Genomic DNA, 144,179 nt, shown 5'->3' with positions numbered 1-144,179 from the left:
GCCATCTACATGGCGGGGGCGACTCAGTCCATACAAAACCCTACTGGAGGCGGTGGGACCGGCGAGACGTCCAGGAGTCCAGCCGCAGTCCTGGTGGATTTAGCGGCGGAAATCACGAGACTAATGGCGACCCCCCTCATGCCAGAGAACCAAGAGGAGGTAAACGTAGAATTAGCAAAGCTCAGAGAGGCGGTGGCGAAGGCTCACTAGGATGCTGAGATGGAATCCGCCAGGATCGAGACTCGACAAGCCCAAATTGCGGCCGAAAGGATGCGCTTAAACACTGACAACTGGTGGCTTGAGAGACAGCAACGCGCGTCTGACACCGTCCATCAGCGAAGGCACCAGGGTCGCCTGCCCCATGACCTCAATCCGACTCGTCTCTTCGACACCCCGGGAACCCCCGGGATGGGAGCCGCCCCGACGGGAGTACCGGGTCGCCCGCCCAACCCGCCGGCTCAGCCGATCGAGGGTCAAATTCCTCGTTTCTGGATGCCCCAAGGCCACTTCTCCAACCCGGTGGACAACGTGCTGGCCGCAACTCGCCACCTGGAGTCTCTTCCGATTCACGGCAACACCCCAGCTGAGATAGAAGCAAGGAATGCTATCGAGATGTTGAAGACGGCGGTGGTTCAAAATGCCCAGTTCTCGCACAGCCTAGAGAGGTTGCAATCCACCCCTCAGGCAAGTTATACCAGGAGTATGCCGGAGGACCAGCCCGCTGTAAACAGTGGACCGCGACACTTCCCGCAGGACAACCCGCCCGAACGAAATCCATCGGGTCGGGATCTCCCGAACGTCCAAGACACCCCAGCCCCCCTCATCGGGGGCAGGGGGCGAGTTGGGGTACCGTGCTTGTCGCCGGCCCTTCGGAACGAAAGGATGCCCAAGGATTTTAAGGTACCAAGGAAAGTGCCTAATTACACACCGGACCTCGAACCAACGTCATGGATCGAGGGCTATGAGATTGCCATGGACATGCTCGACGTGAACGAGGCGGTTTGCGCCAGATACTTCACGATGATGCTCGAAGGGTCGGCAGGCACGTGGCTGAAAAACTTGCCCCCCAATTCCATCCAGTCCTGGGCCGAGTTAAAAGAGCGGTTCATCAAAAACTTCCGAGGAACCTGCAAACGTCCGATGACAATTGTCGATCTACAACACTGTGTTCAGCGTCCGGATGAATCGGCCCACCATTGGTCAAGGCGGGTTGCAGAAATTATTCATTCGTCAGATGGTAGTACGGCGGCTCAGGCTGTGCTTATCCTCGAGCATAATTGCCATTACGAACCTTTGGTGCAAAAATTGGGGCGACTCAAACGGAAGGTCCAAGACATGGGCGAACTGATGGACACCCTCACCAGATATGCCGAGGCAGACGATACTAAGGATCCCGGCGAGGATGGCAAGGTTAACTCGCCCAAAAAGGGCGAGTCATCCAAGAATCATACCCATTTCCAGGGGCGCAACCGTCACAATCAGGCGACCAATGGCAAACGTAGACCGCAGGAGGAGCCCTCGGACTTGGTCACCAACACCAACGCTAGCGACGGCAAAAAGAAGAATCGAGGTTTCAGCGGGAAAAGGCCTCGTAACTATGAGGAGTTACTCAAGGGCCCTTGCCCGCACCACGCCACGGCTGATGGCCCGGCGAGTCATTCTTGGGAAAATTGTTTCGTGATGCGAGAGTTTCGGGCAGAGGCAATCAAGAAGAGTCAAAACGAAGGTCCGGACCGGCGCCAGGAGCAGCTCGCCGCGCCCAACCAGAGACAGAACCCTTTCAGCGGCTTCCCCGAACAGGGGGCTCAGGGAGGCCCGTAGCCAGGCGGCGGCCAGTACCCGGTGCACCACCAGCGGCGCTACAATCCGCTAGGAGTTTTCCATCAACCGCCTCCACAGGGGGCTCCGCGGGATCAGGACGATAATGGGGGTTCCCGCAGCAACCCCAAACAGTTGAGTAATGGGCAGTACCACGTTTTCACTACTAATGCTTGCAGGCGTGATAAGAAGATAAGTCACCGGGCGTATAGTGTATCTGAACCGGGGATTCCCAGATATCTCCACTGGTCTGAGCAGACCATAACGTGGAGCAGGGAGGATCACCCGCCAAGGGTAGATAACCCGGGCGATCTGGCATTGGTCGTGGCTCCCCAAGTAGGTGGTTACACCCTATCAAAAGTATTAATGGATGGTGGCAGCAGCATCAATATCCTATACTTCGACACCTTCTAGAGGATGAATCTATTGGAAAAAGACCTGATGCCTTCAACCACGGTCTTCCATGGAATTGTTCCGGGCAAGTCGGCTTATCCTATAGGCCGGGTCAGGCTCACGGTGGCGTTTGGAACTGCGCAGAATTACAGGTCGGAGTCTCTAATCTTCGAGGTGGTCAAGCTGAAAAGCCCCTACCATGCATTGTTCGGGCGACCGGCTTACGCCCGCTTCATGGCCCGCCCGTGCTATGTCTACCTCAAGGTCAAAATGCCTGGTCCCAAAGGACCCATCACGGTTGATGGAGATAGAAGGATCGCAAAAGAATGTGAAGAAGGGGATGCGGCTTATGCGGAAGTCTCCTGCGCGGCGGAAGAGCTCAAACACCATCGGGCCAATGTTGATCCAGCGGACATGTCACCACTCAAGAAGCCAACTACAGAATCCGAGTCGCTCCTCAAGTTCAAACCCACAGATGACACTAAAACGATCGATTTCATGCCTGGCGATTCATCCAAGCAGTTCACCATTGGGACGGGTCTGGAACCCAAATAGGAAAGCGCGCTCATCGAATTCATCCGTGAGAATCAGGACAGCTTCGCATGGAAACCTTCTGACATGCCTGGTGTACCGAGAGAATTCGCTGAGCACCATCTTAACGTTGACCCAAGATACAAACCTGTCCAGCAGTACCTTCGTAGATTCAACGAGGAACGACGCAAGGCAATTGGAGAGGAAGTCGCCCGTCTTTTAGCTGCCGGGTTCATTGTGGAAGTTTTCCACCCCAAATGGCTGGCTAACCCGGTGTTGGTACTCAAGAAGAACGATACTTTCCGTATGTGTATCGATTATACAGATCTCAACAGAGCTTGTCCCAAAGATCCCTTCGCTCTTCCCCGCATCGAGAAAATCATTTACTCGGTGGAGAGATGTGAACGTTTGTGTTTTTTGGACGCTTATTCAGGATATCACCAGATCAAGATGGCTGTAGAGGATCAGGAGAAGACGGCTTTCATAACCCCCTTCGGGGCCTTTTGTTATGTGTCCATGCCTTTCGGACTCAAAAGCGCGGGGGCGACTTATCAACGTTGTATCCAAAATTGTCTTCATAACCAGATTGGTCGCAACGTCCATGCCTATGTCGATGATATTGTGGTCAAGACCCACCAGGGGGAGACACTGTTGGAAGACCTTAAGGAGACTTTTGATAATTTACGAGTATATCAGATGAAGCTAAATCCTACCAAGTGCGTTTTTGGCGTACCTGCAGGGAAATTGCTGGGTTTCTTGGTATCGGAGCACGGCATTGAAGCTAACCCGGACAAGATCGAAGCGGTTATCTCTCTTAGAAAACCGGCGAATGTTAATCAAGTTCAACGACTGGCGGGTCGCATTGCGGCTTTAAGTCGCTTCGTAAGTCGCCTAGGTGAAAAGGCGATTCCTCTTTATCAGTTATTGAGGAAATCTGATCGATTCATCTGGACCAACGAGGCAGAGGAGGCGCTCGAAGCCCTGAAACGCCAATTGGTTAACCCGCCGGTCCTGGCTGCCCCACTTGAAAGGGAGCCGATGCTCCTGTATATCGCGGCGAATTCCAAGGCAGTAAGTGTGGCAGTGGTCGTTGAAAGAAAGGAGGAAGGAAAGGAGTATCCGGTGCAACGCCCAGTATATTTTATCAGCGAGGTGTTAACTCTTTCCAAACAACGATACCCGCATTGGCAAAAGCTGGTATATGGGGTGTTTATGGCGAGTCGGAAGCTTAAGCATTATTTCCACGAGCACCCAATCACGGTGGTTAGTTCTGCTCCCCTTGGTGACATTATCCAGAATCGGTAGGCAACAGGGCGAATCGCCAAGTGGGCAATAGAGCTTGGGTCTCACCACATACAATACACTCCCCGCGTTAGTTGATTTCGTGAACGATTGGACAGAGTTGCAGGTTCCAGAGGACCGGCCTGACCTTACCTACTGGACTATTTACTTTGATGGATCCAGACAGCTGGAAGGCTCGGGGGCTGGCGTGGTGTTAGTATCCCCTCAAGGAGATAAGTTCTGTTACGTTCTCCGACTTATGTTTCCCTGCACCAATAATGCGGCGAAATATGAAGCTTTTCTTCACGGCTTGCGACTCGCAAAAGAGATGAACCTAACACGGGTCAGGTGTTTTGGTGACTCTGATTTGGTGGCACAACAAGTTTCGGGTACCTGGGATTCTCGGGATCCCATGATGGCGGCTTACAGACGAGCCGTGTCTGATGTGGCGGGTCATTTTCACGGTTATCAGGTGGACCATATTGACCGGCGCCTCAACGAGGCAGCTGATGCCCTCTCGTGACTCGGCTCCCAAAGAAAACCGGTTCCCCCTAATGTTTTTTTGGATATCTTGCATAAACCGTCCGTGGCTTTACCTTCGGAGGAGGAATTGGCAATACCACATCCCGAGTCTCAGCTCGTGGTGGCTCTCCGTGTTACTCCGGAATGGGTTCTCCCCTATCTGGCTTATCTCACTCGCGGCGAGTTACCCGCCGACGAAGTTTTGGCTCTGGAGTTTTTCATTCTGGGCTTAATCCCGACGAAGTACGGCGCAGCAAGTCCATGGTCATCATTAATGGCGAGTTATATAAACGGAGCGCTTCTGGATTTTTTCAGCGATGTGTTTCCCCTGAAGAAGGATGCTCAATCCTAAATGACATTCACTCCGGAGACTGCGGACATCACGCCGGGTCACTTTCTTTGGTATCAAAGGCTTTTCGTCATGGTTTCTTTTGGCTGACGGCACATGCAGATGCAGAAGACATAGTTCGTCGGTGCGAGGGGTGCCAACGTTATGGGAGGCAGGCTCATGTGCCGGCTCAAGAATTGAGGATGATTCCCATTACCTGGCCTTTTGCGGTCTGGGGGCTGGACATGGTTGGGCCCTTTAAAATGTCCTCTAACAAAAAGACCCACCTATTGGTGGCAGTTGACAAATTCACCAAGTGGGTTGAGGCGGAACCTGTTGGAGCTTGCGATGCGGAGACAGCGGACAAAATTTTGAAGAAGCTGATTTTCCGGTTTGGATATCCGCACAGTATTATCACGGATAATGGTACTAACTTGTCCCAAGGGGCGATGCAGGATTTTTGTCGTCGAGAGCATATCCGTGTTGATGTCTCTGCGGTCGCTCACCCGCAATCCAACGGGCAAGCAGAGCGGGCGAATCAGGAGTTTTGCGAGGGATTAAGCCCCGACTCATGGTTCCTTTGGAAAGAACTCCAGGGTGTTGGGTTGAAGAGTTACCTTCGGTGATGTGGAGTATCCGAACCACCCCGAACCGATCCACGGGATTCACCCCTTTCTTTTTGGTCTATGGAGCAGAGGCTGTTCTCCCTACTGACATAAAGCATGACTCCCTTAGAGTTGCCGCATATGTGGAGCAAGATAATGAGCTGGCGCGTCAAGACTCTTTGGATGCCTTGGAGGAAGCACGTGACCTGGCTGTGGCCCGTTCTGCTATTTATCAGCAAGATTTGCGGCGTTATCATAGTCGCCGGGTTAAGAGTCGAACCTTTCAGGAAGGCAACTTAGTGCTCCGTCTAATTCAAGATCGAGCAGGCATGCACAAGTTGTCCCCCCCCTTGGGAAGGCCCGTTCGTCGTCAGCAAGAACCTCCGCAATGGCTCTTATTATTTGGTGGATCTGCGGCCTAATCGACCGACCACAGAGGCTGAGTCAACTCGCCCCTGGAATATTGCCCATTTGCGGCCTTACTACACTTGAGCTCTTAAAGTTCTACACTTTGTAAGTTTTTTCAGTTTAAGTATGAGGTAATAAAATATTCCCCGACTTGGGGGCTTCTTCATTTAAGAGCAAATTGAGTCATCCTATTGCGACCGTATGAGCCGACATAATCTGCATTGAGGGTGGGTGCACGAGCTTTCGGACTCGCCTCCCCCTGTCGCGACCGTATGAGCCGACGAAACCTGCATTTAGGGTGGGTGCACGAGCTTTCTGACTCGCCTCCCCCTGTCGCGACTTTATGAGCCGACGAAACCTGCATTTAGGGTGGGTGCACGAGCTTTCTGACTCGCCTCCCCCTATCGCGACCTTATGAGCCGACGAAACCTGCATTTAGGGTGGGTGCACCAGCTTTCTGACTCGCCTCCCCCTGTCACGACCTTATGAGCCGACGAAACCTGCATTTAGGGTGGGTGCACGAGCTTTCTGACTCGCCTCCCCCTGTCGCGACTTTATGAGCCGACGAAACCTGCATTTAGGGTGGGTGCACGAGCTTTCTGACTCGCCTCCCCCTGTTGCGACCTTATGAGCCGACGAAACCTGCATTTAGGGTGGGTGCACGAGCTTTCTGACTCGCCTTCCCCTGTCGCGACCTTATGAGCCGACAAAATTACTATTTTTCATCGTGGCATAGCCCTGAAGGTTTTTAAGCCTTTTTCTTTCTAGTGCTTGTTGAAAGTATCTATAATTTGTTATTTTCACTTATGCTATTTTCAAAGCTTAAGACAGGCGGGTGATGAGAATTGTTTCATCCTTGGCGAATTAAGCATTATGGAAGAATCTTATAAAGGCAGGGCAAATTTTTCAAATCACCTTTAAACGGCGATTTACCCAGGTTCTTGCAAAATATATCATCAGAATAGTACTGACCTACGGAAAAAGTACCTATTACATGGCTCTCAGGCCAAAATCAATAAAGTCTACTTTGCTGGCGCCTTGGGGTCATCCTGATGTGAGCTCTGGCCGACTTCGATTTGTAAGTCGCCCAATACCCAGTTGCACTTGGCCAAAGCAACGAAGTCATCTTCATCAGTCAGAATTGATGCCAAGTCTGCATCCAAGTCGAAAGGATTCTTGGGTCGCCTAGGAGTTAGGCTGGTCGTCACGAAGGTTGGCGGGCTGACTTTCTTATTTCTGCTATCATAAGCCGCCTGGTATTTTGTTAAATCAAGGCTTGTGGCAAGTTGAGTTGCAGCCAGCCGAGAGTCCTTGACGACTCGCTGATAATCTTCCTCAACGAATTCTGACCCGTCATCCTTGAGCTGAGGAAAGCCTGCCGCTACTTCTTCCAAATTGATTTCCGGCGCATACGCCAAACAGCGACTTAGGGCAGTCAAAACACCTTTCCGGGCGGCTGACCGAGTTAGCTCACCAATCTGAGGACGAAGCATAGACAAGCAGCCAAGCACCTTTTTGATGGAAGTGATGGGCTCTTTGGCACCCATCACAGCTTTAACAGTCAAGACGCTGCCTGTGTACAATTGCTCTGTTAGCGTATAAATCGCCTTCAGCATCAACACACAGTCTTCTTGAAGGTTGGCGGCTCTCGGACCTGAATCATTGATTAGTGACTTATCATCAGTATTATTTTAACGAAAGAGAAAGGAGGAGATCAAAGATTTGAGTAAGACTTACCAAAGACGGCTTGCGTCATGTTGGATATATGACATTTCAAGCCGGATAATTCCTGCTCTACAGTGGCCAGCCTAGCTTCAGCTCTCTCTGCTCTCTTCAAGGCGGCATTTTGGTCAGCCTGAGCTCTTTTCAACTCGGCCTTGAGGTTTGACAGTTCAGCCAAGGCCAATTGACATTTCTCTTCCGACTTAGCTCGGGTGTCTTGTTGACCAGCTAAGTTTTTCTTTAAATCGCCCAGTGCCGATTCGGTCTGAGCAAGATTTTCCTATTTGCAAGTATAAAATAAAGGCAAGTTTCAGAATTACTGCAAAGCAATAACCCTGACACTTGGGGGCTAATGTATAATTTTTCAGACGAAATTATACAAAAAATCAAGACCCGGCTCATCTTTTTACTCATGACCCGGCCCTTGGGGGTTACTGGTCGCTAAGTATTTCTACATTTTTCAAGACCCGACTCATCTTTTTACTGATGACCCGCCCCTTGGGGGTTACTGGTCGCAAAGTATTTCTACATCTTTCAAGACCCGGCTCATCTTTTTACTGATGACCCGACTCTTGGGGGTTAATGGGAATAATATAAGTATAACAAAAGTTACCTCAAGTTTATTATGTAACATCTGCAGTAGGTTCTTCTCCATCTCATAGCTCGCCTCCAGGCGGCTTGCAAAGCCAGAGCAGAGTTCCGTGAATTCCAAGTTCTCATACTCGGAAAGTTTCGCCTTGGAGAACCCAGACCCGGGGACGGCTTGAAAGGGAGATGCTACATGCTTGGCCAAAATTGTTGCCGCCCGCTTAGAAAAGCCGGTACCAGTAATGATCACTGCATCTGGGTTTTATGTTGTCGTCAATGGGCTCGGCGGCTTAGGAGCATCTGTTGTTCCCTTTGGCGATTCAGGAAGATCCATTTGGTCCTTAGGCTCAGTTAAATCCGGGTTATCTTGAGTCGGAGCTGATTCCTTCGTGGGTTCCGAAGTTGCTACAGGAGTCGATCCGCTGGTTTTTCTCTTCTTGGCTTGTGCCCTAAAAAGAAGGAACAAGCATGTTTAGGAATTGAAAGTTCATTTTTCTCAAAGGTCAAAGCAAGATTATCAAAAAATTTACCCTGGAACTCGAATCATTGGTGGAAGCGTCGATATCACTGGATCGCCAGAAGTGGGAGGAGAGTTCTGCAAGAATTATATGTCAATAATGCAGGCGGGTTACAAGCGTGATCTACAGAGACGTAAAAAAATGGTTACTCATAAGGGTACCTCGCTTGGTTTTCTCTTGTTTGTTGCTGGTAAGCCAGATACCAGATCGCCGGAGTGACTTCGTGTTTTCCGATTTGAGGCATGCTGTGCTTTCTTCAGTAGGAAATTTGGGTCCAAATAAGCATTTGGATGTGAGAACGGAACTTTCCCACATATTCGCCGGGCCGGCTTAGGAGGAGAAGGAGATGAATCAGAGGAAACAGAAATTACCTCAACAGAGTCTTCTTGGCTTTCGTTATCTTCATTCTATTACAAGGAGAGGGAGAGATATAAATACGAAGGTTAACAGCAATGAATGGCGAGTGAAAGGAGGACGAATTTTTACCTCTGAAAGTGCATCGCCGACTTGAGATTCGTCAACTTCGGATGGCTCAGCTGCGGCAGATTTGCCCATACCCTTGGTTTTCTTTGAGGGCGGCTTAACACTTTTCATGGCTTGTTTTTTGGGCTTCCTGGACCAGAACTTATCGCCTTTCTGAAATGGCATATGTTACAAAACTACAAAACACAAACGAAGCGTAAAGCATAAAGACCAAAGGCAGTTGAGGTTTTGTTTACCTTGGGTGCCGGGTTAATTTTGCAGAAAGGCTTGAGGCCGATTTGGCCACATTTTCCCGCAGGCTTGCCAGTCAGCTTTTTGATAATGGTAACAATGTCCTTCTCCGTTAAAGACGTATGGAAGTAGCATTGAGGATGATCCAGGGTACCATCAAATTCACACATCAGCCCGTCCCAGCGGCTCAGAGGAAGGATGCGCCATTCGACCCAATAGCGGATTAGGTCAACCCCGGTAAGCCCGTTGTTCGTCAAGGATCTTAACTCGGACAATATTGGGATGAACTCCGATTCTTCCTCCTCGGTGAGCTTGTTTGGGAGCTTGAAATTGGTTGGAAGGCGAGTTGGCCTGTAGCCCAGAAGCTTGTTCTCGCCAGCAGGAGATGTCTCTTGACAGTAAAACCAAGACTCGCCCCAGCCTTTGGGATGGCTAGGCATGATAAGTGAGGGGAATGGGCTATCCCTGCGGCGCTGGACATTGACACCACCAAGTTCCTGTCGGGACCCCGATCCTAAGCCATAAGAATCCAGCCTGTAACACATCGCATCCCTTTGCGGTCTCACGCACGGTTAACTCCACGGCTGCAGCCTTACCTTAGCCGGGACCGTTTGCGTCTTTTGACTCACGTATGCAATAGTGTCGCTAGCATTCCAATGTCAAAGAACCCGGATCGACATGTCTAGTCATAAACCAAAGTGGCAGTACCGCACAAGGACAGGCATACATGACGCAACAAAGCAGGTGTCGGTCACCAGCGAGTGTAGACGAGTCGTAGCAAGCTACAAGGACTCCATTACATCACGTGACATTTCCCCAAAGGGAACAGACACAGTAGCTAAGAAGGACACATGCCAGTCAACCAATGTGTCCGGAGCAGTAGCGAACTACCAAGGCTCGTTGGATCACAAAGGGGCATTTCCTTGTAAGGAGTGCTACTAAAGTTCACGACTAGGTAATCGAACCCCATACATATCAAGTACGACACACGTACGCATGGCATACCGATATGTATAGATACATCGATGGCATCACAACATAACCATAAACATACAAGCTTTATTTAAGAGGCTGGAAGAGCCACACACATAGTATTACACATTAAGGGTCTCACGACCCATAATAGCAGTCATTCAGTTACAAGCCAGCGGAAGAGTTTAAAACTGTCTGAGTACAGACAGGTGCAACTAGAAGGCACATGACCTGACTATACTATAGATCCAACGTAGGGCCAGATCATAGCTGGGACACCAGCTACTCGTCGTCGTCGATGTCTACGAAGAACCCTCCATTAGGGTCATTAGCAACCTCTGGAACATTTATTAAGCAAACATGAGTACGAAGGTACTCAGCAAGACTTTAGGATAACTATCTACTCATGCAAGGTATCAAAAGGTATTGGGGGGTTTCATGAGGAAAGCCAGCATTTGACTCGTGGCTAGACAACTTGCATTTTTAAATAATTTTGACAACTTGATTTCTCGCACACGAGTCCACTAACACCACAACAATACACCATCGTGGAATCATTCCGTCTTCATACGGAAATGCCGTCCACGACACTCACGCTTATCTTGACAATTTTAAGAGTAGCCATTGAAGTTATCTATGAACAACATATGTCTCCAAGTAGTCCATATCCGCGGACGCGGCTATTCGAATAGATCATAACCTTGCAGGGGTGTACTTCGTCACACACGCTCTCGCCACTTATCGCCATGTGCACGTCATGCACCTCGGCAACCTTCAAGCGGAAGCCCAGCGAGGGAGTCGGCCACGACCGTTAACCACACTAGTGCCTAGTCCAGGTTTATCGCCTATCTGAGAGTAACCCGTACGGAAGTCCGGCCGGGGTTTCCGCCACAGCCTCAAACGATGTGCGCAGGGTTCCCAAGCCCACCATCCGGGTGCCACTTGGTACACCGTGCCACTCCCTACTGCATCACGGCCCACCTCTCAGGGAAGCACCATGCACGGCCTCCAGCATGACTATAAACACCAGAAACTACTTGCAACTCCTGGACCGAGTACTAAGCGATTAATAAGTCGAGAGGGTCAATTAAGTATCCCAACGTGTGGTAGTATCTAGTCTTGGATTACATACACGGAACTCAGTTCCTAAGGATGGTTCCAATGAAACAACCCGCCATGTACTCCTACACAGCCTTTCACCGGTACCTTTACCAAATCAGGTTCAACACACAACCTTTGCCTACCGAACACAATTTCACAATTCTGTTCATCTCCCAGATGACAGACCATACACAACTCTAAGCATAGCATGCATAGCAGGATAAGGGACATCATGGCTCAAGCAACTACCAGGTATGCTAGGTTGCATGGTTCGGCTATTTACTGTGACAAGGATAGGTCATGCAAAGGAAGTGGGTTCAACTAACGTGGCAAAAGCAGTTGAAGCATTTGATCCTAATGCAATAAATAAGTGCAGGAGCAAGAACATGGGATTTATCGGGATGATCAAAATGGTTGCTTGCCTTGTTGCTCAGAGGAGGGACAATATCCGTCAGACGTATATTCGGTGGAATCCGGGGGTGCGGAGCCTACCGAGATGAAGGGCAACAATCAATAACAATCATATGCAAACAAGATGATGCATGAGCATGGCATGAGAATGCAAGGTGATAAACTAATATAGTCCACATGTATTAGGTTTGAAGTTGATTTGAATTAAATTCAAATATAAATTCAAACGAGGTATTCTCGGAACCCGATTTAATTGATTCGACCTGATGCTCAGATCAACTCGATGTTAGCATGCATGAGATGTCATGTTAAGGTACTGGTTTGTTATTAGAACAAAGTTTGATCATGTCATTCATAATGAAATTTGAATATTTTCCAAATTCCATTTATAAAATATTTATAAGAATTGACTTATTCATTAAACTACATGTTTGGGTTCTGTAACTTTTTCAAACATGAATGAAAATAGCATATTCCGATTCCTTGAATTTTTCTGATACTTTTTCATATATAAATTATTTTCATTGGAGTTACAGATTAATTTCTATGAATTTTTGAAGTTTTAAACATTTCTGGAATTATTTTTATACTAGAAAATACTTTTACTGCATCAGCATGACATCAGCAGGTCCAACTGGCCGTTGAAAGTCAAACCTGACTAGTGGGACCCACTAGTCAGTGTCTCTAGTCAATTTTAGATTAGGATTAATCTTATTTAGTTAATTAAACTCACTGGTCCCACATGTCAGTGTCTTATTAATTTATCTGATTTAGTTTTATTATTTCTAAACTAACCAGAGGCTGGCCCCACACGTCAGTGGCTCAGGCTAGCTGAGATCCACCGGCGGCGAGGTCGTGCTCGCCGGCGGGGAGCCTCCGGCGACCACCAGAACGGCGGAGGGGCTCGGAAACGGCGCACAGGGGCCAAACGCTGCGCGGAGAGCACTAGAAGAACGACACATCTCCCGCGGCTCCATTTCTGCACTTAGCCGGGGCTGATCTGGCCGGAGATGACGCCGGCGACGATCTTGGCGGCGGCCTAGGTTCGGGCGTCATCGGGGTCTTTGATACAGAGGGAACTACGCATGGTTCATAGCTCCTACACCATCTACGCGACGGCCTGAAGCTGCTGGTGCCCTCAGAAGGACGAGCTGATCATCGGAGGGCTACCGGCAACGAGCTGCAGCGGCGGATCTTGTCGGGCTCCGGTGGAACTAGGCCTAGAGAAGGGGATCGACGAGGAGATCTTGGAGGAAAGAAGCGCAAGCTCACGAGGAGTGCAGTGGTGGCGTTAATTTGCTCGGGGACGGCCTGGAGCGGGAGAACGTCGGCGACGATCTTCGGTGACCCGAGGAAGAAGACGACAGCTGCTCGTCGATTCAGTGCATCTGGGCGTCGGGCTCGTGGCTAGAAAGCTTCAGGGGGTTGCGGCGGAGCTAAAGCGCAACTCATAAGGAAGGAAGGTCGGCTAGAACGACGACGAGCTCGAGCTCTGCTCGGGCTCCAATGGCGACAGAAGGAGGGAGGAGAGATCCGAGAGGAGGGGGGTTCTGGCACTGGGAACGGATAACCACGGGCTCGGGGAGCTTATCCCCGAGCTTGCCAGCGCGAGGCGGCGGCCAGGCAGGCGCACAGGTGCGTGGCCGCGCCGGAGTACGCGGCGGCCAGCTCCTGCTCCTACTCGCGAGGTGGGAGACGACTGGAGTTGCTGGGCCAGGCTGAGGTGAGCGACAGGTAAGGGTTTTCTCTTTTTTTTTTCCTGTTTTTGTTTCTGTTTTAGCTATTTCACTGATTTTCTATTTATTTCAACTCCCAAATAAAATGTAAAATCTAGGTTAAGCACCCTAGAATATTTGTTGGAATATTTCCAACTATTCCCAAAGTTTTCAACATTTTTGAAAACTTAAAGTTTCTGATTTCAAATTTAAAACTTGAAACGAGTAGCTTTTTGCATTTATTTAAAATGCTTAAAGTGCCAGGAAAATGGTTTTCTTCATTGCTCATTTACTTTCATGATTTATCAGAAAGTTTGAACTTTTCTTGAGGCCATTTTGGGTTCATTGATTTTTGCTAGTTTGAAATTTCCTTTATTTAAAGAAGTGGCTAGGGTTTGAGTTTTTCCCTCACCTCTTTCTTTGTTCTAGTTGAAAATTTCTTAGATGCAATGCAAAGAAGACATGAGCACAAGACTAACTTGCTGAAGGGTTCAGGGATGTGACAGTTCCAAGCTGGGGCCGTTGTGGAATTCCGTTTGGCGATTCAGATGGAAAAAATGCCAGAATAAGGGGACAGAAGGCTCGATCCGCAGATAAGCCTCACAGAGAACTTGGAACTGGCACAAATTACTTATAGAATTGGGTCCCAGATCCTGGAGGCGGACGTTCATGAAAGATAAGGCGTCTCTAAGAAACTTTGATCCGGGCGGCTTAAAACCTCGCTCCAGGTGTTCAACAAAAACGACTATCTCCCCCTCTTTGGGGTTAGGGAGGTCTTCTCCGAACCCGGTGCGCCAGCCAATAACGTCCTGGGGGTCCAAGCTGCCCGTTTTCACATAATCGGCTAAAATGGAGTCATGAACCTTGGTAGGAAGCCAGTCACTCTTGAAGACGGCGCCCATGCTACAAATAAGTAAAGTATGATATTACATGTCTTGGACGCCTATTGTATGGGATAAAATCAGTTCATTTAACCCGTCGGGTGCTTTGGTTAGAAAAGGATTTTTGACTCGCCGGATCCAAGGGCCGGGTTGGATCACTATGGCGACTTATGGAAGGGTGACTATCCCTAAGGGTTGCATTCTGGGGACGGTGAAGGCATTTTGTTTGAAGTACCAGGAGATGAAGACTATAAACAACTTTTTGCAAATAGGAAAAAAGGAATGGATCTACCGGACAACCGCGAAAACCTAGAGAAAATGACTGATCGCGACAGTTTATTATCAGATGATGCCCATCGCTTGGTGAAGATGTTGTTTTCAAAGATTCACAAGTACAGCGGATGAGTGAAAGTATTCGGGGCATTAAACTATTCTACCGACACTCGTGTTAATCGATTCGAAGCAGATAGCATCTATATGCAGCGAGCTTCAAGAACATGGCAATGGCGGAAGCTAGAACAGAAGGTAAATCTACTCCTAAAGATAGGCGGAAGCCTAACCTGATGTTGTCGGGAGAGAAGAGTCGACGGAGATGGGGTTCGCTAGAGAAGCACGGACGTCCCGTCGAGCAGAGAAGTTTCCGGCGGTAGCAAGGTTCGAGGTGAATGGCGAGGTGGCCGACAGCGATGCAGTCGACGATGCAGATGGCGGATGTGTTGATTGCGGCGCGAGGATGGACGACGGCGAAAGCTCACAGGCAGCACCGGAGCTCCTCGCGTGAAGGCTGAAGGCGCGGTCGGCGGCGGATTCCTCGGGGCGATGCGGTTTTCTCACTGTGCCGGTGAGGAGGAAGGTGACGGGACTGGTAGGTGAGAAGCGACAGTTCTGCCCCCCCCTCGGCCTATTTATTGAGGCAGGTGCAAGAATCGAGGCACCATGAGCGGGAACCGCCGGGAGATAAAAGATTCGCTATAAATGTGCGCCGAAAATTTCGGGATAAATGATGCGCTAAAAGATCCGTTGGAGTTGCGGCGGTCTTCCCGGAAAAAGAGGAAAAGAAAAAGGTCAATTAGTAATGATCTGGCGGCTTAAGGGATCGTCGACGCCCAAAGGCGATGGCGGGTGTGCAATTTTTTGACAAAACGAAGAGAGATAGGGTATGAATCGCCCTCAATGGAGCAGAGATATTGGCATGAAGCAGAAAAGTTCAAGTCAATTTGGGGCCTAATGTTGGGGATCTGACTTGTGGATGACCCGCCCTAATTGGGCCGGGTTATCCAGCGAGCGATTCATCCACATATTTAGTTGGGCCTTGTCTGGGCCGAATCAAAGTCATACGACGAGTATGGCTCTTGGCGGGTCTCCTAGCTTTGGAAGATGGCGACTTAGAGACCACAATGGTCACGAGTTGTAGGAAGGAAGGAATCCTTGTAAACCCTAGGGAGTCGACCTGTATATAAAGGCGAGATCCCGGGGGACAGAGGTAAGTTAGAAATCATCGAGTGCTAGGTTTCGGCGAGTTACACCTTCCTTGTAATCGAATCCACATTAATACACACAAAAGCAGGACGTAGGCTGTTACCTCTTCTCGAGGGGCCGAACCTGGGTAAATCGCCGCGTCTCTCCCGCTTAACCCCTTTGAGTCGCCACCAAGGTGCGATGGCTCCAGTATCAAGTCCTTTCACACGGACATCTGCCGTGAAAAAACCACGACAAGACCCTTCCCGGTGCCCTGTCGAAGGGGACTTTGGAGTTGTAGGGCGTCTTCATCAACATCATCGCCCCTCCAATGACTCGTGAGTAGTTCACTTCAGACCTACTGGTCCGTAGTTAGTAGCTAGATGGCTTCTTCTCTCTCTTGGATATTCAATACAAAGTTCTCCATGATCTTCATGGAGATCTATCCGATGTAATCCTCTTTGGCGGTGTGTTTGTTGAGATCCGATGAATTGTGGATTTGTGATCAGATTATCTATGATATATATTTGAGTCTTTGCTGATTTCTTATATGCATGATTTGATATCCTTGTAAGTCTCTCTGAGTCTTGGGTTTTGTTTGGCCAACTAGATCTATGATTCTTGCAATGGGAGAAGTGCTTGGTTTTGGGTTCATACCGTGTGGTGACCTTTCCGAGTGACAGAAGGGGCAGCAAGGCATGCATCATGTTGTTGCCATCAAGGGTAACAAGATGGGCTTTTATCGTAGATATGAGATTGTCCATCTACATCATGTCATCTTGCTTAAGGCGTTACTCTGTTCTCATGAACTTAATACACTAGATGCATGCTGGATAGTGGTCGACGTGTGAAGTAATAGTAGTAGATGAAGACAGTATCGGTCTACTTGTTTTGGACATGATGCCTATAGATATAATCAGTGCCATAGATAACGTCACGACTTTGCGTGGTTCTATCAATTGCTCGACAGTAATTCGTTGATCCACCGCCTACTTTCTTTCATGAGAGAAGCCACTAGTGAACACTACGGCCCCCGGGTCTATTCACACCTATCGTTTCCACTTTCGCTTTTACTTTGCTTTGTTCCTTCTTGCTTTCAGTTCTCACTTGGCAAACAATCTATAAGGGATTGACAACCCCTTCATGGAGTTGGGTGCAAGCTCTTTGTGTTTGTGCAGGTACTTGTGATAATCCTTCACTGGATCGATACCTTGGTTCTCAAAATTGAGGGAAATACTTACCGCCGCTGTCCTACATCACCCTTTCCGCTTCGAGGGAACACCAACACAAGGCTCCAAGGCCACGGGGGAATCCTTTGCATATTTGCCAAGGAAGTCCCTAAAGGCGTAGCCGTAGCAGAAGGATTCCTGGTGCCGTTGCGAAGGAGTATCAAGACAAGAATAGTCTCCCGTCAGCACGCTTGTTTCTGGCGCCATTGGAAGGTCTTTTGTTGCAGTAGCAGAAGTTTTCTGGCGCCGTTGCCGGGGAAGGAGAGATCTATCCAAGTAGGTCTCACAAATCATCTCTTGCATTTACTTTTTTGCCAGTTGCCTCTCGTTTTCCTCTCCCCCACTTCACATTTTCCGTTTTCATTTGCCTTTATCCTTTGCCATTTTCATTTGCCTTTTTGCCGTTTTCCTTTGCCATTTTCTTTTGCCTTTTTTCCGTTTCTCTTTGCCTGTTTTCTATCTTGCTTGTGTGCTTGTTTGTTTGTTGAAGTCATCATGGCTGAAAACACCAAACTTTGCGACTTCTCGAGTACCAATAATAATGATTTTATTAGTACTCCGATTGCTCCCGCCACTAGTGCGGAATTGTATGAAATGAACGCAGCTTTGCTGAATCTTGTTATGAAAGAGCAATTCTCTGGCCTTCCTAGTGGAGATGCCGCATCCCATCTCAATACCTTCATTGAGCTTTGCGATATGCAAAAGAAAATAGATGTGTATAATGACGTGATTAAGTTGAAGCTTTTTCCTTTCTCGTTGCGAGATCACGCAAAAACTTGGTTTTCTTCTTTGCCTAAAAATAGTATCGATTCTTGGGATAAGTGCAAAGATGCTTACATATCCATGTATTTTCCGCCAGCTAAGATTATCTCCTTACGTAACAATATCATGAATTTCAAGCAACTTGATTATGAACACGTTGCACAATCTTGGGAGAGGATGAAGTTAATGATTAGAAATTGTCCCGCTCATGGCTTGAGTTTGTGGATGATTATGCAAATCTTTTACGCTGGTTTGAATTTCGCTTCTCGCAATATCTTGGACTCCGCCTCTGGTGGAACGTTCATGGAAATCACGTTAGGAGACGCTACAAAACTCCTAGACAATATCATGACCAACTACTCTCAGTGGCACACTGAAAGGTCACCTGCTAGCAAAAAGGTACACACTATAGAAGAAATTAACTCGCTTAGTGCTAAGATGGTCGAGTTGATGAATTTGGTTGCTAGTAGAAACGCTCCTTTAGATCCGAATGACATGCCACTATCTTCCTTGATTGAGAGTAGCAACGTTAGTTTCGACGTTAATTTTGTTGGTAGGAACAATTTTGGCAACAACAATGCTTTTAGAGGAAACTATGTTCCTAGGCCTTTTCCTAGTAACTCCTCTAACAATTATGGCAATTCCTACAAAAACACTTATGGAAATCACAACAAATTACCCTCTGATTTAGAGAATAATCTCAAAGAGTTCATCAACTCTCCAAAGATTTTCAATGCGTCCATAGAGGAAAAACTACTCAAAATTGACGATTTGGCTAAGAACGTTGATAGGACGTCTTGTGATATTGATGCTTTGAAAGTTAGATGTGCTCCTCCCAAGGTCAACTTGGATGAAAATTTGAAAGCTATGCGTGTCTCCATGAATGAGAGCAAAGAAAGAACTGCCCAAATTCGCGCTAGGCATGAATGGCTTAAAAGGGTGCGTTCTAGTGATGCAAGTCACGAAGATCTTAAAATGCTTGGTGTGACTCCTCTTGAATCTTTGTTTTCGCCTGTCAAACCTATTGATGAAGGGGCTGGATATTAACCCACTTTGGTTGAAAAACGTCCCAATGATTCGGAGCCCACCTATCTTGGTGATAAAGGTGTGGAGAGTGGAGTAGAAGAAATCAAAATTTTGGATAGTAATGAAACTCCCACTTTGGATTTCAAGGAATTCAATTATGATAGTTGCTCCTTGTTTGAATGCATTTCTTTGATGCAATCCATTGCAAACTCTCCACATGCTTATAGCCAAAGCAAAGCCTTTGTCGCGCATATGGTAGATGCTATGATGAAATCTCTTGAAGAGAAGCTCGAATTAGAAGTCGCTATACCTAGAAAACTTCATGATGAGTGGGAACCTACTATCAAAATCAAGATCAAAAACTATGAGTGCAATGCTTTGTGTGATTTGGGTGCTAGTGTTTCCGCGATTCCAATGTCTTTATGTGATATTATTGGTTTTCATGAGATTGAAGAGTGTTGTCTTAATTTGCATCTTGCGGATTCTACTGTCAAGAAACCCATGGGATGGATCGATGATATTCTTATTGTTGCAAATAAGAACTATGTACCCGTGGATTTCATTGTACTTGACATAGATTGCAATCCTTCACGTCCCATTATTCTTGGTAGACCTTTCCTAAGGACTATTGGTGCTATCATCGATATGCAGGAAGGGAATCTCAGATTTCAATTTCCTCTAAAGAAGGGAATGGAGCACTTTCCTAGAAATAAAATAAGATTGCCTTATGAATCTATGATGAGGGATACTTATGGTTTGAGCACCAAAGATGACTATACGTGATTCCATCACCTTTTGCCTAGCTAAGGGCGTTAAACAATAGCGCTTGTTGGGAGGCAACCCAACGAATCTATCCTTTTTCTTTCTGTTTTGTGTTTTCCACACTTTCATAATTCTGTTATGATTGTGTTTTTTTGTGTTTCTTTTTGCGTTTGTGCCAAGCAAAACCGTTATGATTAGTCTTGGGGATGATCGTTTGGTCATGCTGGAAAAGACAGAAACTTTCTTCTCACGAAATGAATTTTCATTTTTTTTCTGTAAGAGATTTTGAGTTGATTCTTTTTGCTACTGATTCCCACGAAAATTCTTCAGATTGTCGTAATTTTTCAGAATTTTTGAAGTACCAGAAGTATACGAAGTATACAGATTGCTACAGACTGGTCTGCTGTTAACAGATTCTGTTTTTGTTGAGCTGGTTGCTTATTTTGATGAAACTATGGATAGTATCGGGGGGTATTAGCCATGGAAGATTGAAAATACAGTAACCCAACATCAACATAAGTAGAACTTAAGTTTGCTACAGTACCTAAGGAAGTGGTGGTTTGCTTTCTTATACTAATGTTATCACGAGTTTCTGTTTAAGTTTCGTGTTGTGAAGTTTTCAAGTTTTGGGTGAAGTTCTTATGGACAAAAAGATAAAGAGTTGCAAGAGCTCAAGCTTGGGGATGCCCAAGGCACCCCAAGATGATTCAAGGATGCCTTAAAAGCCTAATCTTGGGGATGCCTCGGGAAGGCATCCGCTCTTTCGTCTTCAATCCATCGGTAACGTTACTTGGGGCTATCTTTTTATTCACCACATGTTATGTGTTTTGCTTGGAGCGTCTTGTATCGTAGGAGTCTTTTATTTTTGTTGTGTCACAATCATACTTGTTGCACACCTAGAGATAGAGACATGCACTCACCGTGATTTTGTCGAGCTTCACTTATATCGTTTGGTAGACAATTCAGCTCACATGTGCTTCACTTATATCTTGTGAGCTAGTTGATTTTGCTCTATGTGCTTCACTTATACCTTTTAGAGCACGGCGGTGTGTGGCTTGGTAGTTGATCTATGCTATGAAAGTAGTCTCAAAAGGGGTAGTTATCCAAAGGGATACGAAAACTTCCACCTTCATGTGCATTGAATAGTTAGAGAAGTTTGATTCATCTCAACTAGTTTTGAGTTGTGGTTATGGTAATATTGAAGTTATATTAGTAAGGTGTTGTGGATCTAGAAATACTTGTGTTGAAGTTAGTGATTCTCGTAGCATGTGATGACCCACAAGTATAGGGGATCATTGTAGTCCTTTCGATAAGTAAGAGTGTCGAACCCAACGAGGAGCAGAAGGCTCTGATAAACGGATTTCAGCAAGGTAATAACTGCAAGCACTGAAAGTAGCGGTAACAAGTGATTGTGTAGCGAGGTGAAACGTAGCAAGCAAAGAGTAACAAGTAACAAGTAGTAGAAACGGTGCAGAAAGTGGCCCAATCCCTTTTGTAGCAAGGGACAAGCCTGAACAAAGTCTTATAGGAGGAAAAATGCTCCCGAGGACACACCGTAATTTCTGTCATGCTAGTTTCATCATGTTCATATGATTCGTGTTCGTTACTTTGATGATTTGATATGTGGGTGGACCGTCGCTTGGGTACTGCCCTTACTTGGACAAGCATCCCACTTATGATTAACCTCTCTCGCAAGCATCCGCAACTACAAAAGAAGAATTAAGACAAAGTCTAACCATAGCATTAAACTAGTGGATCCAAATCAGCCCCTCGCGAAGCAACACATAGACTGGGGTTTAAGCTTCTGTCACTCCAGCAACCCATCGTCTACTTACTACTTCCCAATGCATTCCTCTAGGCCCAAATATGGTGAAGTGTTATGTAGTCGACGATTACATAACACCACAAGAGGAAAAACAACATACATCATATCAAAATACCGAACGAATATCAAATTCACATGACTATTATTAACATGACTTATCCCATGTCCTCATGAACAAAAGTAACTACTCACAAGACATAATCATAATCATGACCAAAGTTTTAATGAATAGCATCAAGGATCTGAACATAAACTCTTCCACCAAATAATCCAACTAGCATCAACTACAAAGAGTAATCAACACTACTAGCAACCTTACAAGTACCAATCGGAGTCGTGAGACGAAGATTGGTTACAAGAGATGAACTAGGGATTGGAGAGGAGATGGTGCTGATGAATATGTTGATGAAGATGCCTCCCCTCCAACAAGAGGAGTGTTGGTGATAACGAGGGCGACAATTCCCCCCTCCGGGAGGGAAGTTTCCCCGACAGGATCGTCCTGCCGGAGCTCTAGATTGGATCTGCTCAAGTTCCGCCTCGTGGCAGTGGCAAAACCACGAAAAAGCTCCCTATTTATTTTTTCCACACCAGGACGCTTCATATAGAAAAAGAGGGGGGCTAGTGGGCCTTCAGGCAGCCCACAAGCTTGCCCACCGCCACCAGGGGGGTGGTGGCGGAGTGGGGGCTTGTGGGGCCCTGGTGGCCCCCCTCCGGTAGTTTCTTTCGCCTAGTATTTTTAATATATTCCAGAAAAAATCCATGTAAATTTTCATGGCATTTGGAGATGTGAAGAATAGTGGACTAGGATTTGCTCCTTTTCCAGTCCAGAATTCCAACTGCCTGAATTCCCTCTTCAAATAAACCTTGCAAAATAAGAGAGAAAAGGCAGAAATATGGTACCACAAGTAATATAACTACCCAAAAAGCAATAAATATCAACATGAAAGCATGATGCAAAATGGACGTATCAACTCCCCCAAGCTTAGACCTCGCTTCTCCTCAAGCGAAAACCAAGTTCCATAAACATGTCCACATGTTGAGGGACAAAGGTGTCGATAAAACATAATACATACATGTGGGCATCATGATCACACATAGAACAACAATACATCATAAATATTCTTATGGGAAAGTAACAATTCCTTCACAAAGCAAAGCATGAAGCAAAAACCTTATCGAGAAGTAACCAACAATAGTCCATAGTCATTGAAGCAATTGCAATTTATCACAACATCAGAAAGAGTCAAATAAGAGGTTCTAAGGCAAACCCACATACTCAATCATCTCTTTTGTTTTCCACAATTGTTATAACTCACGTGGTACTCATGGTGTCAAAGCTTCAGCTGGACACAGAGGAAGATAGGGGCTTATAGTTTTGCCTCCCAACGGTTTACCTCAAGGGTAAAGTCAACAATAATAAAGCATGAGTACTCAACTCCAAGTTGATATATGAATATAGATCTTTCCCAAGCATGTGACGGTAGCCAAGGCAAAGGCAAAAAGGGAATTGGTGAAGATCACCATGACTCTTACAAGGGTAAAAAGTAAAGGTACAAGATAGGCTCTTCGCAGAGGGAAGCATAGGTTGTCATGCGCTTTTGAGGTTTGGATGAGTGTCCTCTTAGTGCGGAGGAACGTCACTTTATATTGCCTCCTGTGATAGAGAACTTTATTATGCAGTCTGTCGCTTTTATGTCTTCCTCATCACAGGTTCGTACAAAGCTTATTTTCCACACACTAAGAGATCATACATATTAGAGAGCAATTTTTATTGCTTGCACCGATGACAACTTACTTGAAGGATCTTATTCAATCCATAGGTAGGTATGGTGGACTCTCATGGCAAAACTGGGTTGGAGGTTTATGAATGCACAAGTAGTATTTCTACTTGGTGCGGGAGTTTTGGCTAATATGAGGAGGAAGCAATCGTCACATGCTAAGGGATCTCTAATCATATAACATTGTTTGGAACCAAACAAACACAATTCATTATGTTGTCTTCTTTATCCAACATCTACTCCTAGGCATGTAATAGTTTGGTGAGTGCTCACAATTGTGAAAAGTGTCTAAGATGATAAATTTATATGTGAACCTCTCTTTCCTTATTACTTCTTATTAATTGCAACAATGACTGAGGTCTATGTTGATTTATTCTCAACAAGTTTCAATCATCATACTTGTCATAAGTGAAGTTATCACTTTCCATAAGATCGTCTCATGATCTTTCATGCTATCGTTCTTTTCATACTTTTGATCATGGCACAAAGCAAAGCCCTTGACTAAGACACTCTTTATTATATAGCTCGTAAGCTCGAATACATTGGGGGAGAGACAAAAGTAAAAGACTCAAACTAAAAACTAAAGACTTATTCCTCTAAAAGAAGAAATAAAAACTGAAAAGGAAAGAACTGAAACAAAGGTAGAAGCAAAAGATATAAAGGTGATACGATACCAGGGCAACTCCCCCAAGCTTGGCAGAAGCCAAGGGGATTGCCCATAGCAATGCTTAGGTGTCTTCCTTTGGTGGTGATGGTGGTGTTGTTGGAGCAGTCTTGAGCTTGTCTAATTTCCACTTGAGCAAAAAGTTTTGCTCCCTTAGATCGTCATTTTCCTCCTCAAGTTTCAAAACTCTGTGGCAAAGCTCCTGCTTACTCTCCTGCAAGAAATGAGAAGGGATAAAGAAGGTCTTAGGCTTCTTCCTATGGTCAGGGAGGCTTGACTTCTTGAACTCCACATGGGTGTTTGCAGGTTCAGGTAGAGGAGCCTCCTCTTCATCGGAACTCGTTTGCTCCTTCCCTTTGGGCTCATAGTCATCTTCCTCATCAGTGGTCCAGCCATATGGTTCCAAGTCCCCATAAACCTTGGGTTTAGCAAGGTAGTCAGCCACATAGCTCTCTCCCTCTGAATCTTGACAAGACATCTTGACCTAGATCTATGGCAGAACAAGCTCGAAACGAAAACAGAAGAAAACTACGCGATACGGAGATCAAAACCTTCGGGGGACTATATATTGATTTTTTCTGGGCCAGAAGGAGTCCTCCGCAAGAAAGCGGAGTCCGGGAGGCACGCGAGGTTCCCACCAGCTTTCCCACCGCCACCAGGGGGTGGTGGCGGGGTGGGCCCTTGTGGCTGCCTCGTTCGCTCTCCGGACTACTTTCTAATTTTCCAAAAATTCCAAAACGGAAGGAATTTCCTTTTGGAAAAGTATCGGAGTCCAATTTCTTGCCGAAACAGATACATCTTCGTTTTCAAGGTCTGAAACAGGCTGATAAACATCCCTTATGTACTCCTCTGGAGTTATGACATTGATGATATTGCTATCAACATTTATGGGAGTACCAGAGATGTAATGCTTGATTCTTTGCCCATTTACCACTCTAGGAAAATTTCCTTCCGTGTTATTGATTTTGATGGCACCGGAACGATATAGTTCCTCGACAACATAGGGACCTTCCCATTTAGAGAGAAGATTGCCTGCAAAGAATCTCAAACGAGAATTGTATAGCAAGACATAATCACCTACATTGAACTCTCATTTTTGTATTCGTTTGTCGTGCCATCTCTTAACCTTTTCCTTGAACAACCTGGCATTCTCATATGCCTGGGATCTCCATTCATCTAACGAGCTGATATCAAACAACCGCTTCTCACCGACAAGTTTGAAATCAAAGTTGAGCTCTTTGATAACCCAATAAGCTTTGTGTTCCAGCTCAAGAGGTAAATGATAGGCCTTACCGTAAACCATTTTATACGATGACATGCCCATGGGATTCTTATAAGCAGTCCTATAATCCCATAGTGAATCCCAAGTTTGCTAGACCAGTTCTTTCGAGATCTATTGACGGTCTTTTGTAGGATCAACTTGATCTCCCTATTACTCAACTCCACTTGACTACTAGACTGAGGATGATAAGGAGATGCAACTCTATGGTTGACATCATACTTAGCTAGCATCTTGCGGAAAACACCATGAATGAAGTGTGAACGGCCATCAGTCATCAAGTATCTAGGGACTCCAAATCTTGGGAATATGACTTCTTTAAGCATCTTAATAGAGGTGTGGTGATCAGCATTTTTAGTGGGGATAGGTTCTACCCACTTAGTAACGTAATCCACAGCAGCTAAGATGTGATTGTACCCATTGGAACTCAGGAAGGGTCCCATATAATCAAAGCCCCAGACATCAAATGGTTCAATGACAAGTGAATAGTTCATAGGCATCTCTTGACGCTTACTGATGTTCCCTATCCTTTGGCATTCGTCACAAGACAAGACAAACTTCCGGGCATCCTTGAAGAGAGTGGGCCAATAGAAACCTGATTGCAATACCTTATGGGCAGTTCTATCTCCAGCATGGTGTCCTCCGTAGGCTTCGGAATGACACTTTTGCAGGATCTGTCCCTGTTCATGTTCAGGCACACAACGTCTAATAACACCATCTACTCCTTTATAAAGGTGAGGATCATCCCAAAAGTAGTGTCTCAAATCAAAGAACAATTTCTTCTTTTGCTGATAGGTGAAACTGGGTGGTATGTATTTGGCTACGATATAGTTTGCATAATCAGCATACCATGGTGCACTAAGTGAAGTGCGGATGACACTTAATTGCTCATCAGGAAAGCTGTCATCAATTGGTAGTGGGTCATCAAGGACATTCTCTAGCCTAGACAAGTTATCTGCTACAGGATTGTCAGCACCCTTTCGGTCAATGACCTGCAAATCAAATTCCTGTAGCAGGAGAACCCATCTGATCAGCCTAGGCTTAGCGTCCTTCTTCTGCATGAGGTACTTAATAGCAGCATGATTAGAGTGAATAGTGACTTTGGAGTCAACTGTGTAAGATCTGAACTTTTCACATGCAAACACGACTGCTAAAAATTCCTTCTCCATAGTGGCATAGTTTCTTTGGGCACTGTCTAGAGTTTTACTAGCGTAGTGAATGACATTCAACTTCTTGTCAACTCTTTGTCCTAGAACAACACCAACAGCATAATCACTAGCGTCACACATGATTTCAAAGGGCAAGTTCCAGTCAGGTGGTTGAACAATAGGTGCGGTTATCAACGCCTTCTTAAGTATTTCAAAGGCTTCCTCACAATCCTCATAAAAAACAAATGGAACATCCTTCTGCAAGAGGTTGGTAAGAGGCCTAGAAATCTTAGAGAAGTCTTTAATGAACCTTCTATAGAAACCAGCATGACCTAAGAAACTTCGTATACCTCTGATATCTGTGGGGCAAGGCATTTTCTCAATTGCATCAACCTTAGCCTTATCAACTTCAATTCCTCTTTTAGAGATTTTGTATCCTAAGACGATACCTTCACTAACCATAAAGTGGCACTTCTCCCAATTCAAGACGAGGTTGGTTTATTCACATCTCTGTAAGACTCGATCAAGGTTGTTGAGGCAATCATCAAAGGAAGACCCGTAAACGGAGAAGTCATCCATGAAATCCTCGACAATCTTTTCACAAAAGTCAGAGAATATAGCCATCATACATCTTTGGAAGGTGGCAGGTGCATTACATAAGCCAAAAGGCATACATCTATAAGCAAAGGTACCGAAAGGGCAGGTGAAAGTGGTTTTCTCTTGATCATATTGTGCAACAGGTATTTGCGAGAAACCTGAATAACCGTCTAGAAAGCAGAAGTGTGTGTGTTTTGATAGCCTTTCTAGAATTTGGTCGATGAACGACAAAGGATAATGATCTTTCCTGGTTGCCTTGTTCAGTTTCCGGAAGTCTATCACCATTCTATAGCCGGTAATAATCCTTTGTGGGATTAGTTCATCCTTATCATTAGGAACGACGGTGATACCTCCCTTCTTAGGTACGCAATGTACTAGACTTACCCAATCACTATGAGCAACATGATAAATGATTCCTGCTTCCAGAAGCTTTAATATTTCTTTTCTAACGACCTCTTTCATCTTAGGATTTAATCTCCTTTGATGATCAGCAACTGGTTTAAAGTCAGGATCGGTTTTATTCTTGTGCTGACATAGAGTAGGACTAATACCCTTAAGATCATCAAGAGTATATCCAATAGCAGCGCGGTGCTTCCTCAGAGTTTTTAGTAACTTCTTCTCTTCGCGCTTTGAGAGGAGAGCACTAATAATGACAAGATATATCTCCTTCTCATCAAGATAGGCATACTTAAGACTATCAGGCAACTGTTTAAGCTCGAACACAGGATCACCCTTTGGTGGGGGAGGATCCCCAAGCAGTTCAACAGGCAGATTATTCTTGAGAATAGGATGTTGTTCTAAGACAATTCTATCTATCTCATCTCTCTCCTCCATATGCATATCATTTTCATGCTCAAGCAGATATTGCTCTAAAGGATCCATAGGAGGTACGGCAATGGAGGCAAGAGCAATGATTTCATCTCTACCAGACGACTCTCTTTCATGGGTTTGTCTACCAAACTTGAAGAAGTTAAATTCATGAGACACACCCTCGAAACTTACTGTGACAGTCTGTTAATGCAATCAATGTGAGCATTGACAGTGTTGAGAAAGGGTTTACCAAATATGATGGGACAAAAGCTATCTTGTGCAGTACCAAGGACAAGGAAATCAGTAGGATACTTCGTCTTACCACACAGGACTTCTACGTCTCTCACAATTCCCAGACGGCAGATAGTGTCTCTATTAGCTAGTGTAATAGTGACATCAATGGGTTCTAACTCAGCAGGTGCAATCTCATCTTTGATTTCATCATAGAGAGATCGGGGTATTGCACTGACACTAGCTCCCATATCACATAAACCATGGTAACGGTGATCTCCTATCTTAACAGAAACAACGGGCAGGCGAACTATAGGTCCGTGCTTGTCTTTCGCGTGAGGTTTAGCAATTCTAGCGGAGTCCTCACAGAATTTAATAACATGCCCGTCTATGTCTTCGGCTAAGAGATCTTTGATAATAGCAACACTAGGTTCAACTCTAATCTCCTCAGGGGGTGCAAGTGGTCTAATGTAACCCCTACGTATCACAGTTGGAGCTTTAGAATAATCCTTCATCCTAGCAGGGTATGGTGGTTTCTCAGTGTAAGCACAAGGAACAACAGGATCACTAAAAGCTATGATTTTCTCCTCAACTAGATTGGTTTTGGCTATGTTGCTTTCTACAGGAGGATGATATTTAAACCACTTCTCTTTGGGAAGATCAACATGAGCAGCAAAAGATTCACATAGAGAAGCTACTATCTCAGAGTCAAGTCCATACTTAGCGCTAAAATCTCTAGAAGTGTTTGTCTCAACAAAAGATTTAAGGCAATCAAACTGGAAATTCATACCTGAGTCCTTACCTTCCTCCAGCTCCCAATCTTCAGAGTTGCGTTTGATTCTCTCCAATAAATTCCACTTGTGATCAATATCCTTCTTCATAAAAGAACCGACACAAGAAGTGTCAAGCGTGGTACGATCTTCATGAGAAAGGTGAGCATAAAAGTTTTGAGTGATGATTTCTCTCGAGAGCTCATGATTGGGGCATGAATATAGCATTGATTCAAGCCTCCCCCAAGCTTGAGCTATGCTTTCCCTGTCACGAGGCCAAAAGTTATAAATAAAGTTCCGATCACGATGTACTAAATGCATAGAATATAACTTTTGATAAAATTCCAATTTCAACCGATTGTAGCCCCATGATCCAACATCATCACGTAGCCTATACCATGTCAACGCCTTATCCTTCAAATATAAAGTAAATACTTTCTTCTTTACCTCATCCTCGGGCAAACCTGCAAGCTTAAATAAACCACAAACTTCATCTACATAAATTAGATGAAAGTCTGGATGTGAAGATCCATCTCGTGTAAAAGGATTAGCCAGCAGTTTCTCAAGCATACCCAAAGGAATTTCATAAAAGATATTTTCAGTAGGTACCTCAGGTTGAGGAGCAACTCCTTGTGCTTCCGTTCATGGTGAAGATACCCCGAACAAACTCCTCAAAGGAAGAGTTTCCATAGTGACAAGTGACAATAAATTTCAGCACAGTATATAAATGTTTCCTTACCAATTTCCACTTACCAAAGGCGCTTCACTCCCCGGCAACGGCGCCAGAAAAGAGTCTTGATGACCCACAAGTATAGGGGATCAATCATAGTCCTTTCGATAAGTAAGAGTGTCGAACCCAACGAGGAGCAGAAGGCTCTGATAAACGGATTTCAGCAAGGTAATAACTGCAAGCACTGAAAGTAGCGGTAACAAGTGATTGTGTAGCGAGGTGAAACATAGCAAGCAAAGAGTAACAAGTAACAAGTAGTAGCAACAGTGCAGCAAGTGGCCCAATCCCTTTTGTAGCAAGGTACAAGCATGAACAAAGTCTTATAGGAGGAAAAATGCTCCCGAGGACACACGGGAATTTCTGTCATGCTAGTTTCATCATGTTCATATGATTCGCGTTCGTTACTTTGATGGTTTGTTATGTGGGTGGACTGGCGCTTGGGTACTGCCCTTACTTGGACAAGCATCCCACTTATGATTAACCTCTCTCGCAAGCATCCGCAACTACAAAAGAAGAATTAAGACAAAGTCTAACTATAGCATTAAACTAGTGGATCCAAATCAGCCCCTCACGAAGCAACGCATAGACTGGGGTTTTAGCTTCTGTCACTCCAGCAACCCATCATCTACTTACTACTTCCCAATGCCTTCCTCCAGGCCCAAATATGGTGAAGTGTTATGTAGTCGATGTTCACATAACACCACTAGAGGAAAAACAACATACAACATATCAAAATACCGAACGAATATCGAATTCACATGACTATTATTAACATGACTTATCCCATGTCCTAAGGAACAAAAGTAACTACTCACAAGACATAATCATAATCATGACCATAGGTGTAATGAATAGCATCAAGGATCTGAACATAAACTCTTCCACCAAATAATCCAACTAGCATCAACTACAAAGAGTAATCAACACTACTAGCAACCTTACAAGTACCAATTGGAGTCGCGAGACGAAGATTGGTTACAAGAGATGAACTAGGGATTGGAGAGGAGATGGTGCTGATGAAGATGTTGATGAAGATGCCTCCCCTGCGACGAGAGGAGTGTTGGTGATGACGAGGGCGGCGATTCCCCCTCCGGGATGGAAGTTTCCCCGGCAGGATCGTCCTGCCGGAGCTCTAGATTGGATCTGCTCAAGTTTCGCCTCGTGGCGGCGGCGAAACCACGAAAAAGCTCCCTATTGATTTTTTCCAGACCAGGATGCTTCGTATAGCAAAAGAGGGGGGCTAGTGGACCTTTAGGCAGCCCACAAGCTTGCCCACCGCCACCAGGGGGGTGGTGGCGGAGTAGGGGATTGTGGGGCCTTGGTGGCCCCCCTCTGGTAGTTCTTTTGCCTAGCATTTTTTATATATTCCAGAACAAATCCACGTAAATTTTCAGGGCATTTAGAGATGTGCAGAATAGTGGACTAGGATTTGCTCCTTTTCTAGTCCAGAATTCCAGGTGCCTGAATTCTCCCTCTTCAAATAAACCTTGCAAAATAAGAGAGAAAAGGCATAAATATGGTACCACAAGTAATATAACAGCCCAAAAAGCAATAAATATCAACATGAAAGCATGATGCAAAATGGACGTATCAGCATGCACGTAGGGTGAACCGCTATATGATGATTAGTCTATTGATTGTCATCCTTTGTGTGGCGGTCGGGATCGCGCGATGGTTTATACCTACCAACCCTTCCCCTAGGAGTATGTGTTGAATGCTTTGTTTCGATAACTAATAAAACTTTTGCAACAAGTATATGAGTTCTTCATGACTAATGTTGAGTCCATGGTTTAGATGCACTTTCACCTTCCACCATCACTATCTTCTTTAGTGCGTGCAACTTTCGCCGATGCACAAAACCCACCATTAGCCTCCCTCAATACATCCACCATACCTACCTACTATGGCTTTTGAAAGTCATTCCGAGATATATTGCCATGCAACTACCACCATGACATGTGCCACCACGTCTACATTGCCATTGCATGATCCTAAGATAGCTAGCATGATGTTTCCACTGATGTCTATGCCATGCTAGATCATTGTCACGGTACACTACCGAAGGCATTCCATAAAGAGTCATCTTTGCTCTAAGTTTTGAGTTGTAAGTGTGATGATCATCATTGATGGAGCATTGTCCCATGTGAGAAAATAAAAGAGGCCAAAGATGCTCACCAAAATAAAAATAATGATAATAAAAAGAGGCCAAAGAGCCCACCAAAAAAAAGAGAGAAAAAGAGAGAAGGGACAATGCTACCACCTTTCGACACTTGTGCATATTAAGCACCATGATCTTCATGATTGTGAGTCTCTCGTTTTGTCACCACCATAAAGCTAGTTGGAAATTCTCATTATATAACTTGGCTTGTATATTCCAATGATAGGCTTCCTCAAAATTGCCTTAGGTCTTCGTGAGCAAGCAAGTTGGATGCACACCCACTAGTTTTCTTTAAGAGCTTTCACATACTCTTAGCTCTAGTGCATCATTTGTATGGCAATCCCTACTCATTCACGTTGATATCTATTGATGAGAAACTCCATAGCTCATTGATATGCCTAGTCAATGTGACCATCTTCTCCTTGTTTGTCTTGCAACCTCCACCACACTCCACACCACTTATAGTGCTAAAACCATGGCTCGCGCTCATGTATTCCGTGTGAGTTGAAAAAGTTTGAGAAAGTAAAGGTGTGAAAACAATTACTTGGCCAATACCGGGGTTGTGCATGATTTAAATTCGTTGTGCAATGATGATAGTGCATAGCCAGACTATATGATTTTGTAGGGATAACTTTCTTTTGGCCTTGTTATTTTGAAAGTTCATGGTTACCTTGCTAGTTTGCTTGAACTATTATTGTCTCCACGTCAATAGCAAGCTATTGTTTTGAATCTAGTGGATCTAAACATTCACGTCACATAAGAGGAGTTACAAAGGTCATCTATGTTAGACAGCATGAAAGCATCAAAAATTCATTCTTTATCACTTCCCTACTCGAGGACGAACATGAGTTATGCTTGGGGATGCTTGATACGTCTCAAACATATCTATAATTTTTGATGGTTCCACGCTGTTATCTTGTCAACTTTGGATGTTTTGTTTACCTTTTATATCTTTTTTGGGACTAACTTATTAATTGAGTGCCAAGCGCCAGTTCCTGTTTTTCTGTGTTTTTGACTGTTTTCAGATCTGATTTTCGAACGGAGTCCAAACGGAATAAAATCCCCGAAATAAAATTTTCCAGAATGGAAGAAGACCGGGAGGCTTGAGGGCCAAGCAAGTGGGCCCACAGGGGCCCACAAGCCCTGTTGCTGCGGCAGGGGGGAGGCCGCGAAAACCAAGCTTGTGGCCCCCCTGGCGCTCCCCTGCCCTAGGTCTTTGGCCTATAAATTCCCTAAAAATGCAGAAAAAATCAGGGCATCCACGAAAACACTTTTCCGCCACTGCAAGGTTCCGTTTCCGCGAGATCTCATCTGGAGACCCTTCCCAGTGCCCTGCCGGAGGGGACTTTGGAGTTGGAGGGCTTCTTCATCAACATCATTGCCCCTCCAATGACTCGTGAGTAGTTCATTTCAGACCTACGGGTCCGTAGTTAGTAGCTAGATGGCTTCTTCTCTCTCTTGGATCTTCAATACAAAGTTCTCCATGATTTTCATGGAGATCTACCGATGTAATCCTCTTTGGCGGTGTATTTGTTGAGATCCGATGAATTGTGGATTTGTGATGAGATTATCTACGATATATATTTGAGTCTTTGCTGATTTCTTATATGCATGATTTGATATCCTTGTAAGTCTCTCCGAGTCTTGGGTTTTGTTTGGCCAACTAGATCTATGATTCTTGCAATGGGAGAAGTGCTTATTTTTGGGTTCATACCGTGTGGTGACTGATGGGGTTATAGTCCCAGGGTAGGCTCATAGGTCTGCCCTATAGGTCCTACCCAAGGACTACCCTTCATAGAAGACAAGGCCCTAAGACAGTTCCGACTGAACTAAGGGCGCCCCCATCATCCAGTCGGCGACGATCCACTCAGAGCATATCTAACGTACCGACTAGAATCCACTCTGTACATCGTAACCTCCCAGGAGGGCAACGGTCATACGTTTTCATACACCATTATTAGCATTTAAAACTTACATTACCTGTAACGTAAGAATTTACTTGCCACTATTCCACCCCTGTCCACCGGGCCATTATGAAGGGCAGTGCACTCTATATAAGCCGCCCTTCACCACTGGTACGGGGGTTGGCACTTGCTGTAATCCTACAATTCACTCGACACAAAGCTCCCAAGAGCACTGAGACGTAGGGCTTTTACCTCCACCGTAGAGGAGCCTGAACTCATACATCCTCGCCATAGCTAAGGTTCTGCCCATATACTTTCGTACCCCATACTTCTACTGTCAGACTTATACCCACGACAGTTGGCGCCAACCATGGGGCAGGCGTCTAAGCGACTTCGGGCGAGTTTGCGATTTCCTTTTTTAATCATGTCATCCGGCGGAGATTTGTGCATGGGTCAAGAGATCCTCTTCGGTGCAATCTCCTTCATCGCCGATGATTCGGCATGGCTTCGGGATGTGCCCCTCGACGTCGAGGCGCTTCCCAGTCGCGGGGCTACGCACTTCCGTGCCAGTTCCTGCGGTGTTCTTCTTCTCCAGCCATCGACCCCGGTGTCGATCTTCGCCCCCGTCACGCGCCGCAACAAGTGATCCCGTTGTTCGCGGCTCCAGCTTTGGGTGCGACACGCCCAGGCGCGACAAAGCGCGTCCTCTCAAGTGGCGGTGCTTGAATCGGTTGTGGTCCCGCCGTCATCCCAGTGCTTGGAGTTAGTTCCGACTGAACTACCTTCCGAGTATCCGTGTCGCGGGCCTGCAGCCGAAGTTCTCATGGACGATTCCCATGAAAGTCCCCTCGGGACTGGTCGGAACGAGCGTTAGTTCGGAGAATCATCCGGCGCTCGTCGTCAACACCATCGTTATTCCAGTCGACAAACTCGCCAGAGCAACGTCGAGGTGTTCCGCACGCCCATCCTCAACTTGGCTGCAGCCGCCAGGATAGCCGATTCTCTCCAGCCGACTGATTCAGAGGCTGGTAGAGGAATCGAGCAGATCCATGCCTTGTTGCATACGGCGCAGCAACAAAATTCGGCGGTCTCCCAGTCGCACAATAGGATCCACAACAGTTCTGTTCAAGCGAACACGCATCGGTCGGTTTTCAGTCCCGACTCTCACCAGCGACGCAGAGGGGGCAGCCGTTCCATGGACTCGAGTCAAAATCCGCTTCCCATTCGGTCTCATCCCGAAGATCGTCGTCGTTCGCGTACTCCTCGGCGGAGTGGGCCTTACGGGCCCCGGCATTACCATGACCGTCGTTCGGGCGGTGGCGCACATGATCCAAGACCTGATGCAAGAGGGTACATCACCCAGAAGAAGGTCGACAGAAGTCGAGCCCACCGTGATGGTCACGATAGAGACCGTCCGAGTGGAAGCAGGACTGTTGTTTCTGGCTCCAGTGCTTCAGTCAGGCCATCCGCTCAGCTGACATCCCTCCCAACTTCCGATTGGCGACGAGAATCAGCAAATTCACACGTAAGTCCAAACCAGAAACTTGGTTGGACGACTACAGAGTGCCAGTCCAGATCGGTGGCGGAGATGACCATGTCGCCATGAAACATCTCCCACTGATGCTCGACGGTTCGGCGCGAGCTTGGCTAAACTAGTTAGCTCCGTCAAGCATCTACAGTTGGGCAGATTTGGCCCGAGTCTTCATCAGGACCTTCGAGGGAACGTGCAAACGCCCTGCTGGTCTAGTAGAGCTTCAGCAATGCGTCCAGAAGCAAAACGAGCCTTTGCGCAATTTCACCCAGCGCTGGACGACCCTCTACCACACGGTGGAGAACGTCACGGAGCACCAAGCAGTGTGCGCCTTCAAGGCAGGCGTTCGGTACAGAGATCTGTACTTGATGTTTGGTCGGACAGGCGGCATCTCCATGAGCAAGATGATGGAAATAGCCGCGCGCTATGCAAATGGCGAAGAGGAGGACCGCATACGTAGCGGCAAGCATAAGTCAGTCGCCGAAAGAGATGGGAACAATAGTCGGAAGCAGAAGCAGAAAGCTCAATCCACTCCGCAGGCAGAGGCAGCAGCCGTTACAAATGCCAAGTTCAAAGGCAAGGGGAAAGCACAATACACCCCCAAGAAGAGGCAGTCAGGAAATTCCATCCTAGATCAACCGTGTCCAATCCACACGAAGACGGATGAAGAAGGCAATGTCATATTGCCGAAGCATACCACTCGGCAGTGTCGCCTCCTGATCCAAGGATTCGGCGAAGGACAGCCGAGTGAGAAGGACACCGAGCAGGATGATGAGGACAAGGAGGATCCGTTCCCCCAAGTCCATGCAACGTTGATGATTTTTGCTGATGTGGAAAGCAAAAGTCGACTGAAGCTGGTCAACAGGGAGGTAAACATGGCAACCCCATCCACTCCCACGTTCCTCAAGTGGTCACAGACTGCGATCACCTTTGATCAGTCAGACCACCTAGCACACGTACCCACCCCAGGGAGGCAAGCTCTGGTCGTCGACCCGGTGGTGGAAGGAGTTAGGCTGCGCAAAGTCCTCATGGACGGCGGCAGCGGCTTGAATATCACGTACGCCGATACTCTCAAGGGAATGGGCATTCCGATGTCCAAACTTAGCGAGAGCAGTATGCAGTTCCATGGAGTCGTCCCAGGAAGAAAGGCCAAATCACTCGGCCAGATTGCGTTGGATGTCGTCTTCGGCTCTGACAAGAACTTCCGCAAGGAGAAGCTGACATTCGAGGTGGTAGACTTCCGGAGTGCATACCATGCAATTCTGGGCCGTCCGGCATATGCGCGTTTCATGGCCCGTCCATGTTACGTCTATTTGAAGCTGAAGATGCCCGGTCCCAAAGGTGTGATTACTGTCACAGGCAATCGGCAGCGGGCCGAGGAGTGTCTGCAGCATGGGTCGAGAATTGCCGATCATCAGATGGCTATACTCGAGCTGGATGAGTACAAGAAGACCGCCGACCCCGCTGACCTGATACTTTCGAAGAAGCTAGCTTCCGAGTCCGCATTCCAGTCGGCGGGAGACACGAAGAAAGTCAACATCCACCCGACGGACAACGCAGCCACCCCAACAAACATCTCCACCACCCTTGATCCAAAATAGGAAGCCGAGCTCATCCAATTCCTCCGTGAGAACTGGGATATTTTTGCATGGAAGCCTGCTGACATGCCAGTTGTACCCAGGGAGTTGGCTGAGCACCGACTGCATGTGGATCCTACCGCTCGACCCATCCGAGAACGCCTGCGTTGGTCCGCCGCGCACAAGAGGAAAGAAATCGCAGAGGAGGTGGCTAAACTTTTGGCAGCCAACTTCATTCGCGAGGTGCACCACTCCGAGTGGCTCGCTAATGTTGTCATGGTGCCCAAGAAGGACAAGTTTCTCCGTATGTGCATCGATTTCAAGCATCTCAATAAGGTTTGTCCGAAATATCACTTCCCGCTCCCCCGCATCGATCAAATCATTGATTCGACTGCGGGTTGCGAGCGCTTATCCTTCCTTGATGCCTATTCGGGCTATCATCAGATTCGTCTGTATGGTCCAGATGAATTGAAAACAGCCTTCATCACCCCATTCGGGTGCTTCTGTTACATTACTATGCCATTCGGTTTGAAGAATGCAGGAGCAACTTTTATGCGCATGATCCAAAAATGCCTCCTAGACCAGATCGGTCGAAATGTGGAGGTATATATGGACGATATCGTAGTCAAGTCACGCAAAGGTTCCGACCTGCTGACTGACTCGGCAGAAACATTCGCCAACCTACGTAGGTACGATATCAAGCTCAACCCAGCCAAGTGTTCATTCGGAGTTCCCAGGGAGAAGTTACTCGGTTTCTTCGTTTCCGAACGAGGGATCGATGTCAACCCCGAAAAGATCGGGACCATTGTTCGAATGGAGCGACCGGTAAGAGTACATGATGTTCAAAAGCTCACAGGTTGCCTAGCAGCTTTGAGCAGGTTTATCGCCCGACTCGGCAAGAAGGCGTTACCTCTGTACTAACTCATGAAGAAGTCAGTGGATTGACGAAGCCCAAATCGCATTCGACGACCTCAAAGCCCTACTTTCCAGCCAGCCGGTTCTTACTGCCCCGCTCAGTAAAGAACCCCTTCTTCTGTACATCGCGGCTACAAATCAAGTCGTCAGCACCGTTCTGACAGTCGAACGCGAAGAAGAAGGCAAAGCATACAAGGTTCAGCGGCCAATATATTATGTTTCCAAAGTCCTGACTCCTTCCAAGCAGAGGTATCCCCATTATCAGAAGGTTATTTATGGGATTTACATGACTGCAAAGAAGGTGGCTCATTTTTTCCAAGACCACTCGGTGTCTGTCATATCTGATGCTCCGTTGTTGGAAATTCTCCACAATCGGGACGCATCAGGCCGAGTGGCAAAGTGGGCAATGGAGATGCTATACTGCGACATCAAGTTCAAAGCCAAGAAAGCTATAAAGTCTCAAGCTCTTGCTGACTTCATAGCAGAATGGGTAGAACAACAGCAACCAACTCACATCTACTCGGCTCATTGGACGATGTTCTTCGATGGGTCCAAGATGTTGAATGGCTCCGGCGCCGGCGTAGTGCTCATATCCCCAAAAGGTGATAAACTCAAGTATGTGTTGCAGATCCATTTTGATTCTTCCAACAACGAAGCAGAGTACGAAGCTCTCCTTTACGGGTTACGCATGGCCATCACACTCGGCGTCCGTCGCCTGATGGTCTATGGCGACTCAGATCTAGTGGTTAATCAAGTAATGAAAGAATGGGATGTAAGGAACCCCACCATGACTGCATACTGCAACGCAATAAGGAAGCTCGAGAAGAAGTTCGAAGGTCTGGAACTTCACCATGTTCCCCGACTGAAAAACCAAGCAGCAGATGAATTGGCAAAACTTGGATCCACTCGGAGACCGGTCCCGAGTGATATCTGCCTCGAGCACCTACACCTCCCCTCGGTAAAAGAAGATCCTTTTATAGAGGAACCAGTACAACCGAAGAGCTCAACAGATCGGACTGAAGTCGAGGTCCCCGCTGTGGTTGATTTGATCACGGAGATTTTAGCTGTCATTCCCGAATGGACTGTGCCGTTCATTGTGTACATCATGAGGCAAGAGTTACGAGAAGACGAAGTCCAAGCTAGGCAGATCGTTCGCAGGTCGAAGTGCTTCACCGTCATTGATGACCAGTTGTACAGGGAAAGTGTTTCAGGCGTCCTTCAGCGATGTATCTCTCCTGAGGGGGGACAGTTAATCTTGGAAGAAATTCACTCGGGAACCTGCGGTCATCATGCCTCCTCAAGGGCAATCATCACCAAAGCATTCAGAGCTGGTTTCTTCTGGTTGCAGGCGAATGAAATGGCAAAAGATATGGTCGACCGTTGCGAAGGTTGTCAGTTCTATTCAAACAAGTCCCACAAGCCAATGTCTGCGCTGAAGACAATTCCTCTTGCTTGGTCATTCGCCGTGTGGGGATTAGATACAGTCGGACCATTCAGAACAGGCCAAGGAGGATTCACCCATCTGCTGGTAGCAGTCGACAAGTTTACCAAGTGGATTGAAGCCAAGCCTATCAAGAAGCTTGATGCCCTTACGGACATCAAATTTATCAGAGACATCATCGCCAGACACGGGGTTCCGCACAGCATAATCACCGACAATGGCACAAACTTTGACTCGGACAGGTTCAAAGGTTTTTGCGCAGGCCAAGGTATTCGAGTGGATTTTGCATCCGTCGCGCACCCCCAAACAAATGGACAAGCGGAGCGGGCGAATGGACTCATTCTTCAAGGGTTGAAGCCTCGACTCCTGCGAAAAGTTGGACATGCCGCCGGCTCATGGGTCACCGAGCTGCCTTCGGTGCTGTGGGGCCTCCGCACAACTCCGAATAGATCGACAGGGCGATCCCCGTTTTTCCTCGTTTATGGAGCAGAGGTAGTCCTTCCGAAGCCGAAGCAGAGCAAGCCAGGCAAGACGGAGTGGACCTTTTAGAAGAGGAGCGCGAGATGGCGCTGATCCGTTCAACAATTTATCAACAAGATCTGCGGTGATTTCATGCGCGGCACGTCAGGAGCCGCACATTAGAAGCAGGTGACCTGGTGCTCCGAGTGGATCAGCAGAGACCACACAAGTTGGCTCCCGCCTGGGAAGGACCGTTCATCATCTCTAAGGTGCTGAACAACGGAGCATATCGACTCTACAACCTCGACAGGGAAACGGACAAGCCGCGAGCATGGAATGGAGATCTACTGAATTGCTTCTACACATAACCGCCGACGGAGACAATGTAAATAACAAGTATCATCGAAGTAATACAAAGCACATTGATTTCTTGCCGATTCAAAATTCTTCCGCGTTTGCAGACTCCGGTCTAAAAAACCAACTCCGAGTGTGCACTAAAAGTCACGCTCGGGGACTTAGCTGCGACCCAGAGTCGCCTAAGTAAACAAGTCGCTCCGAGTGTGCACGAAAAGTCACACTCGGAGACTTAGCTGCGACCCAGAGTCGCCTAAGTACAAACTCGCTCCGAGTGTGCACTAAAAGTCACGCTCGGGGACTTAGCTGCGACCCAGAGTCGCCTAAGTAAACAACTCGCTCCGAGTGTGCACGAAAAGTCACACTCGGAGACTTAGCTGCGACCCAGAGTCGCCTAAGTACAAACTCGCTCCGAGTGTGCACGAAAAGTCACACTCGGAGATTTAGCTGCGACCCAGAGTCGCCTAAGTACAAACTTGCTCCGAGTGTGCACTAAAAGTCACGCTCGGGGACTTAGCTGTGACCCAGAGTCACCAAAGTTAACAACTCGCTCCGAGTGTGCACGAAAAGTCACACTCGGAGACTTAGCTACGACCCAGAGTCGCCTAAGTACAAACTCGCTCCGAGTGTGCACTAAAAGTCACACTCGGGGACATAGCTACAATCCAGAGTCGCCTAAGTAAACAACTCGCTTCGAGTGTGCATGAAAAGTCACATTCGGAGACTTAGCTGCGACCCACAGTCGCCTAAGTACAAACTCGCTCCAAGTGTGCACTAAAAGTCAAACTCGGGGACTTAGCTACGACCCAGAGTCGCCTAAGTAAACAACTCGCTCCGAGTGTGCACGAAAAGTCACATTTGGAGACTTAGCTGCGACCCAGATTCGCCTAAGTAACAACTCGCTCCGAGTGTGCACGAAAAGTCACACTCGGAGACTTAGCTGCGACCCAGAGTCGCCTAAGTACAAACTCGCTCCGAGTGTGCGCTAAAAGTCACACTCGGGGACTTAGCTGCGACCCAGAGTCGCCTAAGTAAACAACTCGCTTCGAGTGTGCACGAAAAGTCACACAGACTTAGCTGCGACCCAGAGTCTCCTAAGTACAAACTCGCTCCGAGTGTGCACTAAAAGTCACACTCGGAGACTTAGCTGCGACCCAGAGTCGCCTAAATAAACAACTCACTCCGAGTGTGCACGAAAAGTCACACTCGAGGACTTAGCTGTGACTCAGAGTCGCCTAAGTAAAAATCTTCCTACGAGTGTATACTCGAGATACACTCGGAGGCTTAGCAGACCCTCATTGAGGCTCATGTGGATGTGAAGACAACTGACAGCTGCATGAGTAACAACTCGCTCCGAGTGTGCATGAAAAGTCACACTCTAGGACTTAGCTGCGACCCAGAGTCGCCTAAGTAACACCCCGCTCCGAGTGCGCACTAACAGTCACACTCGGGGACTTAGCCGTGACCTAGAGTCGCCTAAGTAAAAACTCGCTCCGAGTGTGCGCCAAAAGTCACACTCGGAGACTTAGCTGCGACTCAGAGTCGCCTAAGTAAACAAATTGCTCCGAGTGTGCATTCCAAGTCACACTCGGAGACTTGAGTGCGAACCAGAGTCGCCTAAGTAAAAAGCTTCCTCAGAGTGGGCACTCGAGATACACTCAGAGGCTTGGCAGAGCCTCATTGAGGCTCATATGGATGTGAATATAACTGACAACTACATGATTTGCATGGTTGCCATTGGCTTCACCAAGAGATGCCCAAACAAAAACCACAAGCTAAAATCGTGTCAAAAAAAACTCAGCGAAAGAAGAGCAAAAGATCCAATTCGAATTCAAGTTGGATCTACGATCAGTCGGCTCGGTGTGAATCAAGTTTATCCACACCGAACCACGAATGTACCGGCCAACAGCAGTGGCCAAAGTTTAATACAGATTCCACTCGGCATACCGAGGTAAAAGTGCGTTCGACATAAACTTTATCAAGCGTCGCCGGGAGTGGCAGGCTCCACAAAGGTGTCGAGGTCGATTCCGTCTACAATCCGAGTGGCTGTGTCGAGGAAGGTCTCCATGAAATCTTCAAATTGAAGCTTCTTGGTGTTGGCGACCTGCAACGTCTTCAGCTTGTCTTCGCGGGCTACCTTGCAGTGCACTCAGACCAGAGACAGCGCCACGTTCGCACCACACCGAGCGGCAGACTTCTTCCATGCCTGCACTCTACTTGGGACGTCCTCCAGTCGAGTCATCAACCCCTCTATCTCGTTCCGAGAGTCATCTTCAGGCCACTGCTCCTTGTCGATTCGGCCGACAACTCTTCTCAGGTGACCAATGAAAGGTCCCAGTTAAGGCGAGAATGCACTCGGAACATGTGTCGGTTAGCTTCATCCCCGAGTGGAACATTCGGAACAAGCGACCGTTCAATTTCGGTTGTTTCAGCCTCAACGTCCCGACAGAAATCTGCAAAGAAAAGACAAGCAGAAAATAAGCGCGGAGTGAACTCCAAAGTCAAAAAGCACTCGGCAAGAACTTACCACTAAGCAGTGCGACCATCTTCTTCGCCCAGTCGCCGACGTAGTTCTCCTGCGCTCTGCACCGAGTGTTCATTACCTTCAGCTGGCCCAGCCATTCGGATCTCTCCCTCTTCATTTTTTCTACTTCGGCTAGCAATGCCTTGTAGGTCTCCCGAGACTGCTCCAAAGATTTCTCTCGTTCAGCGAGAGCCTTCTTCATGTCAGCCAGATCATTCACAGCTACCTCCAAGTCCGCAACAAGTTGGGTCTTCTCAGCCTTCAGAGCATTATAAGCCGATCCCATTTCACAAGTCTTCTGCCAAAGAGACACAAAGGGAGGATCAACCAGATTCAACAAGGAAAAATTCTCGACAGATATGACAAAACAATCAAAACTCAAGATTCTTCAGACCCCGGCCGATGCAAGCAATCGAGAGCGGCCTCGGGGACTACACCCAGTGGGTTCACTGAGAGTGACCCCACTGGTATGAAGCTCGAACAGGTCGGTCCCATTGAGCTCCATAGCAAACCAACAACACTATGAGATTACTATCTCTCGACCCGAGTAACACTACTCTCGGTGACTACACCCAGTGGGTGCACTCGGCATGCCCCCACTGGTACCATTCGGGCAGATCAGCTCTGATCTGTTCAGATTACGGAAAATACATATAAAGACAACTGCCGGTGCAAGCACTCGGCAGAAGTCTCGGGGACTACACCCACTGGGTTCACTCGGAGTGAACCCACTGCAAAACCAACCTATTGCATCCGAGTACCTCGCTAAAACCCCAGTGGGTACCAAGAGGAATGTAAACACTTACTAGCGCACTTACTCGGATATCGTCCCGAAGATCGTCGCCGTTCTTCTTGTATAGGGACGCGATGGAGTCATACGCTCCCTTGGCGTCGCCCACCATCAGGTCCACCTGCACCATGGCCTCCTTGGCGGCTCCTACCTGATCTTCCAGGAGGCATCGGGCATCATATTGAACAGTCGACGGACCCGGCGCGATACAAGGCTCCCTGGGCATCCCGAGCTCCGCTCCAGTCGGTTCCGCCGTGAGGGCCACCGTCTCAGTCGGCGGCACCGTCTCAATCGGTGGCATGTTCCTGGCGGGATTGGTAGCAGGTTGGGTAACCCCAGGGACAGGCGCCAAAGCTGGCTCCGACCTCCTTTGGTCGTCGTCGTCCAGATGGATCACCTCCGAAGGAAGCCCGACTAAACAAAATAAACAAAAAAAGGTCAAGATCAAAGACAGCACTCGTGAAACAGTAATACAGCTCTTGGAGTCGTGACAACGTACCTTGCTGGGACGTGGCGGCATTATCCGTGTCCGTGGGATCATCGTCCTGGTGCGGCAGAGAGGTGGCGGAGGTAGCAGCTCTGTTGAGTGAAATCCACTCGACGGATAAACATGAGTTCCCAAAAAGAGGAGTTCAATCGGATACTGAAGGAAGATGAAACAGTAAAGATACTTACGGTGAGGCGACCGGAACATCGATCCTCATCCGGGGCAAGGCTTTCCGAGGTTTAGGCCCACTAGGTTTAGCCACCTTGGACGGCTGGTTCACGGGCTCGGTAGAAGCACCCCTGGTTCTCTTCACACTCTGAGCATTCGGAGCCACGGGAGGAGCTGGCGGAGCACTCGGGGCCGCGGGAGGATCCGACAGAGCAGCGGGGTCATGACGACGCTTGGTTCGGTGCTCTGGTGGTGAGGGTGATGAGCTCTGCTCTCCACTCTCCTCCTCCTCCTCCTCTTCCGTCTCCTCCTCCATCTCCCCACTGTCAGAGATGTGCTCGGCGCTATCCGCGCTGCCCTCCATGCTGCCCTCCTCTTCCTCGACTGGATTCCGGTTCGAGACTGCAGAATGCCAGTTTGTCCACTCATGCACAAAACACAGTCGACAACGTCAGTTAGCAAGACAAGAAAAGCAATAGAGCTGAGAAGGTTAAAAGCACTCGACGACATGTACTCACCTCATTCGGAGGAGGATTTTTGGCGCGGAAGGGCTTCACCCGCCGAGCTCCCACGGGGTTATCACACGTGCTTGTGATGCTGCAGACCCACACACTCACAGTCTTCCCGCTCACGTCCTCTGGATGAGACCGAGTGGTATCCGAAGGCCCCGTGTAATGCCATATAGTGTGGTCTTGGGCCTGCAGCGGCTGGATGCGCCGACCCAGAAAAGTCTCCAGCTGGTCCATGCCGGTGACTCCCCTCCGGGCGACGGCTATCAGCGCGTCGACCAAAGGCTGGATCTGGGTTCTTTCTCCCTTAGAGAGCGCTAGCTTCCTGGGAGGGCCCGGACAGTCTAAACTGAAAGGTGGCAGCCCACTCGAAGCATTCGGACAAGCAATGTCCTGGCAATAGAACCAGGACAATTGCCATTTCCTAACTGACTCGGATAGCTGGAGAGAGGGATAGCTACTCTTTGTTTTCTTCTGAAAGCCTAAACCCCCGCAGAGCTGGAGGATGTGTGTCTTATCATCCGACTGGCTAAGCTTTTTAACTGTTTGGTATCTAGCGGAGAAGACATATTTAAAGAGCCCCAAGTGGGGAGGACATCCTATGAAGCACTCGCAGAGGGTGATGAATGCGGAAAGGTGAGCTATCGCATTTGGAGGAAAATGATGGAGCTGCGCCCCGAAGTAATTCATGATACCTTGGAAGAAGGGATGGGGAGGCAAGGAGAAACCTCTAGCCACGTGGCTGAGCAGCAGAACGCGCTCCCCCTCCTTCGGCGCCGGCTCCGTCTCGCCTTCCGGCAGCCTCCAGGACTTGTTGACGACCATGCCATGCTCCACCAGCTCGAGCACGTCGTTCTCCGTCACCGAGGAGGGGAGGAAATCTCCCTGGATCCAGCCCGCCGGCAACGCCCGCTGCCGCCGCTGAGTGGAGGTCGCCCCCTTCTTCTTCTTCTTCTGCGCCTCGATCTTGCTGGTCTGCCCCTTCGTCATGGCGAGGGAGACAGATCTGCAGAGGAGGAGGAGAAGGAGGTGGCTCTAGGTTTGCACAGAGTTGCGGGAGGAGCGAGATTAATGGGATGAGTATGAGCAGCGCAACAGGAAAGTCCGCCGGGGACGCTTTAATAGGCCTCCGACTGGGTCACCTACAGGTGGACCGACGATCTTATCCCCCCAACCGGCCTCTGCAAGATTAGTGGAGAATATAACGGTGCGGTAATCGAGGAGGCAAAACCTACTCGATGGCGATGTCGTCGTCCCCGCTAAACGCGCGGCAACCAAAATTTGAGGATCCCGGAAAATCCGGCGCTGTCAGTTTGACCAGTCACGTCGAAAGATTCCGTGGAAGCACTCGGTTCATGATGGTTCGTTTCACTGGCATATTCACTCGGATCACTGGCTGAAAGGATAAAATGGATCGAGGCAAACAACGCTAAAGTCACCTCAATACCAGTCGGTTCCAAACTCCAGACATCACTTCATCGTTCCAACCCCGATCCATTCGGGGACTAATGATGGGGTTATAGTTCGAGGGTAGGGTCATAGGTCTGCCCTATAGGTCCTACCCAAGGACTACCCTTCATAGAAGACAAGGCCCTTAGACAGTTCCGACTGAACTAAGGACGCCCCCATCATCCAGTCGGTGACGATCCACTCGGAGCATATCTAACATACCGACTGGAATCCACTTTGTACATCGTAACCTCCCAGGAGGGCAACGGTCATACGTTTTCATACACCATTATTAGCATTTAAAGCTTACGTTACCTGTAACGTAAGCATTTACTCACCACTATTCCACCCCTGTCCACCGGGCCATTATGAAGGGCAGCGCACTCTATATAAGCCGCCCTTCACCACTGGTACGGGGGTTGGCACTTGCTGTAATCCTACAATTCACTCGACACAAACCTCCCAAGAGCACTGAGACGTAGGGCTTTTACCTCCACCGTAGAGGGGCCTGAACTCATACATCCTCTCCTTAGCTAAGGCTCTGCCCATATACTTTCGTACCCCATACTTCTACAGTCAAACTTGTACCCACGACAGTGACCTTTCCGAGTGACAGAAGGGGCAGCAAGGCACGCATCGCGTTGTTGCCATCAAGGGTAACAAGATGGGCTTTTATCGTAGATATGAGATTGCCCATCTACATCATGTCATCTTGCTTAAGGCGTTACTCTGTTTTCATGAACTTAATACACTAGATGCATGCTGGATAGCGGTCGACGTGTGGAGTAATAGTAGTAGATGCAGAAAGTATCGGTCTACTTGTTTTGGACGTGATGCCTATAGATATAATCATTGCCATAGATAACGTCATGACTTTCCGCGGTTCTATCAATTGCTCGACAGTAATTCGTTCACCCACCGTCTACTTTCTTTCATGAGAGAAGCCACTAGTGAACACTACGGCCCCCAGGTCTATTCACACTTATCGTTTCCACTTTCGCTTTTACTTTGCTTTGTTCCTTTTTGCTTTCATTTCTCACTTGGCAAACAATCTATAAGGGATTGACAACCCCTTCATAGCGTTGGGTGCAAGCTCTTTGTGTTTGTGCAGGTACTTGTGATAATCCTTCACTGGATCGATACCTTGGTTCTCAAAACTGAGGGAAATACTTACCGCCACTGTGCTACATCACCCTTTCCGCTTTGAGGGAACACCAACGCAAGGCTCCAAGGCCACGGGGAAATCCTTTGCATATTTGCCAAGGAAGTCCCTAAAGGCGTAGCCGTAGCAGAAGGATTCCTGATACCGTTGCTGAGGAGTATCAAGACAAGAATAGTCTCGTGTCAGCACGCTTGTTTCTAGCATCGTTGGAAGGTCTTTTTTGCAGTAGCACCACGCCGGCTACTCCCAAGCCGGCTGGAGACGGTCGAGGCGGCCAGAACAACAACAAGCGCAAGGCGGATCAGCTAGATTCACGCTCGAACAACAAGTTGGTAGCCACCGTGGAGGGTGAGACGTTGGCTCCTCAAGCCGGCTCTCAAGAGAAGCGACCCAACAGGGGCAACACAAACTGGATGCCCAAGCAGACCTTCGAGCAGCTGCTTGACGCCCCCTGCAGGATACATTCTGGGGCACACCCTTCTACCCACACCCTTCGATAGTGCAGCTTCGCACGATGACTGTCGCAAGGGGAGGGCCTGCCGGCTGCCCCAGGTGCGCAGGCTGCGCCTAATGCCCCGACTCCTGGTGCTGCTCCGACTCCACCGCCGTCGCCTCGCGACGACGGCCGCCTCCATGACGACTACCCCCATCAAGACGGAGCATTCGTCATCTTCACTAGTGAAGGCGACGGCAAGCTTAGCCTGCGCCAGAGACGGCTTGAGGTGAATGCCACGGTTCCCCAATACATGCATTGGTCTGACAGACCAGTCACATGGAGTCGGGTAGACCATCCTGTGGGGATGCCCAACCCGGGCTCATACGCAGTCGTCCTTGACCCCACCTTCGCCTCCAAGAGGCTCACCTGCCGATTCTCCCGGGTTCTGGTCGATGGCGGCAGCAGCATCAACATCCTCTACCTCGACACTCTCCGCAAGCTCGGGCTCAAGGAGACGGGCGTCCTACCGACCAGCACTGTCTTCCACGGCATCGTGCCTGTGCAGTCCTGCTCGTCTTGTTGGAAATATGCCATGGAGGCAATAATAAATTAGTTATTATTATATTTCTTTGTTCATGATAATCGTTTATTATCCATGCTATAATTGTATTGAATGAGGACTTATATACATGTGTGGATACATAGACAAAGCATTGTCCCTAGCAAGCCTCTAGTTGGCTAGCCAGTTGATCAAAGATAGTCACGGTCTTCTGATTATGAACAAGGTGTTGTTGCTTGATAACTGGATCACGTCATTAGGAGAATCACGTGATGGACTAGACCCAAACTAATAGACGTAGCATGTTGATCGTGTCATTTTGTTGCTACTGTTTTCTGTGTGTCAAGTATTTGTTCCTATGCCCATGAGATCATATAACTCACTGACTCTGGAGGAATGCTTTGTGTGTATCAAACGTCGCAACGTAACTGGGTGACTATAAATATGCTCTACAGGTATCTCCGAAGGTGTTAGTTGAGTTAGTATGGATCGAGACTGGGATTTGTCACTCCGTGTGACGGAGAGGTATCTCGGGGCCCACTCGGTAATACAACATCACACACAAGCCTTGCAAGCAATGTGACTTAGTGTAAGTTGCGGGATCTTGTATTACGGAATGAGTAAAGAGACTTGCCGGTAAACGAGATTGAAATAGGTATGCGGATACTGACGATCGAATCTCGGGCAAGTAACATACCGAAGGACAAAGGGAATGACATACGGGATTATATGAATCCTTGGCACTGAGGTTCAAACGATAAGATCTTCGTAGAATATCTAGGATCCAATATGGGCATCCAGGTCCCGCTATTGGATATTGACCGAGGAGTCTCTTGGGTCATGTCTACATAGTTCTCGAACCCGCAGGGTCTGCACACTTAAGGTTCGACGTTGTTTTATGCGTATTTGAGTTATATGGTTGGTTACCGAATGTTGTTCGGAGTCCCGGATGAGATCACGGACGTCACGAGGGTTTCCAGAATGGTCCAGAAACTAAGCTTGATATATAGGATGACCTCATTTGATTATCGGAAGGTTTTCGGAGTTACCGGGAATGACGAATGGGTTCCGGATGTTCACCGGGGGGGGGGGGCAACCCACCTCGGGGAAGCCCATAGGCCTTGGGGGTGGCGCACCAGCCCTTAGTGGGCTGGTGGGACAGCCCAAGAAGGCCCTATGCGCCATAGGAAGAAAATCAAAGAGAAAAAAAAGGAGGAGGTGGGAAAGGGAAGAAGGACTCCACCTTCCAAACCAAGTTGGATTCGGTTTGGAAGTGGAGACCTTCCCCCCTTGGCTCGGTCGACCCCCTTGGGGCCTCTTGAGCCCCAAGGCAAGGCTCCCCCTCTTCCCCCTATATATACGGAGGTTTTAGGGCTGATTTGAGACAACTTTGCCACGCCAGCCCGGCCACATATCTCCACGGTTTTACCTCTAGATCGCGTTTTCTCCGGAGCTCGGGCCGAGCCCTGCCGAGACGAGATCATCACCAACCTCCGGAGCGCCGTCACGCTGCCGGAGAACTCTTCTACCTCTCCGTCTCTCTTGCTGGATCAAGAAGGCCGAGATCATCGTCGAGCTGTACGTGTGCTGAACGCGGAGGTGCCGTCCGTTCGGCACTAGATCGTGGGACTGATTGCGGGACGGTTCGCGGGGCGGATCGAGGGATGTGAGGACGTTCCACTACATCAACCGCGTTCAATAACGCTTCTGCTGTACGGTCTACAATGGTACGTAGATCACACATCCCCTCCCGTAGATGGACATCACCATGATAGGTCTTCGTGCGCGTAGGAAATTTTTTGTTTCCCATGCGACGTTCCCCAACACGCCTATCGGCAAAATCCAGCTGGACGTCCTCTTCGGCGACAAGGCTCACTTCCACCGTGAGTCCATATGGTTTGTGGTAGTGGACCTCAGCAGCCCGTATCACGCGCTGTTGGGCAGACCCGCTCTGGCCAAGTTCATGGCTATCACGCATTACGCCTACCTGAAGATGAAGATGTCGGGTCTGAAGGGCATCATCACCATTGCTCGCGACTACAAGAAGTCGCTCGAGTGCGCACAAGACACCATCCGCCTGGCCGACGCCCTGGTGATTGCTGAGGAGAAGAGACAGATCGACTGGCTCATGGCCCAGCTACCGAGCAGCCAGCGATCCCTTCTCCTCCGTCCCAATCGGTCGGCGAAGGCCCCTTCAAGCCGGCCAAAGAGACCAAGCAGGTGCCACTCGACCCTGCAAACCCCAAGCACTGTGTCACCATCGGGGCTGGCCTCAGCCCCAAATAGGAAGGCGAGCTCGTCGACTTCCTCCGTGAGAATCGGGACATCTTCGCATGGTCCCCCAAAGACATGTCGGGTGTTCCGAGGAAGTAGGCCGAGCACAAACTTCACATGCAACCGGATGCAAAGCCGGTAAAACAACCTTTGCGCCGCTTCGCCGAGGGGAAGCGGCGCACAATTGGAGAAGAGATTACCCGGCTCCTTGCAGCCGACTTCATCATGGAGGTTTTCCACCCGGACTGGTTGGCCAATCCAGTCCTAGTGCTGAAAAAGAACAACACCTGGCGAATGTGTATCGACTACACTAGCTTGAATAAGGCATGTCCGAAAGACCCTTTCGCGTTGCCTAGGATAGATCAAGTGATCGACTCCACTGCAGGCTGTGAAATGCTGTCGTTTCTGCATGCTTATTCAGGATACCATCAAATCAAGCTAGATCCAGCTGATCGCCTGAATACCTCCTTCATCACGCCCTTCGGGGCCTACTTCTACACCACCATGACGTTCGGTCTGAAGAACGCTGGTGCGACGTTCCAACGCTGCATGCAGCAGTGCCTACTGCCACAGATCGGCAGAAACATCCACGTCTATGTGGATGACATCATCGTCAAGACGAAGCAGCACTTCAGCCTCCTCGACGACCTGCGGGAGACGTTCGCCAACTTCCGCGAATACAAGATCCGGCTCAACCCGGAGAAGTGCATCTTTGGGGTTCCAGGCGGCAAACTCTTGGAGTTCTTCATGTCCGCTCGTGGCATCGAGGCGAACCCCGAGAAGATCAGCACCATCGAGCGGATGGTGCGGCCGGCTCGGATCCTAGAGGCCCAGAAGTTCGCCGGCTTCCTGGCGTCCCTTAGCCGGTTCGTCAGCCGGCTCGGCAAGAAGGCCCTTCCACTCTACCAGCTCATGAAGAAGACGACAAAATTCGAGAGGAACAACGAGGCAGACGAAGCCTTCCGCGACCTCACGCGGGTCATCTCGAGCCTGCCAATCTTGGCAGCGCCGGCTGAAAGGGAACCCATACTCATATACATTGCAGCGACCACTCGCGTGGTTAGTGTAGTGCTGGTAGTTCAACGGCAGGAGGAGGGCAAGGTACTGTTAGTGCAGCGCCCTGTCTACTACCTCAGCGAGGTCTTGTCCGCCTCCAAGCAGAACTATCCCCACTACCAAAAGATGTGTTATGGTGTTTACCTTGCTGCAAAGAAGTTAAAGCAATACGTCCAAGAGCATGCTATCACCGTGGTTAACACTCCTCCTCTTTCCGAAATCATGGGCAACCGTGATGCAACGGGCAGGATCGCCAAGTGGTCCATCACCATGGCAGACCACGATATCCGCTACGAGCCTCGCACCGCCATCAAATCTCAGGTGGTGGCCGACTTCTTAGTCGACTGGGCCGAAACCCAGTTCGAGCCACCACCTCCAGAATCTACGCATTGGCAGATGCACTTCAACGGCTCAGAGATGCGGACTGGTCTGGGACCGGCATCGTCTTGACGTCTCCGAAAGGAGACCAGCTCAAGTATGCTCTCCAGATCCACTTCGCTGCTTCCAATAACGTCGTCGAGTATGAAGCACTTGCTCATGGCCTCGAGCTCGCCAAGGAGATTGGCATCCGACGACTCATTTGCTTCGGGGACTCAGATCTGGTGCTGCAACAAGTTTCTGGCGAATGGGACACTCGGGACGCCAACATGGCAAGCTACCGCTTCCTCATCCAGCAGCTCAGCGACCCCTTCGAGGGTTGCGAGTTCCACCATGTTCCCAGAGCAGACAACGAGGCGGCTGATAGACTGGCCAAGATTGGCTCCATGAGACAGGCTATCCCAGCCAGCGTCTCCCTCGAGCAGCTCCACAAGCCGTCTATCAGGCCGTCTCCAGAGTCGGCATCGATCTTCGTGCCGGCTGATTCTTTGGTGCAAGCGTCGTCGGCTCCACCAGCTACGCCGGTTACAGCTCCTGTGCCGGCTACGCTGGCTTTGCCATCTCCAATTGCGGCACCGGCTGAATCTTCGGTGCAAGTGTCGTCGGCTCCACCAGGTGCGCCGGCTACAGCTCGTGTGCCGGCTACACTGGCTATGCCGACTCCAATTGCGGCACTGGCTACAACAACAACTCCGGCTCCGCCCTGCCTCGAATCCTGTCGTCTCGACACCAAGTGGGTGGACGTCACGGAGGTAGATGGCGAGCCAGCCGCCACGACGGCATCCGAGACACCTGGTCTCGAGCCCACAACTATTGCTTCATGAAGCGCGGGGGTTGCGGAAGCCCCTGACAGTCCGGTCGAGACGGAGCCAGCCTTGTGCCGGCTCTGTCATGGGCTCAACCCATCCTGGCCTTCCTCCTTCGCGGTGAGCTTCCTCAAGATGAGGCGGAGGCAAGGCAGATCCAGCGCAGATCTGTAGCCTACACCATCATCAATCGCAAGCTAGTTCGGCGTAGCGTGAGTTGCATGTTCCAGCACTGCGTCGAATCGGAAAAGGGACAGGAGATCCTCCGAGACATTCACGAAGGGGAGTGTTGGCATCATGCCGCCTCTAGAACCCTGGTGGCCAAGGCGTTCCGCCACATATTCTACTGGCCCACGGCCCTCGAGGAGGCAGTGGATCTCGTCAACAAATGTGAGGGCTGCCAATTCTTTAGCACACAGAGCCACATGCCGCCTTCAGCCCTCAAAACCATCCCCTTGTCATGGCCTTTCGCCGTCTGGGGGCTGGACATGGTGGGGCCTTTCAAGACGGCTTGTGGTGGTATGACTCACCTCTTGGTAGCCGTCGACAAATTCACCAAGTGGATCGAGGCTAGAGCCATCAAGAAGCTTGATGGCCCCACGGCTGTCAAGTTCATCATGGACATCTCTGTTCGATATGGCGTCCCCCATAACATCATCACCGACAACGGCACTAACTTCGCCAAGGGCGGTCTGGCGCTTTACTGCTCCAAGGTAGGCATCAGACTCGACTTGGCGTCAGTGGCACATCCCCAGTCCAATGACCAGGCGGAGAGGGCCAACGGCCTAATCCTCGTCGGCATCAAGCCAAGACTGGTGGCACCACTTGTCAGGTCAGTCGGCTGCTGGATCGAAGAACTTCCGGCTGTACTATGGAGCCTCTGCACTACGTCCAACCGGTCGACCGGTTTCACCCTGTTCTTCCTTGTATACGGGTCCGAGGCCATTATCCCTAGGGATATCGAGTTCGATTCGCCTCGGGTCACCCTGTACACGGAAACGGAGGCGAAGGAGGCAAGAGAAGACGGCGTGGATCTCCTCGAGGAAGCACGGGACTTGGCCTTGAGTCGGACGGCCATCTATCAACAGAAGCTGAGATACTACCACAACAAGAAGATCAAGCCTCTCTCTTTCAGAGAGGGAGACTTGGTGCTCAGAAGAATCCAGCGCACCGCCGGCTAGCACAAGCTCTCATCCCCATGGGAGGGACCCTTCATCATCAGTAGGGCATTGCACAACAACGCATACTACCTGATTGATGCCCAGAAGCCAAGGAAGCACAAGAGGGACGACTCTGGCCAGGAGACAGAATGTCCATGGAACGCGGCGTTGCTTCGCCCGTTCTACTGCTAGAAGGCAAGTATCAAACATGGAAAGAGCATGCACAAATGTATCTTTCTCCCTCTTCAGGGATTTCCAATGAATGCAATGAAAAGAGCACGCCTCATGTTTCTTTTTAAGTTCATATCTGGAGTGCTCACTCTGCGAAGCCCCTTGCTGGCTCTAGTAAGCTCGGGGGCTCGTTAGCCGCCCAGACGACTTCCTTATGTTGTAGAAAAACACATAGTGTACGCCGGACCGATCCCTAGTCACCTCGTAACAGCTACAGACCGGCTCCCGGCTGTCCGGCTAGCGAGGCGACGCCAGGTAAGGCCGGATGCACGCAAAGTTTGACTACAAAAAGGTTGCCAGCTCGGGTTGGCTTGATCTATTTTACAATCTCATTCTAGCCGGCCTCTGCTGGTTTATGTCTGAATCTTTAAGTCTTGATGGCTTCAAAAAATCTAAGTCTTGTATTCTCAAGGCCAGAAACCTCGACCCAGTCACAGACCGGCTCCCGGCTGTCGGGCTGGCGGGGTGGAACCTTGGGGGTCCATGAATTGGAGAAAAAGAAGTCAAACAAGAATCAAAAGATAAAGATATAAAACAACACGCATGGCAATACAAATATAATGCTGAATCCATACATTCAAAATGCATTAGCCCACGTTCGAAGTTCATTACACCCCGTAGTGGGTGGAACTGTTGGACTGACAATACAATTTTAGACAACGAAAAGAAAAAACAGGACCGACTAAGGGGTTGCGGCCTCATCGTTCGCCCCGGCTGCTGCTCCTGAAGTGGTGGCTTGACCATCGCCGGCTGCTCCTGAGGCGGTTGCGCCGTCTCCTCCGCGAGGGCTTCTGGCTCCGTCCGCACCGGAGCCGGTGTACGCCGCGCCACTTGAGGCGGCAGCAGTCTCCATCTCATGGGCCGCCTCGTCGGAGCTGCCATCGGCGTCATATCGCTGAAGGCCATGCAGATCTTCAGGGATCACATTGCCGCCTTCACCCCGCTCCAAGTTGAGCTCATCCCAGGCGGCGTACGAGGCGATGTCGCTGGCCCTTACGCATAGCGCCTCCTCCACGGCCTACAGCTCCGCCTCCGAGCCATCGCGCTGAGCGACGAGCTTACCCAAGTCCAGGTTTCGGTACCAGGAATTGCCCAAGCGCAGGGCCATGTAGGCTCCAGTGCGCGCAGCCGAAGCACGCCAGGCGTCAAGACGTTCCTCGCTAGCCGCAAGCCAGCGGGAGAGCCGGCTCATCAACGCTGGATCCACGCCATCAGGCCACAATGCCGCCACCATCGACGAGCCTGCGACCTCGAGCTGAGCCACAGACTCGCCCAGGATGCGCAGGCGGGCCCTGAGGCCCGCTCCGATCTCCTCCACGCTCCAGCCGGAGGTAGCATCTACCTCCTGCCCGGCCGAGTGGCGCTCCTCGCAGCTCACCTCGACGGCCGTGTCGGCTGCGCCTTGTGTCTCAGGGAAGAGGCCTGAGACAGGGAAAGGGGCGCAAAGACGAGTAATAAGAGGAGACGGCAAAGAAAGTTCAAGACGAGAAACAAAAGAAGACTCACGGTTGAAGTCGCCATCAGTCTCATGGGCGCTCTCCAGGACCTCGAGCTCCCGCACCTTACTCGCTTGAGTAAGGCGGGCGACTTCCTCCTGGAGGGTCGCCACCGAGTCCAGGGCCTTGGCCAGCTGCATCTTCTTCTGGACCAAGGCGTCCTCCTTTTCCTTCAAGGCGGCGTCCTTGAGCTTCATCTCCCCGAGATGAGCGACTCCAGACGTTCCACGTCGGCAACATGGGAGGCGTCCTTTTCTTGCAGAGAGGCGCGCAGCTGCTCCAGCTCGGCCCGGCTGGCCGCCTCAAGCTTCTTCTTCTCCGTCTGGAGAAGAGCCAGCTCCTCCTGGAGCCGGCCGTCCGCGTCACGCAGGGCGTCCCGCTCCACGACCACCTCGCCCAGCCGGGCCTGAAGCTCGGCAATATGGCCATCAGCTGCCTGGCTCTGAGCCCGCAGCATGTTGTAGGACTGCACCTGGGCATCATAAAGATCCCACAAAGCAAGAAAAAAGCAGAAGTAAGATTCGGCCTGGTTAAGTCATAACCATCCCGATTCTTGGGGGCTACACCCAGTGGGTGCGCTAGTGCGCCCCCACTAAAGAAGCAAAGCAAGAGAAGAAGCTCAAAAGAGATTCGGCCCGGCCGATGCTCGGCCGGCCCGACTCTCGGGGGCTACACCCAATGGGTGCGCTGGCGCGCCCCCACTGATTCAAGAAGAAGAAAAGAAAAAATCAAAGAGAAAGACGAGGCACTTACCCTGGTGCGTTCCTCCAAGCGCTCCAGATCGCCGCCCACCATGTGGGCCGCCTGGTCCACCTTGAACAGGCTGCTGGCAAACATCGAAACCAGCTCCGGGACGCTGTGGAGCGCGGTGCCTGCAGGGAGCTTCGAGCATGCCAGGTTGGCCGCTCCCCAAGTGTTCATGGGCCGGCTCCCGACCCTAGCACCGGCTCCTGGAGCAGCCGGACCGTGGTGGGGGGGCGACGATGGCGCCATCTCGAGGTACCAGCGTGACGGCCGGATCCGCTGGCATTCCGGTCGGCGCCGCCTCCTCGGCAGGAGGTGGATGGGCCGCGTCCGGCGCATCCATGTTCACACCTGGTGCATCCGGGGCCGCGTCTGGCGCGTCCAGGACCAGTTCCGGCGCGTTGGGCGCCGCCTCGACCCTAGGTGAATCAAGGATCACCTCAAGATCCACCGGCGTAGAGGCGTCCGGCTCGGAGGGCTGGGCCTCCTCAGTCCTCAGGGCGCACCTCGGGGCTGCCTCGCTAGCTGGCTCCTTCATGCGAGCACGCGTGGAGGGGTCATGTCTAGCCTTCGTATGCTTCTCCACCGGCTTCTCGACCCGGCTGGGGCGAGACTGGCCCTCGGCCGTCTTCCCCGCGGCCGCGTCACACCGGCGCTTGGACTCCGCCTCGAGCTCCCTCTGGACAGCGCCAGCCACTGTCCAGACGGCCCGTTCGGCTGCGGAGGCGGTGTCTTACTCCACGTCTTCCGCCTCCCTGCCGGGCGATGTTTTTGAGGAACGAAGCTTCACACAAGACAAAATAAAAGAAGGGAGGAGAACCCTTACCCCGCGACGATGGGCACCTGCCTCCTGCCACCGCCACGACGCTTCTTAGCGCCGCCTGCCCGTGCTCCGACTAGAAGACCCGTCGTCAGGTGCTTAGGAGCCATCCTGGAAGCTGTGGCACCCTTGCCCTTCTTCTTGGATGCCTCGTCAGGTCCAGTCGCCTCGGCCCTATGATGTCGTCCGCGCGTCAGAGGAGGCTGGTGACCTCCTCCACCCCGTCGGAGTCTTCCTTGAAGGCTGCATCAGATAAGGAGGAGGGAGTCTCGTCATCAGTCGTTCAATCTACGATGGAGGGCCGCAGATGCTCACTAGACAGTTCCTTCCCTTCCGACTCCAGCGCGTTCTCCGAGCCTTCGGAGGAGGTAGAGGGGGACTCAATAATGCCATCGTCCTCGATCTCCGAGGCGTCAGATGTCGCCACGTCAGGGGCAGGCGGGTTGAGGTTCCCTGCAGCTTCTCGAACAGCTACGCGAAGGAGTTGAAGGCCGGCTCAGCGAGGCGGCCAGTGGCAAGACAAACAGCAAAAACAGAACAACAAAGAGTGCCTACCACCAGAGGCGGACGGGCCCTGCAGTAAGGGATCACCCCCCACGACCAGTTCCCACTATCGTCCATACGGGCGGTGGAAATCTGGTTCACCCCTCGTGCCACCATGGTGGGGGTGAATCTCTTGGTGGATGTCCGACAGGGGTCGTGCCGGCTGCTCATCTGGCAGACTAGATGAGGCCGGCTCTGCACGGGCAGAATCCTGCGGGAACCATGGTGGTCAGCAGGTCGCGGCCAAGGAGGTCGTTTTTTCCAAGATGTCGCAGTGGGTGCCGATCTGTGCTACATCGGAAATCGGCTTCGGGAACTTCGCCCCCCAGTTCAACTTTGTCGTAGGGCTAATGTTGAACGGGGGCATGTTGAGGGCATCGCGGGCAGGGTCGGCGTTCTTCATGTAGAAGAAGCCCTTCTGCCACTGCTTGATGGACTCCTGCAGCGGCAGCTGGGGGAAGCCGGACTTCGGACGAAGATGCACCAGTGTGGCTCCGCACGGCGTCATCGGGCGTGGCCCGACGTGCTTCTCCTGTGCGGACTTGTCCATCGTGATGGACTGCTGCTTGAAGAAAAACAAGCTCCGCCAGAGATCGAGGCGGGGCTCGATCCCCAGGAAGCCCTCGCAGAAGACCACGAAGGCCGACAGCTGCAAGATGGCGTTCGGCGCTAGGTGATGCGGCTGCACGCCGAAGAAGTGGAGCCATTCGGAGAAGAAGGGGCTCGCCGGGAGCCCAAAGCCCCTGTAGAAGTGCTAGTCGAAAACGACGATCTCCCCATTTGCCGGTGTTGGGGCGGTCTCGGCGTCAGGGATCCGCAACAGCACCTGGGAGGCCAAGGGAAATAGTCGGTGATGATGGAGCGCCGCGATATGGCCTTCGCAGATCTCGCTGCGACGACGTCTTCTTCAAGGAGGAGCCGCCGGCCATGACTGCGGACGGCAGAAGCTCGAGAAGGCTGGTGGCTCGACAGCGACGAACAAGAAGAATACGAAGAGGACGTGCTCTTTCTCTCTGGGCTCAGGGAGGAAGAGGGCGTCTATGCGGGGCGAGAAGGGGGTGAATAGCCTCCTCGGAACCCCTGCATCCCTTTTAAACCCCACGAAGCATCGTGGGGAGGGGATCTGGTGTGCGCGGAACCCCACTAACCCCATGTATTACGAGCGATAATGCTTCCCGAAGCCCAAGCATCGCAGAGTAAATCCGCAGAGGATCTTCTGCGCAGAGGCCGAGGGGGCGTCGTAGCGGGACACATGGCCTAGGCCCGGTCCCGTCACCAGTAATCACCATCTTTACGTCAGGCTGGGCCTGGCACGTGGCGCGATCTGCGTGGCCTACGATGAAGCCGAGGCGTCGCTTCGAAGCCAACCGGCTTCGGACCCGGCGTCCCGTGCCGCGGATGGCGGCAGGAATACCAAGACAAAAAATCAAGCCGGTGAGGCCGCCCGTCCGCAGACGGCGGGCCTCTCCAGCTTTGGGGACTACTGTCGGGGGGATAACCCCGGGGTAGGCTCATCGAGCCTGCTCCTTCATCTCCTGCCCAAAAGGAATGACCAAGTATAATTCTCCATGGCCCAAGTCCTCTGACCGGCTAGCCTGCGCCTACGGGCTGGAAGACGAGGCGCCAATTAACTGGCCGGCCAGGCAACCCCTGTCGGCTAGAGGCGAGACGGCTACCTCTCCCTGACCGCCTTGGTCAAGCTAGCCGGCTAGGGACGAGGCAGTCGTGCCCCAGCTAGCTAGCCAAGCGAGCTAGCCGGCCGAGGACCTCAAGTCACATCAGATCGTAGGTCATGACGAGACCCTACGATTAAAGGTGGCTACACGTCAACAAAGGTACTGGATCGGAGTGCCTCGCAGGTACGAGCGTCGGCGGCCATGCCACTGACCTACCCCGGCTCTGATCCATCACCCAGCATAGTGTCGGACCGTTAAACTCCTACTCCATTGCTACGCTCGGCGTGGGAACAGTGGAGATGGCCGCACTATCTGCCCATGACGAATCTCGCTGGACGACGCCAGACGTACCGCGCGTGCTCGGTGTCAACCTTACACGAGAGCTTCATTGGCTAGCCGGTGGGTCCCACAGCCAGACGGGACCTCGTAGCCGGCGGCCCCCTCAAGCGACAAGACAAGACCCTCGTGGTCCCCCTGGCCGGCCGGCGAGGCTGCCATCCGAGTCCCACTTTTGTACCCTTTATCCATTTTTTAGGCCGGTGGGTTCGTCTATAAAACCCCCGGTCACCCTCCACGCAGAGGGTCGGTCGAACAACATATCACACACCAACCACATAGAGAGAGGCAGAGACGAGCCGGCTGCTCCCCTCTTCCTCCTCCTCAACATAGCTCTAGGAACAACCTTGTAATCCATCCATATACATCATACACTCCGGTAGGACTAGGGGTCTTATCTCTACGGAGAGCCCTGAACCTGGGTACATCGTGTGTTCCATGCTTGTACCAACCTCATCCCCAGCGCCCTCCGTTGCCCCTTCGGTTCTCACCGACTTTAGCCTACCTATGGCATATGTTGTGAGTCTTCACCAACAATGGTGATGGTGATGATGAACAAGATGAAGAAGTAGAAGAATAAAAACAAGAAGAAAGAGAAGGAAAATAATAAGAAGAAAGAAAGAAGAAGCTCATTGTTCTTCTTATATTGTTTCTTTTTTCTCCTCTTTCCTCTTTTATCCTTTCTTTTTATGCTATTTTCAGCTTATTATGTCATTTTGGAGGAAAATAAGCGAAGTATATGGCATTTATGAGCTAACCAAGGTTATTATGCCATTTTTGACCTAACTAAGCTAATTATGTTATAAGTGAACTAAATAAGCTAATTATGTCATTTTGGAGGATAATTAGCTAAGTATGTCCTTCTTCGGGAAAATAAGCTAAGTATGTGGCATAAGAGGGCTAACTAGCATGCACGAAGCTAAGTATGCCTTTGTTAATCACAACACTAGAGAAAACTTATTGTTGTCGTCACGGCGGATGTGAAGCACCGGGGTTGCTCGAGGCGGTTTCACCTGGAGAAGGGTTGTGTGATGCGGCTCGGAAGTTATTCCACACCAAAGATCATTTGCAATGTCTCGTTAGAATGATGACACTAAAATGTTAATACTAGTAACTAATGACCATTCAAATGAAACTCACTGTTCCAACTGCAGAAATGACCGGTATCAGCGGAGGGGTCTGACCGTTCTTCTCACACATAGACTGTCCATTTGGTTTTGACGAGTGAGTCATATTAGTTAGTAATGAAACAGACCTTACATGCATGATTGGGCTAATATGAGAAAGAAACATACCATATGTAGCTCGTACATGGTCCGGTTAGCCTCCTCATACCATGCCCTCTCCTCCTCCAACAATCGAGCCATCTTCTCCTCTGTGGCCCAAGCCATCTCCGGCGCCACCCGGTCCCTATCCTACAGAAGCTCCTCAAGAGCAGCCTTGGTTCTCTCTCTCTCTCTCTCTCTCTCTCTCTCTCTCTCTCTCTCTCTCTCTCTATATATATATATATATATATATATATATATATATATATATATATATATATATATATATATAGCATCCCGCAACACCACTCCTTGTTAGCAGTGTTAGCATCGATGGCCACACACACAATGTAATGGAGGAAAGTAATATGAGTCCGTATAACTAACCTCGATGGCGAGATCGACTGGTCGTGGACGAGGCCTTATCTCAAGACATGATCTTGTTTGGCGCACCTTGATCTCTGGGAGAGTGAGAGGACAATGTATCAGCTCATCTCCAATGGCTATCGGGCCATGGGGCCTCCCGCCAGGAGATATTATCACCCGCTCTGGATCCAAAGGTTGTTGGCTCGGTTTAAAGTCCTCCCCTTTCATCGCCTTCCCCGCCTCCTTGTAACCCATGAGCTTGTGTTGGGAGGAGATGTTGGTGAACTTCTGTGGATGACCGGGGTTAGAATCAGAGAAAGCCTTGGCCTTCTTGTAGGAGGCGGTATGGCCTATGGCATAGAGGTCATACACCTCTCGCACCTCTGAGTTATTGTGATGCACCTAAAAGAGATCAATGAAGTATTAGTAAGGGGCTCAAGCTAGCACGAAGAATGAATTGCATGAATTGCATGAATCATGAAGCAAACCACATACCTAGTTCCGCCCGAACTAAAATAAGTTGGCGCTGCCTTGATCATGTGGCACACCAACCATTTGGGCACGCCGGTCATTCGCATTGTCATGGACGGCTCGCCATTGGCCAATTCACCACTCATCCACAAAATCCTCCTAACAATCCATCTTATTTGCACACCATCTCGGGGGAACCTATAAGCAATGTTTAAGAAATCGGTAACGAGTAACTGCTCGGTCGGCTTGGAAGTAGCAATTAATCGATGAATCGGCCTATTAACTGGATTAATCGGTCTCCATTAATTGATAGATTAATTAGAAACTTGCCAACTTATATCTTGATTTTTAATGTATTATACAATAATTCCACGCACCTAGCTATGTAATATACCAAAATATTCTATTGTAGGCGTATAAAAAATAGACAAGAGATAAAATTAATAATTGTTATACATCCAAATATATAAAATCTCAAAATTCGAAATTATCAATTAAATATTTAAACTTATCCATATACTTGCTAACATACATCACACGATATACTCCAGATAACAACCAAAACCAACAGTTCCATCCATCCATCTACAAAATTGTAATTCATAATCTAGTAATATATGAATGTGGATTCTCCACTAAGATAGAGGGGAGATGGCAGTGCCTTGCCTACTGGTGATGCCATTGAGGAAGAGATTGGGGAGCATCTCATGGGAGGGGATGGGGAGTGGCAAAGTCTGGTGGGGTCCAGGCAGGTGACCAGAATGGCGGAGCAACTAGATCTTGCACGCGTAGTGCGGTGACTAGCACTCGTGAGGACACGACTAGCCACCGCCCATGTTAGGAGGGGATGAAAGGAGAATGATGAAGCGGGAGGAGGGCCAAAACCTAGGTATTTAGTAGCAAGAGGGGGTAGCAGGGGTTACGTGCCAAAATTTTGGGATTCGTTTGCCCATCAATTAATGTGCGAGTAGTGATTAATCGGTCTCGCAACTGATTAATCGGTATGACAACTGATTAATCGGTCTAACTGGCCAATTAATCGGCATGGCAAGTTAACACGATGAATAGGTGTTATTCGAATCGGTCACCCTAAGAGTAGCAATTAACTGGCAAGTTAACTGGTTAATCGGATGAATTATTGAACAATGCATATAAGTTAGTAAAGAGAAATTTGAGTGCTACGCCTACAAATCAAATCAAGGAAATTAAGTACAAGTCCTTAAGAATAGGTAATTACCTTCATGTACTGCTCCTTCCTTAGAAACTTTTCGCGACACTACAACTTGTCCTTCTTAATAATACGCGATGCGTAGTAGTTTTGAACAACCTGCACCCGAGCCTGGTGGCGTATGTTCTATAATAGGCGCTAGCACTCGGTATCGATAACCATGGCCGCCGCCTCCTCGTATCCCTCCTCACACCTGTATATGGTCTGCAATCAAACGAGAAATTACCCAAAAGTTGTTGATCACCGTCTCGGCCCTTGTGTGGAAAAAGACACCATCGATCATATCCTCCGGCAGGGCCTGGGCAGTCTTGTAGTGCTCCCAGCTAAATCCTAGTTGAGGAACCTCGCCCTCACCGGGCAACGTGACAAACCCCGAGAAATTTTGCCGGCAAAGCACACCAAGGACGGTGTTCAGCTTGCGGACTCCACGGGGGTGATCCCAACCCGTGCAGTATGACAAGGTCAATGCATTAGATATTTGAAGAAACGTGAAGGCAAAAGGTACAAAAAGAGTAAATGCACTTACTTCTCCTCATTTCTTCTAATCACCGGCCTCTGCTCGCGGGTCGCCGGCACTGGTGGGAGACGTGTACCACCACGCTGGTACACGGTGGCCCCCTCAACCACCTCACCCTCACTATCCGTAGACTCATCCCCGCCACCAACAGCGTGGCCAGCCGACCCCTCGATATGATCCGGCCAGGTACCCCATCCGGACGTCTCCTGGGACATAGCCCCTGGATCCCGAGTCTCGTTGGCCAAAGCCTTTGGGACCGGAGTCTCCTAGGACGTAGCCCCTGGTACAGGAGTCTCGTGGGCTGAAACCTCTGGGCCCGGAGGCTCATTGGCCGAAGGCCCGTCGATCCAAGGCTTGTGGTCCAGAGTCCACACAGCCTCCACCTCAAATGGGTCCACCCTAGTAGTCTTGTGCTCGGGTGAATGAGCTGGGGGTGGCAGCAAAGAGGGCGTGGTAGTCCACCTACCTCTCCTTTGGCCATGTCCTGTACCCTTCGCCTTCTACCCTACCCGACCTCCTCTCCCGGTGGGCAATGACGCTGACGAAGAAGTGCCCACGGGTGTCTCCAGACTGTTGACCAACGCTCTACGGAGAGATTGGGGTGGAATGGGAGTACCGCTCTTGTGGGCCGCCGATGAAGAAGTACATGCGGAGCGATCTGGACCCGCGCCTACCATCTTTCAACACCTGCCATCACAAAGAGTAAAAGAAATTAGTACAACATAAAAAATTGAATACCTGACATGAATAATTATATGTGCATACATAACTTAAGTTGGGATGTATACAAACTAATAATAGTCTCGATCTTCTATATATGCTCCGGGATCAATAAATCCATCATCATTACTATCATGCGTGTCTTCATGAATGACATGCTCATAGGGTTCGACGACATCAACATGTGGAAGGCCTTTCTGTAATCGGTCAAGCATTGACAGGTCATCCACAACAGTAACCTCTTCTTGTTCCGGCTCTGTTGGTTTCGACCCAGGGGTGAAGTCGAATTCACTATCATTGTCTACTTCCATGTTCTGGGGTGAAGTAGAGCAGTTCTTGAAACGTTTCTTGGAAAGACGTGTTTCTTAGAAGAATTCTCCATCATATGTGTCTGGGTTAATGTGAGGTTCATAATCATGTTCATTGGAGGGAGGTGGTCTAGCATGTGGCGGCACTTCATAAACAACATCCCAACCATTCAGATTTTCATCAGTCTGGCAGGCCCGCGGTAGATAGAAAACTTGGATCGCCTATTGAGTTGTGATATAGACATCGGGAACATCTAAATGGGTGCTTTGTTTTATTTGGACTAGCCCTGTATGTTCATGAGTCCTTCTAGTCTCCTTCGATTGGAACCAATAACATTTCAAGACTATAATGTTTAGTGGGTTTTCACCATAGAATTGAAGTTCATAAATTTCTTCAACTCTTCCATAATACTCGGTACCTCCTTCGCCGATAGCAGAGACACCATAATTTTTAGATTTGTGGTCGGGCATAGATAGCTCTTTGCCAAAGGTACGAAAGCGATACCCATTGATGTTGTATTTCTCAAATGAACAGACCTTATAGTCAAAACCATTAGCGGCTTGGCTCAATTCGGCATCCATAGACTCTGAATTAGCCTACAAGTTTAATATGGAAGGATTGTTGCAGAAGCCGGAAATTAGACCAAGAAATGAAATTGTCCATTATTGATAATTACCGTTGCATGCTTTGCCAGAAGCTCGTACACTTTGATGGAATCCTTTTGGATAACTGCTCCATATGAGAATTTGGCGGCGTATTGATTGCATCAAATATCTGGGAATAAGAGAAGTTCAAAGGAATTAGAAGTCGTGGAAAAATGTATCGCGATCTTACTCGATGTACGTCCGCACTTTTGTTAGGTTGTTGAAGATATATAACAAAATTCTTTGACATCCAACGTTATTCGTTTCTAAGCATCGGCTGGTGCGAACTTCGCTTCGAATAGGCTGAGGATATCCACATTTTTAGGGTCGCCATCATTGTACCGAGGCTTCAGATTATGCAAATGACAATTTCTGGCTTCGTAGTGTGTTGTCACGAAGTTTGCCACCACCTGAGTAATGAATACCTCGGCCATCGATGCTTCAATTCTACCTATATTTTTTACATTTTGCTCGAAGCGTCTTCTGCATCCTCTTAGTTGCAAGGCACCAATGATTTTGCACACCCCAATCTTTCCTCGATCAGGATATGTAAAATCAAATGTTGTATTGAATTAGAGAAGCTCGATGGAAAGATCTTCTCTAATTGTAGATAAACTCCAGCGCCAACACCTCCATGTCATCTACCACGTGAAGGGATAGTTCTTTCATACAAAGAACACGAAAGAAATAGCTCAGCTATGCCAAGAATAGCCATTCATCCTCGGGAATAAGGAAACGCAACACCACGGGCATTACCCGGTCAAGCCATATGTGCCAATCGTGACTCTTGAGACCAAATATTTTCAATTTTTCAAGACTCGCTCCCCTGTTAAGATTCGCTGCATACTCATTAGGCAACATCAACTGCATTTTGATCCACAAGATAATTTCCCTCATAGCTCCCTTTTTAGATTGAACCAGGCATTTGGCTTTGACCAGTTCTGCTTTCCTTTCGATTGTCGCATGTTTTGTAACAATCTATCACATAGAGTATGTTGATCGATTCTAGCCTTAGGATTATGCTTTGACTTCCCCTCTATGCGAAACAATGTACCAAAAATGGCCTCACCAATATTGTTTTCAGTGTGCATCATGTCGATGTTGTGTGCAAGAAAGAGGTCTTCGAAGTAAAGCAGATCCCACAAGCATGTCTTGTGAGTCCACACTTATTCCGAATTATACCCGTTGAAATACCCTGGACGAACTAGATCGGGCTCGAGAGTGTTTAACTTACCCAAGATCTTTTGGCCTGTCAACGCAGGTGGTGCTGAGTTTTTGACCACTTTACCTTTGATAAAGTTCTTCTTGTCTTTTCTAAACTGACGGTGAGGATCGAGGAATAGTCTATGCAAGTCGAAGCAAGAATACTTCCCCGCATGCAACGAACGAAACTGAAGAGTTGCCTTGTATGTGGGGCATGGGAACCTTCCATGCACACACGAGCCAGCGAATAGCGCATACCCCGACAAGTCATGCATCTAGTACATGTACCACACATGCATTTTGAAGTTTTCTTTTCTAGCGGTGTCGTATGTCTTGAATGAATTATCCCAAGCTTCTTGCAATTCATCCTTAAGAGGCTGCATGTACACATTCATATTCTTACCCAGATAGTTTGGCTCTGGAATTATCAACGTCAGGAATATGTTTTTTCTTTGCATAATTTGTCCAGGGGGGATTGAGTGGAATGACAAATACATGCCAACTATTGTATTGGGTTGTCATCATACCAAAGTGATTGAACCCATCCGTGGTGACGTAGACTCAAGGATGCCTTGGACCTACTGCTTTATCCGGATGTAATGCATCAAAGTGTTTCCATGCTTCTGCATTCGATGTGTGTACCAACACCTTATTCCCATATGCATCTAGTTCGGTTCTTTTGCCCAATTTGTGCCATGTCATGTGTCTGGCCGTCTCTTTTACCATGAAAATATGTTGAAGTCTTGGTATGATTGGCATATACTGTTGGGGATATTATCTCGCCATATGACCCGTCCTAAGAGGCCGGATCAAGATGGTGACAGCTCTTCGTTCATATTCAAGATGGGCACTGGCCTACAAAGCGGGAGGCGTAAGGCGGTTTACCAACGAGAGACAACAGCGGCCGAAGACATGAAGATGGTGTTGGAAATATGCCCTAGAGGCAATAATAAATTAGTTATTATTATATTTCTTAGTTCATGATAATCGTTTATTATCCATGCTATAATTGTATTGATTGGAAACACAATACTTGTGTGGATACATAGACAAAACACTGTCCCTAGTAAGCCTCTAGTTGACTAGCTTGTTGATCAAAGATGGTCAAGGTTTCCTGGCCATAGGCAAGTGTTGTCACTTGATAACGGGATCACATCATTAGGAGAATCATGTGATGGACTAGACCCAAACTAATAGACGTAGTATGTTGATCGTGTCATTTTGTTGCTACTGTTTTCTGCGTGTCAAGTATTTGTTCCTATGACCATGAGATCATATAACTCACTGACACCGGAGGAATGCTTTGTGTGTATCAAACGTCGCAACGTAACTGGGTGACTATAAAGATGCTCTACAGGTATCTCCGAAGGTGTTAGATGAGTTAGTATGGATCAAGACTGGGATTTGTCACTCCGTGTGACGGAGAGGTATCTCGGGGCCCACTCGGTAATACAACGTCACACACAAGCCTTGCAAGCAATGTAACTTAGTGTAAGTTGCGGGATCTTGTATTACGGAACGAGTAAAGAGACTTGCCGGTAAACGAGGTTGAAATAGGTATACGGATACTGACGATCGAATCTCGGGCAAGTAACATACCGAAGGACAAAGGGAATGACATACGGGATTATACGAATCCTTGGCACTGAGGTTCAAACGATAAGATCTTCGTAGAATATGTAGGATCCAATATAGGCATCCAGGTCCCGCTGTTGGATATTGACCGAGGAGTCTCTCGGGTCATGTCTACATAGTTCTCGAACCCGCAGGGTCTGCACACTTAAGGTTCGACGTTGTTTTATGCGTATTTGAGTTATATGGTTGGTTACCGAATGTTGTTCGGAGTCCCGGATGAGATCACGGACGTCACGAGGGTTTCCGGAATAGTCCGGAAACGAAGATTGATATATAGGATGACCTCATTTGATTGCCGGAAGGTTTTCGGAGTTACCGGGAATGTACCGGGAATGACGAATGGGTTCCGGGAGTTCACCGGAGGGGGGCAACCCACTCCGGGGAAGCCCATAGGCATTTGGGGGGGTCACACCAGCCCTTAGTGGGCTGGTGGGACAGCCCACCAATCCCCTATGCGCCAAGAGAGAAAAAAATCAAAGGAAAGGAAAAAAAAGGAAGAAGTGGGAAAGGGGAAGGATTCCCTCCCACCAAACCAAGTAGGACTCGGTTTGGGGGGGGAGAGTTCTCCCCCCTGGCTCGGCCGACCCCTTGGGGATCCCTTGGACCCCAAGGCAAGGTCCCCCTCCCTCCTCCTATATATATGGGCCTTTTAGGGCAGATTTGAGACGACTTTCTCACGGCTGCCCGACCACATACGTCCATAGTTTTTCCTCTAGATCGTGTTTCTACGGAGCTCGGGCGGAGCCCTGCTGAGATAAGATCATCACCAACCTCCGGAGCGCCGTCACGCTGCCGGAGAACTCTTCTACCTCTCCGTCTCTCTTGCTGGATCAAGAAGGCCGAGATCATCGTCGAGCTGTACGTGTGCTGAACGCGGAGGTGCCGTCCGTTCGGTACTAGATCGTGGGACTGATCGCGGGATTGTTCGCGGGGCGGATCGAGGGACGTGAGGACGTTCCACTACATCAACCGCGTTCTCTAACGCTTCTGCTGTGCGATCTACAAGGGTACGTAGATCACTCATCCCCTCTCGTAGATGGACATCACCATGATAGGTCTTCGTGCGCGTAGGAAAATTTTTGTTTCCCATGCGACGTTCCCCAACAGTGGCATCATGAGCTAGGTTCATGCGTAGATGTCTTCTCGAGTAGAACACAAAAGTTTTTGTGGGCGGTGATGTGCGTTTTGCTCCCCTCCTTAGTATTTTGTTGATTCCGCGGTATTGTTGGATTGAAGCGGCTTGGACCGACATTACTCGTACGCTTACGAGAGACTGGTTTCATCGTTACGAGTAAACCCCTTTGCTCAAAGATGACTGGCAAGTGACGGTTTCTCCAACTTTAGTTGAATCGGATTTGACCGAGGAGGTCCTTGGATGAGGTTAAATAGCAACTCATATATCTCCGTTGTGGTGTTTGCGTAAGTAAGATGCGATCCTACTAGATACCCTTGGTCACCACGTAAAACATGCAACAACAAAATTAGAGGACGTCTAACTTGTTTTTGCAGGGTATGATTGTGATGTGATATGGCCAATGATGTGATGTGATATATTGGATGTATGAGATGATCATGTTGTAATAGAAATATCGACTTGCACGTCGATGGTACGGCAACCGGCAGGAGCCATAGGGTTGTCTTTATACTAACGTTTGTGCTTGCAGATGCGTTTACTATTTTGCTAGGATGTAGATTTAGTAGTAATAGCATAAGTAGCACGACAACCCCAATGGAAACACGTTGATGGATGATCATGGTGTGGCGCCGGTGACAAGAAGATCGTGCCGGTGCTTTGGTGATGGAGATCAAGAAGCACGTGATGATGGCCATATCATGTCACTTATGAATTGCATGTGATGTTAATCCTTTTATGCACCTTATTTTGCTTAGAACGACGGTAGCATTATGAGGTGATCTCTCACTAAAATTTCAAGACGAAATTGTGTTCTCCCCGACTGTGCACCGTTGCTACAGTTCGTCGTTTCGAGACACCACGTGATGATCGGGTGTGATAGACTCAACGTTCACATACAACGGGTGCAAAACAGTTGCGCACGCGGAACACTCGGGTTAAGCTTGACGAGCCTAGCATGTGCAGACATGGCCTTGGAACACATGAGACCGAAAGGTCGAGCATGAATCGTATAGTTGATATGATTAGCATAGAGATGCTTACCACTGAAACTATTCTCGACTCACGTGATGATCGGACTTGAGATAGCGGATTTGGATCATGTACCACTCAAATGACTAGAGAGATGTACTTTTTGAGTGGGAGTTCTTAAGTAATATGATTAATTGAACTAATTGTCATGAACATAGTCTAATGGTCTTTACGAATTACGATGTAGCTTGCGCTATAGCTCTACTGTTTTTATATGTTCCTAGAGAAAATTTAGTTGAAAATTGATAGTAGCAAACTTTGCAGACTAAATCTGTAAAACCGAGGATTGTCCTCGTTGCTACGCAGAAGGCTTATGTCCTTAATGCACCACTCGGTGTGCTGCACCTCGAGCGTCGTCTGTGGATGCTATGAACATCCGACATACACGTTTCTGATGACTACACGATAGTTCAGTGCAAAATACTTAATGGCTTAGAAGCAAGGCGCCGAAAACGTTGTAAAACGTCACGGAACATAAGTGATGTTCTAAAGAGATGAAATTGTGATTTCATGCTTGTGCCCTTGTTAAGAGGTACGAGACCTCCGACAAGATTCTTTGTCCACAAAGTAAAGGAGAAAGGCTCAATTGTTGAGCATGTGCTCGGATTGTCTGAGTACGACAATCGCTTGAATCAAGTGGGAGTTAATCTTCCAGATGAGATAGTGATGGTTCTCTAAAAGTCACTGCCACCAAGCTCTGAGAGCTTCGTGATGAACTATAACATATCAAGGATAGATATAATGATCATTGAGCGATTCGCGACGTTTGACACTGCGAAAGTAGAAATCAAGAAGGAGCATCAATAGTTGATGGTTTGAAAAACCAGTAAGTTTCAAGAAAGGCGAGGGCTAGAAGGGATACTTCGTGAAACGGCAAAACAGTTGCTGCGCTAATGAAGAGACCCAAGATTAAACCCAAACCCGAGACTAAGTGCTTCTGTAATAAGGGGAACAGTCACTGAGGCGGAGCAACTCTAGATACTTGGTAGATAAGAAGGCTGGCAAAAGTCGAGAGAAGTATATTTGATATACATAATGTTGATGTGTACTTTACTAGTACTCCTAGTAGCACGAGGGTATTGGATACCGGTTCGGTTGCTAAGTGATCAGTAACGCGAAATGAAAGCTACGACATAAACGGAGACTAGCTAAAGGCGAGGTGACGATACGTGTTGGAAGTGTTTCCAAGGTTGATATAATCAAACATCGCACGCTCCCTCTACCATCGGGATTGGTGTTAAACCTAAATAATCGTTATTTGGTGCTTGCGTTAAGCATGAACATGATTGGATCGTGTTTATTGCAACACGATTATTCATTTAAAGAGAAATAATGGTTACTCTATTTTCTTGAATAATCACCTTCAATGGTTTATTGAATCTCGATCGTAGTGTTACACATGTTCATGATATTGGTGCCAAAAGATACGAGTTAATGATGATAGTACCACTTACTTATGGCACTGCCGCTTGAGTCATGTTAGTATAAATTGCATGAAGAGGGTCCATGCTGATGGATCTTTACTCACCTGATTTCGAATCACTAGTGACATGCAAATCATACCACATGAGAAAGGCCTTGTTTTCATTGAGATGAAACAAGATAGTAACTTGTTGGAAGTGATACATTTTGATGTATGCAGTCCAATGAGTGCTGAGGCACGCAGTGGATATCATTATGTTCTTACTTCACTGACGACTTGAGTAGATGCAGGAGTATTTACTTAATGAATCACAAGTCTGAAATATTGAAAAGTTCAATTCCGTTTCAGAGTGAAGTTCGTCGTAACAAGAGGATGAACTGTCTACGATATGATCATAGAAATGAATATCTGAGTTACGAGTTTTTGGTACACAGTTAAGACAATGTGGAAATTGTTTCGCAGTTCATGCTACCTGGAACATCATAGTGTGATGATGTGTCTGAACGTCATAGCCACGCACTATTTGGTATGGTGCATACTATGATGTCTCTTATCAAATTACCACTATCGTTTATGGGTTATGCATTAGAGACAACCGCACTCACTTTAAATAGGGCACCGCGTATTTCCGTTGAGATGACACAGTATAGACTGAGGTTTAGAGAAATCTAAACTGTCGTTTCTTGAAAGTTTGGGGCTTCGACACTTATGTGAAAAAGTTTCAGTCTGATAAGCTCGAACCCAAAGAGGATAAATGCATCTTCATAGGATATCCAAAACAGTTGGGTACATCTCCTATCTCAGATCCAAAAGCAAAGTGTTTGTTTCTAGAAACGGATCCTTTCTCGAGGAAAGGTTTCTCTCGAAAGAATTGAGTGGGAGAGTGGTAGAACTTGATGAGGTTATTGAACCATCACTTCAACCAGTGTGTAGCAGGGCGCAGGAAGTTGTTCCTGTGGCGCCTACACCAATTGAAGTGGAAGCTGATGATGGTGATCATCGAGCATCAGATCAAGTTACTACAAGCCTCGTAGGTTGACAAGGTCGCGTACTACTACAGAGTGGCACGATAACCCTGTCTTGGAAGTCATGTTGTTGAGCAACAGTGAACCTACGAGTTATGGAGAAAGCGATGGTGGGCCCAGATTTCGACAAATGGCTGGAAGCCATGAAATCCGAGAGAGGATCCATGTATGAAAACAAAGTGTAGACTTTGGTAGAACTACTTGATGGTCATAGGACTATTGAGTAAAAATGGATCTTTAAAGGAAGACAGACGATGATGGTGATAAGTCACTATTAAGAAAAGCTCGACTTGTCGCAAAGATGTTTTCGACAAGATCAAACAAGTTGACTATGATGAGACTTTCTCACTCGTAGCGATGCTAAAGGTCTGTTAGAATTATGTTAGTTGTTGATGCATTATTTATGAAATATTGCATGTAGGATGACAAAACATTGTTTTCTCAACGGTTTCCTTGAGCAAACATTGTATGTGATACAACCAGAAGGTTTTGTCGATCCTAAAGATACTAGCAAATATGCAAGCTCCAGCGATCCTTAAATGGACTGGTGCAAGCATCTCGGAGTTGGAATATACACTTTGATGAGATGATCAAAGATTTTGGGTTTGTACAAAGTTTGTGAGAAACTTGTATTTCCAAAGAAGTGAGTGGGAGCACTATAGAATTTCTGATGAGTATATGTGGTTGACATATTGTGGATCAGAAGTAATGTAGAATTTCTGTAAAGCATACAAGGTTGTTTGAAAAGAGTTTTCAAAGGAGTACCTGGATTGCGCTAATTGAACGTTGAGCATCAAAGATCTATGGAGATAGATCGAAAGTGCTTAATGGAAGTTTCGACAAGATACATGCCTTGACAAGTTTTTTGAAGGAGTTCAAAATAGATCAGCAAAGAAGGAACTCTTGGTTGCGTTGTGAGGTGTGAATTTGAGTAAGACTCAAAACCCGACCCCGGCAGAATAAAGAGAATAGACGAAGGTCGTCTTCTATGCCTTAGCCATAGAATCTAAAGTATGCCATGCTGTGTACCGCACCTGATGTGTGCCTTGACTCAAAGTATTTTGAGAGGTACAGAGAGTGATCCATGATTGAATCACTAGCAGCGGTCAAAATTTATCCTTAGTAACTAATGGACTAAGGAATTTTTCTCGATTATGGAGGTGGTTAAAGAGTTCGTCATAAAAGGTTACGTCGATGCAAGCTTTGACACTAATCCGATTAACTATGAGTAGTGAAACGGATTCATATAGTAGAGTAGATATTTGGAGCATTTCCGAATAGCACGTAGTAGCAGCATCTATAAGATGACATAAAGATTTGTAAAGAACGCACGGATCTGAAAGTTTCAGAACCATTGACTAAAACCTCTCTCACGAGCAAGACGTGACCAGACCCCAGAACTATATGGGTGTTGGATTCGTTGGAATCACATGGTGATGTGAACTAGATTATTGACTCTAGTGCAAGTGGGAGACTGTTGGAAATATGCCCTAGAGGCAATAATAAATTAGTTATTATTATATTTCTTAGTTCATGATAATCGTTTATTATCCATGCTATAATTGTATTGATTGGAAACACAATACTTGTGTGGATACATAGACAAAACACTGTCCCTAGTAAGCCTCTAGTTGACTAGCTTGTTGATCAAAGATGGTCAAGGTTTCCTGGCCATAGGCAAGTGTTGTCACTTGATAACGGGATCACATCATTAGGAGAATCATGTGATGGACTAGACCCAAACTAATAGACGTAGTATGTTGATCGTGTCATTTTGTTGCTACTGTTTTCTGTGTGTCAAGTATTTGTTCCTATGACCATGAGATCATATAACTCACTGACATCGGAGGAATGCTTTGTGTGTATCAAACGTCGCAACATAACTGGGTGACTATAAAGATGCTCTACAGGTATCTCCGAAGGTGTTAGATGAGTTAGTATGGATCAAGACTGGGATTTGTCACTCCGTGTGACGGAGAGGTATCTCGGGGCCCACTCGGTAATACAACATCACACACAAGCCTTGCAAGCAATGTAACTTAGTGTAAGTTGCAAGATCTTGTATTACGGAACGAGTAAAGAGACTTGCCGGTAAACGAGGTTGAAATAGGTATACGGATACTGACGATCGAATCTCGGGCAAGTAACATACCGAAGGACAAAGGGAATGACATACGGGATTATACGAATCCTTGGCACTGAGGTTCAAACGATAAGATCTTCGTAGAATATGTAGGATCCAATATGGGCATCCAGGTCCCGCTGTTGGATATTGACCGAGGAGTCTCTCGGGTCATGTCTACATAGTTCTCGAACCCGCAGGGTCTGCACACTTAAGGTTCGACGTTGTTTTATGCGTATTTGAGTTATATGGTTGGTTACCGAATGTTGTTCGGAGTCCCGGATGAGATCACGGACGTCACGAGGGTTTCCGGAATAGTCCAGAAATGAAGATTGATATATAGGATGACCTCATTTGATTGCCGGAAGGTTTTCGGAGTTACCGGGAATGTACCGGGAATGACGAATGGGTTCCGGGAGTTCACCGGAGGGGGGCAACCCACTCCGGGGAAGCCCATAGGCATTTGGGGGGGTCACACCAGCCCTTAGTGGGCTGGTGGGACAGCCCACCAATCCCCTATGCGCCAAGAGAGAAAAAAATCAAAGGAAAGGAAAAAAAAAAGGAAGAAGTGGGAAAGGGGAAGGACTCCCTCCCACCAAACCAAGTAGGACTCGGTTTGGGGGGGAGAGTCCTCCCCCCTGGCTCGGCTGACCCCTTGGGGATCCCTTGGACCCCAAGGCAAGGTCCCCCTCCCTCCTCCTATATATATGGGGCTTTTAGGGCAGATTTGAGACGACTTTCTCACGGCTGCCCGACCACATACCTCCATAGTTTTTCCTCTAGATCGTGTTTCTGCGGAGCTCGGGCGGAGCCCTACTGAGATAAGATCATCACCAACCTCCGGAGCGCCGTCATGCTACCGGAGAACTCTTCTACCTCTCCGTCTCTCTTGCTGGATCAAGAAGGCCGAGATCATCGTCAAGCTGTACGTGTGCTGAACGCGGAGGTGCCGTCCGTTCGGTACTAGATCGTGGGACTGATCGCGGGATTGTTCGCGGGGCGGATCGAGGGACGTGAGGACGTTCCACTACATCAACCGCGTTCTCTAACGCTTCTGCTGTGCGATCTACAAGGGTACGTAGATCACTCATCCCCTCTCGTAGATGGACATCACCATGATAGGTCTTCGTGCGCGTAGGAAAATTTTTGTTTCCCATGCGACGTTCCCCAACAGATGGCGAGTCATGGCCCACAAGGGAGAAGGTCACGAGGAGTTTCCTTTCTTAAGGAGCAAGGCGAGTTAGAGGCATAACGGGTCACGGATCATAATGTGACTCGAACTCTTGTAAACCTAAGGGTCTCGACCTGTATATAAAGGCGAGTCTCTAGGTCCGGTAGACTTGAGTTACAATCAATTGAGAGCTAGGTCAGGCGAAACCGCACCCTTGTAATCAATTTCATCATCAATACACACAAAGCAGGACGTAGGATTTTACGCCCATCGGAGGGGCCGAACCTGGGTAAACTCGTCTCTCGTTCCCTATCAACCCCTTTGAGTCGCCACATAGTTGTGATGGCTTCACCACTAAGGCCTTTCATGAGGACATCTATCATGACAAAACCACGATAGTTGGCGCCCATCGTGGGGCTAGCGCATGGTGGAGTTGAGTTCTCAAAGGGATCCCTTCCATGGTTCGACAGCTACGCGGTTGGTCTCATGACTAAGAGCCGTTGTGGAAAGTGCTACATCGATAATTCGAGCTGGGGTCTCGAGGCCTATTCAATCGAATCTGGTTACTAGGCCCCCTTTGGCAAGATTCACGTCTTCATCAGCAAGATCGGAGCGCCGTTCCCGAGCCGGACATCTACACCAACATCATCGAGCCGGCTCTGTTCACCCAACCAGCCAAGCGTCAAATCAGGCAGTGTCTCGCCTTTTATGGCTTTACACACGGGGTCAGCCTCCCAGATGAGCCAATGACTGAGGGAGACACCCCTATCAACTCAGACGGTGAGTCATCCATGGGGGACAGAGATTTGATCTGCCCCCTCTATGAGGGAAGCCTTGGGGGCTTTCCTGAGGCGGCGATTTCTGATGGTCCGCAAGAACCGCCTCGCCAAGTCGCCATCTACATGGAGGGAGCAGCGACGACTCAGAATCAGCCAGATGAATCGACCGCCAATGGAGCCAGCGGGTTTGGAGAAACGTCGGCCCAAGCCATGACGGATCTGATGGTCGAGATGTCAAAACTCGTGGTATTCGCCGTGACGGCTGACAATCAGGAGGAAATCAATGCCGAGCTAGCAAAACTGCGTCAGGAGATGGCCAAGATACAGCGTGAGGTTGACGCTGAGAACACCCGAATGGCGGATCAGCAGGTCTAAATTAACGAAGAGGTGGAACGCTTGAAGGCTGAGGCATGGTGGCTCGAGCGTCGGCGAGTCACCTCCGATGCGGTGCACCATAAGAGGCATCAGAGTCGTATTCCGACCAACCTTAACCCCACTCATTTATTTGACAACCGACACACGCCTGGTGCGGAGCATAACCCGCCTCGTCACACTAATCAACACGTTGAGCTGGTTCAGCAGCCGGCTTAGCCTCTACAGATCCAGCCGTCGGCCCAGCGATTACAAAGACCACAGGGCCACTTCTCCAACCCCGTAGACAACGTGGTGGCTGCTACCCGCCACTTGGAGTCTCTCCCTATTCATGGAAAGACCCTACTTGAGGTGGAAGCAAGGAATGCCATCGAGATGCTGAAGACGGCGGTGGTTCAGCACGCGCAAGTTTCTTACAGTCGTGATCGGCTGCACTCCACACCTCATGCTAGTCAAACCAGGAGCCTCCATGACGATCCCCCGGCGGTTTCCAGCAGCGGTCGACGGTAGCAGCGTCAAGCCAACCCACCCGAACTGCCAATGTCGAATGCCCAGGCGCTTGTAAATGCGGCTCGAGTCACCCGACAGGGAGAGGCGATGGCGGCGAGGATGGCGGGTCAGGTGGTTCCAACTTACGTCCAGTCGGCACCTCCATACAGTGAGTTGGGAGGAAGGAACATGGGCATCCCCTGCTTGTCATTTGCTCTTCGCAACGAGCGCATGCCCAGAGATTTCAAAGGCCCTCGCAAGGTGCCCAATTACACACCCGATCTTGAGCCAGGTCCTTGGATTGAGAGTTATGATCTTGCTATGGATATGCTTGATGCGACTGATGCAATATGACCAAGTTGGAAGGGCCAGCTCGCACATGGACGTGGCTGAAAAAAATACCACCCAACTCCATCAACACCTCAGCGGAATTGAATGAGTGATTCATTAAGAACTTCCGTGGAACTTGCAAACGCCCAATGACGATTGTAGATCTACAACATTGCGTTCAGCGGATGGATGAGTCGGCCCACCATTGGACGCGGTGGGTTGCGGAGATTATAAACTCCTCAGATGGCATCACGGCGGCTTAGGCCATGCTGATCTTGGAAAAGAACTGTCACTTTCAACCTCTAGTATTGAAGCTCGGTCGTCTTAAGTGGAAGGTGCGGGATATGGGCAAGTTGATGTACACCTTCACGAGGTATGCCGAGTCAGACGGCACGAAGGATGCCGGCTCCGATGATGATAAGGCCAGTGAAATCAAGAAAGGAGATGGGACCAAGATTCACCTCCAATCTCAAGATCGTAATGGCAATGAGGGAGGTCAAGGAAAGAGAAGGCAGCAAGACGACGCGTCTGATTTTGTTGCCAATACCAGCACCGGGCTGAAAAACCAGTGTCAGAATACTGGTCAAAATCGGGGCTTTAGTGGGAAAAAACCACGTAACTACGAGGAGATGCTCAAGGGACCTTGTCCTACGCACAGTACCCTGGATGGCCCATCTAACCACTCTTGGGAAAACTGCTTCGTGATGCATGAATTTCGTCTTCAAGCATCTAGTGATCACCAAGGGGCAAATAGTGATGGACATCCGGGTCAGTTTGGTCCTCGCGGATCCCAAGGGGGCTCATTCGTCGGATTCCCTAGTTTCGTCCCTCACGGGCAAGGCGGATCCAATAATAACGGCGGACAGTAGTTTGGCCCGGGTAATCAGAGTACAACAACCAGGGCGGTTTTCAGTAGCAAAACAACCAAGGCGGGTTTCAGCAGCAAAATAACCAGGGTGGTTTTCACAGCAACTCTAAGCAGCTAAACAATGGTCAGTACCATGTTTTCACCACTAACACGTGTAAAAGGGACAAGAAAATCAAACAGAGGGCAATCAACATGGCTGAGCTGGCAGTTCTGAGATATCTCAATTCGTCTAAATAGCCCATCACGTGGAGTAGAGCTGATCACCCGCCCCAGGATGATAATCCTGGCGACTTAGCATTGGTGGTGGCACCACAGGTTGGGGGATACACCCTCTCTAAGGTCCTCATGGATGGAGGTAGCAGCATCAACATCTTGTACTACGATACCTTCCAGCAGATGAAGTTTTCTTAGAACTATTTGATGCATTCGACTACGGTCTTTCACGGCATTGTCCTAGGCAAGTCGGCGTATCCAGTTGGGTGGATCAAGTTGAATGTGGCTTTTGGCGATGAATCCAATTACAGGAGCGAGGCTCTGATGTTTGAGGTGGTCAAAATCAAGAGTCCTTACCACGCTCTGTTCGGGTGGCCGGCTTACGCACGCTTCATGGCTCGGCCTTGCTATGTGTACCTCAAGCTCAAAATGCCCAGTCTTAAAGGTACCATCACAGTCAATGGGGACCGAAAGATAGCATAGGAATGCGAAGAAGGAGACGCCGCATACACCGAGTCGGCGTGCGCCGCTGAAGAGTTGAACTTCCACAAGGCCAATGTGGACCCAGCCGAAATGAGCCTGCTCAAAAAACCAACCGTTGATTCTGAGCCGCCCTCAAGTTCAAGCTGACATATGACACCGAACAAGTTGATTTCACCCCAGGTGACTCTTCTAAGCAGTTCACTATTGGGACAAGCCTGGATCCAAAATAGGAAAGCGCGCTCATCGGATTCATCCCAGAGAATCGGGACATCTTTGCATGGAAGCCTTCTGACATGCCAGGAGTACCAAGAGAACTCACTATGCACCATCTCAATGTGGATCCCAAGAAGAAGCTGTTCGACACTACCTCTGTCCTTTTAACGAGGAGAGACGTAAAGCAACTACGGAAGAAGTCGCCCGACTCTTGGCCGCCGGGTTCATCATCGAAGTTTTTCATCCTGAGTGGTTGGCTAACCCGGTCATAGTTCTCAAGAAGAACGAAACTTTTCGTATGTGCATTGATTATACAGATCTCAACAAAGCTTGCCCGAAGGATCCCTTTGCCCTCCCCGTATCAATCAAATCATTGATTCTACGGTGGGTTGTGAGCTTTTTTGCTTTCTGGATGCGTACTCTAGTTACCACCAGATCAAGATGGCCTAGGAGGATTAGGAGAAGATGGCTTTCATAACTCCCTTTGGCGCTTTCTGCTATGTCACTATGCACATTGGGATTAAGAGTGCGGTGGAAACTTATCAACGTTGTATTCAGAACTATTTGCACAGTCATATTGGGCGTAATATTCATGCTTACGCTGATGATATCGTGGTGAAAGCACACAAGAAGGAGACAATTTTAGGCGATCTCAGGGAGACGTTTGACAACCTTCGAGTGTACAAGATGAAGCTTAACCCGACAAAATGTATTATTGGGGTTCCTGCACGCAAGTTGTTGGGTTTCCTCGTGTCAGAGCGAGGCATCAAAGCTAACCCGGATAAAATCAAGGCGATAACATTGCTTGGTAAACCGGCCAACATCACCCAGGTCCAGCGCATGGCGGATTGAATTGCGGTGTTGAGACATTTCATAAGTTGCGTCGATGAGAAAGCCATCCCCCTTTATTAGTTGCCCAAGAAAACAGATCATTTTGTTTGGGCTGATGCAGCTAACGAAGCTTTTGAAGCCCTCCAGAAACAACTTGCTAATCCACCTGCGTTAGTCGCCCCGACTAATAAGGAACCGATGCTCCTTTACATTACTACTAACTGTAAAGCAGTAAGTGCGGTGGTGGTTGTTGAGCGCAAGGAAGAAGGCAAAGAATGTTCGGTTCAGCGACTAGTGTATTTTGTTAGTGAGGTATTGACTTTGTCTAAGCAACGATGCCCTCATTGGCAGAAGCTGGTCTTTGGGATTTTTATGGCAAGCTGGAAGCTGAAGCATTACTTCTAGGAGCACCCAATCAATGTGGTCACTTCGGCGCCAATTGGGGACATTATACAGAACCGCGAAGCTACTGGGCGGATTGCTAAGTGGGCAATCGAGCTTGGTCCTCACCATGTGAAATATATGTCTCACACGGCCATCAAGTCTCAAGCTTTGGTTGATTTCATCAACGGTTGGACCGAGTTGCACATTCCAGAAGATAGGCCTGATAACACATACTGGACTATTCACTTCGATGGTTTTAGGGAGTTGGAAGGCTCAGGATCTGGCGTGGTGTTATCTTCCCCACGAGGTGACAAATTTTTCTATGTTTTGTGTCTCATGTTTCCTTGCACCAACAATGCAGCTGAGTATGAGGCCATGTTCCACGGGCTCAGAATAGCTAAGAAGATGAACCTTAGCTGGGTTATATGATTGGGCGACTCAGACTTAGTGGCTCAACAAGTCTCTGGAACTTGGGACTCCAAGGATCAGCTGATGGCGGCTTATAGGTGTAAAGTAACCGATGTGGCGGGTCATTTTCATGGCTACCAGGTTGATCATATTGATCGTCGACACAATGAGGCGGCTGATGCTTTATCACGACTCGGATCTCAACACAAGCCTGTCCCCCCCAATGTGTTCTTGGATGTCTTGCATAACTCTTCTATGAAGTTGCTATCTGAAGAGGACATAGTAGTTCCTGATCCGGAGTTGCAACTGATGGCGGCTCCCCGAGCGATTCTTAACTGGACGATTCCTCATATGGCTTATCTGGCCCGAGGCGAGTTGCCGACTGATGAAATATCCGCTCGATAGCTAATATGGTGGTGCAAGTCTATGGTAATTCATAAGGGCGAGTTACACAAACGGAGCACCTGCGGGGTCTTCCAACGATGTGTTTCCTTCGAGGAAGGACGAGATATTCTCAATGAGATACATGTTGGTGACTCTCGGCATCACGCCGGGTCACGATCCTTGGTGTCAAAAGCTTTTCGACATGGGTTCTATTGGTTGACGGCTGATACGTCCCAAACGTATCTATAATTTTTGCTTGTTCCATGGTCTTTTGGGTGACATTGTTATATGTTTTGCTACACTTTTATATCATTTTATACATATTTGGACTAACCTACTAACTCAGTGCACACAGTGCTAGTTTATGTGTGCTGATGTCTATTTTGCACGGGCTTTTACCCAATTTTCCGAAGCCCGAAAAATCCCGAGAAAAATATATAAAACTCAGCGTACCGGAAGCTTCCAGATCACCGAAGATGGGCCAGAGGGGGCCAGGGGCCACCCAGGCGACCTGTGGGCGAGGCCTAAACCCTGGCTGCGCCAAGAGGCCGCCTGGGTGGGTCCCACCTCCTCCCGTGCCCTCCTTTGGCCTATATTTACTCCTCTGCGAGAAAACCCTTCCATCACATTCGAAATCGCGAATTTCTCCATCGTTCTGCCGCCGCAGCGCTTCTGAGATTGGGAGCGTGAGGAGACCTCTTCCCGACAGCCTACCAGAGGGAGGATTGACCTCCGGGAGCTTCTCCACCGCCATGGACTATTCTCGGAGGTGCCGTGAGTAGTCCTCCTTGGACCATGGGTCCATGACCACTAGCTATGTGATGTCTTCTCTCCAGTCTTGTGCTTCCATGATTAGTCCTTGTGAGTTGCCCTACATGATCAAGGCATCTATGTAGTTCTCTTGATATTTCTATGCTCGCTTTGTTGGGATCTGATGGATTATGAGAGTATGTTCAGACTGTTATGAGTTATATATTTGATTATATTTTTATATTATATTCCTTAGTGTTTCATGCATGTTCTCCGTTGCTATTTATTGCTTTGGCCGAGTAGTAGATTGTAACTCCAAGAGGGAGCGTTATGCATGATTGTGGGTTCATGCCCCTCGATGTCAAGCTTGAGTGACATAAACATGAGACTAGGGGATGTGTTGTTGCCACTAGGGATAAAACAATGGTGCTTGTGACCACGGTTGCAAGGATTGTTTACCTTACGCATAGTTCGTTAATGCAGTTGTTCGTTGCTTTGAGTTTACACTTTGGGTGGGGCTCGCAACTTAATACCTACGAGATGTTCTAGATAGATATCTCAAGGTGGATGATTAGTAAGTAGATGGTGATGAATAACCGCTCTACTTGTCTTGGCGTACTGCCCATTACTATGGAACCTCTAACTATCCAGTAGCATAATGAGCATTGCGGTGCGTTCATAATTCTGTCAATTGCCGAACTGTAATTTGTTTACCCAAGCATAGTTGTTTATCGTATTTTGGGAGAGAGACATCACTAGTGAACATCATGTCACTCTGGTCCATATCACCATCATTGTTTACACCTCCATCATTTACTTCTTTCATTTACTTTTCCATTGCAATCACTATTACTTTTCCCGCTTGTGTTTTGATCCTTTGCAAACTACAAGGCCGGAGAGATTGACAACCTCTGTGTACTCGTTGGGAGCAAAGTTATTTGTATGTGTGCAGGTCCACGTCTTCTGCTAGACAGGGGCATCGAAGACCTACTTTTTGATCCTAGGAGTCCTACTGGTTCGATAACCTTACAGTTTTCGTGTGAGGGAAAACTTGATGCTTGCTAAATCTCAACCTTCCCCTTGGGGTAACCAACGAGGTGCGAGAAGTATATACATCATCTCGTCATCAAGCAAAGTTTTCTGGCGCCATTGTCGGGGATTCCAGTCTTCAAGTTAGGGGAGTTGCGCGCTATCCTTTACCTTTGCTTTTTAGTTGCTAGTTTGCTTTCTAGTTCTGCTTTAAAGCCTTATACCAAAAACCACAAAAAAATTAGTTGCTTTGTTCTTGCTTGTCGCTCTTGCTATGGGTTCCACTGAGAACACCATGTTTGGTGACTTCACTAGTCACAACAACAATGATTATACCTTCTCTTATATTGCTTCAGTTACCACTAAGGGTCTTTTTACAAGTAAACCTTGTGACTATATTAGTCATTATGGAGAATTATGCCCTTGGCATGGTTGCACCGGGAAGCCACAGGATCTTTGGTTTGAACTTGCTCCTAAACGTCCCAAAACTTGGGAAGACGTCCAAACTCTTATAATAGAGAGAAAATCAAACATAGAGGATGACACTACAATTTTACTTAATAGCAATGATATTGATTTTGACAATTGTAGTCTCTCTGAAGTTATCACCTTTTTGCAAAGAACGGCTAAAGACCCCCACACTAGTATACTCAATATTGCCTTCACCGAGCATATTACCAATGCTCTTATAAAAGCTAGGGAGGAGAAGCTCAAGCTAGAGACTTCTATTTCTAGAAAACTTGAATATGGTTGGGATCCTATTGTCAAGATTAAATTGAATAATATCTCTTGCTTTGCTTTGTGCGATGTTGGAGCTAGTTCCTCCGTTATGCCCAAAAGAATGTATGATATGCTTGATTGGAAACCTTATGATCCATGTTCTTTTGGTGTTCGTCTTGTTGATTCTTTCATAAAGAAACCTTTAGGGAGAATTGATTATGTGCTTATTATTGTCAATGCTAATTATGTTCATGTTGATTTTCTTATTATGGACATTGAATGTGATCCTTCATGTCCAATTATTTTGGGACGCCCTTTTCTCCGCACCGTTGGTGCTATCATTGACATGAAAGAGGGGATCATTAAATTCTAATTCCCCCTTATATAGGGAATGGAACACTTCCCTCGACAGAAGATTAAGTTACCCTATGAGTCCATTACTCGGGCAAGTTATTCTTTTGGAGTTGATAACACTTGATCTTCTTGCACTATGCCTAGCTCAAAGGCATAAAAGAAAGCACTTGTTGGGAGGCAACCCAATTTGTTTCTACTTTCAGTTTTAGTGGTCTTGATGCTTGTCACTACTATAGCAACATCATTGTATCTTTATTTTTAAGCTTTGTGCCAAGTCATAGCCTCCGATTGCAAAAAAGTTCAAAAGTTGTGACATGTTGTCCAGAAACAGATTATGTCTGCCTGACGGAAAAATTTGCCAAAACTCACCAGATCTGAATTTTTGATCTATATGTTTTTGACAACATGATCTATATAATTGCATTTCTCACATCTGTTCTGAGTTTTTTGATTTGAATTACAGAAGTGCCCTAAATAAATTATTTCCTACCTGTTGTTCTGTTTTTCACAGATTCTGCCATGTTTTGTGTTTTCATCATTTTGCAAATCCTAAGCTTACTTTTTATTTGAAAAAACCTTTTGGCAATCATGAGAAATATTAGCTATTCATGAAAATCTTTAATTCCAGCAGGAAATGAATTGTTTTATTAAGGGTATTAACCACTCTAATAAGCTTATGATGAGTTTCGTATGAAGGGAGTTTTCAATTATGCGATGGGAGATGATGAAAGAAGATACAGGAGTGTCAAGCGCTCAAGCTTGGGGATGCCCCCATGCACCCCAAGAAATATTCAAGGATACTCAAGCGTCTAAGCTTGGGGATGCACCCCCCCCCGTGCATCCCCTTCTCTATCAACAATCACCAGTTCGTCCAACTACATGCTATATTCTTATCACTTCATATGTTATGTGCTATGCTTGGAGCGTCCCGCCCTTTACTTTTAAATTTTTTAAATTTTTCTTGATGTTCATAACAAGTCGGAACTTAGCCTACCTTGTTTGGGAGAGAAACACGCTCCATTCCACTCTAGAACACAACATAGGTTTTCATGCTTATCTTTTTTGTGTGTTCTTTATCTTTCCATAGCTACTGTCATGCCTAGCTCTTAGTTTTCATGCTTGTATTTTTAAGAGCTTTTATTTAGGTTACTTTTGGAACTCTCTTGAGTTATCATGCTTATCTTTTTTAGAGAGTTGGCTCGTTGCACTGAGTTGTGTGTCTTGCATGAGTAGGTAATTGAGGTTGCTATTTAAGTATAGTTGTAACTTGCAATAGTTTTGAGGTATTCATTTGAGTAATGTTTGGACTATTGGTGCCAAGAGCTTAAGACTATTAGTGATAGGTGTCCTAATTTGGGAAGTCCATGTGTTTTTCAGAAACTAAAAATTAGTTGAGAACTCTAGCTACTAAATTGATCGTTAACCTCTGGAGGGGTTGGAATATATAGAGTACCCTCACGTTACCATGAGTGGAGGATGCGCAAGGATAACCAAACCCCCAAACACTCCTCCTCAGGGTAGTTGTCTCTTTGTGAACCTCCTAACTAGATAGAGAGTTATCGATAATAAATGTATGAGTTCTTCGGACTAATGTGAGTATTCGATTGTTGGCACTTCCACCATCCATATTTTGCTAGCCTCTTCGGTACCGTGCATTGCCCTTTCTCACATTGAGAGTTGGTGAAAACTCCGCCGGTGCATCCAAACCCATGACATGATACGCTATGTCATACATAAGCCTCATTATATCTTTCCTCAAAACAACCACCATACCTACCTATTAAGGCATTTCCATAGCCTTTCCAAGATACGTTGCCATGCAACATCCACCATCTCATGACTTGATCTTCATGTCATACATGCTTTTGCTTGATCGTAGAGTCGCATGATAGTTGGGCCTTGCCCCAATTATTGCTACATGATGCGCTAGTATCATTGCATATCCTCCTAAACTGGCAGAGGCATACATTTGCATACATCAAGATAGTTTTCACTTGTCTTTATGTTGAGTACTTCTTATAAAGTGTGATGATCTTCTTTTTATTCATGTAAAACATAGAGTGTTGCCCTTAAGTGAGGAAATGATCCCAAAGAGGACAAAACAAAAGATCCCAAAGAGGAAAAATGAGAGATAAAAAGAAAGAGCCAAAGAGGCAACCAAAAAATATTCAAAAAAAGAGAAAAAAAAAAGATAAGGGGCAACACTACTATTGATTTTGAAAGATCCACACTCGTACTCCATTGCTATATTGGTACTACATAGAGATTATCATTCATGCATAACTATGTGGGGACCCTTACACTATAGAACTTGGTTTGCATATTCCAATGATAAGCCTCCTCAAATGAGCTCCAGGTCTTCATGAGCAAACAAGTTGGATGCACCCCCACTAGTTCCATTGGAGAGCTTACCTTAGCTCATATGTGCATCCGTTACATGGCAATCCCTACTCCTCACATCATATCTATCATTTGGCTTTCTCTCGCCTATGGTTGTCCTCATTGATGTGAGCCTTTCACACCTTTTTGTATTCCTTCCCCATCATTATTCTATTTGCCATCCTAATTGCCAACATATCTTGCTTACGCTCATCCATTGCATGAGTGCTCAAACTCGAAAGGGAGAGGATCATTTTGACTTGTGCCTGACTAGTGGTATGGGGATGAGTCAAAATAAGATTCCGAAGGAGACTAAGTGTGAAGTTTAGTAGATTGAGTTCTCAATTAAAAATATATATTTTATGATCTCAACCCATCTCCCGCTTCTTGCACGCAAACACCATTTGGAGACATTCGAGTCACGGACAGCGAGAGCTCTTGCACCTTAATGTTCTTACTTTGCTAATTTCAATACTAGATATAGACTCTTGCTTGTTATTATCTTGACTTGAATTGCATATCTTACTTGCTTTACTTTGAAGTTCTTACATGTGTGTTAGCATGTCATCACAGAAATTATTGTGTTATCGTTTATCCACTCGAGGGCGAGCAAAAATTAAGCTTGGGGATGTTGATACGTCCCAAACGTATCTATAGTTTCTGCTTGTTTCATGATCTTTTGGGTGACATTGTGATATGTTTTGCTACACTTTTATATCATTTTACACATATTTGTACTAACCTACTAACTCAGTGCACCTAGTGCCAGTTTCTTTGTGCTAATGTCTATTTTGCAGGGGCGTTTACCCTATTTTCCGAAGCCCGAAAAATCCCGAGAAAAATATATAAAAATAAATGTAGTAGAAGCTTCCAAATCACCGAAGATGGGCCAGAGGGGGGCCAGGGGCCGCCCAGGAGACCTATGGGCGCGGCCTACCCTTTGGTCATGCCAGGAGGCTGCCTGGGTGGGTCCCACCTTCTCCAGTGCCCTCCTTTGGCCTATATTTACTCCTCCGCTAGAAAACCCTTCCATCACATCCGTAATCGCGAATTTTTCCATCGTATCACCGCCGCAGCGCTTCCAAGATCGGGACCGTCAGGAGACCTCTTCCCGACACCCTGCCGGAGGGATGATTGACCTCCGGGAGCTTCTCCACCGCCATGGACGCTTCCCCGACGTGTCGTGAGTAGTCCTCCTTGGACCATGGGTCCATGACCAGTAGCTATGTGATGTCTACTCTCCAATCTTGTGCTTCCATGATTAGTCCTTGTGAGCTGCCCTACATGATCAAGGCATCTATGTAATTCTCTTGCTATTGTCATGCTCGGTTTGTTGGGATCCGATGGATTATGAGATTATGTTCAGATTGTTATGAGTTATATATTTGGTTATCCTTTTATATTATGTTCCTTAGTGATTCATGCATGTTCTCCGTTGTTATCTATTGCTTTCGCCGAGTAGTAGATTGTAACTCCAAGAGGGAGCATTATGCATGATTGTGGGTTCATGCCCCTCGATGTCTAGCTTGAGTGACATAAACATGAGACTAGGGGATGTGTTGTTGCCACCAGGGATAAAACAACGGTGCATGTGACCATGGTTGCAAGGATTGTTTCCCTTACGCATAGTTTGTTAATGCAGTTGTCCATTGCTTTGAGTTTATACTTTGGGTGGGGCTCGCAACTTAATACTGGTGAGATGTTCCTGATAGATATCTCAAGGTGGATGATTAGTAAGTAGATGCTGATGAATAAACGGTCTACTTGTCTTGGCGTACTGCCCATTACTATGGAACCTCTAATTATCAAGTAGCATAATTAGCATTGCGGTGCATTCATAATTCTGTCAATTGCCCAACTGTAATTTGTTTACCCAAGCATAGCTGTTTATTGTCTTTTGGGAGAGAGATATCAGTAGTTAACATCATGTGACTCCGGCCCATATCACCATCATTGTTTACACCTCCATCATTTACTGCTTCCATTTACTTATTCGTTGCAATCACTATTACTTTTCCCTCTTGTGTTTTGATCCTTTGCAAACTAGAAGGCTGGAGAGATTGACAACCTCTTTGTACTCGTTGGGAGCAAAGTTATTTGTATGTGTGCAGGTCCATGTCTTCTGCTAGACACGGGCAGCGGACACCTACTTTTTGATCCTAGGAGTACTAGTGGTTCGATAACCTTACAGTTTCCGTGTGAGGGAAAACTTGCTGCTGACTACATCTCAACCTTCCACTTGGGGTAACGAACGAGGTGCGAGAAGTATATCCATCATCTCATCATTAATGGCTCATGTTGACGCAGAGGATATAGTACGCAAGTGTGATGGATGTCAAAAGTGTGGCCGCCAAGTACACGTGTCGCCTCAGGAATTGCGCATGATCCAAATCACATGGCCCTTTGTGGTATGGGGGCTTGATATGTTTGGCCCGTTCAAGATGTCTTTTGACAAAAAGACTCATCTATTGGTGGCGGTTGACAAGTTTACCAAGTGGGTTGAAGCAGAGCCGGTCAGCAATTGTGAGGCAGAAACAACAGTCAAGTTCCTCCAAAAATGATTTTTTTGTTACCCTCACAGCATCATCACTAATAATGGTACCAACCTATCCAAGGGCGCCATGAAGGAGTTCAGCCAGCGGGAGCACATCCGACTTGACTTATCTGCGTTAGCATATTCACAGTCCAATGGTCAAGCTGAGCGAGCTAATCAAGAGATCTTGCGTGGGATCAAGCCTCGGCTAATGGTTCCTTTGCAGTGTCCCCGGGTTGTTAGGTCGATGGGCTCCCCTCAGTGCTTTGGAGCATTTGGACTACGCCTAACAGGTCCACTGGTTACATGCCGTTTTTCCTTGTCTATGGGGCCGAGGCGGTTCTTCCAAGCCATATAAGACATGATTCTCCCTGAGTCACCGCTTATGTGGAACCAGGTTATGAGCAGGCGCGTTTGGATTCCTTGGATGCTTTAGAGGAAGAGCATGAGTTGGGTGCATCACGATTAGCTATATATCAACAAGACCTACGTCGCTATCAAAGTCGACGGGTTAAGAGTCGGATTTTCTAGGAGGGTGACTTAGTGCTTCGACTGATTCAAGATCACACGGGCACGCACAAACTATCACCTCCATGGGAAGGACCTTTTGTCATCAGCAAAAGCCTTCATAATGGCTCCTATTATATGATCGACCTTCATCCAGACAAGCCAACCTCGAAGGAAGAGATGACCCGCCCATGGAACATCGCCCACCTTTGTCCTTAGTACACTTAGAGCCATTGGCTCCTTATCCATGTACATAGTTTAATATTTTGTACTATCATTACCAAAACAATAAAGCCGACGCCCACGAAATTCAAGGTCTCTCCCGTTTTATCCTACATATTGAGCATGAGGCTTTATTGTTTATATAAGCCACCCAAGAGGATGAGCTGCCGCCAAGGAGGTCATTCAAACATGGACGCTATTAGTATCAAAGAGTATGAGCTGCCCTGTTGCGATCATTCAAACAAGGATATTCATAAGCCAAAGAGGACCAGTTGCCATGATGCACGGTTCAAACATAGGCGCCAATTTATGATCTTGAAGAATAAAGCGAGCTTACTTGGGGCCTATTAGTCCCGAGGTTGTTTACCAGTAATAACATTGTCTTTTGCAATCCTAGGCTCGGCTTTTCCTTGATCATAGGTCACTTGGGGGCTTCCAACTCATTGAGTTTAGCTTTTTCACCGTCTTGGCTTGCGAAAAATTAAAGCTATACAGTGGTTATACTGGACTGTATGTCTTTGCGACTCGCCCTATTGGCCCCATGTACTCTTGGCGAGTCAATCCATTTTGGACCCTCACTTGCCAAGGTTAAAACATCGAGGTGTCCAACGAGAGCTAGCATATGGAATATAGATAAACCATGGGTTCACAGAACTTGCTTCACTGAAGCTTGACTTCAGCCTGATCCGCGAGTCTAAATCATATAGGTTTTTGCCAAAACCTCTTAGGGTATGACTAGAGCCTCGCAATCCCGTCTACCCGCCGTGACTCAGTGAGCCGGCTTATTTATAACAATTCAATACCCTATATGGTGTTATCTTTTTCATGCAAGGATTCAATATTCTTACCGGCTCATGCAAAGCATAGTGACTATGAAGTCCTTTTTCTCATAAAGGGAAAACCAAATTTGCGAAGCAGTTAAACCTCAGAAAGGCGGCTTATATTAAAAGGTAATGCCAAAAGTTTCAGCATTCATAAAGGTTTTGTGCAATCATAGGAGTTTTTACACCTAAAAGTATTACATGGCTCAAGAAGGCCAAAGTTTTCTCTCCTACATAAACCCGGTGGCCAGTTCCTGCGGGTTAATATCCTCCGGGTTAATCTTGGCGAGAGGTCTTGGTTAAGACGCCTCCCGGTTACCCTGTGCCGAGCATTCGGGGTCTTGGATCTCGAAGTTTCTCATATCCCGGTTGCAATTGATTAAAGCATGGAATTCGGCTTCTTCTGTCAAGATGGTCGACGGATCAACATCAGAGGAAAAAGGTGCTTACGACGCTGAGGAGCAAGGCCCACTGGTGCAAATGTGGGAGGTGGAACACGCTTGTGGATTTCATCATAGGACGCCTAATATTTAGTCAAATCAAGATCCTCAGCAAGTTGACTCGCCGCTGGAGGAACCGCCCTCACACAATGGGCGTAGTCTTCCTGAGTGAATTCTGAGCCATCGTCCTTATATTCAGGAAACCCGCCTGCTATCTCCTTTGGCTTGAGTTCCGGTGCATAAGCCAAAGACCGACTCAGAGCAGTAATTAGCCCTTTCCGTGCAGCTGATTTCTTCAATTCTTCGATGTGCTTAGGCATGGCCGATAGGCGCTTCAGCGAGTCACTCATAAACTTCATCAGCTCTCTATCACCCCGTACACCTTTGATGGTGAAAAAGCCTCCATTATAAAGTTGCTCTGTCAGGGTATATAAAGCTTTTAGTTTTAGCACAAAGCCATCTTGAAGATTGGCTGATCGAGGGCCTGCAACAACAAACATGGAGTGTGAGTCACCTGGCGGTTTTATGTTTCTTTACAATGGTTGCAATTGAAAATCTTACAAACAAAGTGCTTACCAAACACAACACTGGTCATCCTGGAGATATGTCGTTCCAGGCCAATTAACTCTTCAGTGGCCAGTTTCAGCTGACCCTCGGCGACTTCAACATGTTTTAACAGGGAGGCTTTGTCAGCTTCGACCATCTCTTTATATAGTGTTTGCTCAGACTTGATTTTTTCAATTTCTTCCAAGGAAATCCGAAGTTTTTCCTCAGCTTTAGCTCTAGTGTCTTGTTGCTGTAACAGGTTTTTCTTCATACTATTCAAGTATGAGTCAGCTTGGCCTACAAATTCCTATACAATCAAGACAAGATGGGTAATTAGTTCAAAGTTGAGCCGCAAATATGGACTATAGAAGACTTTTCTGGTTGTATAGAAGATTGGTATTAAGTCTCAAGCAGATTGCAGGCAATATACTTGACACTTGGGGGCTAATGCATGTTAGTTTTCTTTCACATTATTTCTACAAACCCGGCTCATCTTCAAGAAGATGACCTGGGCCTTGCTGGTTACAGGTTGAAGTTTCAAGTAAAAACTGATAAGACCCGGGTCATCTTCAAAAAGATGACACGGCCCTTGGGGGCTATAGGTTGAAGTTTCAAGTAAAAACCAATAAGACCCGGCTCATCTTCAAAAAGATGACCCGACCATTGGGGGCTACAGGTTGAAGTTTTCAATTAATACTTAGAAGACTCGGCTCATCTTCAAGATGATGACCCGACCCTTGGGGGCTATAGGTTGAAGTGTTCAATTAATACTTATAAGACCCGGCTAATCTTCATGAAGATGACCCGGCCCTTGGGGGCTACAGGTTGAAGATTTCAATTAATACTTACAAGACCCGGCTCATCTTCAAGAAGATGACCTGGGCCTTGGGGGCTATAGGTTGAAGTTTCAAATTAATACTTACAAGACCCTCCTCATCTTCAAGAAGATGCCCCGGCCCTTGGGGATAGAGGTTGAAGTTTCAAGCAATTATTCATAAGACCCGGCACATCTGCAAGAAGATGACCCGGCCCTTGGGGGCTATACAAGGATATATGGAATGAGTTATTGAAGAGCAGCATAGCTCATATCTTTTCTTCATCATATTCACCAGTCTAGCTTCCATATCCCAGCTCATGGAGAGGCGGCTCATATATCCATCGTGTAGTTCTTTAAAGTCAAGTTTTTTTATATTGGAAAGCTCAAGTTTAGCTTTCCCTTTCTCCACTTCAGTTGTCGCACCTTTGGCAGTATGCTTAGCCAGTACGGTGTAGACGGGCGCGGTGTGACCCTTCCCAGTAATGAAAATTGTCTCTTCATCTGATACAACATCTTCGGTTATCTTTGGAGGACTTGGCGGATTAAGATCGTTTTTCTGACTTGCCTCCATGGCTGTATTGACAACTTCTGTTGGGTTAACTTGGACATCAGGAAGATCGTCGATAACATTTGTATAAGTTTCAGGAAGCTCGGTACAAGTGCCAGCTGGTTCAATTGGAGCTTCAGGGATAGTAACATCCACTTCCTCCGCTCCAGGCGCTTTCACTATTGTGGAGTGACCCGCTAGTTTTTCTTTTCTTGGCCTGATCCCTAAAGGATAAAGGTTGAGACATACATAATGAAGTATAAGTACTGAGGCAAGTGCTGGATATACAAATAAGGATATACCCTGGGAGATGAACAAGAGGTGGCAATTTTGAAGATGTCGAGTCGCCTGGTGAAGGCGGGGATACCTATTAAGGTGAAACCCGGAAAGTTTGAGCAATCAACAAAGATAATTTATTGAAAGGAAAACAAGAGTTAGGATGAAAAGCACCTCATTTCGACGTTTACGACCGGCTGTTTTCTCACGCAAACCCGCCATAAGATCGCATGAGGAACTACGGGTGTGGCACTTTGGAGTATACATAGCCTTCTTCAAAAGGAAGTCAGGATCCAAATAAGCATTCAGATGAGTCGTAGGAACTTCCCTACAAACCCTCCTTGGAGGCCTTATGAAGGAAATATCTGAGTCACAAGACATTGAAATTACCTCGACATCCTCAGCATCACCCTCAGTGTCATCTTCTTGAGATTGAACAAAATGGTTAGTACAACACACATCAAAATAAGGGGATAGATGGAACATTTACCTCAGATTGATCTTCGGCGGTTTGTGACTCGCCCATAACAGATGACTCGCCAATAGCTGCTTTGCTCTTCTTATTCTTCTTCGGGGCGGCTTTGACCTTCTTGACAGTCGGTTTCGCTCGTCTCCACTTCCCAAAGAGCGAGTTTTTCTACAACAATATTGATAAAAAAGCAAGTTATCAAAGTAGTAAAGGAAATAATAAGCAAAGCGAGTAATTGCTAAAAATATCTACCTCACGAGCCGGGTTCTAGATACAGAATGACTTCCGTCCAGATTTGGAACAGATTTCTTTGGGCTCGCCACATAGCTTCTTCACAATGCTATTGACTTCATCAGATTCAAGAATAACATTGGTGAAACATTGTGCATTGTTTAAATTGCCATCATATTTGCACATCAGTCCATCCCGGCGGCTTAAGGGCATAATCCGCCACTCTACCTAGCACCGGATCAAATCAATTCCGGTTAAACCATTGGTGTTTAAGGCCTTGAGTCTTGGCCAGACAAAAGCATGGGTGACGTGTTGTTTTGTAGTCAGTGAGCCGGGAAGTTTAAAGTCCATAGGAAGGCGCTCCTCTATGAACCCTTGCAGGGGATTCTCGCTGGCAGATGCATTATTCTTACAATAAAACCAAGTTTCCCCCCCCCCAGCCTTTGGGATGACTGGGCAAGGTAACAACAGGAAAGCCATATTCTCGCCGCCTTTGGATTGTGACTCCGCCAAGTTCTAAGCTAGGACGAACGGCACATTCCGTTTGGCGATTCAAGTAGAAGAATTCCCTAAACAAGGGAACAATGGGATCTATCTCCAAGTATGCTTCGCGGAAGACTTGAAATTGGCATTAATTGCTGATTGAATTGGGGCCCAAGTCTTGAGGGTGAAGATTGTTGAAGTGAAAGGCGTCCCGAAAGTATTTTGATCCAGGGGGAGAAAAGACTCATTCAAGATGATCGGTGAAGACCACAACTTCCCCTTAGGCGGGTTGCAGACATACTTCTCCAGCGGTGGACCGCCATCCGATTACTTCCTTGGGAGACAAGACTCCCACGGTTATGCATTGCTGAAGGGAGACGTCAGAAATTTCTGACGGCAACCAGTCACATTTGGATGGCTTTGACAAACTGAGAGGTTCAAGAAGGAAAAGAGGTGCAGGAATACGTTGGCGAGTTATCTGGATGAACAAGATTTGTCTTGAAAAAGCAAGCGACTTGACAAAAAAAGGTAGCCTACAATGTTCAAGTCGCCCTAACGTAAAGACGATTTCTCAAGATGGCGAGTTACAATCCTATCAAGCAAGCCGTTGTGAATATAAGGGCGGCTTAAAGGACAATAGTGACCTCAATTTCTGCTAAGTGCGGGACAAACAGATTTCTACCAAAGGGCGTAAAAATATGGATCTGCCGATGGTTCCATAAAAAAATCACTCGCGTTGGGATGAGAGGATAGTATGGAGCAACAACAGTTCATTATATGAATCTAGATTCTGCAAGGCATTACAGAAGAATTATCGTAAATAGATCCCTACATCTACCGCAACATAAACAGGGGGGAAAGTTCAACCGAAGAGCTAAGCAGGTATGTAATGGCGATGAACACGGATGAACTTCGAACGAACCCTACTAAGCCATGGTGGATTCACGAATGAATCTAGGTAAGGAGAGAGTTTACCTGACAGCGCTGATGGCGGCGGAGTAGACTCGCGACTCGAAGAGAAGACATACGACGAAGGGCTCCTGGACCAGATCAACTGACGATGGGGGTTCTCCAGCGGCAGCGCGGTGAAGGTTCGGGCTCGAGCAGGAAGAAGAAGATGGGAGTGAGGTGAAAATGAAGATGCACTCGTGAGTATTTAAAGGCCAAAGCTGAAGACAAAACGGTAGGCGCGGGAATCCAGGAGGAGCAATAAATTTCAGAACTGATGGCGCCTTGATTTTACCGAAGAACATTAACTGGGATTTTGGTAAGCCTCTTCTCACCCATATCGTTCTCTACCACAACATACCTGGAAGACTTACAAATGGGACAATAGTTCAAGTCCTCATACTCAAGCCTAAATAAGGAACATCCTTTCTCACACGCATCTATCATCTCATAGGACATCTTAAGTACATGGAGCATTTTGTCCGACTTGTATAGGTTTGCAGGCATGACATGGCCTTTGGGTAGAGAGCACCCAAATAGTGTCATCATTGCGTCATAGCATTCTCTTCCCAAGTTGAATTGAGCCTTTAGAGCCATTACTAGTGCGATGGCATCCAACTGACAAAGCTTAGTGTCCTCATGGAGAGGATGTTTGAAGACTCCAACATTTCATAGAAGGCCTTTGCAAAATCCTCCATCTCATTGTCCGAATCACAATCATCATCAAAGTCTTGCACCATGTCTTTGATCCCGGTACCATGCTCGTCGGTGCGACGATGAACCACCTTAACTCTGGTACATTGGGCAGACTCACCATGAAATGTCCACACCGTATAATAACACGTAAAACCCCTCTTATGCAGGTGTTTACCCATTTCATCCTCTGTCATGTTTTTGAAGTTGTCGCACCAAGGACAGGGGCACCAGGTTTTTCTCTGGCCATTTGCAAATGTGTCTATAAAAAACCCTTGGTTTTTGTTAACCATTCTTTGGTCATCTCTTTCTCACTAGTGTGACTGATGTACATCCATACACGATCACTCATCTTGCCAGGCTACTAAACACACAAGAAATATATATATATATATATATATATATATATATATATAATTCGGCATATATATTCATCAGTTAATCATGTTTGTCAGTTTTATTACGTCCATGCAACTTACACGCTAATAGGTAAAGATAGGTCCTAATCCCACCCGAGTATGTGTAGATTGGGTTCGTTTTCCCGTGCTCTGCTCCAGATCCGATTCAAAATTTTGGCAGCACCTCCGTGTTGTTCTCCTAATACATGTCTTGGCAATAAACAGAGAGGATGTGTAACCGGAGAACAACTGGAGGCCCTAACGAAATTATGTATCGGATCCAAAGCAGAGCATATGGGAAAACGAACCCAATCTACACATACTCGGTCTGTCCATGGATAACACTGGACAATTCGAAATAATCGCGATTATAAATATATGCAAATGCATGCATATTTATAACTACAACCCTTTCGAGCAAGAGATGCATACTGGTCACGCATACTGATGATTTAATCTACATATAGCTATCCATCGGCATGAAGACCGAAACAAAGGAAATGAAGGGGGAGGAGGAGATGTCATTTGTGCTCACCAACGAATGTAGGGGTGGATCTCGTCGAACGCACGGGGAGGTCGTCTAACACCAGACCATCGCAGTGACGAAACAACTGCACATTTAAATCCACCCGATCAACACAAATATTCAATCCCGATAGAAAAGTCTCTCTATATATAACTACTTTTCAACTTCTATTTTGTCCTCTTCTTATTCTTCTTCTTGTTGTTGTTGTTTTCTTCTCCTCTTTTTCTTCTTCTTTCTCCTCCTCTTATTTTTTTCCTATTCTTCTCCTCTTTTTTTTCTTTCTCCTGTTCTTCTATTTTTCCTCTTCTTCTCCTCTTCTCCTCTTTTACTTATTATTATTATTCTTATTATTCTTTTATTCTCCTCATCCTCTTATTCTTATTCTTATTCTTATTCTTCTTTCTTCTTTTCCTTTTTCCTATTCTTCTCCTCTTCTTTTTCTCATCTTGTCCTCTTCTCTTCTTCTTATTATTCTTATTCTTATTATTCTTATTCTTTTCTTCTTTTCCTCTTCTTTTTCTTCTCCTTCTTCCTTCTTTTCCTTTTTCCTATTCTTCTCCTCTTCTCTTATTTTTCCTCTTCCTCTTTTTTCTTGTTCTTCTCCTTCTTCTCCTTCTCCTCTTATTCTTCTTCTTCTTCTTTTCTTCTTCTATTATTATTCATTTTCTTCTTTTTCTGCACTAACCTAATTAACCTAAACTAACAATAACCTAATTAACACTAACAGCAACCTAAACTAACACATGCAATGAAATGAAAAAAAGAAAAAAATGAATAACTAATCGGAGGAGGGCCGATGTAGGGGAGGGGGCTCGCCGCAGTGGGATGGAGGAGGTGGGGCGCCATGGAGTGGGGTGCTCACCATGGAGGAGGGGCTGGCTCCAGCGGTGGGGAGCCTTCGCGGTGGGAGGGAGGAGGTGGGATGACGCAGGAGAGGGCGAGAGGGGGGCATGGGGAGGGGGGCTCGTGTGCGGGGTGGCAGGGCATCCGGTGGGTGTGGTGGCGGCCGTGGGTGGGGGCGACGGGTAGTGGGCGTCGGGGAGCGGCGGGAGGGAGGGATAGGGGGATCCGATGGAGGAAGAGAGAGAGAGAGAGGGGTGGGGCGACTAACAGCCATGCGGTTGGTCGTGTGCTTTGCCGTCTGCTAGGAGACATCAAAGAAATTTTAATGTCTGCTAGCATACAACAAACAAAGTTTGATGTCTGCTAGCAGATAGCAAAGGAAGTTTGATGTCTGCTAACAAATGACAAAGAAGGCACCCATTTGACCTAACTAGGTCAAGTGCCTCGTGGTCCCATCTGGGTCCTTTGCCATGTGCTTTTGGTATTTTTGCCGTCAGCTAGCAGACGTCGGAAAGGCCTAATGGCAAATACCTTATTTTCCATCAGTCTCTTCTTTCCCGTCTATTTTTTGGAAGCTCTCGGCAAAGACCTTCTTTGTCGTCTGCTCGGAGATGGCAAAGAATTGACAGATGGCAAATTATGTGATTCGAGTAGTGGCTCACACATCATCACCATGCCTTTAAAAAAATTAGATGAACAAGAAGTTTAACATCTCTAAATATGGACACCTATCTGAATTAATGATAATGCACTCACACATTTTTCATATCACCACATCAATATCATTAACCCACCATTTCTCTATATGTGCATCATGATGGTTTTAATTATCATTCGTTGAATACCCATTATTTTTATCTAGTCTTATGACCCATGCATATTACCGCCACTATTTGTCCATCTCTCAAACAAATATAAGTGAATTACAAGGGCATAATATTTCTATAAAATCTACATGCCACCGTGCTCAAAACTATATAAGTGAAGTACTAGCGCAACTTCTAAACTCAAAAGATATATGTGAAGCACATAGAGTATTCTAAAAAATATGATGATGTGGTATCTCTCTCAAATAGGTGTGTCCAGCAAACAATTATTGTGGCAAATTGGAAGTAAAAGAAAACAAAAGCAAATGACGCTCCAAGCAAAACTCATATCATGTGATGAAAAATATAGCTCCAAGTAACATACCGATGGATTGAGACGAAAAGAGGGGATGCCTTCTGGGGCATCCCCAAGCTTAGACGCTTGACTCCTCCTAGAATATTACCTTGGGGTGCCTTGAGAATCCCCAAGCTTAGGCTTTTTCTACTCCTCATTCCTTTGTCCATCGGGATAATACGCAAAACTTGAAAACTTCAATCACATAAAACTCAACAAAACTTTGTGAGATCAGTTAGTATAAGCAACATATCAAATACTTTCAGATGTTGTTATAACTTGATTCTTATTTTATTTTAGCATAGGGTATTGTATCTAACTCCTCCACAGCTTATACCCCCCACCCCCAATATAATCCATAGCATCATCAAAACAAGAAAACTACGCAAGCAAAAAAATAGAATCTCACTAAAACAGAATAGTGTGTAGTAATCTATAATGAACCTATACTTCTATAACTTCAAAAATTCTAAGAGATTAGGATGACCTGAGGAATTTTTATAGCAATACTGTGTAAAAAATCAGCTTAAAAGGAGGTTCCAGTAAAATCAGAGAAATTTTTCACTAGACGTCAACGTTTATGTTTTTGCACCATATAAATTCTACTCATCATGCAAATCATCCTGAAGGCTTTACTTGGCACAAACACTAATTAAAACATAAAAAACACAATCATTATAAAGGGCGTAATCATGTTATTGCAAACTAACATAAATTAAAAAGCAAAAAATAAAGATAACTATTGGGTTGCCTCCTAACAAACGCTATTGTTTTATGCCCCTAGCTAGGCATATTGCATAGTTTCAAGTGTTTTCATCTTTGTTCATAAGGGGTGCAATTTCATTCATAACCTTGTTTTACCTAGCACAAATAACATCAAGATTTTGTTCTATGATGTCAAGCCTTTTATTGTGTAGCATGACGTTCCCGTGGATCTTAGAGATAGAATTGAACACCCCCTAAATTTAGACTCCATACTAGTTCTAGCCTCTTTGATTAGCTCAGTTTGGCAGTGGCACACTATTATAATAGGTTCAATGGTTTCTATTTTAGCTCGCCTAAATACATTTTTTATTTTATCATAAGTGTCAAATGCATTGTTCACATGGAAATCTTTTCCGAACATAAAGTCCAAGACATGTCTATGGGAAAGAGATAGACCAACATAAAAACTTATGAGAATCAATGTAATATGACTCTTAGGATTAGCTCTAGCTTGTATTGTTAGTAACCTATTCCAAGCTTCTTTGAGTGACTCATCATCTACTTGCTTAAAATCCAAGATTGGGGAACCCTCTCCAAAGTAAGGAGGGAGAGGCATATCCGAAGTGGAGGTAGCCATGGTGTCAAACAATTAAACTAGAGAGCGAAGATGCAATCTAGTGACAAGCTAAGCAAGCAAGGGTAAATACTTTTGTATTTTCATTTTTATGATACAAGCTAAATATACCAACAAATAAAAAGAGGAACAAGTGAATGAATTTTGTGTGGATTTACTTGGTAGTTGGTGATGATATTCCCCGGCAACGGCGCTAGAAATCCTTCCTAGTACTTGTGATCTGTGTTGGGTTTTCCATGAAGAGGAACGGGTTATTGCAGCACAGTGTGGGTAAATATTTCCCTCAGTTATGAAACCAAGGTTTATCAAACCAAATAGGTATATCAACCACAAGCGTCTTTAGCGGCTCCACACAAAAGAATAAACAAATTCCACCCAACGTGGGCAAGAGGGTTGTCAATCATCTTGTCTTATTATTTGCAAGCAAGTGAGGTGTGTAGATAATTGTAGATAGAAAGGTAAAATTAAAAAAAAAGTAAATAACAGCAAGGTATTGAAGGTTATATCAATATGTTGTGTATAGATTTGGGTGCCATAGTTTTCTCTAATGGCATCTCTCGTGAAAAATAGCATACGGTGGGTAAACAAATTACAGTTGGACAATTTACAGAAAAGCGGATAGTTATGTGATATTCACGGCAATGATTATGTATATATGAGCATCATGTCCATAAACAAATAGGCTGATTCCTTCCCACACCTATTACTATTACTCTACTCATCAACCGCTATCCAACATGCATCTAGTGTATCAAGTAAAATAGAGTAATGCATGGAGAACAGAGACATGATGTAGATGAAATAAACTCAAGCAATATGAATAAAACCCATCGTTTTATCCTTAGTAGCAGCAACACAAAGACACATCTTGTCCCCTTCTGTCACTCGGATATAGAAATTCGCCAGGTTGAACCTACCACAGTGCACCTCTCTCATCGAAGAAATATCGATCTAGTTGGCCAAACTATTTCAATAGATCAGAGAGAATTACAAAGCTATCATAACCATGCACATAAGAATCATATAAGTATTCAGAGGATACTCAAATATTTATCATGGATATTCTGAAAATAAACCCACAATTCATCGGAGCCCAACAAATGCACCGCACAAAAGGAATTATATCATATGGATCAAATCGAAGATGCGCTAATCACTATATTGAAGATCAAAGAGAGAGAGAGAGATTGTCATCTAGGTACTGTCCATGGACCCATAGGTCTCTGGTTACTCACACATCATCGTGAGGGCACCAAGGTTGACGAAGATACCCTCTGTGATCGATCCCCCTCTGGCAGGGTGCCGAAACGGCGCTACAGATGGCCTCCCATCATAACAGAGACTTGTGACGCTGTAAAAAGTGTTTTGGGACTCTGTCTCATGTTTTTAATGTATGTGAGAATTTGTAAGCCACAGAATGGAGTCGGGAGGGTCACGAAGGAGGCACAAGCCATCAGGGCACCCCCAGGGTGCGCCATGTTGGCTTGTGAGCCCCTCGTGAGGCCCCCATCCTTCGTGGGGCCCCCATCCTTCTTCTAGTGCTAGTTGGTATTCTTTTGATCTAGAAAAAACCACCAAAAAGTTTTAGGGCAATTGGACTTTGTTTGGTATGGAAAAACTGAAAAGTGAAAACAAGCAGAAAACAGCAACTGCCACTCGCCATTGAGTCAATAGATTAGTGCTTAACAATAATATAAATTGGTAAATAATTACCCCAAAAGTATTCTAGAATGATAATATTAGCATGGAAGAATCGAAAATTATAGATACGTTGGAGACGTATCATCCACGCTCGTCTCTATCTGAGTGATGGTGTATGGCCGACTGACTCGAAGACGTTTGAGTGGCCTCATGGGTCCGAGTGGATCCTGTGTATGCATATGAATGCATTTGTACTCCTAAGACTTTAATGGCCATGTGGGGGCCTAGGTGGGCCCTGTATGTTTTGACCATGAACCTACCACTAGTAGGTGACCCCATTAGTCGTTGCCGAGGAGGTTAGTGCTTGAAGGTATATTTTAAGATCTTGCAATTGAATCTTTTAGTTTCTATTTTATCACTAGTTTGGTTTATAAAAATAAAACTAAAAAATGGAATTGGGATTGCCTCAAGTGTTTTGTCTTTATTATGTCTTTCATGAAATTGATGGTTCGGAAAATTGTGCTCGATTGTTAGAGGAAGAATTCATAAAAATGCTTAATTTGAAATCCTTGAATGATGAGCATGATAGCAATATTGCTGGTATGAATTCTCTGAATATCCATGATGCTAATGATGACTGGGTTGGAAATATGCCCTAGAGGCAATAATAAATTATTTATTATTATATTTCTTTGTTCATGATAACCGTTTATTATCGATGCTATAATTGTATTGATTGAAACACAAATACATGTGTGGATACATAGACAAAACACTGTCCCTAGTAAGCCTCTAGTTGACTAGCTCGTTGATCAAACATGGTTAAGGTTTCCTAACCATAGACAAGTGTTCTCACTTGATAATGGGATCACATCATTAGGAGAATGATGTGATGGACAAGACCCAAACTATAAACGTAGCGTATGGTCATGTCAGTTTATTGCTACTGTTTTCTGCATGTCAATGTATCTGTTCCTATGACCATGAGATCATGCAACTCCCGGACACCGGAGCAATACCTTGTGTGTTATCAAACGTCGCAACGTAACTGGGTGACTATAAAGGTGCTCTACAGGTATCTCCAAAGGTGTCTGTCGGGTTGGCATGGATCAAGACTAGGATTTGTTACTCCGTGTGACGGAGAGGTATCTCGGGGCCCACTCGGTAATACAGCATCACAATAAGCCTTGCAATCAATGTGACTAAGGAGTTAGCTACGATATCTTGTATTACGGAATGAGTAAAGAGACTTGCTGGTAACGAGATTGAACTAGGTATGGAGATACCGACGATCGAATCTTGGGCAAGTAACATACCGAAGGGCAAAGGGAATAGTATACGGGGTTATATGAATCCTTGACATAGAGGTTCAACCGATAGGGATCTTCGTAGAATATGTAGGAGCCAATGTGGAAATCCAGGTCCCACTGTTGTTCATTGACCGGGGAGTGTCTCAGTTCATGTCTGCATAGTTCTCGAACCCGCAAGGTCTGCACACTTAAGGTTCGGTGACGTTTCGGTATAGTTGAGTTATATGTGTTGGTGACCGCAGTTATGTTCGGAGTCCCGAATGAGATCCCGGACGTCACGAGGAGTTCCGGAATGGTCCGGAAATGAAGATTATAGGAAGTTGGTGTTTGGATTCCGGAAGGTTTTCGGGCATTGCCGACAGTGTACTGGGAGTGACGAATGGGTTCCGGGGGCCCAGTGGGTGGGCCCACCACGTCCCAAGGGGTCCGCATGGGTTTATTGAATGCGCAATAAGGCATAATGGGCTGAAAAAGTCATCCAAGGAAAGCCCCTGAGGAAAAAGTGGAAAATCCTAAAGAGGTGGGAAATTAAGGAAGGAGTCCTAATCCAAGTGGGATTGGAGGAGGACTCGTCCCTCCTCCACTTCGGCCGACCCAAGGGCTCCTCCCTTGTGGCGCAAGGCCTGCCCCCTCCCTCCTCCTATATATACTAGAGGTTTAGGGCTGTTTGAGACACAACTTCGCCGCGTGATGCCCTCTCCTCTAGATCGTAGTTCTTCCTCTAGATCGGTTTTCTGCGGAACTCGGGCGGAGACGTGCAGGAATAGATCACCACCACCACCGGAGCGCCGTCACGTTGCCGGGGAACTCATCTACATCCCCGTCTCTCTTGCGTGGGACGGTTCGTGGGACGGATCGTGAAAAGGTACCACTACATCAACCGCGTTTATTAACGGTTCCGTTTAGCGATATACAAGGGTATGTGGATCCGATCTCCCTCTCGTAGATGATCATCACCATGATAGGTCTTCGTGTGCGCAGGAAATTTTTTGTTTCCCATGCAACGTTCCCCAACAGTGGCATCATGAGCTAGGTTCATGCGTAGATGTAATCTCGAGTAGAACACAAAAGTTTTTGTGGGCGTTGATGTTCGATTTGCTGCCCTCCTTAGTCTTTTCTCGATTAGGCGGTATTGTTGGATTGAGGCGGCCCGGACAAACCTTACTCGTACGCTTACAAGAGACCGGTTTCATCGACTAACATGCAACTTGTTGCATAAAGATGACTCGCGGGTGTCTGTTTCTTCAACTTTAGTTGAATCGGATTTGACCGAGGCGGTCCTTGGAGGGAGGTTAAATAGCAATTTGCACATCACCGTTGTGGTTTTGCGTAAGTAAGATGCGATCATACTAGATACCCATAGCAGCCACGTAAAACATGAAACAACAAATTAGAGGACGTCTAACTTGTTTTTGCAGGGTATGCATGTGATGTGATATGGCCAAAGACATGATGTGATATATTGGATATATGAGATGATCATGTTGTAATAGTTAAGTATCGACTTGCACGTCGATGCTACGGCAACCGACATGAGCCATAGGGTTGCCTTTAAACTAACGTTTGTGTTTGTAGATGCGTTTACTATATTGTTAGTTTGTAGCTTTAGTAGTAATAGCATAGATAGCACAAAAACCTCGATGGCGGCACGATGATGGAGATCATGATGATGGAGGAGATCATGGTGTGGAGCAAGTGACAATGAAGATCATGCCGGTGCTTTGGTGATGGAGATCAAGAAGCACAAGATCATGGCCATATCATGTCACTTATGAATTGCATGTGATGTTAATCCTTTTATCCACCTTATCTTGCTTAGAACGATGGTAGCATTATAAGGTGACCCCTCACTGAAATTTCAAGATAAAATTGTGATCTCCCCGACTGTGCACCGTTGCGACAGTTTGTTTTTAGAGACACCATGTGATGATCGGGTGTAACAGACTCAACGTTCACATACAACGGGTGCAAAACAGCTGCACACGCGGAACACTCGGGTTAAACTTCACGAGCCTAGCATGTACAGACATGGCCTTGGAACACAAGAGACCGAAAGGTCGAGCATGAATCATATAGTAGATATGATCAACATGGATATGTTCACCACTGAAATGATACTCAACTCACATGATGATTGGACTTGAGTTAGTGGATTTGGATCACGCACCACTCGAATGACTAGAGGGGTGTCTATTTGAGTGGGAGTTCTTAAGTAATATGATTAATTGAATTAATTATCATGAACATAGTCAAAAGGTCTTTGCAAATAATGTTGTAGCTTGCGTTGTAGCTCTACTATTTTTAGATATGTTCCTAGAGAAAATTTAGTTGAAAGATGATAGTAGCAATTATGCGGACTGGGTCCGTAAACTGAGAATAGTCCTCATTGCTGCACAGAAGGTTTATGTCCTTAATGCACCACTCGGTGTGCTGAACCTCGAGCGTCGTCTGTGGATGTTGCGAACATCTGACATACACGTTTTTGATGACTACGTGATAGTTCAATGTGTAATACTTAACGGCTTAGAAGTAAGGCGCCGAAGACTTTTTGAGCGTCACGGAACATATGAGATGTTCAAAGAGATGAAATTGGGGTTTCATGCTCGTGCCATTGTTGAGAGGTATGGGACCTCCGACAAGATTCTTTGTCTACAAAGTAAAGGAGAAAATTCTCAATCATTGAGCATGTGCTCAGATTGTCTGAGTACAACAGTCGCTTGAATCAAGTGGGAGTTAGTCTTCCACATGAGATAGTGATGGTTCTCCAAAGTCACTGCCACCAAGCTACTAGAGCTTCGTGATGAACTATAACATATCAAGGATAGATATGATGATCCTTGAGAGATTCTCAATGTTTGACACTGCGAAAGTAGAAATCAAGAAGGAGCATCAATTGTTGATGGTTAGTAAAACCACTAGTTTCAAGAAGGGCAAGGGCTAGAAGGGATACTTCACGAAACGGCAAACCAGTTGCTGCTCTAATGACGAAACCCAAGGTTGAACCCAAACCCGAGATTAAGTGCTTCTGTTATGAGGGGAACTATCCTAGATACTTGGTAGATGAGAAGGTTGGCAAAGTCGACTAAAGTATATTGGATATACCTGATATTGATGTGTACCTTACTAGTATTCCTAGTAGCACCAGGGTATTAGATACCGGTTCAGTTGCTAAGTGTTAGTAACTCGAAGTTATAGCTACGAGTTACAAGGATACTAGCAAGGGTGAGGTGACGATGTGTGTTGGAAGTAATTCTAATGTTGATGTGATCAAACATCGCACGCTCCCTCTACCATCGGGATTGGTGTTAAACCTAAATAATTTTATTTGGTATTTGCGTTGACCATGAACATGATTGGATCGTGTTTATTGCAAGACGATTATTCATTTAAAGAGAATAATGGTTATTCTATTTGCTTGAATAATTACCTTCAATGGTTTATTGAATCTCGATCGTAGTGCTACACATGTTCATAATATTGATGCCAAAAGATACAAAGTAGTAATGATATTACCACTTACTTGTGGCACTGCCGCTTGAGTCATATCGGTATAAAATGCATAAAGAAGCTCCATGCTGATGGATCTTTGTACTCACTCATTTTTGAAATGTTTGAAACATGCAAACCATACCTATTGGTATAAACGTATGCAGAAACTCCATGCAGATGGATCGTTTGGACTCACTTGATTTTGAATCACTTGAGACATGCAAATCATACCACATGGGCAAGATGACTGAAGGCCTCGTTTTCCAGTGAGATGGAACAAGAAAGTAACTTGTTGGAAATAATATATTTTGATGTGTGCGGTCCAATGATTGCTGAGGCATGAAGTGGATATCGTTATGTTCTTACTTCACTCACGATTTGAGTAGATACAGGAGTATTTACTTGATGAATCACAAGTCTGAAATATTGAAAAGTTCAAAGCTATTTCAGAGTGAAGATCGTCGTGACAAGAGGATAAACTGTCTATGGTATGATCATACAGATAAATATCTGAGTTGCGAGTTTTTGTACACAGTTAAGACAATGTGGAAATTGTTCTGGAGTTCATGCCACCTAGAACACCATAGTGTGATGGTTTGTCCGAACGTCATAGTCGCGCCCTATTTGATATAGTGTATACTATGATGTCTCTTATCGAATTACCACTATCGTTTATGGGTTATGCATTAGAGACAACCGCATTCACTTTAAATAGGGCACCACGTATTTCCGTTGAGATGACATCGTATGAACTATGGTTTGGAGAAACCTAAGCTGTCATTTCTTAAAAGTTTGGGGCTGCGATTCTTATGTGGAAAAGTTTCAGCATGATAAGCTCGAATCCAAAGCGGGTAAATGCATCTTCATAGGACACCCAACACAGTTGGGTATACCTCCTATCTCAGATCCGGAAGCAAAGTGTTTGTTTCTAGAAACGGGTCCTTTCTCGAGGAAAAGTTTCTCTCGAAAGAATTGAGTGGGAGGATGGTGAAACTTGATGAGGTCATTGAACCGTCACTTCAACTAGTGTGCAGCAGGGCGCAGGAAGTTGTTCCTGTGGCGCCTACACCAATTGAAGTGGAAAGTGATGATAGTGATCATTAAGCTTCGGATCAAGTTACTACAAACCTCGTAGGTCGACAAGGTCGCGTACTACTATAGAGTGGTAAGGTAACCCTGTCTTGGAGGTCATGTTGTTGAACAACAATGAACCTACGAGCTATGGAGAAGCGATGGTGGGCCCGTATTCTGGCAAATGACTGGAGGTCATGAAATCCGAGATAGGATCCGTGTATAAAACAAAGTATAGACTTTGGAAGAACTACTTGATGGTCACAAGATTATTAAGTACATATGGATCTTTTAAGAAAGATCGACTTGTTGCAAAGAGGTTTCCGACAAGTTCGAGGAGTTGACTGCGATGAGACTCTCTCACTTGTAGCGATTCTAAAAGTCTGTTGGAGTTATGTTAGCGATTGATGCATCTTGCAGATGGATGTCAAAACATTGTTTCCTCGATAGTTTCCTTGAGGAAAGGTTGTATGTGATACAACCAGAAGGTTTTGTCGATCTTAAGGATGCTAACAAGTATGCAAGCTCCATTGATCCTTCTATGGACTGGTGCAAGCATCTCGTAGTTGGAATATATGCTTTGATGAGATGATCAAAGCTTTTGGGTTTATACAAGGTTTATGAGAAACTTGTATTTCCAAAGAAGTGAGTGGGAGCAGTATAGAATTTCTGATAAGTATATGTGGTTGACATATTGTTGATCGGAAGTAATGTAGAATTTCTGTAAAGCATAAAGGGTTGTTTGAAAGGATTTTTTCAAAGGAAAAACCTGGATAGAGCTACTTGAACATTAAGCATCAAGATCTATAGAGATAGATCAAAATGCTTAATAGAACTTTCAATGAAATGCATGCCTTGACAAGTTTTTGAAGGAGTTCAAAATAGATCAGCAAAGAAGGAGTTCTTGGTTGTGTTGTGAAGTGTGAATTTGAGTAAGACTCAAAACCCAACCATGGCAGAAGAAAGAGAAAGGATGAAGGTCGTCCCCTATGCCTTAGCTGTAGGCTCTAAAGTATGCCATCCTATGTACCGCACCTGATGTGTGCCTTTCCATGAGTCTGTCAAGGGGTACAAAGAGTGATTCAGGATTGAATCACTAAAACAGTGGTAAAAATTATCCTTAGTAACTAGTGAACTAAGGATTTTTTTTTCTCGATTATGGAGGTGATTAAGGATTTCGTCGTAAAGATTTACGTCGATGCAAGCTTTGACACTAATCCGAATAACTATGAGTAGTAAATTGGATTTGTATAGTGCAGCAGTCATTTGGAATAGTTCCAAATGGCACGTAGTACTAACATCTATAGGATAACATAGAGATTTGTAAAGCACATACAGTTCTGAAAGGTTCAGAATCGTTGACTAAAACCTCTCTCACAAGCAAGACGTGATCAAACCCCAGAACTGTATGGGTGTTGGATTAGTTAAAAGTACATAGTGATGTGAACTAGATTATTGACTCTAGTGCAAGTGGGAGACTGTTGGAAATATGCCCTAGAGGAAATAATAAATTATTTATTATTATATTTCTTTGTTCATGATAATCGTTTATTATCCATGCTATAATTGTATTGATTCGAAACACAAATACATGTGTGGATACATAGACAAAACATTGTCCCTAGTAAGCCTCTAGTTGACTAGGTCGTTGATCAAAGATGGTTAAGGTTTCCTAACCATAGACAAGTGTTGTCACTTGATAACGGGATCTCATCATTAGGAGAATGATGTGATGGACAAGACCCAAACTATAAACGTAGTGTATGATCGTGTCAGTTTATTGCTACTGTTTTCTGCATGTCAATGTATTTGTTCCTCTGACCATGAGATCATGCAACTCCCGGACACCGGAGGAATACCTTGTGTGTTATCGAACGTCGCAACGTAACTGGGTGACTATAAAGGTGCTCTACAGGTATCTCCAAAGGTGTGTGTTGGGTTGGCATGGATCAAGACTTGGATTTGTCACTCCGTGTGACGGACAGGTATCTCGGGGCCCACTCGGTAATACAACATCACAATAAGCCTTGCAAGCAATGTGACTAAGGGGTTAGCTACAGGATCTTGTATTACGGAATGAGTAAAGAGACTTACCGGTAATGAGATTGAACTAGGTGTGGAGATACCGACGATCGAATCTCGGGCAAGTAACATACCAAAGGGCAAAGGGAATAATATACGAGATTATATGAATCCTTGACATAGAGGTTCAGCCGATAGAGATCTTCGTAGAATATGTAGTAGCCAATATGGACATCCAGTTCCCACTGTTGGTTATTGATGGGGGAGTGTCTCACGTCATGTCTGCATAGTTCTCGAACCCGCAAGGTCTGCACACTTAAGGTTCGGTGACGTTTTGGTATAGTTGAGTTATATGTGTTGGTGACCGAAGTTTTGTTAAGAGTCCCGGATCACATCCCGGAGGTCACGAAGAGTTCCGGAATGGTCCGTAAACGAAGATTGATATATAGGAAGTTGGTTTTTGGATTCCGGAAGGTTTTCGGGCATTGCCAGCAGTGTACCGGGAGTGACGAATGGGTTCCGGGGGACCACTGGGTGGGCCCACCACGCCCCAAGGGGTCCACATGGGTATATTTTATGCGTAATAAGGCATAATGGGCTGACAAAGTAATCCAAGGAAAGCCCATGAGGAAAAAGTGGAAAATCCAAAAGAGGTGGGGAATTAAGGAAGGAGTCCTAATCCAAGTGGGATTGGAGGAGGACTCCTCCCTCCTCCACTTCGGCCGACCCAAGGGCTTCTCCTTTGTGGTGCAAGGCATGCCCCCGCCCTCCTCCTATATATACTAGAGGTTTAGGGCTGTTTGAGACACAACTTCGCCACGTGCTGCCCTCTCCTCTAGATCGTAGTTCTTCCTCTAGATCGGTTTTCTGCGGAGCTCGGGCGGAGCCTTGCAGGAATAGATCACCACCACCACCGGAGCGCCTTCACACTGCCGGGGAACTCATCTACATCCCCGTCTCTCTTACTGGATCAAGAAGGCGGATATCGTCATCGAGCTGTACGTGTGCGGAACGCGGAGGTGTCGTCCGTTCGACACTTCATCGGGACGGATCGTGAGACGGTTCGTGGGACGGTTCGTGAAGATGTACCACTACATCAACCGCGTTTATTAAGGCTTCAGCTTAGCAATCTACAAGGGTATGTGGATCTGATCTCCCTCTTGTAGATGATCATCACCATGATAGGTCTTCATGTGCGGAGGAAAAAATTGTTTCCCATGCAACGTTCCCCAACAGGTTGCAGTATTCATGATAAAATGGTTTCCTATAAGCATGTCAATTTTTGTGGAGTTAATAAAATTTGTGAAGACATGCTATATAGGGATGATAAATTATGTAAGAAGCATGAACATGGTAAAACCAATTGGTGGCTTAAATTAATAGATGCATCTTCCACAATATTATGCTCTCTTCATCATATTACTTGTGAACTTTGCAATAGGGTTGGTCATCTTAATTTCCAACACATGCATTTTCATGATCAAACTGTTTCCAAATATTATGATAATTTGATCTCCAATGAACTCTATAATGAACTTTGTTTATTTTTGGGGTATGAATAATTGTCACATAAAAATGATTGGTTTGATATATCAATTATCACTAATAATAATGGAATTAATCTACATGAAATATATATGTTTTGTGTAGTTAATTTAAATTAAAATGCTTATTTGGCCAACTATAAAAAGAAGGGAAAACCGATAGAATATAAAAGGAATAGTAATGAAAGGGTAAATGTCTCCCAGTACCCTCCCATTGTTTCTCGTAATGAATCGAGTTGCAAGGAGGATCTTCCCATCGAAGCAATCTATTCAATAAGAAGCTCGGATAAACTATTTAAACCCACACATAAGGTGGTCATGAATAAGAAAAGATGGAAAAGTAGAGGTAAAAAGGCATCTCTCCCAAATAATGTTGGTCCTAAAATCGATGAGAATGAATCCCAAAGTAGTGTGGACGATGATACACTTGATAATTATTTTGTCATACCTACTACTTGTTGTGATGAGGATGATTGGGATTATAATGATGCTCCTTATAATATTGAAATTCTTTTTGGCACCAACTTGGAAAATTATGATGATAATCATTGTTACACTATTGGTGCCACTCATACTATTGATGATTATGCTAATGATATGCAAACCCACAAGCTTGGGGATGCCATGTTTGACGAAAATGACATGTTCGAGAACTTATTTTCTGAAAATAATTTTTATCCCAAGCATGGGGATGAAATTCTCTATGAAGATGTTCTTTTTAGTTCTCATGTTGTCAATGATCAAATTTGTTATGATGATTGCATGCCTCCTATTTATGATGATTGTAATTTTTATGAAAGTGGTTTTGGAAAAGTTTCAACTTTAGATAATTATAATCTCACTATTTTGGAGGGTGTTAAAACTTATTGTAATGATAAAATTGGATTTGGAGAGGTCGTGATTTTATTTAGTATTGGTTCAAGTATCTGGGAAGAGGTTTCAATTGATTATGATGAGAACCAAGTTACTACTTACGATGATTATTGTGATGATACTTATGTTATAAAATTTAGTGATGATTATTATTTTAAAACCTTTCACAATTATGAATATCCTTTTTATGAACTTTATTCTCATAATGTGGAAACAACTTATAGCATTCGAGTCTCCTATGATACTCCGACTATTATGTAGGAGAAGTTTGCTTCTGGGAGAGTAATAAATTTTCTATGCTTGAGTGTCATGAAAATAATGCTTTGTGTGATAATTATATGGTTGATTCCTTCTTTATTGGACTGAAAATTATTATGAGGGAGGAATATATGCTTGTAGGAATTGCAATAATATCAAGTTTCCTCTGTATGTGTTGAAAATCTTGAAGTTATGCTTGTTTTGCCTTCCTATGCTAGTTGATTTTAGCTCCCATGAATTGTTTGATCACAAAATCCAGATGCATTGGAAGTGGTTTAGACTTAAATGTGTTTGGAATACGCTTCATGATGCTCCCATTGTGTTTCAATACATTACTTTTATGTGAGCATCATTTAAATCATCATGCCTTGCTAAAAGGGATTAAAGAAAAGCGCTTGTTGGGAGACAACCCAATACTTCTACCTACTATTTTGGTTTGTTTAAATGATTAACCTACTATATTGATCATCTTTTGTGTCTTTTATTATAATAAGGTGCTAAGTAAAGCCTTTGGGATAGTGTGCATACTTGCTTGTTTGATTGTGTGCAAAAACAAAAACTTTTACGTAGAGTGCAGAATTTCTCTGATTTTACTGGACAGTAAAAAAATTATGAAATTTCTATATTTTTTTCTATACAAATTATCTTCGTTGTCCTAATTTTTCAGAGTTGTGAGAGATAGAGAGGTATGGTTTAAGTTCAGATCTTTGGAGACTATCTGCTTTTGATAGATTCTGTTTTGCATGCATAGTTTGCTTGTTTTAATTTTTAAATAGCTTATACTTAATGATATAAATTATGGGGATGATATAATAAAGTAGGTTTTATGTGATGACAATTATGAATCTTTACTTGGTAGTACCTAAGTGAATGATTTATCTTTATTGCACTAACCCCTCTCACGGAGTTCCGTTAAGTTCTATGTGATTGAAGTATTCAAGTTTTGGATGAGATACCGATGTGAGGAGAATAAGGATCAGCAATAACCTAAGCTTGGGGATGACCAAGGCACCCCCAATGTAATATACAAGGAATACTCAAGCGTCTAAGCTTGGGGATGCCCCGGAAGGCATTCCCTCTTTCCTTTCCAACATTATCGGCATATCTTACTTGGAGCTGTATTTTAATTCTCACATGATATGTGTTTTGGTTGGAGCATCAATTTTTTTTATTTGTTTGATGATATTTCTAATGTTTTTTTTCAATAAAAAGTTCCAAGAATTGCCTTTTAGGGTGCTTGAATTACATGTTTTGTTGTGTGATGTGTAAAACCAAAAACTTTTTTTGTAGTGTTTGAATTTTCATATTTTACCTGAACGTGAAAAATTTATGAATATTTTATAAAGTACTTTGATGCAAATTATTTATCATTTCCTAAATTTTCATAATTTTTGTAGATACATAACTACATGTTTTAAATAGGTTTCCACAGACTGTTCTATTTGGACAAATTGCTTTCATAGTTTTGTTATCTACTTCTCCTATAGATTTCATGACTTATATTGGTAGATATAAAATGTGAAAATGATATTATACAGTAGATAATGTTTGAAAATTATTACGAAACTTGTCTTGGTAGTACATGAAGTTTTGATTTATTCTTATGTCTACTAACCGATCTCACAAGTTCTTTTCAAATTTTATGTGGATGAAGTTTTTGAGACTTAGGTGAAACTGGGATATGAGAGGATTGATCGAGATACGGGATCTCAAGCTTGGGGAAGCCCAAGGAATCCCAAGTCAATATTATAGGAAGTCTCAAGCATCTAAGCTTGGGGATGCTATGCATCCCACCTCTCTTCATCAACAACTATCAGTTAGCCTATGTTGAGTCTAAGTTTTTCTTCTTTCACATGATATGTGCTATTCTTAGAATGTATTTTTGTTTTCTTTGATGTTTGAATAAAGTTCTCAGATACGAAAATCTTTATTGAGACAGAGTCCTCATATAGCTACTTAATTGTTTGACTACTCATTGATATTCCCTTATATATTTTATGAGTAGTTTAATGTTTACTGTATCCTAAGAGTAAGTTGTAAATTATATCATAAATATGAAAGTATTCATGTGCTTTATGCTTAGTAATAACTTCACATCTGGTTTAGAAATTCAAATATAATGTAGTTTTACAATTACAATATTGGTCATACAAGCTATTCATGAATGGTTAGTATAAGAAAGACAAAATTTCCCATACATATATATTATATTGGACATGTTTTATTATTGTGAATACCCATTAATTATTTCAATCTTATTCAAATAGTTTAAGTTGGACAGTGAAGACAATGTAATGGTTACGTTTGGGTATATTTGCATAGAAGTTATATTGGTATGGTTCCTCCAACATGTGGTGCTTTTTTTAGAACCTTTTGCTAGCCAAAACTTCGTACTAAGTAGAGATACTACTTGTGCATCCAAATCCTTGAGCCAAGCTTCTTCCATGATAGTCCACCATACCTACCTATATATGGTATTTCATTGTCATTCCATGTAAATTTGCATGTGCCACCTCTAAAACCTTCAAATAAACTTCTATTTTGTGTGCATGCACCACTTATAGAGCGATCTAGGCGGTCAATATATTCCATGCTAAGCGGGTTATTCTCATGATGAGTGTTCATTCACTTGGAATTGCACGAGATAGGCTGGTAAAAAGGATGCCGAGTCTTGCATAATACAAAAATAAACAAACAAGAACTCCCCCTAGAAAGTTGATTGCTTGGAGGGCACCCATGGATACGGCTAGCCATGGAAAGTGTTTGAATGGTTGAGGGGGAGTAAAATTTATGTTCTGTTTGAGAGACGCCAATAATGTGATTAGCATGGAATATATTTAAATCCCTTGTTGTAACATTGACATGAAAGGCACACCACCCAAAAATATATCCATTTATATTTTGAACAATGAGCTCTGGCACCTCTGCAAATCCATGCTTCCCTCCGCGAAGGGAGAATCTATTTACTTTTATGTTATTTACTTTTCATGTTGAGTCAACTTCTTATTCCAACCTCAATCTATTAGTTTTCAAGCATCATGTTATGGGGAGAGATCCAGACACATATATCTGGTCAAATATATTTGATCGGGATTCATTATTGTTCACAATTATCTTTATGATAAGTGTGTTGGGAGGCAAAACAGTAAGCCCCTATCTTTCTGTGTGTTCGACGGATGATGTTTGTTCTAAAAGTATGCTTTGGGTATTAGCAATAATAGAAGACTATATGATAATTGAGTATGTGGAACCCTTACTTAGACTTGATGATGCATTCAAATTGTTTGATGACTAAGAACATATGGTGTTCAGTTTCAAGGCAATGCATTATTTCAACCATGACATGTGAATTGATTGATACTCTATCAGAATGAGTTTCATGAGAAAAAGTTGTTGGTCATGATGCTAGAAAAGTGACTGAAATTCCTTGATAAAAAATATACACTATGCTAACATTCACACTTCATAAATTACATCTTTTATCATTTACCTACTCGAGAACGAGTCGGAATTAAGCTTGGGGATGTTGATACGTCTCCAACGTATCGACAGTTTATGAAGTATTCACGCCATATTTACCTATGTTTACAATACTTTTATATGGTTTTGATGCATTTTATATGATTTAATTAGAACTAACCTGGACTGACGTTGTTTTCAGCAGAATTATCGTGGTGTTCTTCTTATGCAGAAAATAAAAGTTCTTAGAATCCCCGAAACATTTTGGCGTTTTTCATCTGGACAATATGAAAAATACCGGAGCGAAGAACCACCTTAGGGGGGCCACCTGCTGGCCACAAGCCAACAGGGCGCGCCCTGATGCTTATGGGCCCCTCGTGGCTCCAGTTAGCGTGATTCCAACAGCGAAATATCCTATATATACAAAAACTATTAGAAATAAACCTAGAACTTCCGCTCCGTCACCGCAAGCCTCTATACCTAAGAAAAATCATTCAGAGACCATCTACATCATCCTAGTGGTGACCATGACGAGGAGGGAGTAGTTCACCCTCGGGACTGAGGGTATGTACTAGTAGCTATGGGTTGGATCTCTCTCTCTCTCTCATGTAACGATATTGATGTATCCTAGGCTTTGTTAATATAGTTTGATCAAGTGGTGTTCTTCGCCTGCTACCTTGTGTGATGAATTGAATCTTTGCATTTGAGATTTTGTTATGTCGGATTCAATATTGGATTTGAGATCACTTGATAAATGTCTTGCATATGGATACCCTGGTGACAATGGGTTGTTCTGTGATTCACTTGATACGTGTTTTGGTACTCAACTCGTGGATTACCGAGGTAACATTGGGGTAATCTATGCATAGGGGTTGATACACGTTCTTGTCCTACTTTTTGTGATGGAAATCTTGGTGTACTCACTGAAGTTATTTGTGTTGGATTCAGTATGATGAATCTGTAATTGTTTGATGCATGTCGAATAATTAACCCATGGATACTTGAGGTGACATTGGAGTATTTAGGTGACATTAGGCTTGATTGATATGTACAATAGGTATTAATCTAGTACGAATTCTAGGGCTGTTTCTGACACATATAGGAATAGCTCAATGGATTATCGGAAAGGGTAGCTTTGAGGTGGTTCTACTACCTACACCAATTTCATCTTATGTTCCCCGCTACTTATGAAATTTGGAGTGATTCTTTGTTGCACACTGAGGGATGATCATATGATTCTATTATGTTAGCCTTGTTGAGATATTTCACTAGTGAATTACTCACCCCGTGCGGTGAGCATCATGGAATTGTTGATGGAGAAGGGTTGGTGATGATGATGGTGACGAATACCCTCTCCGAAGCTCCAAACGGACTCTAGATCAGCACTCCCGAGGAAGAACGGGAGATGACGATGGCTCTGTCTTTTAAAATGTGATAAAGTTTCTCTCTATTTTTTTTATCTATGAGACGGTACTTATGGCGTTGGATTTAGGACAGTCGGAGTCCCGTGGGACCCACAAGCTCCATGGGCCCACCCTAGGGGGCACCCACTAGGCTTGTGGCTCCTGGGTGGACCCCCTCCGGCAAATCTTGATGCCACTATTTACTATTAATTCCAAAAATATTCTTCGTAAAAATTCAGCTCAATCTGGGAACTTATAAATTTATGCACAAAAATTATAGATACATTGGAGACGTATCAAGCATCCCCAAGCTTAATTCCTCCTCATTCTCGAGTAGGTAAATGAAAAAAAGAGAATTTTTGTTGTGACATGTTTTGCATGTACGCTCATTAAGAAATGATGAATTAAGTAACATCAGCGTAGTAATAATTATAAGCATAAGCAACAAAATCATCAATCTTTGAAAGTATACGATCCTAAAAGAATGTTTACCCCCATTCATCTTTCATATTAGCAAATCATAGGTCCATCTTCACCACATTAATACAAATTTCAAGCACCACAGTGTCCGTGTTAGGAAATTGGATCGTACTTTTTGAAGTGAATCAACTTTTAATTCTTCATGCAATACATGAGCGTGAGCCATGGACATAGCATAAGGCTGGAATAGAATATGGTGGTAGATATCAAAGGGGTAAAAGTGGATAAGATAGTCTCACATCAACTAGCCATACCAACGGGCTATGGAGATTCCCATCGGGAGATGTCCATGAAAGGAGTAGGGATTTCCATGCAAATGATGCACTGGAGCTATAAGTGTATGAAAGCTCAAATGAACCTATGTGGGGTGTGCATCCAACTTGCTTGCTCATGAAGACCTCGGGCATTTGAGGAAGCCTGTCATCAGAATATGCAAGCCAAGTTTATAATAATGATAATATGATTCCCACTAGCATATGAAAATGACATATCATGAGACTCTCTATATGAGGAATAGGGTGCCACTTTGAGGCACAAGTGTGGTAAAGGATAGTAGCAAAGTCCTTCTCTCTTTTTCTCTCATTCATTTTCTATTTTTATTTTCAAACTTTTTTATGGTGGGATCATTTGGCCTCCCCCATTTTTTATTTTTTCTGCTGTGTCTCTCCTCGACTTTTGGGTTGGTCATAGTCTCCATCATCCTTTCTTCACTGGGACAATGCTCTAATAATGATCATCATCACAGTTTTATTTACTTACAACTCATGAAAGCTTGATTATCTAGAACTATGACTCAATATAAATGCCTCTAGGAGTGTACCAGGATGTGCAATGATCTAGAGTGACATGTATCAGCAATATAATGAATGGTGTCTTTGCCACAAAATCTATGTGAGCTCTATATGATCATAAAAACCAATATGATGATGAATGAACTAGTCATATGATGTAACAATGGAATTTGCATGGCAATAGAACTCAGAATGGCTATGGAAATGCCATGATAAGTAGGTATGGTGGATATTTTGAGAAATATATAAGAAGGTTTATGTGTGATAGAGCATATCATGCCACGGGATTTGGATGCACCCGCGAAGTTTGCACCGATCCTAGAGGTGAGAATGGGCAATGCACGGTACCGAAGAGGCCAACAATGAGGAGGTGATATTTTGTATGTCCATGGTTTCACATTAGTCATGAAGAACTCATATACTTATTACAAAGTTTCATTAGTTTCACCACAAATCAAAGTACTACCCGCATGCCCCGAGGTAGAGGGTTGGGAGGAGTTAACCATCGCGCGACTCCCACTCGAAACAACACTAGGATTTCAACAAGGAATAGAAATGCTCATACATCCCCGCCATGCCTTTTTAATATGTATACAAGAAGGAATTAACACCTCTTAGTATTGATACTTCAACGAATCAACAATGATGCACTCACATCTTTTTCATATTACCACATCAATATCATTAAGCCACAATTTCTCTTTAGGCGCTACATGCTGGTTTTGATTATCATTCGTTGAATACCCATTATATTTGGACTAGCCTTATGAACCACACAAATTACCGCTACTATTTATGAAATATCAAATAAATATAAGTGAAGACTGAGAGTGCAAATATTTCTATAAAATCTATACGCCACCGTGATCAAAAAGATATGCGTGACGTACCAAAGCAACTGCTTAGCTCAAAAGATATAAGTGAAGCACATAGAGTATTCTAACAAATCATGATCAATGTGTGTCTCTCTCAAGTTGGTGTGTCCATAAAGTAATGATTGTGGCAAACAAAAAACAAAAAAAATAAGACAAATGACGCTCCAAGGAAAACTCATATCATGTGACAAATAAAAATATAGCTCCAAGTGACATACCCATGGATTGAGATGAAAGAGGGGATCTGCCTTCTGGGGCATCCCCAAGCCTATATGCTTGAGTATTCCTAGAATATTACCTTGGTGTGCCTTGTAAATCCCCAAGCTTAGGCTCTTGCCACTCCTTATTCCATTTTCCATCATGATAACACCCAAACCTTGAAAACTTCAATCACACAAAACTCAACAAAACATCGTGAGATCCGTTAGTATAAGCAACATACCAAATACTTAGGTACTGTTGTAAATTGATTTATATTTAATTATTTAATAATAGGTACTATATCCTAACTTCTCCATGGCTTATACCCCCTGATACAATCCATATCATCATGAAAAAAGCAAACTATACAAGCAAAAATAGAGTATGTCTAAAATAGAACATTGTGTAGTGATCTATAATGAATCTATACTTCTGTAACTCCAATATTTTTTGAACAATTGTAAATACCTGAGTAATTTGTACATAAATACTATGTAAAACTGGAGCTTAAAAAGACGTTCCAGTAAAATCAGAGAAATTTTGCACTGGATGTCAAAGTTTCTGTTTTTGCACCGTATCAATTATACTTATCATACAAGTCATCACAAAGGCTTTACTTGGCACAAATAGTAATTTAAACATAAAAACATAATACTTATAGAGGAAATAATCATGTCATCACACCAAGACAGAAATTAAAAGCAAAAAATAATATAATTATTGGGTTGCCTCCCAACAAGCGCTATTGTTTTATGCCCCTAGCTAGGCATAATGCATATGATCAAGTGTTGTTATCTTTGACACTCAACCCATAAGTATCCCTCATGATAGATTCATAAGGTGGTTTGATTTTCTTTCTGTGGAAGTGTTCCATCCCTTTATTTAATGGAAATTTTAACCTGATGGTGCCCTCTTTCATATCAATAATTGCACCGATAGTTCGTAGGAACGGTCTTCCAAGTATTATTGGACAAGTAGGATTGTAATCAATATCAAGCACAATCAAATCTAGAGGCACATAATTTTTATTTGTGATAATAAGCACATCATTAATTCTACCTAAGGGTTTCTTAATGGTAGAATCCGCAAGATGCAAATTTAGGGAACACTCTTGAATATTAGTGAGACCAAGCACATCACAAAGAGATTTAGGTATTGTTGAAACACTAGAACCAAGGTCACACAAAGCATTGCATTAATATTTACTTGTATTTATTTTGATAGTAGTTTCCCACTCGTCATGCGATTTTCTAGGAATGGAAACTTCAAGATCAAGTTTCTCATCATATGCCTTTATCATCGCTTCCACTATATGATTAGTGAAAGCCATGTTTTGTTCAAAAGAATTAGGTGGGATAATAATGATTTGCATCAAGAAAATACATTCTAATAACGAGCATATTTTATAATTAAAGTCTTTGTAATCCAAGATAGTGGGCACATCACTAGTTAAAGTTTTGACCTCTCCAAACCCACTTTTCAGTTTTAGCATTAGAATCATCACCCTCCAAGAAAACGGGATGCTCTCTAACTAAAGTTAACTCATCTACAGTACCTTTATCATTAACATTAAGAGAAGTAAATAAAGATTCAATAGGATAAGTGCCAATCATTTTAAGATCTTCAACATGATTTTGGTAAAAAAAATGAGTGCGAGAGCTTTTTCTAGGAATTCCCACTTAGCTTTCAACTTAGTGGTCCTATCCCTACTTACAATTATATATATTTGGGTAGATTTAATAGTATCATTAAAATAATGCTTGGGTGGCAAAGTTTTACTTTTAAGATTTTCTACATCAAGAGCAATTTTATCCATGTTTTTGGCCAAAATACTAATCGTATGCAGCTTTTCCTCTACCATAGTATTGAAAAGTTTTTGAAAATTAATAAATTATTTAATTGTATTTTAAATATCAGAGGAGAAATTATTATTATTGGTAGAAGTAGTTCCATAATAATTGCCATACGAATTACCATAACCACTAGAAGGATTACCGGGATATGGCCTAACATTGAAATTACCCCTATAGTCATTGTTACTGAAAGTATTTCGTGAGATAAAATTCAAATCAATGGAATTATAATTTTGTTAAATCAAAGTAGACAAGGCTATAGCATTAGTATCAACATGAGCATTTTTATTAGCAACCAAATTCGTAAGAGCATCTACTTTTTCATTCAAAGTAGCGATTTCCTCAACATAATTTACTTTCTTACAAGTTGGAGCTATTTCGGTATGCCATTGAGAACCGTTGGCCATGATGTTGTACAAAAGTTTGGTGGCATGTCCTAAGATCACCTCCATCAAGGTACCACCTACAACAAAATCTAGAAGATTCTTGGATACAAAGTTTAGTCCAGCATAGAAGTTTTGGATAATCATCCACAAGTTTTAACCATGAGTAGGGAAATTTATAATCATTAATTTCATCCTCTACCAAGATTGTGCAACATGTTCATGATCTTGCCATTTAAAACTCATTATTTTATTTCTAAGGGATATGATGTTAGCGGGAGGAAAATACTTGGCAATAAAAGCATGTTTACACTTATCCCATGTTCCAATAATATTGCGTGGTAAAGATGAAAACCAAGCCTTAGCTTTATCTCTTAGTGAAAAAGGAAATAATTTTAATTTCACAATACCATCATACATTTCCTTTTTATTTTGCATATCACAAATTTCAACAAAAGTATTAAGATAAACAGTGAGATCTTCATTAAGACTTCCTGAAAATTGTTCTTTCATGACAAGATTCAGCAATGCAGCATTAATATCAAAAGAATTTGCACTAGTGGCGGGTGGTATAGAAGTACTAATAAAATCATTATTATTAGTATTTTAGAAGTCACACAACTTAGTAGTATCTTGAGACATGGTGACCGAGCAAGCAAAGTAACAAGCAGGACAAGTAAACTAGAAAGCAAAGATGCAAACTACTCACAAGCAAAGGTAAATATTTTGTATTTTTGATTTTTTAATCAATCTAGATAAAATAGCAAATAAAAAGAAGAACAAGTTAATGTATTTGTGTGAAGTTAATTGATAGTTGGTGATGATACTCCCCAGCAACGGTGCCAGAAATCCTTCCTGATACTTGTGATCTTTGTTGGGTTTTCCGTGAAGAGGAACGAGTAATAGCAGCACAATGCGGGTAAGTATTTTCCTCGATTAAGGAACCAAGGTTTATCGAACCAATAGGAATATCAATGATCAATCGTCTTCAGCGGCTGCATACAAAAGAGCAAACAACTTGCACCCAACACGGGCAAGAGGGTTGTCAATCCCCTTGATCTCATTATTTGCAAACAAATAAGGTGTGTAGATAATTGTAACTTGAAAAAAAAGTAAAAGACAAATAATATCAACGAGGAAATTATAAGTTTTCTGAATATATAAGTGAATAGACTAGGGGCACATAGTGTTCTCTAGTGGCATCTCTCATGAAAGCAACATATGGTGGGTAAACAAATTATTGTTGGGCAATTGACGAAACAACGAATAATTATGCGATTTTCACGGCAATGGTCATGTGCATATAGGCATCATGGCCATAAGAAAATAGGATGACTCCTGCCTGCACCTACTACTATTACTCCACCCATTGACTGCTATCCAACATGCATCTAGAGTATTAAGTAAAATAGAGTAATTCTTGGAGAACGATGACATGATGTTGTCGGGACCCCGATCCTAAGCCATAGGAATCCAACCTGTAACACATCGCATCCCTTTGTGGTCTCACGCACGGTTAACTCCACGGCTGCAGCCTTACCTTAGCCGGGACCGTTTGCGTCTTTTGACTCACGTATGCGATAGTGTCGCTAGCAATCCAATGTCAAAGAACCCGGATCGACATGTCTAGTCATAAACCAAAGTGGCAGTACCGCACAAGGACAGGCATACATGACCCAACAAAGCAGGTGTCGGTCATCAGCGAATGTAGACGAGTCGTGGCAAGCTACAAGGACTCCCTTACATTGCGTGACATTTCCCCAAAGAGGACAGACACAACAGCTAAGAAGGACACATGCCGGTCAACCGATGTGTCCGGAGCAGTAGCGAACTACCAAGGCTCGTTGGATCACAAAGGGGCATTTCCTTGTAAGGAGTGCTACTAAAGTTCATGACTAGGTAATCGAACCCCATACATATCAAGCATGACACACGTACGCATGGCATACCAATATGTATAGATACATCGATGGCATCACAACATAACCATAAACATACAAGCTTTATTTAAGAGGCTCGGAAGAGCCACACACATAATATTACACATTAAGGGTCTCACAACCCATAATAGCAGTCATTCAGTTACAAGCCAGCGGAAGAGTTATAAATTGTCTGAGTACATTCAGGGCAACTAGAAGGCACATGGCCTGACTATACTACAGATCCAACGTAGGGCCAGATCGTAGCTGGGACACCAGCTACTCGTCGTCGTCGATGTCTACGAAGAACCCTCCATTTGGGTCATTAGCAACCTCTGCAACATTTATTAAGCAAACATGAGTACGAAGGTACTCAGCAAGACTTTAGGACAACTAACTACTCATGCAAGGTATCAAAAGGTATTGTGGGGTTTCATGCGGAAAGCCAGCATTTGACTCGTGGCTAGACAACTTGCATTTTTAAATAATTTTGATAACTTGACTTCTCGCACACGAGTCCACTAACACCACAACAATACACTATCGTGGAATCATTCCGTCTCCGTACGGAAATGTCGTCCACGACACTCACGCTTATCTTGGCAATTTTATGAGTAGCCATTGAAATTATCTATGAACAACATATGTCTCCAAGTAGTCCATATCCGCGGACGCGGCTATTCGAATAGATCATAACCCTGCAGGGGTGTACTTCGTCACACACGCTCTCGCCACTTATCGCCATGTGCACGTCATGCACCTCGGCAACCTTCAAGCGGAAGCCCGGCGAGGGAGTCGGCCACGACCGTTAACCACACTAGTACCTAGTCCAGGTTTATCGCATATCTGAGAGTAACCCGTACGGAAGTCCGGCCGGGGTTTCCTCCACGGCCTCAAATTCTCACAATGAGAGTAACACATTCTCACAATTCTGTTCATCTCCCAGATGACAGACCATACACAACTCTAAGCATAGCATGCATAGCAGGATAAGGCACATCATAGCTCAAGCAACTACTAGGTATGCTAGGTTGCAAGGTTCGGCTATTTACTGTGACAAGGTTAGGTCATGCAAAGGAAGTGGGTTCAACTAACGTGGTAAAAGCAGTTGAAGCATTTGATCCTAATGCAATAAATAAGTGCAGGAGCAAGAACATGGAATTATCGGGATGGTCAAAAGGGTTGCTTGCCTTGTTGCTCAGAGGAGGAACGATATCCGTCAGACGGATATTCGGTGGGATCCGGGGGTGCGGAGCCTACCGAAATGAATGGCAACATTCAATAACAATCATATGCGATCAAAATGATGCATGAGCATGGCATGAGAATGCAAGGTGATAAGTTATTATAATCAACATGTATTAGGTTTAGAGTTGATTTGAATCACATTCGAATATCAATTCAAACGGGGTATTCTCGGATACCGGTTTAATTGATTCGACCTGATGCTCAGATCAACTTGATGTTAGCATGCATGAGATGTCATGTTAATGTACTGATTTGTAATTAGGACAGTGTGTGATCATGGCATTCATAATGAAATTTGAATATTTTCCAAATTCCATTTTAAAAGTAATTATAAGAATTGAATTATTCCTTATTCCACATTTTAGGGTTCTGTAACTTTTTCAAACATGATTGAAAATAGCATATTCAGATTCCTTGAATTTTTCTGATACTTTTTCATATATAAATTATTTTCATTGGAGTTACAGATTAATTTCTATGATTTTTACAAGTTTTAGCAATTTCCTGGATTTATTTCTATACTGGAAATTCTCTTTATTGCATCAGCCTGACGTCAGCAGGTCAGCCGACCTGTTCAGGTCAAACCTGACAGGGGGGACCCACTGGTCAGCCTCTCTGGGACTAATCCCGCGCTGACCAGTCCCTTAACTACTTTGACTTGGCCTTGGGCCCACTGTCAGCGAGTGATTAAGCCCCTAAGCTGCTGGGTTAACTTGGCCACGTCGGCCCCCACCAGAGCATGGCCGGCGGCGACCACGGGCGCGGCGGAGGGCTCGCCGGAGAGAGCTAGACAGCACATCGACCGTCGGTTTTGGGCGCAGAAAGGAGCTACGGGTAGCTAGTGCAACGCCGCATCTAGCAGGGCCATCAGGGGAGGCTAGGGTCGCCGGGAGAGGTGCCGGCGACGAGCCGAAGCGGCGGCCGAAGCTCGGACTTCTACGGTTGATGGCTCTAGGGCACGGGGAGGACAACTGATGGGCTCATCACACTCCTGGAGGCTCCAGGAGCTCGATCCCTAGCTCGAGCGCGTGGAACAGGCACCATAGCGACGGCGACGACATGACCGGCGGCGAGGAGCTCTCGGCCTTGGTGGGGAACGGGGCTACGATGCATGGAAGAGCGTGGGGCGAGAGGGGAAACGACGACGAGCTCACGGCGGTTCCGATGGTGTTGTTGAGGGGCTCGGGGGTGCGCCGGAGGGAGCGAATCGACGGGAGAGGTCCGGCGGCCGGAGGTGGAAGATGATGGCGTTGGGGCGATGCAGAGCTCGGGGAAGCTTCGGCTTCTGCAGAGAGGACCAGACCGACGAGGCGAAGCTGCTGGACTACTCGGAGGAAGGTTCCCGTGGCTAGAAGTGCTGCGGCTCGAGCTCGAGCTCGTGGTAATGGCGGCAGCAGGAGGGAGGAAAAGATCCGAGAGGAGGGGGAAACCGGTGCTGGGGAATGGATAGAGGAGGCCTCGGGGAGCTTATCCCCGTTGTCGCGCTGTCCCGGGAACTCTGGAGCTCGCCACGGCGAAGCAGGAGGTGGAGGGGCCGCCGTGGTCGATCTCCCCTCTACCAGAAGGCAGAGGAAGAAGACGACCCTGCCCCTGGTGGGCTGGGCCTCCTCAGGCGTCAGGTAAGGTTTTTCTTCCTCTTATTTCTTTTCTGTTTTGTTCTGTTTTGCTAACTAATGTTTTGCTATTTATTTCAGCTCCAAAATGGTGGTAAAAACTATTTTAAACACACCTGAATATTTTTTATAATATTCCCAACCATTTCCAAAGTTTTCAACATTTTTGAAAAGTTAAAGTTTTTGTTTTCAAATTTAAAACTTGAAACCAGTAGCTTTTTGCATTTATTTAAAATGCTTAAAGTGTCAAGAAAATAGTTTTCTCCAATGCTCATTTACTTTCATGATTTATCAGAAAGTTTGAACATTTCTTGAGGCCATTTTGGGTTCATTGATTTTAACTACTTTGAGTTTTCCTTTATTTAAAGTAGTGGCTAGGGTTTTCAGTTTTTCCTTTGCCACTTTCTTGTTCTTGATGGAGAATTATTAGATGCAAATGCAAAGAAGACATGACCACAAGACTAACTTGCTTAAGGTGTCAGGGATGTGACAACTCACCCCCACTCAAAAGAATCTCGTCCCGAGATTTAGAAGTCGTCGGGAATAACGCAGGATACTCAAGTCGGAGACGATCCTCTCTTTCCCAAGTTGCCTCCTTTTCAGAATGATTTGACCATTGAACTTTAAGAAACTTGAGGTTTCGACGTCGAGTGGTACGCTCAGCTTGATCAAGAATACGCACGGGGTATTCTCGGTATGAAAGGTTATCTTGGAGATCAAGCGTTTCGTGGTCCACTTCACGGATAGGATCCGAAAAGCAACACCTGAGTTGCGAGACGTGGAAAACATCATGAACCTTGGAAAGATGCGGAGGAAGTTCCAACTGGTAGGCAACTTCTCCTCGTTTGGCAAGAATGCGAAAAGGACCAATGTAACGAGGAGCCAATTTGCCCTTGATACCGAATCGATGGGTACCCTTCAAAGGTGTAACCCGAAGGTAAGCCTTCTCGTCAACTTCAAAGGTCACAGCCTTATGATGACGATCATATTGGCTCTTTTGACGAGACTGGGCTGTTTTCAACTTTTCACGAATAATGCGAACCTAGTCTTCTGCATCCTGGATCATATCCGGGCCAAAGAGTTGCCTCTCTCCGGTTTCTGACCAATTTAGAGGTGTTCGACATCTTCGTCCATAGAGAACTTCAAAAGGGGCTTTGCCCAAGCTTGATTGGTAACTATTGTTATAAGCGAATTCGGCGAATGGAAGGCACTTTTCCCAATTCATACCGAACGATATAACACAAGCTCGGAGCATATCCTCTAGGATTTGATTCACTCTTTCTACTTGACCACTTGATTGGGGATGGAAAGCAGTGCTAAAAGATAGGTGAGTCCCCATGGCATTCTGAAAACTTTCCCAGAAGCGAGAAGTAAAGATACTTCCACGGTCCGAGTTAATCTCCAGGGGAACACCATGAAGAGACACTATTCGAGAGATATATAACTCTGCTAGCTGGCTAGCTGTTATACTCTCACGAACAGGAAGAAAATGAGCCACTTTGGAAAGACGGTCAATGACCACAAAGATAGCATTATTCCCTTTCTTGGTCTTGGGAAATCCGGTAATGAAATCCATGCTAACTTTATCCCATTTCCATTCAGGAATAGCTAGAGGTTGAAGGGTGCCAGCAGGCCTTTGATGTTCTGCCTTAACTCGACGACAAATGTCGCAGTTAGCAACGAACTCAGCAATTTCTCTCTTCATCCTAGTCCACCAGAACCTCTGGCGTAGGTCCTGATACATCTTAGTACTACCGGGATGAATGGTGAGACGAGAATCATGAGCCTCCTTAAGGATTAACTGCCTTAGATGTGGGTTCTTAGGAACCACTAAACGATTCTGGAAGAACACAACACCTTGATCGTTCATGGAAAATTCTTTAGCGTTTCCGCTAAAAAATATTCTCCTTGATCCGTGATATACCCTTGTCACGCTTTTGGCCAGCTATAATTTGATCCTTAAGAGTAGGCTTCGCCACCAGGGTAGAAAGGAATCCTTGAGGAACAATATGAAGATTCAACTTCCGAAAGTCCTCATGGAGATGTGGTTGACCTTGTTGTAGCATCAAATTGTTACAATAAGATTTACGACTTAGTGCATCGGCCATAACATTGGCCTTCCCCGGGGTGTAAGTTATCCCTAAGTCGTAATCCGAGATCAACTCAACCCACCGTCTTTGCCTGAGATTCAAATCCGGCTGGGTGAAGATATATTTCAGACTTTGGTGATCAGTGAATATTTCGCAACGATTACCCAGAAGGTAATGTCGCCAGGTTTTTAGTGCATGGACCACAGCTGCAAGCTCAAGGTCATGTGTGGGATAATTATCCTCATGTGGACGCAACTGTCGAGATGCGTATGCGATCACATGAAGATCTTGCATGAGAATGCAACCTAATCCTTGTCGCGAGGCGTCGCAATAGATAACAAAGTCCTTAGAAAAATCTGGTGGTAGGAACACAGGTGCGGAAGTCAGGCGTCTTTTCAGTTCCTGAAAACTATGCTCACACTGTGGTGTCCACTCGAACTTTTTATCTTTCTTGAGGAGTTCAGTTAGAGGCTTTGCAACCTTGGAGAAATTCTCGATGAAGCGGCGACAATAGCTCGCTAAACCAAGAAAACTCCTAACTTGCTTAACCGATTCAGGTTGAGTCCAATCAAGGACAGCTTGAACTCTCTCGGGATTGACAGCAATACCCTTACCAGAGATTACGTGACCCAGATAGGTCACTTCTGGTAGCCAAAATTCGCATTTAGAAAACTTGGCATAAAGGCGATGCTCTCGAAGTTTCATCAATACCAGCCTTAGATGCTCGGCATGTTCTTGTTCATTCTTTGAGTAGATGAGAATATCATCGAGGTATACCACGACGAATTTATCCAAGTACTCCATGAAGATTGAATTCATCAGTCGAGAGAAGGTGGCTGGGGCATTGGTTAAACCGAAGGACATGACGGTGTACTCATATTGGCCATAACGAGTAACAAAAGCCGTTTTTGGAATGTCCCCGTTCTTAATCTTAATTTGATGGTATCCCAACCTCAAATCCATTATGGAGAAGACTGAGGATCCAGCGAGCTGATCGTACAGATCGTTGATCCTGGGGAGCGGATACTTGTTCTTTATGGTGACCAGATTAACTGGTCGGTAATCTACAACCATCCGATCCGTTCTGTCTTTCTTCTTGACGAAGAGGACGGGACAAGCCCAAGGAGAAGAGCTAGGACGAATGAAACCCTTGTTCAAGGCCTCATCTAATTGCTTTTTAAGTTCGGCTAGCTCCAGGGGTGCCATCTTATATGGTCTTCTGGCTATTGGGACAGTTCCCGGAACAAGATCTATCACGAACTCTACATCTCTGTCAGGTGGAATTCCTGGCAGTTCCTCTGGAAAGACATCCGGGAAGTCACGGACTACCGGGATGTCTTCGAGTTCCGGAAGAGGGTTGGCATTTAAGGAATAGAGTTGGCATTTGGCAACTCGAGTGGAGACATTTACTATCTCACCCGAGGGATGGGTAAGCTGGACATTTCTAGAATGAGTATCAATCTTGGCATAGTGAGCTGACATCCAATCCATGCCCAAGATGATATTAATATCCGAAGATTTCAAGGCTATCAATGAGGCTAGAAAAACTAGCCTATCTACTAGAATTTCATTGTCATAGGTTATCCTAGAGGTTTGCCATTTACTACCAGGGGTTTGGACAACCAATGGGATTGGCATATCACAAAAAGACATGTTATGCAACTGTGCATAACTTTCTAAAATGAAGGAATGAGAAGACCCAGTGTCAAAGAGAACAGACGCTGGGTGATGATTAACAAGAAGCATACCCAGCATGACGTCGGGATCCTCTACAGCTTCTTCTGCTGACACATAGTTCACACGGCCACGTGCAGGAGTTGGCTTCACATAAAAAGCTTTGCCCGACTTGGCTTGCCCGACGGACTTTCCGGGTTGCTTGGCACCCACATTCTGAGGACACTCACGGGAATAGTGCCCTGGTTCTCCACACTTGTAGCATATCACTTGGTTGGCACGTGGTGCAGCATTGCTAGCTGGACCACCATAAGCTTTTGCTGGAGGGTTGGCCTGATTCGTCGGAGGCGCCACGTAGGATGGCCTCGGAGTGTATCTTGGCGGTAGAGAACTGTTTGGAACCCACAGCCTGCATTTTGGAAACGCGGAACCAGAGGATGAGCCAAAGTCACAGGAGTGCTTTCTTGTGGCCTCGAAGTCAGTATGACCAGTCTCCGCACTGATCGCCTTGTTGACCAGGGCCTGAAAGCTTGCACACTCATGGAGGCGCAGGTCACGACGGAGCTCAGGGCTCAGACCCTTACGGAATCTTGCTTGCTTCTTGGCGTCGGTAGACACCTCCTCTGTTGCATAGCGGGCGAGATTACCGAACTCGTGGCTATAGGCATCCACAGACAACTTGCCCTGAGTGAAGGCACAGAACTCCTCTCTCTTTCTGTCCATCAGGCCCTCTGGAATATGGTGCAGACGGAAAGCGGCACTAAAGTCTGCCCATGTGGCTACTGGTTCAGCGGGACGCATAGCTTCAAAGTTCTCCCACCACAGATTGGCGGGTCCCTCTAGGAAATATGTCGCAAAGGTCACCTTGTCGGCCTCAGACACATTCGCAGAGCGAATCTTGCGTGAGATGCTGCACAGCCAGTCATCAGCGTCGAGGGGATCGACGGAATGATGAAACTTTGGAGGATTCAACTTCACAAAGTCATTGAGGGACACTGTGGCATTCCTAGGTTGTCGAGCCGTATTCTGCTCAATACGCTCTAACAGTCGGTTGGTCTCTATTTTATTTCTCTCTGCCTCAAGCATCACTTCCACCAGAGAAGGCGGGTGAGGCAGGTCTTCCTGCGACGCCTGACTACCCTCGCCTTGCTCATGAGCAGGGGAACGGTTCAACCTGGTGAACACCATCCTGACAAACAAACTCATAGCTTAGACCAATATCATATCAATAGTAGCTATGGATTAAGAATGTACTGAACACACGGAATGCGGAAATGAATATCCGAACAGCATGGTAACAAGCAACTGCTATATATACACCATGGTTCATACACACCCTTACATAGTTCAGTACAAACTTACTCGAAGAGCAAACTACTGAAATTATGAAACTACTCATCAGAGGCTTACAAGCTTCCTATACATTATTTATCTAGGCCTCCGGAATTCATTTCACATTACATGCATACTTCACAAGTCATGCAGGACTGTGAACGTACGGCTACTACCATACTATCCTTCCTCTCACAGCTCAGGCATCCGCATAGAACATCTCATAGAGATTACCTCCATGACCTGGAAGCTCAACCTGCGGATCAGGAAACACTCTAGTCTGAGATCCATGGGATCCATAAGGACACGGATGTGGCCTTGGTCCCCTGACTGGTGGTAAGAGGGGTCCCCGAAGAGGTGTGACTCCTCCTATAGCTGGCCAGTCAACGTGGGCCGGAAGATGGGTCCTAACAGGGTTCCGCATCTCCATCTCTCCATACCCTGTCTGGACTACCGGTGCCAGCTGCGTCAAAGTTGTCCACAGACGGGCACGGGTAGCATAAAGCTCCATGCGGAGAGCACGAGCATCCCTGTCTCTGTTCTCTAGCATCTCAACAGTGGACTGCAGTAGTGGATCCTCCATAGAAGAATCAAAATAGACTCCACTGAGGTATCCCTCTTCACCAGGCTGAGAGGCCAGAACATAGCAGAACTCTGAATTATGCAGCAGTGCATGTCTCGCTCTCATAATAGTCAGCATTGAATAGGCAGCATCTTGTACTGCCATGTCAACAGTGACTCCCAACCCATAGGACCAATGGATTGGCTCCTCAGCTCCAGGGTAGTCTGGAAATACCCTAACAGTGCAGATGTACTGGCTCTGGTTGAAGTCTCAGTACTATTCCTCTACTGTGTACTCGGGGTACCAGCGGTAACCGCACACCGACATCACCCTGACCAGCATGGCCGTATGACCCGGCACATCAATGCACCTGGTCAGACGTACCACCTGACGAGAAGGGCGGCCAGGCATCTGTAAATAGAGAGTAATGCAAAAGCATTAGAGCTCCGAATGAAAAATTGGGCAGCATAACGGCTGTAAATGCTCAAAAACAAATTTTGAGACAACCCAAAAATGGAATAGCGTAACCACTCAACTATCAAGTTCAACTCTCTGATCATCAAACCTACTTCCTTTTCCTAGGAATGACAGAAACCACATATCTCTTGACCCGTAGTCCTATAATCTACCGATCAGAACACGAGCCTAGAAGAAGATGAGTAACCTAGTCCTTAATTCCCGCAGAAAAGACGAGGATGACCAGAATAGAATAACTTGAGAAGAGAACAAGTTAATGTATTTGTGTGAAGTTAATTGATAGTTGGTGATGATACTCCCCAGCAACGGTGCCAGAAATCCTTCCTGATACTTGTGATCTTTGTTGGGTTTTCCGTGAAGAGGAACGAGTAATAGCAGCACAATGCGGGTAAGTATTTTCCTCGATTAAGGAACCAAGGTTTATCGAACCAATAGGAATATCAATGATCAATCGTCTTCAGCGGCTGCATACAAAAGAGCAAACAACTTGCACCCAACACGGGCAAGAGGGTTGTCAATCCCCTTGATCTCATTATTTGCAAACAAATAAGGTGTGTAGATAATTGTAACTTGAAAAAAAAGTAAAAGACAAATAATATCAACGAGGAAATTATAAGTTTTCTGAATATATAAGTGAATAGACTAGGGGCACATAGTGTTCTCTAGTGGCATCTCTCATGAAAGCAACATATGGTGGGTAAACAAATTATTGTTGGGCAATTGACGAAACAACGAATAATTATGCGATTTTCACGGCAATGGTCATGTGCATATAGGCATCACGGCCATAAGAAAATAGGATGACTCCTGCCTGCACCTACTACTATTACTCCACCCATTGACTGCTATCCAACATGCATCTAGAGTATTAAGTAAAATAGAGTAATTCTTGGAGAACGATGACATGATGTTGTCGGGACCCCGATCCTAAGCCATAGGAATCCAACCTGTAACACATCGCATCCCTTTGTGGTCTCACGCACGGTTAACTCCACGGCTGCAGCCTTACCTTAGCCGGGACCGTTTGCGTCTTTTGACTCACGTATGCGATAGTGTCGCTAGCAATCCAATGTCAAAGAACCCGGATCGACATGTCTAGTCATAAACCAAAGTGGCAGTACCGCACAAGGACAGGCATACATGACCCAACAAAGCAGGTGTCGGTCATCAGCGAATGTAGACGAGTCGTGGCAAGCTACAAGGACTCCCTTACATTGCGTGACATTTCCCCAAAGAGGACAGACACAACAGCTAAGAAGGACACATGCCGGTCAACCGATGTGTCCGGAGCAGTAGCGAACTACCAAGGCTCGTTGGATCACAAAGGGGCATTTCCTTGTAAGGAGTGCTACTAAAGTTCATGACTAGGTAATCGAACCCCATACATATCAAGCATGACACACGTACGCATGGCATACCAATATGTATAGATACATCGATGGCATCACAACATAACCATAAACATACAAGCTTTATTTAAGAGGCTCGGAAGAGCCACACACATAATATTACACATTAAGGGTCTCACAACCCATAATAGCAGTCATTCAGTTACAAGCCAGCGAAAGAGTTATAAATTGTCTGAGTACATTCAGGGCAACTAGAAGGCACATGGCCTGACTATACTACAGATCCAACGTAGGGCCAGATCGTAGCTGGGACACCAGCTACTCGTCGTCGTCGATGTCTATGAAGAACCCTCCATTTGGGTCATTAGCAACCTCTGCAACATTTATTAAGCAAACATGAGTACGAAGGTACTCAGCAAGACTTTAGGACAACTAACTACTCATGCAAGGTATCAAAAGGTATTGTGGGGTTTCATGCGGAAAGCCAGCATTTGACTCGTGGCTAGACAACTTGCATTTTTAAATAATTTTGATAACTTGACTTCTCGCACACGAGTCCACTAACACCACAACAATACACTATCGTGGAATCATTCCGTCTCCGTACGGAAATGTCGTCCACGACACTCACGCTTATCTTGGCAATTTTATGAGTAGCCATTGAAATTATCTATGAACAACATATGTCTCCAAGTAGTCCATATCCGCGGACGCGGCTATTCGAATAGATCATAACCCTGCAGGGGTGTACTTCGTCACACACGCTCTCGCCACTTATCGCCATGTGCACGTCATGCACCTCGGCAACCTTCAAGCGGAAGCCCGGCGAGGGAGTCGGCCACGACCGTTAACCACACTAGTACCTAGTCCAGGTTTATCGCATATCTGAGAGTAACCCGTACGGAAGTCCGGCCGGGGTTTCCTCCACGGCCTCAAATGATGTGCGCAGGGTTCCCAAGCCCACCATCCGGGTGCCACTTGGTACACTGTGCCACTGCCTACCGCATCACAGCCCACCTCTCAGGTCAGCACCATGCACGGCCTCCAGCATTACTATAAACACCAGAAACTACTCGCAACTCCTGGACCGAGTACTACGCGGTTAATAGGCCGAGCGGGGTCATATTTCAGGGCCCAGCATGTGGTAGTATCTAGTCTTGGATTACATACACAGAACTCAGTTCCTAAAGACGGTTCCAATGAAACAACCCGCCATGTACTCCTACACAGCCTTTCACTGGTACCTTTACCAAATCAGATTCAACACACAACCTTTACTTACCGAACACATTCTCACAATTCTGTTCATCTCCCAGATGACAGACCATACACAACTCTAAGCATAGCATGCATAGCAGGATAAGGCACATCATAGCTCAAGCAACTACCAGGTATGCTAGGTTGCAAGGTTCGGCTATTTACTGTGACAAGGTTAGGTCATGCAAAGGAAGTGGGTTCAACTAACGTGGTAAAAGCAGTTGAAGCATTTGATCCTAATGCAATAAATAAGTGCAGGAGCAAGAACATGGAATTATCGGGATGGTCAAAAGGGTTGCTTGCCTTGTTGTTCAGAGGAGGAACGATATCCGTCAGACGGATATTCGGTGGGATCCGGGGGTGCGGAGCCTACCGAAATGAATGGCAACATTCAATAACAATCATATGCGATCAAAATGATGCATGGGCATGGCATGAGAATTCAAGGTGATAAGTTATTATAATCAACATGTATTAGGTTTAGAGTTGATTTGAATCACATTCGAATATCAATTCAAACGGGGTATTCTCAGATACCGGTTTAATTGATTCGACCTGATGCTCAGATCAACTTGATGTTAGCATGCATGAGATGTCATGTTAATGTACTGATTTGTAATTAGGACAGTGTGTGATCATGGCATTCATAATGAAATTTGAATATTTTCCAAATTCAATTTTAAAAGTAATTATAAGAATTGAATTATTCCTTATTCCACATTTTAGGGTTCTGTAACTTTTTCAAACATGATTGAAAATAGCATATTCAGATTCCTTGAATTTTTCTGATACTTTTTCATATATAAATTATTTTCATTGGAGTTACAGATTAATTTCTATGATTTTTACAAGTTTTAGCAATTTCCTGGATTTATTTCTATACTAGAAATTCTCTTTATTGCATCAGCCTGACGTCAGCAGGTCAGCCGACCTGTTCAGGTCAAACCTGACAGGGGGGACCCACTGGTCAGCCTCTCTGGGACTAATCCCGCGCTGACCAGTCCCTTAACTACGTTGACTTGGCCTTGGGCCCACTGTCAGCGAGTGATTAAGCCCCTAAGCTGCTAGGTTAACTTGGCCACGTCGGCCCCCACCGGAGCATGGTCGGCGGCGACCACGAGCGTGGCGGAGGGCTCGCCGGAGAGAGCTAGACAGCACATCGGCCGTCGGTTTTGGGCGCAGAAAGGAGCTACGGGTAGCTGGTGCAACGCTGCATCTAGCAGGGCCATCAGGGGAGGCTAGGGTCGCCGGGAGAGGTGCCGGCGACGAGCCGAAGCAGCGGCCGAAGCTCGGACTTCTACGGTTGATGGCTCTAGGGCACGGGGAGGACAACTGATGGGCTCATCACAATCCTGGAGGCTCGAGGAGCTCGATCCCTAGATCGAGTGCGTGGAACAGGCACCACAGCGACGGCGACGACATGACCGGCGGCGAGGAGCTCTCGGCCTTGGTGGGGAACGGGGCTACGATGCACGGAAGAGCGTGGGGCGAGAGGGGAAACGACGACGAGCTCACGGCGGTTCTGATGGTGTTGTTGAGGGGCTCGGGGGTGCGCCGGAGGGAGCGAATCGACGGGAGAGGTCCGGCGGCCGGAGGTGGAAGACGATGGCGTTGGGGCGATGCAGAGCTCGGGGAAGCTTCGGCTTCTGCAGAGAGGACTAGACCGACGAGGCGAAGCTGCTGGACTACTCGGAGGAAGGTTCCCGTGGCTAGAAGCACTGCGGCTCGAGCTCGAGCTCGTGGTAATGGCGGCAGCAGGAGGGAGGAAAAGATCCGAGAGGAGGGGGAAACCGGTGTTGGGGAATGGATAGAGGAGGCCTCGGGGAGCTTATCCCCGTTGTCGCGCTGTCCCGGGGGCTCTGGAGCTCGCCACGGCGAAGCAGGAGGTGGAGGGGCCGCCGTGGTCGATCTCCCCTCTGCCAGAAGGCAGAGGAAGAAGACGACCCTGCCCCTGGTGGGCTGGGCCTCCTCAGGCGTCAGGTAAGGTTTTTCTTCCTCTTATTTCTTTTCTGTTTTGTTCTGTTTTGCTAACTAATGTTTTTCTATTTATTTCAGCTCCAAAATGGTGGTAAAAACTATTTTAAACACACCTGAATATTTGTTATAATACTCCCAACCATTTCCAAAGTTTTCAACATTTTTGAAAAGTTAAAGTTTCTGTTTTCAAATTTAAAACTTGAAACCAGTAGCTTTTTGCATTTATTTAAAATGCTTAAAGTGTCAAGAAAATAGTTTTCTCCAATGCTCATTTACTTTCATGATTTATCAGAAAGTTTGAACATTTCTTGAGGCCATTTTGGGTTCATTGATTTTAACTACTTTGACTTTTCCTTTATTTAAAGTAGTGGCTAGGGTTTTGAGTTTTTCCTTTGCCACTTTCTTGTTCTTGATGGAGAATTATTAGATGCAAATGCAAAGAAGACATGAGCACAAGACTAACTTGCTTAAGGTGTCAGGGATGTGACAGATGTAGACAAAGTAAACTCAACTAATATGAATAAACACCATCATTTTATCCTTATTGGCAGCAACACAAAGCCGTGAATTTTCCCTTTCTGTCACTAGGACATAGAAACTCGTCGGGTTGAACCCACTACAACGCACCCCTCTCGGTGAAGAAATACCAAACTACTTGGCCAAATCAATTAAATGGATCAGAGAGAATTACGAAGCTATGATGATCATGCAAATAAGGCCTTGTTCGGCAGCTCTCCGCTCCTGGAGCGGTCAGAGCGGAGCGGGCGGCCCGCAATGTATTTTCTGAGAGTCGTAGAAGTGCCGCTCCGTCCTCTCCCATATTTTACGGAGCTGGAGGGTTACTGAACATGCTCTAAGAATCATAAAACAGAGAGAAGACTCAAATACTTTTCATGAATGATCTAAACATAAACCCACAATTCATCTTATCCCAACAAACACACCATACAAAAGAATTACATCAGGTAGATCAAAGCGAAGATGCGATGATCATTGTATTAAAGATCAAGAGAGAGAGAGAGAGAGGGAGAGAGAGAGCCATCTAGATAATATATACGGACCTTTGGTCTATGGTGAACTACTCACACATCATCATGAGGGAAGAAAGGTTCATGAAGAGGCCCTCCCTGATCAATCCACCCTCCGGTAAGGTGCCGAAAGGGAGCTCCAGATGGGATCGCCGTGGAACAAAGACTTGTCGTGGTGGAAAAGGTGTTTCTCTCTTATTTTTAGGGTTTCTGGAATATATATATATGTGAATTTATAGGCGAGATAACGGAGCAAGAGGGGCCACCAGGGAGGGACAAGCCATCTGGGTGCGGCCACCCCCTGGTCATGCCCTATTGTCGTATGCCTCCCTCGTGTGGCTTCAGGTCTCCTCCCAAAGCTTCCAGGTCTTCTTTTGGTCCACAAAAAATCATAAAGAAGTTTCATGGCAATTGAACTTCGTTTGGTACTGAAAACCTTAAAAACAAAAAATACGCAGAAAATAGCAAGTGGCACTTGGCATTGGGTTAATATGTTAGTGGACAAAATAATATAAATTGTTGAATTATGACCCAAAAAGTATACTAAGATGATAATATAACAACATGTAACAATCAAAATTATAGATATGTTGGAGACGCATCACTGCCGATGGAGGTGACACAGGAGCGAAGGCGTACATGTTCCTAAAAAGATAGTATCAAACATATATTAATATTTGATCACGTACGCACATACAAGACACATAACAGAAAGATCTACAGAAGTAGTTACTACAGTAAACACATGAATAAATAGGAGCGGGATAAACATGGTAAATCCTCCAATAGACCAAGATGAAGCCACCGTGGCAACGACAACTATCTCCTAAATAAACTTACTGTTAGCAGCAGTTTTCATGACAGGAAGTGGGTCGGCTTCGTTGCCCATGATGGTGACAAAGGAGAAGCATACGTAGACGATGTAGTGGAAGTAGACAAACGGCGGCGAGCGGTCACGTAGGAGAGGCTCCTAAAAAACTATTTTCCCTTCTCCCGTACATGATCTCAAGGGGCGGGTTTTCGGAGGCTTCCTCCCCCATCAACCGTGAATGTGACAGACGGGATGAGATCGCCGGTGAGAAGAACGATTGTGAGCAATGTGTGCGAGGAGGCAGATGTGATCTAATCTCTTCTGCTGGATAGGGTTGACCGGCACCTCCCATATATAGGCGTGGTCGGGTGGAGAGACATGAGATGGACCCACGTCCGAGTCGGTAAGAGCCCACAATCCGACGTGTCATATCCTGGCTCGTCTATTCAAAAAATTCCATTTCTGACCGACAAAAGTTAAGCGCAAACACACGAGTGACATAGGTGTGATCTCGGCTCACATCATTCATTAAACACGACGCTTGCACGCGCCGTGAGGCGGAGGAGTGTGTGGGAACCACTTATCTTCTCAAGCACCAATGGCATATGGAAGAGAAACCCTTATAAAGTTATAAAGAGGTCCAACTCTTCCTCCAAATCCAGGGTGGTACTAAACTTTCCACCACCTAGTCATGTAACTTACATGTGCCCTTAGAGATTTTCTGAAATTGTTAGATGGTCCCAAGGACCACCCTATATTTCAACAAGACCCCACTAGATCTCAAGGCACATTGGGTTGTGCTCTGTTTCAAACATTATTTTAATATTTCAGTATTTTAAGTGAAGCAATGTTGAGGTTGAACATCCACCAACAACAAGTAGTTACACTTCTTCACAACTAAACAATGGAATATACCTTGATTTGTTAGTTTGACGTAGAGAAACTTCATCAAATGTCTTGCCGGTACTAGGCTACCGAAAGCTGACTCCTAGGGTGGAGCTTATACTCCTCGCCTATTGATGAACTTACTAGAGATCACCTATCCTCATAAACTCTCACCAGCCGCCAGTCTCATATAGGTGTGTTCCACTAAAGATCTCTCTGTAATATAGCATCTTGCTTATAAAACCTTTGGGACACATTAAGAGAAAAGTCAACCTGCCATACAGTTTCTCACATAAATGTATCTCCACGGAGTGAGTTAGTAAACTTACCTTCCACAATTAACCACTAACTTATTTTCTACTACGAAAAAAGACACTTCCATGAGATTATGGCCCATACGAAAACTTTTTTGTCATGGATATGACACTTCCATTATGATAATTGTGACAACAACATGTAGCATCATAGATGTGGTGGACTCCTACATCTATGACAAAAATTATGACAGAAAATGGGCTTCTCATCCTGGGCTGGCCGAAGACGCACCTCGATGACATTCCTTGGGTCGTCCATGACATAAAAATCGTGGTACTGGGATTTCCCAGTTTTAGTGGGAAATCGATTGGTCGGGGCCGAGCGATACGGTGTGTGGTTTGAGCGTTTATCCCATACGGGCATGTTTGTGTGTGATGCGTTCGCTAACTGAACCCGATCGGGAAAGGTGTTCTCTTACAAAACCAAAGTGATCGATCTAATGATCCCTCACACTACGTAATGGACACGACCAATCAATCTCTCGCACTACGTACTACTAAACCCGATCAAGATGCCCTTCACTGCTAACTAAACCCGAGAAATTCCTTCGCTTCTAACTAAAACCGAGCGATCGATCCCTTTGCTGCTTACTGAACCCAGTGGATCAACATTCCCCGTGCGAGATGTGAGTTGAGCCTGACGGTTGGTTGCCTCTCCATGAAAAATGCCCATTGTTGTTGCGCGTGCGATACTTACATTGAGTTAAGATTTGCATCGATCGATCCCCTTGCATGAGATGTGGTTAGTTTACCAAGTCGGATGGTTGGATGCGGATGAGCAGTTCCTATTGCCATAAAATCGTCACGGATGTACATGGGGACAGAAAACATGACCTACTATGACAAACATGTATTATCACGTGAGTGGTTTGTTTGTAGTGCTTCCCATTGTAGACTTGTACCTTCGTTATGGCACGGAACATGTCCATATCATTGTTGGTGCATGGGTTTCCCAAGCCCACCCAAGATTTTTAGGGAGCAACCCATTCCAACCAAGGCCACCAGAGCCTTAGAGTGTGTGCAAATTTGTTGAGGAGCAAGATGCCAAGACCACCTAGGTTGCCTGGTCAGCAAATGAACTCCCATCTAACCTTGCTCTTGCCTCCGAAAATTTTGTCGACAACTGCCCAAAGGAAGGCCCTTCCAAGCATGTCAAAGATAATATTGGTGACTATATCCACCTCAAGGGATGTGAGTCAAAACGGCTTGTGAAGTGAGCACACACTACACAAGGGCACGCCTCTCGGTCATTGTGAAGTGTCAGCCCTTCCAAGGCTTTAGTTTTGCGGTGCCTTTGTCCTTAAGATATTTACAGTGGATCCATTTCAACTTTTTTATCGAGAGTGGCAACCCGGGGTACTTAGTTGGGGGAGTAGTAAGCATTCCATGGAAGTCAGTGAGGATGTAACGAAGGTCGATTCCATGGCATAGAACAGTATAGTGTATGGTAGACACTATTGGGATTGACTTGGTCTCAAGGAAGGGATGCACAAGCCTAATTCATACTTAGTAGTTACTAGATAAGTTTTGCATAGAAAGGCTCTAATGTAGACAATGCTTGTTCGAGGATCCATGAGTAATGAATTAATTAATTCACATATACACAGCTACCTAATCATCTTCCATGCATAGTCACATAAATTATTCAAGTTTTTGAAACAATTGAAGGTTATCACATCACTTCAAAGAGTTTGGAGATGGTATGTTTACACATTCACTTCCTTTATTGTATACTAAGTTTTGTTATCTCGTTAAATATTTAGGCATATTTTTAGTAAGCATATTAATAGCATCAATTTATAAATCGCTAGCATTGGTAAAGTCATGACCTCTGATACGTCTCCAACGTATCTATAATTTTTTATGGTTCCATGCTATTATCTTGTCAACCTTTGGATGTTTTGTATGCCTTTTATATCTTTTTTGGGACTAACTTATTAACTCAGTGCCAAGTGCCAGTTCCTGTTTTCCATGTTTTTGACCCTTTTCAGAGGAGGATTTTAAACGGTGTCCAAACGGAATAAAACTTCTGAAAAGATTTTTTCTGGAACAGAAGATACGCACGAGACTTGAGAACCAAGGCAGGGGCCACCAGGGGACCCAACAAGCCCCCTAGGCGCCGCCAGGGGGGCCCGCGCCTAGCAGGCTTGTGGGCCCCCTGTGGCTCGTCTGCCCTACCTCTTCCGCCTATAAATTCAGAAAAATTCCAAAACTACGCGAGAGATCCACGAAAATACTTTTCCGCCGCCGCAAGCTTCTGCCTCCGCAAGATCCCATCTGGGGCACGTTTTGGTGCCCTCCCGGAGGGGGGATTCAGACACGGAGGACTTCTTCATCAACACCATGACCTCTCCGATGATGCGTGAGTAGTTCACCATAGACCTTCGGGTCCATAGCTAGTAGCTAGATGGCTTCTTCTCTCTCTTGGATCTTCAATACAAAGTTCTCCATGATCTTCATGGAGATCTATCCGATGTAATCTTCTTTTGCGATGTGTTTGTCGAGATCCGATGAATTGTGGATTTATGATCAGATTATCTATGAATATTATTTGAGTTTCTTCTGATCTCTTATATGCATGATTTCATATCCTTGTAATTCTCTTCGAGTTGTGGGTTTTGTTTGGCCAACTTGATCTATGATTCTTGCAATGGGAGAAGTGCTTGGTTTTGGGTTCATACAGTGTGGTGACCTCTCCCAGTGATAGAAGGGGCAGCAAGGCACGCATCGTGTTGTTGCCATCAAGGGTACAAAGGTGGGGTTTTCATCATTGGTTTGAGTTTATCCCTCTACATCATGTCATCTTGCTTAAGGCGTTACTCTGTTCGTCATGAACTCAATACACTAGATGCATGCTGGATAGCGGTCGATGTGTAGAGTAATAGTAGTAGATGCAGAAAGTATCGGTATACTTGTTTCGGACGTGATGCCTATATGTATGATCATTGCCTTAGATATCGTCATGACTTTGCGCGGTTCTATCAATTGCTCGATAGTAATTTGTTCACCCATCGTATTATTTGCTATTTTGAGAGAAGCCTCTAGTGAACACTATGGTCCCGGGTCTACTTCACACCATATTTTCAGCCTTACAATTTAACTTCGTTGCACTTTCCTCCTTCAGATCTCACATTGCAATCAATCTTGAAGGGATTGACAACCCCTTTATAGCGTTGGGTGCAAGCTCTTTTGTGTTTGCGCAGGTACTCTGGACTTGGCGCGATTCTCCTACTGGATTGATACCTTGGTTCTCAAACTGAGGGAAATACTTACTGCTCCTGTGTTGCACCACCCTTTCCTCTTCAAGGGAAAAACCAACGCAATCTCAAGAGGCAACAAAAGGATTTTTTTCGCCGTAGCAGAAGAATTTCTGGCGTCGTTGCTGGGGAGGATCAAGTCAAGAACTCATCCAAGCAAGTGT

The sequence above is a fragment of the Hordeum vulgare genome, chromosome 3H (assembly GCF_904849725.1).
Source record: "Hordeum vulgare subsp. vulgare chromosome 3H, MorexV3_pseudomolecules_assembly, whole genome shotgun sequence".
Taxonomy (NCBI): Eukaryota; Viridiplantae; Streptophyta; class Magnoliopsida; order Poales; family Poaceae; genus Hordeum; species Hordeum vulgare.
This window is presented reverse-complemented; position numbering follows the sequence as displayed.